This window comes from Motacilla alba, chromosome 3, assembly GCF_015832195.1.
Source record: "Motacilla alba alba isolate MOTALB_02 chromosome 3, Motacilla_alba_V1.0_pri, whole genome shotgun sequence".
NCBI lineage: Eukaryota > Metazoa > Chordata > Aves > Passeriformes > Motacillidae > Motacilla > Motacilla alba.
Genome location: NC_052018.1, coordinates 72871670 through 73015848, shown reverse-complemented (window position 1 = coordinate 73015848; position 144179 = coordinate 72871670). Strand labels below are relative to the sequence as shown.

General features: G+C 37.6%; 1 protein-coding gene across 4 annotated transcripts; it reads right to left on the bottom strand.

Moving 5' to 3' along the window:
* Positions 1–50989: 50989 nt before the first annotated feature.
* WDR27 (WD repeat domain 27) lies at positions 50990–141079 on the bottom strand. Of its 4 annotated transcripts, XM_038133522.1 has the most exons (25): positions 140503–141074; positions 139502–139643; positions 137114–137238; positions 136528–136641; positions 135746–135797; positions 135180–135250; positions 134180–134294; positions 132716–132848; positions 129610–129713; positions 129095–129162; positions 128061–128194; positions 126578–126654; positions 124990–125068; positions 124396–124467; positions 123150–123253; positions 121924–122013; positions 118893–119014; positions 118191–118324; positions 116107–116157; positions 115723–115820; positions 115306–115427; positions 111265–111362; positions 101799–101901; positions 91978–92076; positions 50990–51651 (listed from the first exon to the last, which is right to left on the bottom strand). In XM_038133522.1, the coding sequence occupies exons 1-25, from the start codon at positions 140683–140685 to the stop codon at positions 51604–51606; spliced, it is 2538 nt and encodes an 845-aa protein (XP_037989450.1). In that variant the 5' UTR covers positions 140686–141074; the 3' UTR covers positions 50990–51603. The 4 variants fall into 4 exon arrangements, 3 of the variants coding, with proteins under 3 accessions (XP_037989450.1, XP_037989451.1, XP_037989452.1); XM_038133523.1 differs by lacking the exon at positions 116107–116157 and having other exon boundaries at positions 140503–141068; XR_005256501.1 differs by lacking the exons at positions 50990–51651; positions 91978–92076 and adding an exon at positions 109429–109674 and having other exon boundaries at positions 101818–101901; positions 140503–141079.
* Positions 141080–144179: the final 3100 nt, after the last annotated feature.

The window sequence follows — 144179 nt, the reverse complement described above, 5'->3', positions numbered from 1 at the left end:
ACACAGCAGCTAGCAGCGGGGGGCACTACCCAGATGCGCGCAGGATGTCCGGGCAGCACCTTCGTCAGGAGGCAGTGGTCTGGGCGGCGAAGGGAGAAGAAGTGTAAAGAAAAGAAGGTCCTCTCTCAGTAGTGCAGTCCAGAGCTTTACTTATCTCCAGGGGAGTCTACAGAGGGAAGACCAGGACAACTGAAATGCAAGGGTATATAAAGGGGGTGGCACACACACACACATGGATACATTACATTAACCAATGAGGGAAAACCAAGGAGGGGAATTGTTGTTGACAGACATGACAAACAACCAATGGTAGGCATGATGGGAGGGGCTCTGAGTCCCTGTCCAATCACCCTTCGGGGAAGGGAGAATCTTCTGGAAGAAAGGGAGGGGTTTTGGGTGAAGGACAGGGCCCAGGAGGAGGGGAAAATGTATCAACTGAGAAAATCTCCAGGGCAACGGGGGTGGAGACAAGTAACTGGCAACACTCCCAGTCAGGGAAGAAACCAATTGGGGAGGGGGAAACCAGGACTAAACCATTGAGTACTGATTAACAAAATGAGGCTGAACAGTACAAATGAAAATTGGAAGCACACTACAACAGGCTAGGAACCAAGTGAGCAGTTTTAAAAAGGTGTTTGATGGCAGTACAATCCCAAAAGACCCAAGGGACAGGAATTGAATCAATACTGTAGTCAGAACTGAAAAGAGGCTGTTTAGTTAAAAGTCACAGGAAAAGGTTAAGGGATAAAAGAACTGATTGTGAGAGATGAGAAGCATTTAATAAATTTGTCTTGCAGAAGGAAACTTGACAGATGCCTTGTTTGTAGGAGGTATAGAGTTCTGTATGAAAAGAACATATGAAGCAGAAGAATATAGTGTAGGAGAGAAGGCAATGACAGAAAAACAATGTCTGCTGACTGAGGTCAGCCAAGTGCAATTGAGAAAGAAGCTGCAGCAGCTCTGGTTTTAGCAGCTGGAACAAAGCACCAAGGAATTCTCAACTTTTCTTGCTTTCAGCTTCAAACTTTCCATCTTTATAAAAGCACTTTCACCAAACATTAGACTCAGCTCAAGGTCAGCAGAAAGTGATACAATGAAATTTGATACACCATGATTTTATGCTTAAGACCTAACTGCTCAATTTCCCTTGAATTCTGTGGCTCTCAAACATAATATAAGGAATGAATAGTGTTTAGATTGAGTGTCTGCAAAGGAAACTAGATGCCATAGACAATATTGCTGGTAATGCTTTCTGGTGCTAAAACAACACCTACTGCACACCCTGCTCTCCTGGGATGTGCTTTCCCTAAGAATGGAATTTTATAAAATAGAACTTTGATCTATGTTGTATCTGACTTTATTCCAATTACCTTGCCAAATTCTATGTGTGAGTAAACACAGTGTTGACCTTTACCCTCACAGCTTCTGTTGGAATAGATTTCTTTACTTCTTATCATATGAAGTATTTTATGAGGAAATGCATATGTAAAACAGTAAAAATTATAAGTTTTATATAGCATATGTTTATCCAGAGCAGGAGAGATATAATTCTGACCCTAAAGTATTTTTTAAATGCAAATATGCCCTGTAAATGGATAGTCAGACATTAAATTAAAAACAGTGTAAAGATTTCCACTAACTTTCCTGAGCACAAGATCAAACTTAAATACTGGCCATGTAGCAAATAACATGTTGAACATGCTATGTACTCACTACTTAAGATTTAATTGGATTTTAGTTTTCTATTCAACTATTATCTAGAGATTTCCTCCACAACTGAGTCATACTGATAAAAATCTGTATACTGGATTTAAGGGCAGTCATCCATTGCTGTTTATGCACACTGCTTAAATTTTATGTAGATGTTTTATGGATTACAGAAACACAAATAACACTTGATTAAACAAATTCAAATAATATGGAGGGTCAATGGATAAAGACAGAGTTGAAATCATATGCAACCTTAGCTGAGTGAGAATATGACAGTGAGAATCAGAAACAGTTACTGCAATGTGCGTAATTGAAGGATCAACTTTGAGACTACTTGGATACAGGCTTGTTTTCCACTTCACACCAGTGCAATATTTCCTGGGAGGATGGAGTGGGAGAGGAGTGGAGGGAGAAGCTAATATGTCAGCATTTCAATTCACTCAGTTTCAAACACTACCACTACTGCCACACCATTTGCTACAGTCCAAAATCAGAGTGAATTTTGCTACTCTGTACTGGTAAACTACTGAGAAAAATGGGGACCCTGCAAGTGCTGTGAAATTTGTCACATCTCCCAGGTCTCACACAGTAGTGTGTTAAAAGTGTTCTTCATTGTTGCTAACCCCCTCTACAAACTTTCATCTCCCTCATCCTACCCTACTTCCACTATCAATATGAACATATTAAGGAAGCTGCATGGATGTAGGAAAGCTGGAAGTACAGACAAGTGAGAGTAGTCAGTGCCTTTGGGAAAAGAAGTGGAATTGGTGTAACTTTGGGTCACTTAAAAATTCAAGTACTGTAATGCTAACTGCAGGATAGCTCTGATGTCCCCAACATAAGAAGGGCATGGAACTGTTGGAGCAACTCCAGAGGAGGACATTAAGTTGATAAGAGGGCTGAAGCATGTCCCCTACAAAGACAGGCTGAGTAAATTGGCTCTGTACACCCTGGAGAAGGGAAGGTTGTGTGGAGACCTCACTGCAGCCCTCCAGTATCTGATGGGGGATAGAAGGAAGCTGGGGAGGGACTCTTCATCACAAACTAGAGGGACAAGGAGTAATGGGTATAAGCTAGGTGAGGGGAAATTTAGGCACCAGAACAGGACGCCCAGGGAAGCTGAGGATGCCCCAGCCCTGGCAGTGTTGAAGGCAAGGTTGGGTGAGGCCTTGAGCAACCTGATCTAGTGGGAGGTGTCCCTGCCCATCACAGGAGGGGTTGGGACCAAGTGATCTTTATGGTCCATTCCAGCCCATTAGCATTCTGTGATTCTGTAACAAGATGTGTTGATTCCCTACTCACCTACAGTTGTAATGCATAAGAAACATTTTTCTCCACACTGACACTAAAAACTGTGCTGGCTGTGAGGCTCCAGAGGCAGGAGTAACTCTGATCACTGGTGTAGTTATAGCCAGGTGCCACAGACATGCCCGCAGCAAGATGCTTTCTTGGGTTTGAATTTTTGGGATTCTTTTTTGTTAGTATATATACAGTCTCCTACCCTGAGCCTCATCCCAGAGAGGAAATAATTGACATTCTCTTGCCAATGGTAGCTGATTTTCAAAAGCATGAGTAAGGGAGCGAGAGTGTTTTGAAGCTGTCTTCAATTGTGGTGCTTGATCCAGTTGCTTCTGTTCAAAGAACTATAAAAAGAATAACACAAGATGTTCCAGAATTTTTCCAGGCTAGACGTTGCAATAAAAGGCAATTTCACAGGTAATAGAAATATCAGCCAGGGGATTTCAGAGCTGTAGTATCCATATTTCCCTTCTCTCTCTGTTTAGCTGCATAGAATAAACCTCTTTTCTCTTGAAACTCAGGGATAAAGTATGAAAAATTTTCATAACCACTGATAACAGTGGTTTACAGAGCTGCTTACATTAAAAAATAATAAATAAAGGAGCAAATTATTCATCAAACCCTTTGGGACAGCCTTGAATATTGCCTTTTCAGATTTCAGGGTTGGGTGAACTTAAGGACTGTTCTTTTCTTCAGACAGTGCTAGTGAAACTCTTTGCCTAAGGGTGGGGAAAAAGTTTTCACTTATTTTTTACAATAGGGATTTAGAGGTGTTCCTGATGTGATGAAACTGCCCATTTTAGACAGAAGTGCCCTTAATCTGGCAAGAATTGTGCAAAATTTCTCTGCATGTAGCAGAAACCTAACACCTCTCTCCTGACCTCTTCAACACCCCTCTGACCCTGTTCCCAAGGCGTTCCTGAGGAGACAGCCAGCCGTGATGTATTATGTGCCTTTGCAAAGGACAGATTGATGTGACCACCAAAGGAATGTTTCCTTTGCTGGAAGAACTGTGTTTCACAAGAGATTTTGTGTTCTTTTTAGAGTCATTTTTCAGGCATTATTATCATCATTAGTATTTAATGAATGTTCTACATGTTCAAATATGCACCATATTTATTACTTTCTGGCTGAGGTTATTTTGAATTCTTTGAATTTCCTGTAATATTTCACCTAGTCATTATAAAAAGGCAGATGCGGGTTTCTTACGTCTAGTATGTACAGGAAAATCCTAAAGTTATTTCCCCAGAGCAAAAGATTTTTCATTCATGGGATAAAACACAGGTAGAAAAGTGTAAGTATTTGTTCAGTCTGTCAAAAACTTGTAAAATATGCTCACTAAAAACAATATTATTCTTACATTAAGATATATGCCACTGCCATTACTCTGGAGAAACTGACTCATGGGACTCACTCTGTTCCATTCCTCCAGATAAACATCTAAAAATTTAAGTAACTAAAAATTTTTCAAATAAATTTTTAAGCTAAAGTTTTCAGGGTTTCTTTGTACAAAACAAAGTACCAAAAAAAAGAGCTCAAACGCAATTTTCATCTGTGTGTACATTAAGGATTAGCAAACAGCATACTCCACCCTCATTTGGCTCACACACGAGTGCTTTGATTCTCAGTTTACATTAGATATAGCTAGAATTGAAGGTGGGGCTGCAAATCTGGCCTCAGCAGCACAGATCTTTCTTCTTGTTGTCCTTTTCTAACTTTGAAATTTGAGCAACTGTATATATTTTTCCTTTACTTTTACACACATGCAATTTTGGGCTTAAAGGAGCAAAAGAAGCTTGTGCAATTGAGGTGTGTTTGAAGGGAACTTGATACTTTTCATCAGCACTAAAGATCTGGCTCATAAATATCATGGCAAAGATGGCATCCTTCAGCCAATTAGTAAGTCATTGCAGCTGGTTTGATTTAGAGTCCTCCAGAGGAAGACTCTAAAGGCTTTCAAGGAGATTCTGGCTCCTTGTAAGAGGGCATGTGAACAAAATGAAGTAGCTGGAACACACTGACCTCCACAAATATCCATTCCTATTCAAGAACAACAAAAAAAGGAATTATGACAACCATTCTCTCAAGCTAGCAACTGAGCATTAAGAAGAATTAATTCTTGATTTTATTTTTTGACAAAGAATCTGTAAATGTCAACGAGGAAAGGAAACCCATAAGTATGAAAAAAAGGGTGTCAGCAGAGTAACCTTCCCATAATTGCCCTGTTGCTGGAGAAAAGGAAAAAAAAAAGCAAACTTAGAAGTTAAGCTAGGAAAGAAAAAAATAATAAAATAAATTCTTATATGAATACCGGGCACCTGGGTTTTTATCCACTTATTCATAACATTTTTTAAATTCTCTGTGTCTACAGTGTGGTCTGTCAGGTGGAATATATGCATGTTAGCATTATATTTTTGTGCACTCCGTAAGATTTCTAGGCGCCATATAGAAAAAGAACAGGCACAAAGCCTTTCAATTTCCTCTGTTGCAGCTTTTTCCCCAACTCCACCAGATAAATGACCAGCACCATGAGTAGGAATGGTCATAAATTGGAAGTGATGGCATATGAATATTTCAGGGAAAACTGATTGGAAAAGGACATATTCCTTCTAAAAATGCTCATACCTTTGGGTCATTTGGAACAACACGTTTTTTTGGCCTACCACATTAGACATTTTTGTTTTCATTATATTTTTCACTGAAACTAGAAACAGCTGCTGTCTGATGTCAGCTGGTATATGTGGTAGTAGTGTGGGTGGAGAAAGAGATTTCTTTTTCCTCACAAAAATGACACAAGTATGGAAAGTATGAGGTTATGGAAAAGTGTTTGCAGGTGATATAAAACGTTTACATAGAGAACATTGATCCAAATTGCCTCTGAATGATTGCAGTTGTCACATTTTTAAAGTACAAGAGTTAGATAACCACAACAGTGATTAGCAGAATAAAAGAATCGATTTTCTTTGAAATTATAATCCCCAGGGAAGGATGCTTGGCAAACATTCTTTTTGGGCTGTGACAACCAACACTTGCCCCTCTGATACATTCCTAAACCACTGTGTGGAATAGGAGAATAAAAGCAGCTAGGGCCTAGCTGTCCATTACTCCCTTGTAATTATACCTTTGGCTTTTTCATTTCTCTTCTCAAACCAGGAATATTTTTAGAAGTGCCACTTAGTTATTTTGAAGTATTTTTGATTACAGCACCACAACATAAGATTTCCTGGAGTTAGTTAATCCTATATAATGTTTCTTCAGAGGCTTCCTGAAATTCATAAGTGGAAGTTCACCAATCTAAGCAGAAGCAGGCAACGATGCCTTCCAAACACCTACTCCTCAGTTCCTATGTCCACATGTGCAAGTACACCGCTCACTCTTGCTCCAGCTACAAGAAACTCTAAGTGACAGTGCAGTAAGAGCAAAGAAAAAGTGATGTTTTTTCACACAACATTTAATTATTCTGTGGAACTGTTGCAAAAGTTATGAGTTCAAAATTGACCAAACTAATGAAAGAAAAAACTGTCAAGAATCATCAAATACAAAGGCTCCATCTACAAGGAGAAGAGGTTTGTAAGCCATAAGCTGTTAGGTCCTATAAGAAGGACTTAGGGAATCTAAAGGAAAGGCATGACTACATTTAGTTTTATACTCTTCACTGCACATTCCTCCTTATGGTCTTAAATTACTGAACATAGGCACAAGTTCTGAAATGGTCTGTGCAGACTAGCACAGGAACAGGCAGCTGGGACAGCTGCTCTAACAAGTTCTAAGAACCCAAATTTTTAACCACAGTTTTTAAAGAAGGGTGTATGTTTGAGATGAGAGAGCTGTTGGGTACTCTTTCTTTCTTTGCCTTTGGAAGGATAGGCTGCCTTGTCACATCTCCATGGGCCTTGGCAGGCAGACCTCAGTCCTTTTGTGTAAGGCAACTTTGCAGGACAGACTAGTCTGTGGCTTTTTTTATGCTAATTGGAATCAAATGTTACATGGATAGAGACACAGGAAATTTACAGATCTTCTATGGAAGTGTCAGCATAGTTTTCTTGATGTTGTCTGTTCTTTTGCTGAGTCTGTCCAAGGATTGAAGCAGACTAGCTCTAACTCCCAGTCTCAGAGCACCTGGTTTCAAAGTGCTGAAAGTTGGTTAAAAGAGGTTTCCTTCAGTGACTCCTGGATACTTTACAAGACACAAGAGTGCTGCTCTTGTGGAGCAGCATGAGGTTGGATATATCTCTCTTCTCATGAGAACGTAAAGAAAACAAGTTGCTATTTCGCTGTTTTGAACAGCAGTAGAAGTCCAACTCCTGCTGGGTCTGGAGTCGTGCATTGCAGGCTGTTATACATCCCTATATGATCATTAATTCCTCTAAAGTATTTACCCCTTAGGTACCTGCACTATGGTGCCACAGATATCCACAAAAGCCTTGACATGAAATGGCATTATACCCCATGGGGGTAACTGAGTTCAGCCAGGATCACCCCAGGCATGTGGCCTCTCTCTGAGAGAGAGATTTGTTGTTTCAGTGCCAGGAGACAATGTGAGGAGACCAGGGACACAGTGCTGTGTCCCAGCCTGCAGATGGGCATGCATCACAAGGTGAGCTGTGAAATACAGGTTGTAACCCAGATTGGCCTTGGGGAAACAGCATGAAGGACTGCAGAAACCCAGCCCCTGGGCAACCTTCCCTCCCGAATTTTGCCAAGAGCTGTGGAAATCATAAAGCAGGACATTCACTTTGTATAGAGCTACCCAACATGGCTATGAGGTCTGTGGGAAGCAAGCAAATGGCATATCCATGAGCCCTTCAGAAAATCTAGGTGATTGTACAACCTCAGTTCAACAGCTATATATCTCACAAATATTTGTATATTTATTCTAGTTTGCTTTCCATTAAGGAAAAACAGCCTTCCTTTAATCTGTAGCCTATAATTTCTCTTGCTGAGCTCCCCTGAAGTGAACGTACAACCATATGCCTGTGACTAAGACTAAGTAGAAACTAATTTCAGGGTTTGGCTCATGAGGATTTTAAGAAGTCACACCTGGAGTGGGACTTTGGGTGCCAAAATTTTATCCTGGAGAAAATTTTTACAGCCAAGAATGAAACCCCTGAAAATGAGAAGAGAGGGGAATGTTATAATGGAAATGCTGGCATAACTTCAACTACTGCGGAGCAGCCCAAGAAGCTGATGAGGCCGAGAGTTAAAAGAAAATCTGCCAACTTTCACTCTGCTCAAATAAGGTAAGTCATGCTAAAACGTTCAACTACTTCAAAAAAACAAAAAAAAAGAAGTTCCCTTCACCTCTTCAGAAAAGTACCAGCTATAAAAAAAAATCAAAAATAAGGCAAATACACTTTCAATTAAACTCTGCTTTGTTTTCCCTGCACCACATTATTTTTCTGCTTAGTAAAATGGGATGTGGGAAACTACCTTAAAAATTAATTTGACTAATCCTGGCTTGAAATTTGGGCTCTACCTATCCAGAAAAAGGCAGCACAGTCTGGACCATTCCCCAACAATAGAGTGGCGACAGGCTAAATATAACCACACTTAGAGCCCCAGAACTGGCATCTAACACCAGGGGCTTACAATAACACTGAAGCTGCTGCTGCTCCAGCAACAGCCGAGGCAAGGGCAGGGAAAGCTCTGTTTGTTTTTCAGCCGGGACTTCATTCTTCACTCAGCTGTTTGCTATTAGGACTGGAGCAGTAGCAGTGAGAAATTCATTGCTGCTTGCTCTCTGAATCCCGACACGGTAACAGCACAGATCCAACTAGCCAAATCCACAAAGGATCAAGGGAAGGGGAAAAAGAGAGCAACAAACTGTTGCGTGCTTGTCGTCGCCCTTTTACAGCACCTTTCATCCCCAAGGAGCCCATTTATTGAGGGCCAGACTCTGCCCCATTCCTGCAGAGACGGGTATTAGTGAGTGCTGGAAGCAGGACAAGGAATTTCCTCTCACTCTTCTCCTCCACCCTGCTGGTGGAACCGATTTGACAGAGAGGTATTCTCACCAGCACGAGAGCTTCTTTGTCCCTGCAGCTGTCACCTGTGCTCTGCCTCTTGCCAGATTCTCTCCCCTGCCTGTCTGAAGGTAAATGGTGGGGAAACAAGGGTGTTCCTGGCATGGTCTTGCACCTCTCTGCTCCTTAGAAGTGCACAAAATCAAGCACTAACTTGGTTAAACATATCCTGATGCTCTGGGCTCTATCAGACAAATTTCTGCTTGTACTGAGAGAGGTGTAAATTGAGATGGCTACCACTGTAGACATTTTTGATATCTTGTTTTGGAGGAATAAAAGAATTGGGTTCATCTTACCAGCACATCTCTAATTAGATCAGTGCAGCAATTAACACTGTTCCCCACTGCTATGGTTAGAGACTCTGCTGTGCTGGTATTTAGGGAAAGCACAGACTCCAAAAGGGTTACACAGGCTGGGTAACCATCCTTTCCAACACAACTGCTCCAGAGCATTTGCTACTTGGGAAAGCTGCAATTGCTCTCTGGGACTCTGCTTTGTTGCAGTAGGTGAGAGCTACCAAAGTGAATTGCTGTTTTTCAGAGCTGGCTTCTGGCAGCTGCGGAGAGCAGAGCTCTCAGCTTTCCACAGAGAGTTCTGGAGGAGGAGCTTTGACTTGGGGTCCCTGGGTACAAAGGGTGATTTCTGCTAGTCCTGCTGTAAAGCACTGCAGCTGAGTGACGGCTGCTGGATGCAGACAGTGCGGGTGAGAGTTCATGCCTAGAAGCTGGTCACAGCAGTGGAGCTGATTGCTTTCATTCTTCTGCAGTCTATTTATGTTTGAAAATAAAAATGGTATGTAAGAACACAGGCTCTTTTCTGCCAGTATAGCTGCTTCCCCTTCTGGGAACTCCACGAGGTCTGGCTTGTGAGCTAAGTGATAAGATCCCCAGGACTGGGAATTTTGTTTTGCATTTTATTACCTCCTTGTCCTGTTGATAATGATCTCATGGGCAACAACAAATCTCTCCCTGACCTCAGCAAAACAAACTGAATGCGGGACTTGGGACATGGGTTCTGAGACTGTCTGCCTGCTTTCTCCTGCTGCCCTGAAGTAAAAGGGTGGTTCCAGTGCAGCCTGCAAACTCCAGTATCTATTGCCAATTGTCACCTGTGAGCATGTCCCCATAGACTGACAAACTAGATATGAAGGAATTCTTGAGTACCTTAAAAAAAGAAGCCACAAAAACCCAAACAGGCAGTAAATGATTGCCTCTATAAATAGAAAATCTGTATTGCTTACTAAGAAACAAAGTCATCATTAGATCTGTGTCAGTATGCACAACCAGGGCTTACTGTAAGGAGCACACGTGCAGTTTAAGCAGTATTAACAGAATATTGATATTGATATTCAACTCACATGGAGAGAACTCCATGTGCTCGACCACATTACCTTAAGACTGGTCTTATGCTTGCACTGAAATCTGAACTCCCTACGAAATCAAATGCTACATGTTGGCTTGCATCCTCGCCCAGCTCTGGATGGATCTAGCTGTCTTAGCTGGTGAGGAGAATCAGGTGGGGACCAGTTTCAGCTTGAGCCTTTCCCTAAGAGGCAAGAGAGATTTTTCATTGATATAAAAGAGGCAGGGAAAAAACAAAAGGATTCACAGCTGTGAAAGCATGAGTCACGTACCTCTCAGGAAGTGGGGTGTTCTCTTTTGTTTCTAACCCTTGGAACACCATGTTTACTTCTTCTTCTTCTTCTTCCTCTTCTTCCTTATAAGTATCTGCCAAGCATGTAGCTGTTCAGGGCTGGCTGTTCTCAGAAGCACACCCAGTACATACAGGAAAACTACTAGACCCCACTAGACTAATTGAAACCATTTGCAAGGAGTATCCAAGGAGTATCTGGAAAGTAATTAAGAAATGCATGGCTGTTCACAGGCTGACACTACATTGCACTGGCAGACAGGGACTCTACTTGCTCCAGAAAACTCCAGTAGCACCTGTGCTGAAGAGCCAGGGCTGCACTCCTGACCTGCAGACAAACAAGAGTCTGTGAGCCGTGTCTGACCTCTGAAGGTCCTTGGTGGAAAGGACTTGTGTCAGCCTGGGTTGTGACACCCTTATTCCCTGCAAATAAAAAAACAACCTGATCAGTGAGGAAGTGAAACAGAATACAGCCCACACCCTGTGTCACACTCCATACATTACTACAATAACACAGTGAACAAGAGCCCTAAGTAATTGGTTTTCCCGTCACTATCAGAAGCAGTTCCATTTTAATTTCTGCTGACAAACCCCCTGTGCATCTGCCAGCTTTGTGGAGTTCAGATCATCTGACACTCTTTTAATGCTAACACCTGCCCCAAGACCTGTGTGATTTGTTGGCAAGAAAGCATGAAAACTCACAACAATGGATGATGGCCAGATGACCCAGAACTTTCATCATGTCGAGTTACCTTTATTTTGCCCTGAACACCTGAATTTCTCAGTACTGAATTAGCCTTTCAGTAGACTTTTATTCTCTTTTATTCCAAAAGTATCCATTTCACCCCTGAGAAATAACTGGAGGTTACTGTGCTAAGAAGGCACAGCTGGTATGAACCTCATTAATCTTGAGGCAGTGTGGTGTATGCCTAGCATAATTTTGGCACTGTGAAAGAAGGAAATAAAATCCTTTCTTCAGAAGCTGTGAACACCTGGTGTTCTCCACAGGTTGCTATAGAAGCACAGCCCACCTTAGCTGTGCAGTTACAGGCAGAGCATCATGTAAATAATTTTGACTTTCTGCAGGGAATAAAAAGAAAATATTGATTGATCTGCTGGCTGATATGTCTTCCCTGGTCCTCAGCTGGTTCTGGATGGCACCTAAAAGTGCACTGTCTTCCATGAAGAATCTGCCTAGGTTAAAAATTACTTTCCCCATGAAATAAGCTGCAAACATTGAAGACAGAGCTATGCTTTGGCAATCAGGTAATAGTCTTCTTGTTCAATCCCCCGAGCTAGGGAGGTTTATTTGCTTAATCTTCTGCTGTGCCTCTTCAAGAACAGGAGCACACAATGCAAATAATGGTACCCATAGCAGTCAAAATGCTGCTAGACTGGTTTAGCCCTCAAGGTGAAATCAAGCAGCAACCCCCCCAGAGTGTGCTACTATGTTATACAGACATTACTTCAAACAATGTTAGAAAATTTATGGCCCATGGGGAAATAAAAAGTAAGGCTGATAAATTAGTGTATATTTTAAACTAAGGCAATGAATTTCAGCAAAACAAAAAGGAGCAACTCCAGAGCAGCCTTATCTGCATCACTCTGAGACTCTTTCAATTGTTCCAGGCTCCAAGCACACACTCTCTGGCCACACTACAAGAGTAAGCAATGTTTTGTCTTCCAAAACAAATCAGCTGATGTATCCATAGCATAGAATGATGTCTTAGCATCAGAAAATCTGCACAGCTTTGGGTATGCTTAGTTTGAGCTTGCTGGGCACCAGGATCCTTGCTCCTGAACGTAAACAGCCACATATTATTCTTGCTGTGACAGCTCTACCAGATCATAGCCTTTTTATTCTGAGTTAAGGAATTTTCATGTCACAAATGTTGGTGCTTATTTCAAGCCTTAGAGACAGAGGGTGTGAATTTATTTTTTCCACAAAGTTTCTTGCCCTAATAGTTGCGGAGAAAAGCTGAAGAATTTGATGTAGTTAAAACCTAAATTTCAAAAGACAAAAGGGCAGTAGAGCAAACCCAAGGGAGTTTATTTGAAGTTCAAGGTTTTTAGGCCAGTGATCTCATTTTGGGGCAGCTTCACTTGAACTGGGGAAAGGCAGGACATGTGCATGTCTGGGATTGGAGGTCATGAAGCAACAATCCACAGCAGAGCATCACACTCAAGATGCCCCTCCCTCCTGCTAGGGGCTCCCATGGCAGCACACCAAACACACACAGCCCAGGCAAGGCTTGTCAGGGCCCACAAACAGCCCAGCAGCAGGACTCCCCTCTGCCTCCAGCTGCTAGACCAGAGACAGAGGAACAAGAAGGAACCACTTCCCACTGCCACTTCCTCCTGAAGGAAGCAGCTGCAATGCCTACAGAGATGTGAACAAGGTTTGGGGAATGAGTGCTGACTCCCCAAGCCAGGTACTCTTCCAGGAAAAGCTGCATCTGGAAAAGTCTTTACTAGCACAGCGTGTTTGTTCACAGCATTATTAACACTGAAGGCCAGATGAAGGCTCTAGTTCTGGGGGCATTAGCTTGACTACAGTTAAGGTAAAAATCTGTCCTTTCCATTCTGAAAAGAGGCTGATGCTAGCTTTACTGTAGCACTAGGGGAAGTTAATTTACTGTGTTCTTCCCTGCATGGCACTGACTGCAAGAGAGGGCATCTTAGAGGGTCCCTAAGCAAAGCGGCTACATGAGTAATCCCAGCCAGCAGAAGAAAAACAGGCCACAGATAGTGCTTTATTCCAGGGTAGCACCCACCTAGTTCATACTGCTGGTGAAGCCAACTCCTCCACCTGAAACCAGCCCAACTCACGGGCTGTGCTGAATGCAGGTCACTTCAAGTGTTGTTAGGCCATGATATCAGCTCCCCTCCATTGCCACTAAATATGGGTCTCTTCATGTAGTGCTCTGTGTGTTTGGACTGAGAATGGCAGTGGATTCACAGCCATGGAGCCAAAATATGAGCCTGACTGTGGAAGAAGAATAAATGCAGTTTTTGTAGCAGCTTTGCAGCATGCTGATAGATGAACAAGATGAGCAGATCACCAAGGAGGGAGCTGATGCTCATTCCTGGGTTTCCAATAAAACATCAATAAGGAAAAAAAATTACCTCTCTCACATTGTCTCCTTTGTTCCCCTATCTGGATCCTGTGGAGACTCACAGGTTTTCTCACCTGCTAAGGGCTTAAACAGATGCTGCAAACGCAGCACCTTGAGCTATGTGTTTGGAGTGTTTGGAGGGGGAAATACTTTGTGTTCCCTTTCAGTCCTTGGGGACAGATGTTTCCTATTTGATGGTTCCATTTTAGTCTGCACATATGTAATCTTTCCAGCTCTCTCTCTTCTATGTTGAATTCATTCTCAGTTCCACAAAGAAAATCTGGGAGAAGTCCTTGGCTCACTGACCTTTCAACAGGAGAGTCTGGAATTAGAAGAAATGTAGTAAGTGCTTGTAAGAGCCCATAATGCATTATTTCCTGTAGCCAGAATGCAAAGATAATATCAAGGTTCTCAGCACCTTTCTTGGCCACAGACACCCTCAGATGCTTATATTTGTCCTCTTTTAGGGTTGTCAGATCTTAAAGTTGGAAAACCTTTTGGAAATTTATCTTTCAAATTTCAGTCTGGGATGATAGAAACCTACTCCCTGCTCCCAGACACACCTCCATCCGTGCAGAAAAAACGTTTAAGCAGCTCAGTCTTCAACCAGGCCCTTTAGTGGATTCAGCTGTGTGCTGCCCTACCACAGGCAAAGCCTTCCTGGAGCCTCTCTCTGTCAAAGCCCCCAGGAGCCACTGCCAGGCTATTCTGCAGTGCCATCTAGTGAGGCAGGCACAGTTCCACAAAGCTCCCTGCTGAGCCCAGGCACATCAATCATTCCTACACTTTTTAATTTTTCACTAAGGATTCTCTTTAGGCCGTGATACAAGCTGAGGTTGCAAAGAGGATGGATCTGAGGAGCAAGAGGACAGGAGACATGGCAGAAAAGGACATGGAAACACAGCTAAGAACCATGAGGACCACGTTATGGGTGTGTGCTCTGGGAGGGAGGATGAAGAGAAAGGAATTAAATCAGCAGAAGAGCTGAATGAAGGAAAGCAAAACTGAAAATGGCAGTGATAGATGATACAGTGAGGCAATAGGAAATAAAAACAGTGAAAACACTTATATCCACTGTGACTGTCCTGGGAAGTTCTGATGGGAAAATTAGAATGACCAGGCCTGAACAGCAGCACTGAGAAGCTGGGAGAAGCTAATATTAGACTGGGACAGGTGGAGATTCGTGGAGATTTACTGAGGATGGAGCCCTTGGCAAGTGACAAAGGTTAGTGCCAAATGATGACTATGCACATGTGTCCATGTTCTGGTTTTCGATTTGATTCTTTAAAGATTTAAGAAACCGAATGTGTACGTGCAAAGTGCATGCACGCACAAACCTTACGTTACTTTATTGATATATAATCTGAACCCTATTTTATACTGTAGATCCAGCTCCAAGCTCTCCAGAATTGGTAGCAGTTGAAGAGGGTTACCTATGTCTCCTAATTCCCAACATGCCTTTAAATGAACATATATTCTCCTTTGAGAGAAGTCAAGAGAGTGCAGTGGGGGAATTGTCTGTAGGGGACTGTGCCTGCCTTTTTTATAGTCAGCAGATGTAAGGAGACAGTGAGCTCATGGCTGAGGCAGGTGAATGATGCCAGAGAGCCAGATTCTATCTCTTCCTTTCCCCAGTGTGCCTGGGGGACACATCTAGACTTTTTAGCCAGACTTTTCTCAGGTGGTGCTCTATGTGTGATCTTTGCTTTGGGGTTCCAGACTGGAGGTCTATGGATGTGGTTTGCAGAAAGGCAGAGACATAAAGCTATAAATAACGTCATGAAGAATTCCCACGCTGAATCACTGCTCAAGACTCTACCGTAAAACCATCCTGTCTGGAGGGTACCTATATGCCAAGAAAACCATCAGCTTACACAATGGCAGTTTCTGGCTTTCTTATGTGTTGCCAAACAATTTCCACATACCCAAGCACAGCTCTACTTTTTCAGAATGTAGATGTTCCTGTGGTCTGACTGCCATGGTTTTTCATGTAGTTTTATGGGTCTAGGAGTCAAAGTACTAATAAATGTAGCAGCATGTAAACTGATCTTTTAATAAAACTGCAGTTATTGGGGGAAAAAAAATCTTTTTCAGATTTTGGAATAGTCTATGTTGCATTTTCCATTTTGCTTGGAAAGAAATTTGAGGTGGTGGCTGCCCTGAAGAAGAAGAAAACAGCCCCTTACAGCCCTTAACTATATCTCCAAACACCTGAAAGAATACCACAATCACTCTCTGTTTTCAGTTCAATAAGGAAAGGAACTTCATGTACTTCTAAGTAGCAAAAGGAAAAACAAATATGAAAGGCATTAAAGCCACAATAAACTCATGGGGTATTTTCCATCCTGTGGGGCTGGCTTTTCAGTATTTACATTACATAATATGCAGCTACTAGAATTACTGTGTCCTAATCCAGAGAAGCTTCCGGAAACCAAATTATTTAGTGGCTAGGCATGCATTCTGACCCTATCATTTGAAACACAAGCTAATAATATAGAAGTTTATTCTACCCAAGGGTATGTGCATCCATCTACTTGAAATTTATTCTTCTGTGTGATAGATTCATCTTGATGGGCATGCTTGGAGAGGCTTTCTTCCTAGGATAATTGGACAATTTTGGTTTGGGAGAATAGAGACATTTGAAAAGAATCCTAACATAGTATAAAAAAACTCCAGAGATCTGGCTAAAAAAAGTTGAGGCCTGAGGAAATGAGCAAAACTGAGAAAGAAGAGATTAAATCATCCGTCTGCAGTGAGCAAGAGGCCAGCTTGTGTAGGCTGTGGTTGCCACTGAGAGAGCCATGGTCAACATAGCTGCCCCTTGCTGCCTACAACATACAAGGCTCAAGACCACTGGTCATTCGTAATGCTTGAGCTCCCCACACTTCCCTCCCATTTTCTGAAGGAACTCTTCCCATGGAGCAGTAAAGATCTGCCCATGAGTCCTCTAGGGCTTGCAGTGCCTTTGCAGCTGTCCTGGCATCCAGCAGCCTGAAGCACAGCGTGAAATCCATGGCCAGTAGACTTTGCTATTGCAACTTAACATTCAACTCCTCAGCCTCAGAACATCACTCCCCACCCACGTCTGAGGCCAAGCTGGGACAGCTAGGGCAGCTAGGGCAGCTAGGTTTACACAGCAGTGGAGATTCCCTGCTGCCTGCACATTCCTCTCTCCTGACTGCCTGTAATGACAGTCCAAGGCAATATATTTACCAGTTCCCAAATATCGCACCAATTTGTCCACAATTTATAGCATGAAAAGATGGATTAATTTACCCTATTTGTCCATATGAATATACATTTTTTTCTCAGAAATATCTTGAGGGCTTCTGCTCGCAAACTACTAGTAAACTGTTACGTACTGCTCGCCAAAATCCGAGGCATTATGTGGACAAATTTTACCAGAAATTCAGGGATCAGGTTGGACTGCATCACCAAGCTGCTGCTTTGTAGTAAAAACCAATTTTAAAATGTCCATTTTCAGAAGTCCATTTTCAGAAGAGGAGTCCCAGATTGCAAGAATTTCCTTTTATGCTCAGTCTGATTCAGACTGACTCTTCATGGCAGCACAGGGAATGTCAGAGTGCCTATTTACATACATCTCTTGCTGATCCATAAAGGATCAGGTCCCCACATCACAGTGATCAGAGCCAAGTCACAAGAAAAAAAAGCATCATTACAATGGGGGAAGACAGGGAGGAAGCAGGGAGAGGCAATAGGCAACTCAAGGTGGACTGTATGGAGGGTCAGCTCCTCCTTGGTTTGTAGAAACAATGCAGGAAGGAAGCTGGAGAGGGATATTGGAGCTCTTTCTGTGCCAAAGTGACAAGCTTCCTTACCCTGGTATAAGGTTCTACAATAACACTGATTCCCAGCTATTGATGTGTTATGGCTTTGGGGATCTGAAATTAAAAACCAATTTTTTCTTGGTGTAAAAACTATCAGTGGCTCTCTGCTTTTTCCTGAAAAGTTCAAAGAAAAATCCCTGTTTGCAAGATTTAAAATAGATAGTCTTTACCCAGACATCTGTTTCTACTTAAGACAAAATGACATCAGGGGAAAGGATACTTTCCTTGCACATTCTTTAAATCTTACCCCCATTCCTCCTACCCCAAAGCCCACTTGGGCTGGTTTCAGCCTTGCAAAGAGATTTCCTGACTGTCTCAGGAGCAGACAGCTACTACAGAGCAACTAATAAAGTGTGTAACCAGTCAGGGTCAGGTTTGGGAATTTTGTGTTCATGGTGCCAGCAGCCCAAAACATCACTAGACTAAGTCACCTAGTCTCTATGTATCCAAGTAATGTCCTTCTTGAGGGCTTTGTCTGTTTATCAGGAAGAAACATGACCTGACCACTGATTTATCTTTCAAGAGCATCAAAGTAAGGTGCAGAAGCCAGCAGAATTGCAAGAGGATGGCATTAAACCTTTATGCACAACAAACTACCCACAAACAAAGTTAGAAACCATCAAGTGTCAAAACCTACAGCTGCAAAGTAACTTACATCTCTTAGTTGGGTAACTTAGTTGCATTCAAAGATTCCCAGAACCAGTTTAGCACCAAGAATAAAAATAGCAGTTTTAAATTAAATAAAAAAGCAAAAACTGTGTGATGTTATCAAGCGGATCTCATATCAGTAAAAAGCTTTTTGCAAAGATCACCTGTCACACAAAGAGTCAAATGCCTCAAAGTCTGAGAACATTAGCTGACAAAAGCAGTATCAGTGCTAGAATTTAACCAACTACATTGAAAAGAAAATTCGAGACAGACAGTAGTTTTAAGTAGCTTTATTACATGATGATTTCTATCTTAGCATCACGGTACTGTTTTCTGGATGATTTATACTGTCCTAGGAAAACTCTGGTGTGTAAAGTGATCAATCAAAAGACATGAGTTCAGTCATTTCTCTGAGCTTGGCATAAACAAAGGTGTTATATGCCAAAAGGACATAACCAGGCAAGATCTTTGACATTCCTACTGCAACAAGTAATTATTATTCCAGCTTTAGATATGACAATAGCTGTCTTGTCTCCTTACGCAAGAAAGAGCCATCATTTACTTAGGTATGGAAGGGAGCACTTTGTCCTTCAGAGAAGAACAACTTAGAGCTGGTTTTAGCACACATGCCTCAGAGTTTGGTCAGCACAACAGTATGTTCATGTTTAACCCCATGATAAGAATGCGTCCTCAATGCAATAAATTTGTTTTAAAGCAAAATTTTCTACCTACTGAAGCCTCGCCTTGGGTTCCTACTCTCAGGAAAGCAAGGGGGAATTCACCCTAACATCCTTGGAGCAGGAAAGCTCTGTTTCTGTCCAAGAACCAGTATATGTTTTCTGGTGATAGAAAAATTTACCACAGTTTGTATTTTGCCTGATCTACAATCAAATATTCAGATGAGTTTGGAGAATTAATTCAATTTACTAGGACAGATAAAAGACAGTAACATATAAACATATAACAAATAAAATACAATAACTGCTGGCTAAGACACCTGTCTTTCCCAAAGCTATTTATGCCCTCTCTGGAGAACCTGGTGCTGCCCATGAACTGAAAATTATGGAGGATTATATTACATAGTGTTATATCCCATTATTATATCCCATGGATTTGGGATGCAGTTCAATTAGGCGACTTTCACATTTCATTAGAAATGTCCCTAGTTTATTCAGCAGGTATTTGTTAATCAAAGAAAGGAGAAGAAAAGAAAGAAACTTCAAAATAATTTCCATAAGAAATACTGCAATGTCCATTTTCTTACAGCAGTTTTTAACATTCCCCATTTTAGGAAGCAGAACATCACAATACTGCTGCTATTAAAAGAAGAAACCTCAGGTCACCAAGTTATCTAATAATCAGAGGCGCTGATAACTGTTCTTTGCTGAGACACTCTGCATATCTGACTAACTGGTGCTCTGATCCCAGCTTCAAAAGTCATCCATTGCCAACAGCAGATTCTTAACCCACCCCATCTCTATGCAATGCAGTAATTTGACCCTCAGCACAGTGAAAAAAGCTAGTCTACCAAAAGAAGTCCCTCTTGCAATATGAGAAATAGATAACAATTCTTGGGAATAAAGTGTTTCCTTTCAACAGATGTGGGCAAAGCTATCCAAGCATGTTTTACTGGAAAGATAGAGTTTGCATCAGCCCAATGGCATGGTAGTCTGCAATTTGCCAAACAAAAGATGTTTCATCAGAAACAAACCGTCTTCACCCTCCACATGCCAGGTATTACACATATCTTGCAAACTCACACTTCTCTTTCTTTTCTCCTTTCAGGAAAAAAAGAAAAAGCAAAAACAGGAGCCCAGACCCAACAAGAAAATATGGCTGAAGGCAGCAGCCATGTGTATAATGAAGAAGATAACCCCCTTCAAAGTGAGGCGTGAGCACGTGCTTCTGTGGCTGCTTTGGCAGCTCACCTGCAGGGCTCATCAGTGTTCCTCTTCCCTCCCAGCTGCCAGTGCATGGCCTGGACCCCGGACCTCCCCCAAGAAGAAGAGCTAAGGAGAAGAGCAAAAAGGGAGGAGGCTGTTCCTTTGTTGAGGGCAGGGAGATTTGTCTGACCGCCCTGCAGCCCGGCAGGCTCAATGGGCCTGCAGGAAGCTCTCACAAGTAGCCCATGGTCTTGCATGCCCAGGGAGGTGCAGGATAGCCTGTGTGCTCCTGCCATGCAGAGAAGCAACAATCTCATTTTATGAATGCCACCACTGCTATGAAGACAGGGTCTGCTTCTGAAGTGCAGATTTATTCCTGCCTGTAAAGTTGCATGGCATAATTACAATTTCTAGACTAGTTGTGAATTTAAATATTTACCTATTACCATAGTAAAACTATCACTCTGGAGGATCTTCACTTTTTCTCACATGTATGATCACTTGTCACAAATGTAAATATGAATGTGTCAGAGGGACTTGAGCATGGAGAAGAAATTCAAAGCCAGAATACTTTCCATTCATACTCATCTTTCTCTAGCAAAATACCCAGTGAATCCACAGCTCCAAGTCCCTCATACTTAGTCCTGCACTGTTACACCCCCAAAAAAAAACACACCTCAGTGGGTGCTCTGCAAATATCACCTGTGAAGGGACCACCACAAGTCAGGCTGCAGAATGCAGGCTTTTTGCTACTTTACCTCCTACAACTCACTATTCTGTGCCAGTCTGCCTGAGATTTAGACCCAGGCATCTGCTCTGTGTTTCCCTGGTAAGGACTGAGTTTGATCTCTCCTGTGCAGTGATGTGGTGCACAAAGAAGCCACTGCCTCATGGCTTAGTATTAATTTTTCATGAGATCGGCAATGCAGCGCTCAGTGGGGGTGTGTGTGTGTGTCTGTCTGTCTGTTTCTGTTTGAATCCTTTCAACTGGTGTTTCTTACATCACCCCCTTGGGAGGACAGCAAACATTCTTCTCACATGACTGGTGCGTTCTACTTTCTGCAGCTCTCTGGTGCCATATTTTTTTTAGGACTTTAGCCCTTTCCCATCCTTTTCCATCCCATTACAAAGGAGAGTAAAGGTTCACTGGCTGGATTTCCAAAAGGGCGGACAAATTTATTGCCGCTAATAATATTTTCAGCTACAAAATTAAATCAGCTGAGCAGCCAAAGCTTCTGACTGAGGTAGGAGGATCCCACATTTGGGACTGTGCTTTTTCTCTGTGTAACACATCAGCAGTCCCCAGTCAGAACTCAGTCTCCTCTGGCCAAGAGCTCGAGAGGAGGAGCATGCAGATGGCTCTGCAGGCTGGCTCCTCGCAGGCATTTAGGGCTCCCCTGACACCTGAGAGCCTAGAAGGGACAAGGAGGGCAAGGCAAGAGGGAAAGAACAGTGTGGGAGAAACAAATCTCAGTTCCCTCGACACCATGCGCAACAAGGATGGGGGAAAGTTGGATCGTCTGAAAGAACGACCAGCTGCGTTGGCTCAGTGTGCAAACAGGCTGACACTTGTGGCAGAAATGGTTTCCAGAGTGACACGTGGCTGTGGTGTCGCAGCATGCTGTTGCACTGGTTTGTTCATCACGTCTTTCTTTGCTTCCCCTACAACACTGAGTACTGGCAGCTGCTGACAAATGAGGAATGTTTCCTGCAATGGCAAAAATATCTTATGTTCGTCTTCCACTCTCCCTCATCCATCACACTAACTTTTCCTCAGGGTGCAGCTCACCAACACTCAAGTTTCCCTGATCTCCATCTGCTCCCAAAAAAGTTTCTTTTTTCAGGAGCATGTTAGTGGTCACAACCAGGAGGACATGCCACAGACAGCTCCAGCTGTGAAGTTGTGGCGCAGGAGTGATGGGGTAGTGCCAAGGGATCATCTTATGTTTTCTCTATATCAGAGGAAAAATTTAACACATGACAACACCTGAGGTGCAAATTTCTGGCAAAGCATGCCTTGTCTTGCCACACCACTGACTCTGGCAAGATTTTAACCTTATGGAAAATGTTTTAATAAATGTCATTCATTGGATTTTTAAAAATATATTCATTTTTTAAAAATTCTGCTTATTCTATGGGCACACAAAAGTTTTAAATAAAACATTTGCAATGCTAGTCAGCACCTTACATTACAGAATGTAGGGTGTTGTTGCTATCTGCTAATGAAATGTACCCTGCAATGGTTCATCACTTAGGTGAAAAAGAAGATTTAAGCCAAAGCACATTCACTGTGAGATTCAGGGTTATTTTAATTTCTTTCTTGCCAGATTTTGAAAGTATTTAAAACCAGTTATAGATCAAGTTTTTTAATGGTAACACTATGATTTTTTTAATGCTTCTGGAAGAAGATAGAAGCCATGCTAAATCCAGAGTATCTGTACCAATTTTGGATTCATTCTAACTTCTGCACATCTTGAGAGTCTATCTATTAGAGATGAGTAACATTCATAGTTTAATTGCAGACATTTGCTATTAATATTAGTCTGTTTCTGCTTATGACTCAGGGTACTTTGCTGCCAGAACACAGAGAAAAACCCCAAAAGGCAGTGACAATGAGTGCATTTATTACATTGAGAAGGCAAGGAAGAGGAGGAAAATGGTAAACTCATTTTGTGAAGTTATGGCTATTTATTATGAGTCATTTTATTGTTTGTCTCACTGCATTACCTTGCTGGAATCTCTGCTGAGCTTCATGCTGAGAGATAGCCCATGACCTTGGGAGCCTTCCCATCCCAGTCAGGCACAGAGTGTCTCTGGGGGAGACATGCAAACCCTGGGAAGGACTGCTCCTGTGGGGCTCAGCCAGGAGAGTGGGGTCTAGGCAGGAACCCCAGCTCACTCAAAGAGCGCACAGACACTGCTCACACTGCCTATGTGATGTGCCACATGCTGCTTTGAAGGGGAAAGTGTCCCAGGAAGGAAGAGGAGCTCCTCCCACCCAGGCTGGTACCTCTCAAAAGAAGCAAAAAAAGGGAAAAAGAATGGAGCCTCCTATTCATGCTATAAGCCTAATCACCCTCCCTAAAAGACTATTCCCTCATTTACTTGTTAGGGACAATTCCAGATCTGTGTCTGCAGTTGAGCATGAATGAAAAATGAAAATAAAACTGTTGGACATCAACAAGTAATGTCTCCTTTTCTGGCCACACCTCATTTCGAGGAGTAGGATCTCTCTAGCAAGCTGCAAAACATTACAGACATCAGGAGGAGCAAAGGAAGCTCATTTCTACCTTTTACCTTCACTATGGATTGCCTGACACTCTGTTCCCTATTCTTCTGAGGCAGGATTTGTTTTATTCACCCCAAGGGCAAGGGCACAGCATGGCCACATGGAGCAAGACAGCTATTGGATGTCAAGCTCTAGTAGGATTTCTACACTGTCCACAGTCTGTTTTCCCCATCACAGACAGAGATTTCTTCCTTCATGTCCTGAAATAAAAAATCTGCCCCCAAACCTACACAACAAAAGCTGCCTTCTGTGCCTTCTTTCTCATTTGCTTTCCACACTGGCCTTTATAGACTTGGAACCCTGATTTCTCCTTCAAGCCTCGTGGAATGCCGGGTAGTAACTCAGAGGAATTTCTTCAGCTCAAGTAATTCTAATCTTTATATATATATATGTGTGTGTGTGTGTGTGTGTGTGTGTAAGAAAGAAAAACAAATAGGTCCAAAGAAATGCCAAAATACAGCACAGAATCATTCCAATATTACTGAAATATAAGCAAATAAAGCAAGTAAGTGTGTCCAGTGACGACTTGTGGGTTACACAACCTCCAAAGAACTGGGCTGAGGATTTCAACGTGTTTGTTTCACTGAGTCATGAGTGTATCAGGCTCCCTGGGAAAGGCCAGCCAAAGGAGATCGCTTCTGTCTTCCCTTCTTCTTCATTCCATCGATCATAAACAATTCCCGTACGTGTTCTTAAATGGTACAAAATAACAGGAATTGGATTGGGTTCACAGGGAGAGCACCAACATCCCATAATTCTCACTGCTGTCTTTCCTGTCAAGTTCATTATCTCAGTGTGGCTATTCTGTTGTCTTCTGTTTCTATTTATAAGACTTTTTTTTTTTTTTTTGCCTAAATCACTCCTTACATTGGTCCAGAGATTTGGTAAGTATAAATGAGAGGCTTCAGAGACAGAAAGAAACACAAAATATATTTTTGTATTTTACTTTTTCTGCAGAATATTAAAAAACAACAACAAAAAACCCAAACAAACACAAAACGAAAACAAAACAAAATTTAAAAAATCTCCTATTCTAAAGAACATTACATTTGCAAATACATCCTGTCCACATCTTTTACATGATTGATTAGGGTTCTCAGAGTGTACCAGGAAAGGCTGGGTACTGTAACACTGTCATCCTTGAAGTTAGGCTTTGCACATGTCAGACCCTTATGGTTGCTGGGACAGAGGGCACCTTGCAACTAAACTGCAGCTCATGGATCAATATGCCTTCACCAAAATCTTGCTGAAAATTAATTGATCACAGAGATCATCTGAACATCTCTTTACTTCCAACTTGCAGATCTCACTGAGAGAAACAGCATTATTTATTAAATGCGTGCATTATATTGATTATCTATAAAACCCATTTGCTGAGGTTTTATTTAAAAAAAAAAACCAGCAACAAAACTTTCACATTGCAATCTGCATACAGTTCAAAACTTAGGCCTGCAAGTGTATGCTCGAAATATGTGAGCATGAGAACACAATGTTTGGGTACATTTATAAGTAAAGAACTAAAGGCTGACAGATGAACAGAAATAAGCAGTTGAGAACATCCTCTGCACATGTTTTTAAATAGATATGACAATAGTTCATAGGCTGTAAAATACTTTATACTATAAAATGCACATGCATATGATTTAGTTGCTTTATGATCAGCACTGTTTTTAACTGGGAATTTACAGTATGAAGTTAGAGTGACTAAAAAGATATCCAGCAATTTTTGTGAAGGACTCAGTCTTTCCTGACCAAAAACCTTCCCTACTGAAACTTCATTAACTGGTCTCAGCCTCTGACCCAACTTGGTCTTACCTCTCTGTCTGATGTGTCTTAAATTTTGGAAGAGGCTGAAAAGAAGTCAATATAGCTTCTTTCTCCATTTCTACTATGAAAGAAAATAAAATAGCATGTCGCGTGTTTATACCGTGTGATGCCAACAAAATGCTGCACTTGTTAGCTCCTCTCAGAAGAGCACAGCCAGCCTCGTCTAGTGCCCAGGCTGTCAGCAGCAGCACGGTGTGCCTGGCTGTACCTGTGCCTCCCACGAGGTTCATGGCAAGGCTCACCTGTTGTCTCCACCCTCTCACATGCTGGATCTCACACCTGGACAGTGGTTCTCCTGCAGAAAATGAAATATGTTTTTCCCAAACCTCCTGTTCCAAAGTCAGCCAGGGCAGGATTGAACACTCAGTCCAGCATTGGGAATGCAAATCCTTTTGTTTTCAGTCCCAGTGCCAAGGTAAGGTAGGAGGTGACACGCCTGTCTATATCCCCCATTCTAAAACAGATAACACCTCCCACTTTCAGGATGTGAGGCTGGAATTTTGAGGGCAATTGCATCTGTTGCACACCATCATTGCAGGCAGTGCATGGCTGAGGTGTTTGTGCCTCTTGTGATTCAGTGGGAGAGTTTCTTAAGCCACTGCTCAGAGTGCAGATTGTTCGCTGTGTCTCTGTACAGCAAGCAGTGTGGGTCATCCAAAGTAACAGTACTGTTCAACATCCTAAGGATTTCTCTACACTACTTGTTTCAACTCTCCTTAAGCTGCAGCAGCTGCATTTGCCTCATTACAACATACTTTTCCCCTTCCCGTGGTGAATCCTGAAATCTGCAGGGTCGGGGTACACACCATAAAGACATACACATCTATCTGTCCTGCATAAGTAATTCCCAATTCTGATGCAACTCCTGACTCTAGGAGTTCAGCTCTATTTCCACTTCCATAGAGCATTTCCTGGGGGAAAAAAAAAGCAATCACCCCAGACCCACTGGATTTATTTCTATTACGGCTTATACAGAGCCGCAGATCTGTCAGGTATCACGAAAAGGGATACCTGAGGAGAGAATAGAGATGGCACAAGCCCATAGTTTTTACAGCAACAAACCCTAAGTCCACAAAATCTGGACTAGAAAGAAGTCTTGCTTTCTAGCAAGAGTTCCTGAGGCAGGCTTGCAAGCTGAATGATCAGATTCTACTTTTCTGGTTATCTCCAGAGCAAAAAGAAAAGTAGAAATCTTCATTTCACACATGCATGCAATGCAAGCAGAGGTCAGCTCTGGCACTTAATGTGTTTTCAGAACTGCAGAAGCAGTCCCTCAGGACCTCTCCTACTTGGCAGGCAATATCTTTTTCCTGCATGAAATAAAACCAGATACAATCATGGGACTTGTGGTTATTGCAAAGGAGAAACCATGTACCACATAGTTCATTATTTGGGGTTGATCAAGATCCACTCACCTGGGGTTCTGACTAACTTTCAAATTGATTTTCCCCATCTTGATTGGGAAAATGAAACATCATAAATCACTCTTGAAATGGTTTCTCACAAGATTTCTGACCCATTCCTGCAAACTCCAGAAATTTGGATGGTTCAAATAAAGCTGAGCATTCAACTTCGTACCTATCAATCATGGAATCTTGCCCCTCCACACTGTCACCCAGCACTGACCATTGTATGGTTGCATTTATTTAACTACACTACAGTGGTGGTACTTGCATGTTGAGCAATAAAAATGAGGTTTTCAGTGGGAAACAATAGGAAATTTCCCTCCAAAAATATGCACATAAAACCTGATTATTTTGTACAAATTCTCTTCAAGGTTTTACAAGTGCCTTTCCCTTTTTTATTTTAGAAAATATTTCTTCCACTGATAAAAAAGAAATTATTTTAATTACTTTTTCAGTAAACTCTGTATTCAAATATATTAGAATAGAATTAGGCAGCATGAAAGAAATCTGTACTATGGTCATTTCAGAAATGTAAAATGATAAAGAGTAAAAAATGGCAGTATTTTTAATGTGGAGCATTTGGACAATTAGTAAATAGGAAGAACTACCCTACTGCATTTGACAGAAGGCACTAAACTTCTGTGCAACTTCTAGGTCTTCAAATCCTCTCTTTAGCTGCAGAACAGCCTCCAAATATAGATTTAAAATGTTCATCCCAAATTAACTAAGAAGGAAAATATGAAAAATATATATTCCTCCTGAGACTGCCCTAACCTACTCAGCAATTTGTAGCACAGAAAGAGCCTCATGCCGGTCTCTGAGCAGCCTTTGGCATGTTCCCTGCAGAGAGCCTCTGTACCAGCTACACTCACATTGCCCAAGGCAGAAGAGTTTCAAGGGGCAGAAACTTCCAGCTTTGTTGTTTTCCTGCAAAACACAAACTGCTATTTATGCTTCTACCAAAGATGAACAAACAAAAGGAGTTGCATTCCACGTTGAACTAAAACCAACCCATGGTTTTTTCTTAAATTTCTTCAGCTGAATCTGATTTTTGTCCTGATAATATTATGAAGTCTTTTTTATTTTAGATGTCCAGGATGCCTTTCATCCCATAACCTGTGGTTGTGTGCTGTGAAGGATCAGCCAACAGCAATAGCCATCATGCCTCACTCTTCAAGGAACAGCACAAACATGCCCAACCCCCCTTCCCCCAAATTCTCCTTGCAGAAGATGCAGCTGGGCATTCCTGGTGCCTATGAGTTGTCAGGAAGACTGAGGTATCTAGAGAAATAAGCCAAAGCTTGGATATTTCACAAATATTTCAGAAAAAATATTTTTGACATTATTTTGACAGATTTCAGTATGTTTTGCAAATGGGAGACTTAAGGATGCAGGAAACTTAAAATTTGCCTTTTGTTCTTCCAGCTCTTACAAAACCAAAGCAAACAAATATAGGAAGGGCTCTGTGACCCAGGAAGGGTTAGGATGTAAACATCCATAGGTTCTGTACTGTGAAGTATATTCTAGCTTGTTCATGGCCCAGAAAATAAACACACTTGACCACAGTAGTGTCAGCAGCTGGTTGTTGGATTAGAGCTGCACAGCTGAAAGCCTACCATTTCAAAAGTGTTATCTATAACACAGTGGTAAACAGAAGGATTTTCTATAAACTTCTGAGTAGCTGAAAGGTCAAGGAGGAAATACAGGAACAATGGGAGACAGTAAAAATGTTAACTTGGTTATTTACTTTGTAAGTCAGCTAGGAAAGCTTGAACTAGACATTTTAGTTATTTCTCACTATAAGGCACATCCAAGTGTGTTAAGGAGTTCTCAGCTTTAAAAGCACAATATGTATGAGAAAAATGATTTCTTAGATTTTCTAGAGAGAATTCCTCTTGAGGAACCCTCTAGAACTGGTGACCATGTCCAGTGCATCTGTGTCTGCTTAGGGTTGGGTTCACCTCAAAACCACAGACATCCAAGCAAAGTTGTTTAATTATCGATACAACTCCCACAGGCAATGGAGACTGCTAGACCTCTTCCCAGAATAATTAATTTAACTGGTTTTAGCCATCTATCTCTGTCCAAAAAGCTCACAAGATGATTTTGAGAGCCATCAATATAATCAGGTGCTCAACATCTGCTTCAGGGCAGGGAACTGTTAAATATTCTCTAGACCCAGCCTGGATGCCCTGCACACTCCCTTTGAGTAGGGTGGAGCAAAACAGCAGAAGGCTTGGTGCAGAGTGAACATGAAGTCTAAGAAAACTAATATGACAGACTAATATGAATGTTTGTAGAGGTATTTCTGTAAGCTTAAAATAGCATTTCTTACACAAAGCAATCTTGTGACAATCTACACAAATTGATCATGTTGTTTTTGTTGTCCCCATAAGAGAGCCAAAACCACTAACTGCCTCTCTCTAACAGCAAAAAAAAAAAAAACCAGAAAAAGCATAGGATTATTTTTTATTATTATCTGATTTGCTGATTTTTTTGGCTATTTCAAATTAAAAGATCATGAAAATACACTACAAGAAAACTAACACAAGAACTAACACATCAACATCATGGAAACATATAAAAGTGAATGCATGTTGTATACCTGCAGGCTTTTAAAGACCCTCTGCGTTTGTAAAGCTCACTCAGAGGTATTTCAGTAGGTGAAATGTAGAGGCATCCAGTACACTATATTCAGCTTAGTTCACTTATGGAAAAATCCTTTGGAATGTAATGAGTGAAGCCCAAAAAGTGCAATAGATATATTATCCAACATCCCTCCTATACAATTATACAAATTGACTTTTGAATTCTGTAGGAAGACTATCACTCTATTAAAATCTATCATATTTTTTTCCATTAGGACCATGTGCCAAAATCCTTATAGCTATTCCTGCCTTCTCCTCCAGAAAAAAAAAATCTCTCTCCAGCGAAACCTGTGACCCTCTATATATCCCCTTTGTAATAATTGATTGATAGAAAAAAGAGAGCTTTCCTTTTCTTTGGACTTAGAGGTATTTGGAAAGTGACCCCCTGCAATCCATCCAACAGGGCTCAGTGATGTGAGAAAAGAGACCACTAACACACGAGTGCTCTGTAATATTGGAAGGGAGACCCCCTTTTGCACTGAATTAACGCCTGGAAAATCTGCTCCCCTTATGCTTTTTCCATGTGATTTGCTGGAGCTCATTCTCACTCCATTGCTGTGAAGGCCAGGACATATCCCCTGGCAGTTTTTAAAACTTTTATAAACTGGAAAGTATTTTGCTGGCTTGAACTTAGCTTGCCTAGAATCTGTGAAAGATGCTGCTGTTATTGTTGGGGTTGTAGTTGAGTTTGGTCATGTTATTCATTCCTGTTAAATGAGCTGATTGGGTTTCTCTTGAAGCATTGCTGTTTACCTCAGGATGTCAATTAATTAATTTCCCAATTGCTTTCTTTTACTTCATGCCTTTGCTTCATTCCTGTGTGTGCAGAAACTTTCTGTGGGGAAAAGGGGAAAAAATTTATTGTTCCAGCTTGGTTTCCAATTTGTTATTTTAGTCGAGGTGAGAAGGCAAATCTATAGTGTTTCAAATGCCTGCAAGGTGAGAGGGAGAAGGGTGTTCTTGTGCCAAGAGAGCAAGACTTTTTGCTGAGGAGAGTCTAGTGTGTCTTAACAACAGCTGCATTTTCAGCATCCTTGAAATCTGAGGAAGCCAGTTGGGGATCCTCAATGTTTCAGGTGGAAAAAAACCTGTCGGTTTGTGATTAGAGTTTGCATGTATTAAATATTAGTCCATGGCACACCACAGTGTTTTTTCCTAAGATGAAAAGCTGTGCCTCCCTGAAGTTTCACTGGCTGAAACATTGACTTGAAATCCTGGAAATGAGAGTGAGTGTGTGTGTGTGTGTGTGTGTGTGTGTATGTGTCTGTACAGAGAGCCCATGTGAAGATGAGACATTCTAAACAATCCTTCCATTTTTCATATAAATCATGTAAAGATCTAAAAATGGGGGAAAAGTTGAGATCATTTACCATTCAGTGCAGTCAAAAGTTTGCTAGCAATTCATTCACTTACTTACTTGGCTCCTTGCCTACAAAATTTACTGTGGAATGACTTAAACGAAGAATTTAATGGAATTGGAGACCAAGTCAAGACTATATTCCCGTGCTGCTGAGGAAATATATCTTGAGTAAAGTGAACATAATATTTAGTGTGCCTGGAATGGAGTTTTAAGCTATAGTTTTAAACTGGTGATTTGTGTACTTTGAACTATACACTGGAAATAATACCAGCTGCTGGTTTGGGTAAGATCAAATCCTGGGATGGCTTTTGTCTCAATGGTTTGTTCTCATAATAAAGGGAAAGTTATCAAGTCTGAAGGCAATCACAGTGGAAAACCATTTGGAGATCATAAGTAAGTCTCCTTAAACCAAACCCAAAGTTTACTGAAAGCCATAAAAAATTAGTAAAACCTCTGCTAGGATATTTGTATTTATCTGCCTGCTTATATTGTTATCATAAATGCACCATTTCACTGTAGATACACAGAATCTGTTGTGAAATACTATGGCTAGACCCTATCATCAGCTTTAATAAAGACTTAACTGTATGAAAAAAAGTGAACAAACATGTAACACACAATATGTAAATATTATCAGTGCTGAATTAACTTTAAATCAGCTAAGGCAGGGTCACTGGGACCTCAGGAGGTCATTACACAGCAGAGCAAACAGAGGGTTGCAGCCTTCATCCCAGGGCACCCTTGGTCCCTGTCAGAGTGGAAATACCCATCTGCTCATGAGCAGCCCCAATCTGATTGTCAGCTACCTCGTGGTCTTCTGCTGGCCCTTCAAAGCATCCAGGAAGTGTTCCAAGGCTCCATAGTGATGATCAAGTGCTCTCCCACTGTCCTCCATCACCTGTTGTCCAGCACAAGGGTGCAATATGTGCATGGTATCAGCAGAGGACCTCGGGAATGATGCATGTAGGAAGAAGTTTTGGGAAGGTCATTTTTGTCTGCGTCAAAATAGAGGGTTTGAAAGAGCCACGGCTTGGACAAAAAGAGATTGCAACCATACTCTTCAAATGTGACATTTCAAACAATCCTGGACCCAAGTTCCATGGTTCTGATCTCTGGTCTCATAAAAACATAGAAAAGGTAGTGTGAATCATGGTGAAGTATTTCTAGGCCTGGCCTGAAATAGCCCATACAATTCTAGTGTAGCTGGAATGCATCTCGACAGGGTTTTTTTTCCTCCTCAAATAAGCATATGTGCTCAGCTCTGTATACAGCACACAGATGGCAAACCCACAGGGCATGGTCAGATAGGCAAGAATACTGGGGTGTCTGTGAGAAGAGAAGGGACTCATTGTATCAGCTGAATTTCTGTGTGTGTAAACAGACCTTGCCAAGCAACATAAAGTAACTAATGAGCCATAGTTCAGTGAGAATCTATGGCAAAATGGCATTACCTCTAGCTTCATTTTTTGTTATGAAATTATAAAAAGTAAATGAATTTGTGTGCTTCAATTTCAGTACCTTTGCTCTGGGCAGAAATTAACTCTTCCTCTGCTGTATGGACTTTGCTCCCCCTTGATAGTGCAATTCTCACTCATTTCTCATCCTGTCTATAACTGATATTAACTAACATAGTGCTCCTGGACAACTGTCTCACCACATTGAAAAGAGAGCAGAAATTCAGGTGGAGATGGAGATCAGAGTTCAGTATTGACACCAAAATATGTTGCAGAGTTAGTGCAGTAGTTGTTTACGGTTGTTTTTTTGGCACACAGTGCTGGATAGAGGGTTAGTCTTGACCTGTTCTTTTCATCAGGAATCACCCTTTGAATTGTAGATACAGCATACTGCCTTAAAATGGTCTGTGCATCTTATTGGCAGTGAAATAATCTGTGCTTCACAGTAAGTGTATTTATTTATTGCATGGAAAAGTGCAGCCATGTGCAGCATTCCCTGATGCTGGCGCACGGGCTCTGGCAGACCACTCACGTTCTCTCTGTGCTATGTCATCCACAGGACAGAAGAGAAGCCCTGCTGAGATCTGAGGTTACTGATAGACATCTCAGAGGTCATTTTGTGGAGAGTGACCGGATTGTCAGCCAGCAAAAGGGTGAATCATGTATTCGCTAAAATAATTCTGAGTAACAGAACAAATTCCTCAAGGACAAGCTTCATTTTCCACAGAAACAACTAAAACCAGCAGCATGTACCTGGTATTTAACAGTTTCTTAAAATAACCCTGCCATCAGGAGGTGGCAAATACAGTCTGGTTCTCAGTGTTTATTCCCAGTTCTGACCAAAAATGCCCCTGTAGGCAAGCTGCACAGAGACCAGAACCCATGAAGAGCCTGTAAATTGTTATAACTGGGGAAAAAGTGGCAGCTAACACTAAGATTTTATTTTAAATAACAGCACTTCAAGAAAATATGTTTACAGTGGCTTTAAAAACTCTGATCCTTTTCTGTTGGCAAGAAAGCTGTAAAAGTGAAATTTACTTTTCAGGCACCCTAAATAAAAGAAAAAAGCAGATGGCATGAGTGAGTCGCAGGTGCTAGAAAAGAAAAAGGAGCAGACTCCATGAACAGAGCAACCCAACCCAATTAAATCCCAGTCTGAGGACTATTGAAAAACTTACCATCCTGCTATGATGGGCTCTGCTCAAAAGAAGACCACAAAGCAGATATGCATCTCACCATATAATGTTCCCACGACATCATGGACTGTAACACCAAATTTAAGTTTGCATTTCCTCAACACCAGAGGGATATGTTGCACAGCAACTCCAAAACACGCACTTGAATTTCAAAGGTGCTTTGCACCAAGACAAAACTATCCCAGACCCAGGGCTTCACAGCAGGTCTGCAGCCTCCCAGGCTCTCAGCATGCTCACTTCAAATCTGTGCACAACCTCCTCTAAAGGGCTTGAAACATTGGCCATTCCAAATACACATCTTTTCTAGCTTCCCCTGGGTTCTGAATCCCTTTCTTATGAAATCACCCCTCCATGTGACCACAACCTTAGTGATGAGAATAGATCCCTATTAGCATTCATCTCCCAAATCCAATTACCATTGTTTGTCCAGGTGAAAACTCCTGACCTACAATTTTCCCATAAGTCTAAATTGGTTGTCAGACACAACTTTGACAACTGCCTCTCTGTTTAAAAGAAAATAATACCATTTATTCATCATTTACCCAACACTCAATAAATACTCTGCAGCTTGATTTATTTTTAAGAATAAATTGAAGTGAGTTATGAGGCAATTGACTGCCAACTGCAAAATACCCATCCCAAGGGCACCTCCTGAGTTTGAAACTAGCTAACACTCAATTCAAGCAAAATTTTATTATGTTTCTGAGCTTCTAACTGATTCCCACAACTCTGTCACTTTAAGAAATAATCACCTCTGCACCTAAATCAACATTTTTAGACACACCAGTCAAGATGGCAATGTTGAAAGGGAGGAAGGAAGGACCATCTAGAGCTTCTTCTGATCTCATGCAGAGTTTCAGAAGATGCCATTGGCCATGTAACTCCTTTCAGATGACAAAAAGATTAGAGTAGATGCAGATGGCTCACAGTTCCATTGTCTGTCTCATCCACTCTGCTGGATTATTCTGCAGACATGGAGTTGAGCGTTGGTGATGGATATCACCAGCACCCAGATCCTTGTCTTTTCAAATATGAGTGCATTCTGTTAATGAAAACTGACAGCTGGAGAGTTAAGGATGGGGAAACAGACATAAGGTTTCTTGCTTGAAACTTTGTTATTAATCTACCACTTTTACTATAATTTACAGAAAAATGAAGAACAACTTTGAGATAATTGTTTAAGGTTTTTCCAGCATTCACTAACTGCCTCCTAGTAAGGATCTGAGTGAAGCCATATGGCCAAGCACCTTTCCTGTCAACACTGGGTTAGGCTGGATTTAAAGGCATTCAGGTCCCATGGCTGTGCTGTGGAGAAGCTCCTTTTCCCCCATTCTCATCACTTCATTCATTCTCACTACTGTGAAAGGCACCCCTGTTTGGTGACTGCTTGAGATGAAGAACTCACCACTTCCCTTGGTAGTTGTCCTTGAGCACTGATAAAACATATGACTATAGATTCTTGTTATCTTTTCTTGTATGGATTAAATAAAAATGTAATATTTGCTTTGCCTCAGGCATGAAGTTATTCAAATTATGCAACCAAAACCCATCTTTTTGATAATCTAAAATACTGCTATATATATAATTTCTCTATCTTTTCAATTCTTTCTGGTATTCATTTTTACCTGCACTCTCTAATTTTTTCATCTTTTTTCTGGTTGACAGCAGCATTGAATCTTCAGTGTCTGACAAGTTCAAAGCAAAATCACTGTGCTACACTTCTAGGTCTCCCCAGCTGTGCTCCAGTTTCATGTTGCAAGTTAATCATTAGCTGCAAGCCTGCTTTGTGTTCTCCAACTGCCATGTTCTGATATTTTTACAAGACCACCAGTTTTGATCCACTGGCAGATTTTGCCCATTTTATATTTTCTCCTCCATGTTATGGATACCCTGAAGGTTGCCAGCCAAACAATGGCTCAATGCAGAGTGCCTTCTTAAATAATTAATTTGATAATAATTCTCCAGGGATGATTACTTTTTCAATGAGTTTTATGAGATTCATCTCACACGCAGTTCTGAATCTGTTTAAAACACTTTCCTTCTTGCAGTGCTAATTTCAAGTACCTTGCCAGATTCAGCAAATTACTTTACAAAGTCTAAATACACTCCATCATGCAAATCTTTTGCTTTGGTCATTAGAAGCTTATCAAAGATTTATATAACTTCTGTTTAACAGTAACATTCCATGCCTTCAGTATCCTGCCATCAGAATTTATAGCTTTGTATTTTTAACCATCATTTGATACCTGTATCAATTTCACTATTATTTTATCCAAGACCTAATTTAGATCAAGTATTTTATTTGTCTGAACACAGTGTAGCATTTTTCTTAAATATTGGCAGAACATTAGTTTTCAAACAATTCAGTTTCCTGAAATGTTCTCAGTTTTCAAAGATTTATTTAAAATTATTATCAGAAGGACAAAAATATTCTCAGCTTCAGAATTTCAGGACAGAAGTCAGCTGTGTCTGGTGGTATAAGAATGCAATGAAAATATCTTGAATTCTTTCTATTTTCTCCCCTTACAATTCCCCTTGATCATATTTTTTGTCTTTAATTGATTCTGTAAGTTTGCTACCATGGGTTTAAACCAGAGATATCCTTTCTTTTCTGGCAGGCCAAGTAAGTCATGTAGTCAACACAAATCTCTTCAGGGACTACATCTCATTTCTAATAGTACCCTCCCACTCAGCAACATTGAGTTCATCCCCTAGGGGAGCTGTGTACAGGAGAATGTTCCATGGTTTTCATGATGTTGAGGGTTCAAAGTTAAGGGCTTCAGGATGGAAAAGTTGCATTTTTACTTCTTGCTCAGTTAACACTGAAGCTCTTTGTACATAACTGTTAAGTCTTCATCATGGCCCAGATGACATGCATGTGTAACATGAGTTGCTCACCCACTGCAGGTCTTGTATTTGCCTGGTTGACCTATTTTTGTGGAGGGCTTTGTAGAAAGGAGGATTTATTTCAAGCTCTGAAATTCATAGTCTAATATTGATAGGAAAGATCAGCTCTGAGGATCAGAAACCCATTCTACTTATTTTATCTATGTTTTCCTTCATTCTTTTGGAATGCAACATAAGATTTTAAGCAACATCCGTCTGGCCTTTAAGCCTAATTTTAAGCCTAAACTGTTGGTTTATATGGTATGGCTCATCCAAGAGCATCCATTAAATAGACCTTGATTCATGACACAGACCTCTAAAAATCATGATTTTTATCAGTATTATTTTGTTAATTTAAAAGTTGTTGCTCCAAACAGGACTCAGCTTGTGAGATCTGCATATGCCTTGAGTTACTAAACCAAAACAATAAAACCCAACCTCCTCCTGAAAGCAAACATGCATTTTCAACTGACTGTCTACATAGGGAGAAAGAGCAAAGATGTTTCGGAATGGAAAGAAAATTTCCAAAGAGGAGGGAATCCTCTCAGATGTCTGTTACAGAGAAATCCACTAACAAGCACCAACTGTGTCCCTGTAAGGAAACAGCCAGCTGCTCCAAGGGAATACAACAATATGTGAGCCGAGGGTGCTGGGCAGCCAGCTTGTCTGGAAGCACTTGAAAAAATGTAGGGAGGAAACCAACAGAGACAAAATAATAATCATGATGAAAAAGTGATAAAAGATGGGGGGAAATTATTCACACTGTAAACTGCTGTAATTCAAAACAGCATTTGTCAAGCCAAATGGTGAGGGTGGTGATTATCCCAGTAAAAGACCTGTCTTGTACTAACTGGATCCCTGCTGCCCTTTCCCTTGAGTGTCTCCATTTGGCCCTGGAATGGTCCCACTCAGCTATAAAGAAAACTGATTCCATCTTCGTTTAGCCCCAAAACAAGATGTCCTTAATGAAAATGCATATCCCTACAGGAAACTTGGGTGTGACCAGTGACCTGCAAAATTCAACTTTTGAATTAAGTAGCCAGTCTGTGCAGGTCTGCCTAACTTAATACAGTGGCCAAACAAGCCCAAAGCATGCCTTCACATGTATCACTTAGCTCTCTTGGAAGTCATTTGGCCTCACAAACCCTCTTTCACCTACAGCTTTGAAAAGCATATGCTTTGAAAAAGACCAACATTTCTCTGTCTCCCTTGGCCCTTTTTCCCCTCTTTGGGTCCCCTTGGATTTTTGTTCTCAATTCCCACTCCTTTTCTTGCATGTCCCAAGCAGAATTGGTCTTTCTTCTAAGAAAGCAGCATCTGGAGACTAGTGGGGATGACACCTTCACCCTTCCATCACCTCTGGTACCACTGTTTGCCAGTGGCTCCTTCCCTTCTCGTAGGCTTGCCCTGGCCCTGAGCCTGTGCCTGGAGCGTGGCTCTGGGAAGGATCTGGTAGGCACAGAGAGCAGCTTGACAGGGCAAAGTCAGTCACCTCAAGCTTTTGGCTGTAGATGCTCTGCATGAGCAAAGACAGAGTTTCTTTGTTTCAGGAGCTAAGGACTTGGCAGACAAGATAAAACGTCTCAGATAAAGAACTTATGTCAGTCCCCATTTGGCTGTTTATGATACTTCTGAATGTTCTTGGCAAACATAAGCCCTCTCCTCAGGACCTGGAAAGCAGCTCCTTTACTTTGTAGTACAACCTGCTTTGTTTCCACAGGTTGCCAGTGACCTAATCAGGGTGCAGGCTAGTATAAATCTCTGACCTGGCCAGCACATCACTGCAGCCTGCCAGTTAGATGTCTTCACTTCATATGCAGCTTTCTGTCTTAGCAGTAGAACATTTTACCCTGCAATGAGATTTTACCTGGTGAGCTGGAAAGTTCTGGGCAAATTGATCTGCTGCTTCACATGCAGCCTTGCTTTTACTGTCAGAGCCAAAACTGTGAGCTGGATTTCTGTCTATCTGATAGCTCTTAATTCAGATGATAGCCCATAAGACATATTACAATGCTCTGGTGGGTCAGCATGATTGATTTCAACTGAGAACAAAGCATACCTTTCCATACTTTCTAGACGATCAAATGTTTACATTTACTCAGTTTGATTAACAGCTGCAGCAACGCTCAGCCAAACTCCGCTTAGAAAAATTACACAACGTGTCCTGTTTACAGCTTTAGCTGAACAGAGGCAGGAAAGATAAAAGATTTCATTTATGAACTACTGATATGTTGCCTAAATTTGGCTCAGGAAGCAAAATATCAACAGCTGTGGAGCATGGGATTTTTAATTCCTGGACAAACCATCATGGTTGTTTTCCCAGTGACATGGCCAGCTCACAGCCCTGCAGCTGAGATAGCTCTGAAGTGAGGCAGCTCGTGACTCATGAGTCGGCTGGAGGGAGAATAATGAATCCAAATTCTCCCCCAGTCTCTACTACAGGTGTGTTATGTAAATGAAACAGCTCTGCACCTCCACTTACACCTCTGTGGAGGAAGTCAACTGCTACAGTGAGGGAAAGTAAAGGACTTAATTAATTCTCCAGAGCATTCTGAAGGCAGGTAACTGAAAGCATCGGATTAGACAGATTAACAGGAACATGCTTAGAACATAGGAACAAGATTTCAAAAAAATAAGGCCTTAATCAGAAACTGAGCATGAGAATAATGAAAATAATTGAGCATGAAAATAATGTTTTTGTAAACTCTGGGATTTTTAACACTGATGTTTCTTCCTGTACAGTTAGCAACAGACTAACATGGAAGCAGATCTTCAACCAGGATTTATTTATTCCTGCTAAAATCCACATGTAAATCAGACAGGAAGATCTCTAAGACAGCACAATTATCTGCTAAAAGAGTTAAATTTACTGAAATTCAGTTTTTCAACCAATCTAAGGACTAGGTTGTATGAAACAGCTGCAGGTGGCTCAGTTTGTAAGTCATCTGTACCATTCACATATTCAAACATACTGTTTATTTACACACACAAGTAGTGCAAAAAATAAAAATGCCTATTACAGTTCCTATATTTAGATAGAAACAGAATGAACAATTAACAAAACAGAGACAAGACTTGTGTACAAATTGTTGTGCAAATCTTGCTAATCTAACTTTGATTTGAAAAAATGCAGCAATGTTTTCATGCTGTGCTTCAGGTGTTACATATATGCCTGGAGAGATGGCAATCTGCAGTGGGAAGGAGAAAGGTGACTCTAGGTATTGGGTACAGTGTCCTGCAGCCAGGACTCTGGTATAGCCATCCAGGCAGTGACTTCTGCCTGAAGGAGGAGCTTGGCACACTGCTCCCTCTTGGTATGAGATTTCAGTGCCCCCATGCACTAATAGCATCTTTGTCACACCCTGGCTGCCATCACTCCCATCCAGGAGAGATATTGCTCCTTCTCTGCCCCCAAGGACCTCAGAGGACCTGCCTGGACTCCTGTACCAACCATATCACTCCTCCCTCTGTGCACCTCCACTCTGGTGGAAAACAACAGAGCCCACACATCTGCACCAGGGGCCAGAACCCTAAAGAGCTGCCAAGGGAAAGGAAGCGTGGAAGGAGAACTGTGGGAACCATCAGCAGCCTTCTGTAGCTCACCAAATCAGAGGTTTCCAAGTTGCCAAGCAGGTCTAACAGGAATTATAAAAAAGATGTGCATGACGTACAACAAAGGTAGCAAGAAGAGAGGACAGTCCAAGAAAAGTGAAATAAAAAAGTCCTTGAGAAGAAGCCAGAACAGTAAGACGATGTAGGTTCAAAAATCTGTCCAACACCACCAAATCCAACTGAGGATTTGTACAAATCAAGGCAAGCTATCCTTGCCCCATCTTTTATTTATTATCTTATGAAGGAATTAAATATCAGAAGAAAAGCATCATGCAAAACGGGATGAAAAAAATAGTTCATTTTCAACATTGCTGCAATATGTCATTATTTCATTCTTCTATCTGGCTTCTTGGATCATCAATGCAACCCGGAGTTCAAAGTTACCAATATGTGTAATTTCGCTAATAAAATCCTAAACACAGCTGGCAGTAATGCCTTAAGATGAAGGGGGAAAATTCCATTAGAGTCCTCATATTTATGTATGTGTGTGTCTCTGTTCTTGAAGAGATGTTGCCAGAGAACGCAACCAGGGCATCATGAGTCAATAATCTTTTCTATTCACATGATGTCCTTTGGGACTGTGTACGTTCTAGCACAAAGCCATATGTTATGTGATCCTGGAGAATAAGCACTTAATCGTTAGTATTATATATGGCCATGATTTTGTTTTGATAGATCAACTGAGCATTGTTTGCATAGCAAGCACCATGGAGTCTACATTTCAAGCCAAGTGGCTAAACAGAGCAGTGCTGTTTCCCATATGTTACGTGAACTTCATTATCACTCTCCACATTTGGAACTGGAAGTTACATTCTTTTTTTTTTTTTTTTTTTTTTTTTTTTTTTGCATGCATTGCTTTTTTGGCATTTCATATTTAAATCTTCACAAAGAATGTCATGGCGAAAAAATTTAGGAGGGTGTCTTCTCATCAGCCTTTGAGGACAGAGTCTTGAGAAACAAGATATTCTCCCAAGCAGAGGGAGCAGAGCCCCACTGTTCCTTCAAGGAACATCACAAGAATTTCCAGACAGCAACACCGATCCGTTGTGCTTTGCCTGTACTTTAGGGCAAATCTCACATGACTTATCAGGACCTGGGACATGCAACAGACATCCCACAAATCTGTCATAGCCTTATCCCAACTACCATTGCAGGCAGAGACCCTGCAGGCCACCGGGGCAATGTGTCAGTGCTGTGGCTGGCTGTTCCCAAAGACTTTGGCTCTCTGTTGCATGGAGCATGGCAATGGGCTGAGCAAGCCCTGTGAATCTCCTGTGGTCTGTGATCTCTGGGGAGAAAACAGGGAGAGGATTCCAGAAAAACGTAAGAGACAGGTTTTGAATTGCAAACAATTGACTTTAAAACTGCAGTTGGGTCCAGGGAAAGCCTCTCCTGCTTCCTGCTTTGTTCAGTGAAACCAAGTCAATACAATTTGAAGCTGTGGTTCTGCTATTGAATTTAAGCCACTGGAATACAAAGTGATCTGCCAGGTCTAGCAGCTGTGCAGGGGGTTTCACTGAGAAATTATATTTCTCACAGCCTGGAGATCCCATGCAGTTGCTGTGCACTAGGATGCATCCTGAATTTACTACTTTCACTGGGATTTTGCCAGTTAGTCTAGTCGTAACCTCATCTTCTAATTGAAACCTTCATCAAAATGATAAATGGTTTAACAGAAAATGATTTATGGGACAAAAATATAAAATGCAAAATCTCTTGTTCTTCTGCAAATACACATTGGAAGTGAGAATGAGCTGATGAGTGTATTCTATTCCCAGCCTAGAAATTCAGGATTTCAGACCATCAAAGAGAAAACTAATAGATAGAAAAGCAATTAACTTTTTTTTTTAACTTCATAAGAGCCAGCAGATTTTTTTTATTCTTTGAAAGAGTGGAGTAGCAAGACATTTTTCTAGGCTGTATTTGTAAACACCTTCTGTCAGAGCAAATGAGCACTCTAGTTCTTAGCACCTTCAAATCCTGTATATTTTTGGAGCCTGTACAGGATGGTTAACTAGCTCCTGTGGAAATTTTTCATGGAGAAAATTTCCCATGAGAAAAGGAAGAGGACTGGCTGCTGTTTTGTCATTTCAGCCCAGCTATACTTTGGGCTCCTGGTTTCCCTGTACACATCCTGGCAAAGGATGTATTTGAGGTCTTCACCTCTCTCTTTTTGCTCAGGCTCTCCAAGTAGGTGCCAGGAATCTGGAGGCCTTTGGATTTTGCAGGTGCCAGAGGCTACTCCAGGGTGAGTAAGCAGCCTCACCAGGTCTCCAAGCTTTTCTCCCTGACCATAAGGGCCAGCCCCAAGGCCAAGCAGTGGACTCCATGGTGAGCTCCTTCTCCATCCAGTAGTTTTGATTTTCAGACTTCCAGGCTCTGCTGTTCCTTGCACTGGTTGGGAATAAGAGTAGCTATTCACTATCTCCTGGGCCTTCACCTGGGACTGTGGGGAACCCATTCCCAGGTACCTGTCTTGTCATCTAACCATCTTCCTGTGATTCCTCCTATTATGAACAGCAAGGATATGGAGGCAGGCAGCCTGTCTGCCTACAAACCAGACAGGAGGAGCAAGGAGAGCAGAACTTCATTTTTTCTTGCATGAAGCAGAATTTCCTGGAAATCCCCCCATGTTTGGAAATAAATCCCAAAGTCTGCCCTTTGACATTTTGTCCCCATTTAGAATAAAGTCCTTTTAACAATACAATTATTCCTGGGAAGAGATTCTCATTTTGTCAGCACCACGGATGGGGCTATTTGTTAATTCAGTTTCAGATGTGAGTCAGAGACATATTCACTCTCTCTCTGAAATGTGCACACAAAGGAAGGGCAAGGGAAACAGGAGCTAAATGTGACTGGAGCTTTGATTTCTGCAGAGCTCTTTTCCTTAAGGAAAAAATTCCGAGGATAAGTTTTGAAGCCTCAGGCATTTCATTTGAGCCTTTTTTTATTCAAAGTAAAGGACTCTAGAAGAGTCCTTTTTGCAGAGAATGGCAAATTGCAAAAGCAGAGGCAGACAAGCATCTAGCTTATTAAGGGTCAAGAGAACCAGGAAAGCTCAGAATGTCTTTTTCTGACATTGCATTTGAATCCAAAATGTTGTATTAGGAAGTTTTTCCAACTGAAAATCAGTGAAGGAGTTAGGATAGGGAGGAAGTGGCTGTAACAACTAATTTCATTTTGTTTATCATTTTTATAGAAATACTTGTTTTCTATTACACTGAAGGTTAGTATTATGGGAAGAACTCTTCAGTGTGTTACCTAATGCCAGTGTCCATGAGCCAGGATTCAGTATTATCAGCAAAAAATCCTTTCTGTTTTGGCTATAGCTTTTGCTATCACATTTGGCCTCGATAACATTTGGCCTTGATATAATTAGTCACTTAACCAGGCTTATTTTCTGAATATCATTTCTTCTGCTCCATTTTGAGAAAATACAGGCAGTTTATGTACGTAAGGAATCTTTTAGAAGGTTGGGAATTGAAGCTCTTGTATCTTTCACATTGCAACCTACTGGAAAAACTGAATTTGGAAAAAGCACTACAGTAGGAAACCTCACCCTTCTTACAGGTTTCCCTTTGGGAGAAAGATATTTCCCTTCCTAATTATATTTTATATGTGTCTTCTTAAGTAATGTATTACCTACACAATAAATATGAAATTCATAGGGATATTGCTAGGTGTTAGCTACTGTTGTCATTTATTAACTTTAAAATGTTTTTCCAGTCTGTCTGCCAAAAGACTGTGAAGGATGATGATGGTGTGTGTATATTAGGACATATATAATGGGTGTGCAACTTCATTATCCTTAGTGGATGTCCACACTTGGAAGAAAAATGTCTTAAATCTTCAGTCTCCTCCACCCAAACTATGTTTCTTTCACATCATCCCAACAGTTTTTATTTAAATAACTGGATGTTAGATTATTCTGCCTTTTCTTAGCATACAAACCATTTTAATAGGTGGTTAAAAGCAAGATGATAAAATTATTTGTATTAAGGTATTAACTGGCCATCTGGAAAGTACAAATACATAAATATTTCTAAAGCAGGATAATAAATGCACTTGTCTCTTGAAGGAAACATGAATTCATTTTTTTTACCACTGTCTTATTACACAATTTTGTGTTCCTTTCGGTGCAGCTTACTATCCTGAGATTAAAAACCGGACAATCAAACAAAAAATGCAGTGAATGAAAAGCCTTTGGATTAATGAACTAAAAAGGTAATTTTCATTTACTGAATACCATAGCTACGCATCATGCTTCAATTGAATATATTCACTGTTATGACTTCATGGATGGGAGCAAAAAGGAATAATGGGTAAAATGAAATGTTCCACTATGTCAAACCACTGATCACAATGGTTTCAACTAGAGAAGAGGAAAAAAGCTCCTTGCAACTGTGTTTTTCACAGCCCAGGATCACACAGGGTGGAAGGCATTGCATTCATTTTTTTCAGCTATTATTTCCTTTCCTCAAGATGTCCTTTTCTCTATGATTGTGAAGAGTGTGTTTTATTTTCATTAGGTCAAGTTCACCCCTGGTGCAACCCTAGCCAAGTGCATGGCATTGGGCCAGGAACAATTTCAGCCTCTGGTCTCCTTTTTTGGGGGATTTTTACCACCTGAAACCAGCATCCTCCCCCGAGGCTTGGATTTGGGATTGGTTAGTCAGCATGCACAGACCTGAGGCGATGCTTCCTACCAGGGATTGGCAGCTGCCTGTGAGCCCCATCTACAAGCGGGTAAAACGAGACACTTCTGGGAGTTGTGGGAGAGTAAACTACACATAGACATCTCTCTGCCTAACTGAAAGCTTAAATGGTAAATTTAGGGGCAGGTGTTGCCCTAGGAAAGTAAAAAGCAGTTCATCCAGGCGCTTTGGCAGATCTCTGAGCAACAGCATGGAAGTAGAACCACAACTACACTACTCTGTGGTTACTTTTCGCAGCTCACATTACAAGACGGCTCCAGGATGTTTGCCCTTACAGACCCCACAGACAAATGGGAAGTACTCAAACAATCTTCAAGTGAACCCTTAATTTGAGCCTGTATTTAAGATATAGCTGTCTTTTCTTATTTACTGTTTCCCTGAGGCTCAAAACAATGGAATGTATCAGGAAGATCGGGCTGTGCCTAAGCTTACTTCCTGTAATTGCCCCAAGCAGAAAGACACTGGGTGATGCTGGTAGGTGACTAGAAGTCTTCTGTCATGTAGAGACTTAAAAAATGTTGGATTAGGACTTTAAGCCTAATGAGACTCAGACCTTTGAACTCCTGTCCTGTTTTTAAATTAAAACAAGGCACAGAAAAATCAGGTTAACTTTTATCTTTTGCTTTTTATTCCTATTAATTGTCACAGGAAGACCCCAAAATAATGGAGAAATTGCTTACCTCACATAGCTTCCATTTCTCCTCTGGCTTCAAGAAAATTGCATAATTCTTTTCTTTTCCTAATTCAATTGCTCAGAGACATATTATGCAATAATATCCAAGCTCCCTATCCTTGACACAGCTAATGAGAGAAACAGCAGCCAGGAATCTCCAGTAGGTCCAGTAGACTCCTGCAGTGGCACAATGTAGCCTTTACATGGAAGCTGCATAAAACTTCATAAAATGTTATCTTGAAGATGAGAATAGTAATAGTTTGGGGGTTTTTTGCTGGTCCTTCTAAAAGATGATAATTTGCTGAGGCTGAATCAACACAGCCAAGCGGAAGCATTTATTGCTACCTCACTACAATGACTTTGGAGGGAAGTAAAGTCAGAGATTTAATTCACCTTAATTCTATCAATGCTAATGAGGAGCCACTCTTGGAAAATGACTGGAGAGATTCAGTGTAAAACAATCATGAAGTCATTTTGGCCAACGTAGCTGGTCCTTTTCCAGCTATGTTGCCTTTCTCACAGTAGGAATGCTGTAACTGTTTGTCCAGAGATGTGATAAATGCCCCAACCCTGGAAACACCCAAGATGAGGCTGTGTGGTGCTCTGAGAAACCTGATATAGTTGAAGATGTTCTTGCTCATGGTTGGAAGGCTGGTCAAAGTACCCTTTAAAGGTTCCCTTCAACACAAACTATTCTATGATTTGTATGAACCTCCTTGAACCTAAAAGGCAAGTGAGACCAACAGTGTTTCAAAGCCCATGCCTTCAGATAAAACTAAAGTGTCTGCACATAAATGTGTGCAGGATTGTTTTTTACTGCAGAGGGCTAATGCCTCTACACAAAGTCCAGATGAGTGAAGGAAGAGGAAATTTGCACCATGAAATAATAAAGTAACAATGGCACAGGTTGTTGTCCTCAGCAATATCAGTAAAAGCTGAAGTGCCCTGCCTTCAGTGGGGCAGTAATTTCAGGTAATTATTCACTAAATATCTTCTCTCATGAGCATGAGCCATGTAGAGCAAGTGGAATAAAAAGAACACTTTCAATGGCAATGAATATATACCCTAGGAGCCAAATCAGCAGGCAATCCACTTTCTCTACCCTCTGGAATCATTACTGATCTGATTAACAGAAAATAATAAAAACTGAAGGGCTGGAGGCAGTTTGGAGAGCAGGATCAGAATGCAATGTGATGGTGGCCAGTTGGAAAAATTAGCTGAAATGAAGGATCCAGCAAACCTAGGGGATGGACATGAGTCAGTAATGTCACATATATGTGGACAAACTCAATAGCACAGTGGAATGCCAAATTATGAGTGCCATATTTAAGAGGCACCAAGCCATGCCTTCACTCTACACTGCACTAGCACAGCACATACTGGTATAAGCTTTTGAGAGCACTGCACTGCCAGAAAGAGGAACATGGGACTATAGGGTGTTTGGAAAACAGCACAAATGAACAGAGATCTAGAAAACACGACCTTTGAAGACAGACTGAATGACCTGGCTTTGTCTAAGGTAGAAAAGAGAAGTCTGAGGGGAGACATGATAACAACTGTCAAGTATGTAGAGAGTTGCTGAAACAAGAAGGTAATGAATTATCCTCTCTACTTAATGTGTTAAGACAGAGAATAATGGGTTTAAATGGCACCAAGGGGATTTCCCCCCTGGGGAGGCTCCAGAATCTCTGTCACCAGAAGTTTTGAGGAGTAGTTTAGACAAACATCTTTTGTGAATGATTTAGAAGTAAATGCTTTGGGCCTTGGGCTGGACTTTGGAGATGACTTCCCAGGGTGTCTTCTGTGACTGGATGACAGAGGCAAGCCAATTGTCACATTATTTTACAATACCTTTGTACTTTGGAACAAAGTAAAACTAAACCAAAGTCCAAAACTCTCTCTTGTTTGGACAGAAGGGAAGGCATGAGTTCATTTGTATACATTACCTAAGACAGTGGAAATGTTTCATTGTGGTTCATTTCATTTCAGACACAACACAAAACTAATCTGGAAGGTCTTAATCTGGGAATGGAATGTATATTGCTTTGCTAAATCAAATTCATCATAGCTATAAATCTTATTTATGCTACATCATTTACTCTGTTTGGTCCAGTATCTTCCTTTAACAGTATCTTTCCTTTCACTAAATGAAAATGAAACTATTTTCATTTAGTTTTCATGAAAATACAGATATGAAAGACATTCAGTTTTACACTAATTTTGAATGAAGGTGAGTTTTTAGTAAAGACACCATATTCACATCAAGCATAAAGATTCAACATAAACCAGTTAACCTCGGACATCAGTGACTTCTGTAGGCTTTCACAGGCATATTCAGCTTTTAGACTCAATACCATTTTGTCACAAAACTTGTTATTAACACAAGTATACTGTTTCCCCTTCAAAGTTATTAAAATGCCTGAGACGTAGTCCACTCCTAGCCACGCCTTTTTCACAAAAATAAGGAGAATTTTTCTGGTTTAAACAAACTGCAGAATTCTGAAGAGCAGAATTTGGCTTAAGTGATCATGGGAATGCTGGTGGGTAGAAGTTCAATGTAGACAATAAGATGAAAAGCAGTATGTCCCAGAACAACATCTTACATTGTCCTTAAAAGAAATTTCGCTTTCATACCTGCAAGGATTTAAGGGAAGGTCTTATTTTAGTCTTTTGTTTCTGTTGCTCTACGTTTTTGGACTGCTGCTCATGCATTGAAGCAAGGCATCCTAAATTAGATTTTAACAGAAATTACCTACCACTTCATTTTTATTTATTAGGCATGTGCCAATTTTTTTTAAAACAGTTTTATGGATTTTTATTGATATTTTCTCTTTCTGTAATAAAATACCATGAGACAAATAGATCTATTCATTTTTTAAAAGCGAAAATAAAATCTGCAACACAGTTCTGAAAAGATAATTTGGTATGATCAAATGAAAAAATAATAGAAGAAAGAATAGAATAAGTGCTGCTGACTACATCCAGATATTCCAGGGTTATAAAACTTTGTATCTAAATGCAATCATCATGTATAATGGAAAGCAATATAGTCTTGGAGAATACATCCACAAAAGCACTTCTTTCATGGTGAATTAATGAAATAGAAAAGGCCAAGAGAAAGCAGAGTTCATGGGCTTGCTCTTCCCCTCCTCCTGACAGTGCAACCCAAGCTTGCTTGCTTTACACAGAATACTGGGTAGCACCTGATATTTTGCAAATTTCTTAATCCCAAACAGTTTTTTACAGCATCTGCTTTGGTACAGTGCTGGCCACCCTGCTGTGCTTTCTGGCCTTTACAGAATCAGAAAAAAATCTGCTGTGCATTTTAAGAATTCTGTGGGACTTGGTAGATGTTCAGCTGGGAAAGTCCCCCACATAACAGCCCACAGAAAGTCACAAAAACACCACTCCTTTCTCCAGCATATAGGACATTCAAGGACAGATGACACAGCAGACATTTAATGAAACTAGACTATTCTTCTGCCAGCTGTTTTCCTCACATATTGCTACATATTCCTTCAAAGCAGGACTTTTCAATTTTCTTAAGCTCTTTGTGAGTTATATTATAATCACTTTTTTCCCCTAAAAGCAGTCTGAAAGCATACTCAAAATTCCTTAAAATTACATATTAATTATTTACACTTACAACCGTTTGTGTCAATGTTTTTAGCTGGAACATGTTATCCACCTTAGCTAACCAGGAATCTTTCCTATCTGCTTTTGGGACTTTCTAATTTCAGACGGCTTTGTCTTTAGAACAGAAACTGAACATGTAAACTGTCAGGTTTGCCTGTTAAATACACAAAGATATAGATGGTGCTTCTCTGGATACACCCTCATGACTTTAACTCTTTAGTCATTAAATAAGCTCTCCTGTGTCCTTCTATCAAAGACATCTCAGAAGGATTATGATTATGAAAATGCTAGTGATTAAGAAAATTCTAAATATAATATTATAAGATGGTAACACCATCAACAACAGTTTTTCCTCCTATTGGCCATTAGAAAATCTTCTTTCAAGCACTTAACTTTGCCAAACTTGAAGCGTGTCAGCTAAAGTTTTCCATTCTCAAAACCACAAGCATTCAAGCATTTATGAGGAGTCCAGGGGGGATTTTTTTCTTTCTTAAGATGGAAAAAAATTGTAGTGAATTTCCATTTGAAAAATTCTAGTGCCTGTGTGGTAGGACAGATTCTCTGTCTGCCTGAGGGAAAAGGGGTTAACAAATTCCTGGGCTGTGGAAGAGCTGCACATCTGCAAGGGCTGAACAGATGAATGTCTCTATTCAGCATGGATTGATGATGCTGTGGTCACAGCCAAAATGCCCCAAAGAGTTTTCTGTCCAGAAAAAGTCCTTGATAAAAAAAAGAAACCAGCATACAGCTGAGTCTCACTTTAAGGAAAGAGAGATAATACCGTGTGTTTGGAAGAAGGGTTCCTCCTTCAGAGATCAAACTAGCTCAAGATTAGGAGGGGTTTTGAGGATACACACTGTCTGACTGGGTAATAAGAGCAGTTAGTTCTGGGAGGTAAGAGATGTAGAAAATGGAAGTATTTCCCTTTTATTTCAGTCCAGTGGGGATTGGGACTATATCCATGCTTTCAGCAAGAATTCAGTTTTTCTGTGTGTCCTCTACCTTAAGCCTGAAAATCATTCTTCTGTCAAAAAAAAAATGTGGTGCTTTTTAAAAAAAATAGTCATAATTACAGTTCACACCTCTTTAGCAGATATTTCAGCCTTGCTGAAGAGTCAGTCACTAGTAAGTAGTGACCCATGGCTCAGAAACACTTTACTTGCTAATACAACTATGGGCTATCTTCTGTATTTGATAGTGACTCTAGATGTAGAATCCACAGCATGCAGTAAGAAAATTAGCTAAATAAGGTTTGAAAAAGACCATCCTGAGGATCCCTTTGGTGGAAATTAAAATTGAAATCTTGCTGATAATTTGTGAGCACAGCATACCGGCATTTAGCTGCAACATAGAGGATGATTTCTTGGTTAATCTGATTTTGAAGTGAAAAAGTATTTAAAAGTATTGAAGTGGGTTATTTCACATTTTCTTTGGTCATACAAAACCTGATTCTGATATTCAGAGTTTTTCTGAGTATGATCTGGCTGCATCACACTCTTATAGTCATTGATGAGACCACTGTGTTCTAGAGAATAGGAGAATACCTGGATAAGACACAGTGTATCCTATCAGTCTATGATTTTGCTCAGCAAAAAAACTACTAAATATTTTACAAAAGAATGGAAACTAAATGGAAACTAAACAGTTTATAGAAATAACTTGATCTACTTATACTTAATATTTATGCATAAATTAAGGACAGCTATTAAATAAAACATTCTTTACAGTACTGAAAATTATCTGGCTTTACTGATTGGTGTTGAAGTGGAGGTAGCGTAATAACTACAATTTCTTTTTCTTTTCTTTTTTTAAGTAAGCTGATTAATAAATTCTGTTCTGGGAAACTGAACTTTGAAAAGGCAGCACAATTTTGCAAGGAAAATGAAAACTCCATCTCCTTTTACCAGACACATACATGCTCTCTACTCTTAGCTAAATTCAATGAAGAGTGAGACTGGCCAATCCAAAAAAAAAAATTGTCTAAAAACTGTTTGCTAAGAGCAAGACAAGTAACCCAGGAAGAATACAAGAAATGAACTTTTTTTTTCTAATAATTTTATTTTCATATTATTTAAACATTTTTGAAAATATTTAACAGTTATTTAAAAGACAGAAATAGTTTCTTTTAAAGAGAAGACATTTGTCACCTATTCCCTAAAGAATGTGGTATAAATAGTAAACTGGCCAAATTCTAATGTCAAACAACACCCATGCTGATTCCTGTAACCCTAAAGAAGTATAACAGAAGGACCCTCATGGCATTTCAGAAATACATACAATCTTTCTTTCTGTCAGATTAATTTAAAAATTTGTCACAAACAGATCTAGGTTTAAAAATTGAACCCTTGTTATTTTACTTGAATTTTCAGTCTAGACTAAAGTGGTCCCTGTCTAGCAAAGCACTACAGAATGCACCTAACTATAAGAACCCAAGAAGACCTTTGAAAGCAACACCTGTGGTGATTTGCTAGAATAAAGTCAGAATGAGTAGTCTCCTCCTTTTTCTGATCTTTCACCCTTATTTTTGCAATAAAGGTAACAGACTGTACAGCAGAAAATCTTTGAGAACAGCTTGAGAAACTTCCTGAAAATAACATCAGAAGAAAACTGTAGTTTAAAAGGGAATAATATGCCACTTGCTTCTGGCCAGTTACCAGTCTCCTTTCTCTCAGCAAGTCATTATTCTCAGAGTACCACAGCCAAAGCTCCACAGGCTGGCGAGTATCAGGGTAGAAACAATCGGAGTTTGCCATCCAAGGTGGCTGTGGTGAGCTGCAGTTCAAAAGAAAAGAACACATGACTTTAATGAAGATCTTTCCAGTAAGCAGTTTGCTTTAGAGCAACAAACCAAATGAAGATCATTAAGATGATATTTAAATTACTTCTACGTTAAGAGGTCCAGGATTCATTAAAAAAAGAAAAACACCATCGACTCTTCTCAACCAAGCTAATCTGAAAATTCCATTTCACTTAGATTTTTCTTTTCCAACTATTTTCAAATTTGTGTCAACATCCGCTAACACATCAACAGTCTGTAAAACTGAAGCATATGTTAAAACCACATAGAAAGTCAAACAGACTTCACTGTGTATGACTCAAGAAGAGAATATGGAAGAAATAAGAAAATGAGCTGGAATAAATGAAGATGGAAAATACTGTGAATTAAATCAGGCATACCAACAAATACAGTTTTCTGATTTTTATTGGTGTAAAGTGTAGAGTAAGAATTTCCTTTGTAAGAAAGTATGTTGAAAAATTTTATGAAGAGGCAAGTCTTGAAGACATGCATAAAGAGCCTCCAGCTGCACTAGCTTTCTTTCACCAGGCTGAGAAAAACTTAATTATAAAAAAAGAGGCAATACTTTCTGCACTTACGCCTACAAACAAGCACTTGAAAACCTGCTGTATCTCAGAAAGAAAGGGAAAACCTACAAATGACACCACTTAGTAGTCATTAAAAATTCAAGGTGTTTAGGCCTTGCATATTAGGATTTACAGTTATTTCTCACCAGTGATAAAAAATCTGAAGGGCTGGAACCAAACAGGTCGCTCATGGTCTGACCAGTTAATTTGGTTAACTTCTTGGATCCTCATTTTTCTTGATCTGTTCTTTCTTTGATACATTGACTCATTTGTTTTACTCCTCTGGATAAAGGAACTCTGTGGTCAATAAATTATCTTTTATTATCTATTTGGTTTGTATTCCCTCCTTCAATATCTCCAATGATCAATTCTTCTAATCTCTCATAAGTGTTATCTCCCAAGGCAGTGACTTATATTCCCTTATTTTTCTTTTCCTAAATCTCACTTATAACCTGAAAGTATAAAATATCCAGAACCATCCAATCTAATTTCTCCAACTCTACTTTTTACAGTTATCTAAGATAATAACATACTTCCAAGGACTTCTAATATGTCTGTATCTACCTCTGCAACTTACTATTGTGTTTTTATTTAACCCCAGACAGCAACTAAGCACCACATAGCCACTTGCTTACTCACTCGCTCCACCCCAAGGGGGCTGGGGCAGAGAATCAGAAGAATAAAAGTGAGAAAGTTTATGGGTTGAGATGAAGACAGTTGAGAAAGTTTATGGGTTGAGATGAAGACATTAACAATTATGTTAATGAAAACAATAATGATGAAAGAATTATAATATAAAAAAACAAGTGATCACAATGCTCACCACTCGCTGACTAATGGCTAGATACTTTGCAAGCAATGCACTAAGCCAGCCTTCCCCTCAGTTTATATACACTGAGCATGACATCATACGGTCTAGAATATCCCTTTGGCCAGTTTGAGTCATCTGTCCTGGCTGTGTCCCTCACAACTTTTTCTGTCCTTCCAGCCTTCTTGCTGGCAGAGCAGGAGAAGCTGAAAAATCCTTGACTTGGTATAAACTACTTGGCAACAACTAAAATATCAGTGTGTTATCAACATTATTCTCATACTAAATCCAAAACACATCACCTATTAGGAAGAAAATTAATCCCTGCCAAAACCAGGACATACTGGAAAGATGATGTAAATGTAAAATACTTAAATAATGTGTCCTTTCTAAAACTTTGTAGCCATTTATTGTGTGTGTGAAAAAAAAAAAGAAAATGGTTTTATTATTATTTAATGTTATCAAAAGTAAACTAACATAACCTGAAAAATTAGAGATTAATTCTATTCTGTAACAGGAGATAATATAGAAGCCCTGTTTATCTTTTAATTTAAAATAAAATAATTTTAAATTAAATTAAGTTTTACAAGACCTAAGGAGGTAATCTTGTCCATCTTCCTGCTCTAGGTGCAATTACAGAAAACATTAGATGAGCTTAGCTATGGTTTTGTCTGGCTAAATCTTGAAAAATTTCAATGAAATTTCACAACTCATTCCAGTGTTTCAGTGCCTTCTTAGTTGTTTTTCAATTTTTTTCCCTAATGTCCAACCTGAACCTCAAAAAACCACAATGTGTGGTCAATCTTCCTGTGATATCCTCTGACAGTTCTGAAACACAGTGAGGCTTCCACCTGCTAAATGTATTCTCTACACTGCTATTACATTCTGCTTCCAGGAACCTTCTGTTTTCATTAACCATAAAAAAAAATTATCTTTCTACTCCAATTTACTCCACCTCCACATGTTTGGTAGCACCAAACCCATCACTGAGTTGTTGGTTGAAATAAAAATGCCCACCTCCTGGCTTTAAGATCCCTCCTTGTTGGTCATATGCTCTAAACTGCTGTCTCTCAAGTCCTTCCTTTCCCCTTTTTCTTACTTTTTCCTCCTGTTTTCCTTGGCTGTTGATAAAATGAGTTTGGTCTTTGACTGCACCATTCTCCTGAGAAGTGTTACACTCAATTCCTTGCCTTGAACAAAAGGAATATACCTATATACAAAGCCAGTAGTCTTTATTTAGCTCAACCAATGTTTCAAAATCCTAACAAAAATAAACCAAATATTAGACAGTTAACTCTCATAATACAAAAAAAAAAAAAGAAAAAAAACCCAAAAAAAACCCCCAACAAAAACCTGATCATTAAAGAAAGATTTTATAAAAAATAGAGGGTTTGATGGGGTCAATTAGTCATTAGCATCCTGAATTCTTTCAGTGTTATTGATGATTTTTGTCCTTAGAATGAGTTTTTTCTTGGGTTATACATTTAGACATTATATGAGTTAATGCAAACTATCTCTGCTCTGGTTCAGTAGATTGAAAATCTGTTAGCACACGGAGTTCATTTTCTAATTTGATGTTGTCATAGACAAGCCCGAAATGCACCCTCACTAAGGATACAGCAATTAGAAGTGAAGTGGGATAAGTAGGGACATCTGGGAGATTCAAAAGCACATCTCTGATCCAAACTAAATTGCTAATACACACTCACAGGGTGTCCAGTTTAGCCTTCAGATATTAGAACAAATCCCTATGCCTGACTGCTGAAAAGCATATTCACTTACGTAAGTGGCATACTTCACAGAATCACAGAATATACTGAGTTGGAAGGGTCTGACAAGGATAATTGAGTTCAACTCCTGGTCCTGCACTATCCCCAAGAGTCACACTATGTGTCCAAGAGCATTGTCCAAATGCTTCTCTAACTCTGCCAGATTTTTGTTCAAGCAATATAGAAATTTTAGTTAATAGTGTAATAGCAATATAATAACAGGAGAAAGCTAATTGCAATTTGTATTAACACAGATAATAAGAGTTACAAAAAATCTAGCCTGAAGGACACTTGAAATTCCTGATTTATCACACTTAAGAGCTATTAAAATTGATTAATAGTGTTCTCAACTGTATTTAGAATCCATAAAAATCTCTTTTAAAAGTTTAACTTATGCCAATATTACATTTCCAAATAATGCAAGCATGTTACTTCATTCAAGCCCCTCAGCTCCCAAACATCCTGCTCCAAAACTGTGTTTTACATTACACTTGAAATCTCTATAGTAGTTAAGTCAATATACTGCCCATCATAAAAAAAGAAAAAAAAAAACAAAAAACAAAACCAAACTCCCAAACTAATTATGTCTTACTATTATGTATTTGAATCTTGGCATTGCTCCTGTGAATAATTTGACACCTATGTAAAGGCTTCCTATGGGACAAACACTAGAACATTATGGAATATTATGAAAGTGTAGACTATTTTCTATGTTGATAGATACATAAGGGAAGAAAAGACCTTCAAGAAGGACAGAGGACAAGATTGAAGTTCTGTGCATTTTGAGCTTTTAACACAAAAATTCAAGCTTTTAAAAGTACCTATGACATTTGGCACCAGAATGGGGTGAAGAGCAAGTTCTTGAACACAGCTCTCTTCTACTTCATGGTCTGCACAACATATAAAAGTTTATTGGATATTTAAGCTCAACCAGTGACATGCAGTGTTGGAAGGCTGTGAGTTAAGAGTATGATTTTCAAGACATTGTCTACTGCATTACCTTTTATATTAACACAATGTATATATTTTTCTAGAATTACCTTTGGTTGGTTGAAGGGAAATTTTTTTCTATAGTGCTACCACACCAAAAAAACCCCAAAGACCATGCTGCAAATTAGATACCTGGATTTTAAGCCACAAACATTTGAATTTGTACAGAAATGCATCAAACTAATATTCTGTTTTAATATTTCACACAACATACATATGTGTATTTGTATACTGGGAAGGCTTCAAGACATCTTGTACTTCAGGAAATAAGAATCAAAGCAATTTCAGCTGGTTTCACATCACAGGTACATAACATTTTCAATTTTTCTTCAGTTGGTATAAATATGAATAATATGTAAGTAGAGATACAAATTTTTAAGAAGTCCACTAGCTGCACAGCAAAAAGTATCATCTGGCCAAATGTCCACCACCTATGCAGAAGAGATGGGAATGTAATTTTTAGGGGGTTAGTATTTTCAGCTTTCATTATTCAAATTATTCTATGAAAATAAGTGGCCACAAGTAGAACCAATACTCTTGAATTTTGCATTTGTTTCACAACTAGCAGCAAACAAGAGCAACAGGAAAAGGAGGCACCATGGAATTGGATTTTACTATATTTTTTCTGTTCAGAAAGTGGAGTCTAAAGCAATGAAGAATTCATCACCTTTACTCCTGAAGGTCTACAGTGCATGAAGGCTTTACCAACTCTAATTTTGTAATTTAAGCCAAGAACAGAAGACATGTAAGTAGCACTTTGGAAATATTTCTTTTCTTGAAAGTTGAGTGTTTAATTTGGCAGCTGCACTCTTAAACATTCAATCAGTTAGAGCAAAGCCACATGGGTTTTTTGCAGATAGAAGATGGAAGCTTTTATTCTTAAGATAGCTCTCCTATTGCAGAAATGAGAATTGAGGAGAAAATACAAAAAAACAGGTTAAGAGCTTTTAACCATAATTCCTTGAGGTGTATCATACACACATAACCATACTGGGGTAAGTACAGGTAGTGTCACTCAAGCTGAGCGCTTCAGTTTTTATAGTACCTGTAGATGACATGCTCACATTTTTCCTCCCATTATGCTCAGTGCATGGATAGGGTTGATCAATTTCAGTGTCTCTAATTTCTGTATTTGATATGCTTTATCAGAGCAGAGTATATCAGAAGTGGCTTGCCAATCCAGAGGGACTCAGTGTCAGAGGCCACCATGAATAAGACATTAAACAGTTGTTAAAGAACCCACTGATGATGTTTATATAGAAATGCTCTAGGTAGGCTTTTTGTCTTAAAGAGGAGGAAGTGTTTTCTAGAATTGATAGGAAGGATAATTTTCTGGAAAGCAAAATTATTCAACAGATTAAAGTTGTAAGAGGAAAACAATGTCTCAAAGTTAGTAAGCTGGGACTGTAGAGAGGACAAGAATTAAAAACATTTTTCCAGACAACCTATATGTGCAGAACCCCATCAAAAGAATTATGAAAATGTAACTGATCCACCATATCCAGTATTGTCACTAGTCACATAAACAAATGAACAGATGTATTTAAAGATAACTAGGTATAAAAATATTCTATTCTTCCTGTATAGGACTGGAATTTCAGCCTCTTCAGGACTCATTATTGTTTAAATTTATTAATTTAATTTGCCTCTCTTCTACACTGTCTTTAATGTAAAGTGTAACTCCACTGCCAGCAAGGTGCAGTCTGTGTTCCCTGTACACTTTGTAGGCATGTACTGCAGTGCCTCCCCTGATTACCCTTCTTCCACCCAGTTTGTGATAAGTCTAACAGGTCACCCAGGGCCACCTTCACTCACTGCTGTCCACTCTGTTTTCCCATCTTATTACTTTAGTTTTAAAATCTTTTGTCTTCCCTTAAGACTCAGATTAAGTTCATCCTTTCTGGACAGATGTTCCTAGAACCTCCTGGGAAGTTTCTCTAATGCATAATACTTTTAAATGCATTACCTACTTCAGCACTTGCATTTCTTTGCTGTCAGCCTTTAATAATTATTATTTATGTGCTCATTAAAAGCAGACTTCTCAGCTATTTCATTTAACATGACATTTTTATAGGCAAGTAAAACTAGTAACTCCCAATAATTCTTTTCATGTGTTAAAATTACTTGATCAACTTGTTCTTGGACTCTTCATTACAGTTATGTGAGATCCATTTCAATTACATTCACAAATCTGGAAATACTGAGTTTGGTTGTGGAGGATGTTTTTTGGATTTTCTGGGTTTTGTTTTGTTTTGGTTTTGGGGTATTTTGTTTTGGTTTGGTTTTTGTTGCTGTTGTTTGTTTGCTTGCTTTTTTCTTCTCTCAATCCTAAACACTCTAGATTTCCTCCATGTTATCATATTATGTTTTTTCTCAACCTAAATAACTAGGAAAAAATTACCAGTAAATTATTTTTTCTTTCTAGTAGATAAACTGATTTACCTGCTGAACATTTGTTTAAAAGGCAGTAAATGTCTTACTGAATATCTCAGGTCTAAAATTTAGAAACTACTGACATAAAAGTTCATAAGGAAGACCTGAAACTGGAAAGATCAAAACTCAGTAAGATGGAACAACTTAATTCATCTTTTCCTAGGCTAAGGAACAGAGAAGAGGAATAAAACACAACAATACTGACAAAAGAATTCAAGTAAAAAAAAGGAGAAGAAACTTCAAAACAAGACTGAGCCATTTATGTCTAATTCCTGCTGTCATCTGAGGTTCAGGCAACCTCTGTCTTTTCGTTCATAAAAACATTCAGCTTTATTTAAATTATTAAACAGACCCCTATATCTAAGGTAGGGATTTTTTCCCTTGGCAAAACTCAACTGACTTCTTGTGGGCCAGGACTGTAATTAAGATCTTTAATTTGCAGTATGCATATGTAAACCTCTTCATCAGTTGTTCTGACTTCCCTTACTAGATTACAGATGCACAGAAAGCTGACCTACTTCAGATTACTTTATTATACTTACACTAAATTAATTAGCAAATTTACTATCAAATTAGAAATTTTGAGGTATTTTGACTTGTTTGAAAAACAGAGCGGATGTGGGTCCAGAACACAAAGGAAACATATCTCAGACACCAAAATCTTACAGCAAGGACATTCCTAGTTTCTGCAGACTTCAATATTTTATTCCAGAATTCTACACAGTCCCCACACCCTGAGGACGCACACCATCCTCAGTGAGAGGGTGGGAGACCCCATCTTATGTCCACTCCCAAATTACACAATAATCCTCACTGGTTCTTACATCAGATGCCAAATGTCAATGTGTCTGACTGTAGCACAGCAATACTTCCTGCTCTGGGAATCCACACACAGCACAGCTAATTCATGGACAAGGGAAAAACTTAGTCTAGAGCAAGGGCTTCTGAAGGCCACAGAGAGAGTAGCACATTACTACCAATGCTTGAGACACAGTTGCTGCAGACAACATAAGAATCAAAGTTGTTTCACTCCTTGTGTGAGAACTGATGAGCGATTTTAAGGTTTTGCTCATCCATGATGCAATTTGTGACATACTAATGTCACAAATACTTCCTCAAATCTCCAATTGTCAAATATGGTACTTGGCTGCCTTGTACATATAAGTTTGGCCTTCCTTGGCAAAGGCTAAATAGTGCTTGCATCAAGTCTATTGGAGTCAATAATAGATACCATTTCTTGAGGCTAGTAGAACATTTCTTGAAATGTAATGTCCAAAACTTGCTACAGTGTCCCACGCAGTGATTCAGCACCACTGATGTAGATTGAATAAACTACAAAAATTGATTGATGTCTGACATTCATATGTTGCCGTCCCTCATTCAATGCACTTAGTGCAAATCTTGGCAACAAATAGTATGACTTCATGTGCCAATTATGCCCGTATTCCAAGGAATGAGTTTCTAATTTACCTTAATTAGAGGTACCGTGCCAATCACCTGAAGCTATTTCAATCTCATTTCTGTCACATATAAAATAATTTCTATTCCTATGTCTGATTACCACTGCTAACTCTTCTTTGGCTTCCATTTTCTTTCCTTTACATCAACATCAATAAAAAATTAAAAACATACCATGAACATTTCCTCTGTTTGTAGGTAAAATCATGCCATAAATTACCAATGCATGTTTATATGGGCATTTACACATGAGTTCATATCCATACACATACATAGAGTTTATTGTTACTTTCTTCAAGCTGCAAGAGGTGGTTATGCATTGGTTGTGTTTCAGATAAAGAACTGGTTGTGCTTCAGATAAAAAGTACCTCAGAGCCTTTCTTACTGAACCAAAAAGGTTCAGAAATATGCATTTAAACAAGAGTGCTATGTTAATATTGCTATGACTTTATAAATACACATCAATTTACATATAAAAACACACAACACCATTTAAAATACAGCTGGCTTGCCTCAGGATATTACACTGAGGAAGCTTAAAATATCTTACTTCACTGATTCATATACATAAAAACTGTAGAAGAAATAAACCTACTCATTGTTAGACTCACCCAACCTAAAATTTTACAATTTGTTATAAATTTACAGTATCTAAACAGCCTGTAAGCATTCATATCTGGAATTTATTTCCTTTGAGAGTTCATACTCAGAGTCAGCACTTGTTTGTTTTCTGATAAAAAAGCTGAACAGTTTCAATGTTCCTGGATGAAGCCATGTTCCCATTGGAATTGAAAGGAAAGTCACCAGCAACTACAAAGAGCTGGAAATGTTTCCTAGGGTTTTGTGGTTTATACCACCAACAAAGATTATGACTTCTGATTTAGGTATTCATCTTGACTGCTTCATCTGTTCTGTAGTCATAAGAAGAGACTCAAAGAGCTTTAAAATCCTGAGCAGATTGAGATGTGAAATAGGAATGCCACAAAAATATTTTCAATTGTAAGAATAAAGAAAGACTAAGGAGCAGATTCGCATTCCTAACCAGATTTAAACTGAATAATTCTACTGGTTTCCATGTTGTAACTCTACATTTTCATTGCTTTGACTTGTATCATAGTCAGTTACATCTCATCTGCAAATGGTCCTTCTACCAAAAAATTCCACCATGGAATTCATTCTTCAGATGGTCACCTCAGCTGTCCATAAAACAGCATAAGAAAAGTAAGCATCTCAAAAAGGAATCCAGACCAGCACACAGAGTAGGAAGATGTTTGCCAACAGAGACAACAGGGGAACAATGAAATCAAAGAAATGTCTTAACTTCCATCCTTACCCAGGGTTTGGCTCTTTACCCAGGATGAGGCAGTGGGAATCTCATTTCACTCCAGATTCATGGTCTAGAACATGTTCCTGAAAATGGTTTTTATGGCCTGTGTTGCTGTATCTATTGGCTGATCACTGCAATTCATACAGGATTTTTTTTCCTTTTAGCTTCTGAATGTTTTATTTAATAATCACTTCATATATATACATATTTTTGTCTGTGTCTGTGTATGTTTATATACTTCAAAAAGCTAACACTTTTAGACCAGGATGTGCATGGTTTTGGGTACTGCCAAAGAACTGATGCTGCAAAAGAGGAGCTGACACTAGGAAGGGAACCTCCAGTATGGGTTGTGGCACGTGGTTGCAGTCATGTGCAGGAATTGGCAGCATCATTCATTTCCAGATTAACTGGAAAATAACCTGCACTGACATTTCACCATGAAGTAAGCATAGGACATGGAATGAAAAGAGTATTCTAGATCAAGAAATGTTTATCTGTTTCATATATAATTAAGATCCATTCTTCAATTAAAAGTCTTTCTATCCATAAACTTCCAACTAGAAGTCTATTCCAAGTCCTCACTCATTGATTACTAGGCAGGAAATTAGGAAGGAGATTTTAAGTTTTTCCATCGTTGTTGTTTCTCTAGGAATACTTTTTGAAAATTTCATGCATGGACTAGAGAATTCAACTGAGAATTAATTCAGGATTTCAGGCAATTCTCCCTTCTCCCTAGTTCTCCATCTCAAGTTCTGTGCAACAGACACAAATTTGCACAATCAAAAAGTTGCTAATCTGGCTGCTGATTTTTTCAGTCACACATCCACTTTTAATGTGGGTCATTGTAATAAAAGGGTTGTGATAATTACAGCTTATTTGAAGGCCATCTTGCAATCAGATTGCTGTCCATTTGCCCAGAGAGATTGTGGAGCCTCCATTCTGCAAGATATCCAAAAGCTGACTGGACATGGGTCTGAACAACCTGCTGCAGGTGACCCAGCTTGAGCAGAGGGATTGGACTGGATAACCTCCAGCAGCCTCTTCCAATCTCAGCCTTTCTGTGATTTTGTGATATTAGATTGGTGAAGCAGGGATCTGCAGATACTGCATGACGAAAAACAACAAAGAGCACAGTGCAGTTATTTGGTTCAATCATTACTATGTGAGAAAGAAAGTGCCAAGAATAGCCAAACTTGCATAGATTAAGGCAAAATCCAATTAAATTAAAAATATGTATAATTAGCGGGAGTTTTAATACATTTTTAATGTAGAAAACACTTGTACTCTATCCTTACAATAGCAATTCTGAAAGTCTGCAAAATACACTTGGAACTCACATGGCTGGACAAATGATCAGGAATGTTTTCCAGATCATTTGCTTTAATGATGGGTTTGAAACAACTTAAATGTAATCTCAGACATTCTTCAAAAGCCTGCCATAATCTCTGAGGCTACTAATGTTTGCATGACATCATTGACATTACAATCCTGTCTCTTCACTCAGTAACTAAATAAACTGAGGCAAACATGAAAAAGAGTTTTTACTAGCATCCCACTCAGGTGTATAATTTCAAATTCCACTTCAAAATCTGGACATTAGCTCACAGGAAAATACACTAAAATCCAAAATTCTTTCATGCAAACCTAGCCACACTTGTAATCAGGCATTCCTCTTCAAAGAAGTAGTTTTACACCCCTAATTATCCTTGAAACACCAGAGGAATGGATTTTTCTTTCGAAAACTGAAGCTTGTATCAGAATTTAACAGCCTCACATTTCTTCTTTTATTATTCCACATTCATGTTTACTCAGAGTATACTGTGGAGTTTTTTTACCAAAACTCAGATATTCTCATGGAATTTCCATATTTAAAATAGTCACTTCATTATGAAATGATGTATCACAAAAGACAGACAATTATAAAAAGAGTAAGCCTTTGTATGAAAGCATTTCTATTACTTCTTTCATTCAACATTTTCAAAACAAAATGCAAGAGTAAAAGGAAATTCTCAATATGATTCATGCTGAATAGTGTTGTTTCTATTCCCATATGATATTGACAAAATTTCTCCAAGTGGCATAAAGTCTGTGTTACAAAAGCTTCGAGAAAGAACAACTTTTATTTTTTCTTTTTTTCTTTTTCTTTTTTTTTTTAATTAGGTGTTAAGTACTGATCACAGAGGCCCAAAGCAGCATAATGAAGTCATTCGTGCCTGGCAGATATAGATCCAGTTTAAAGTAACTGCAGGTAGATGTATTTCTTCAGTGTACCTACATATACAGTTTGAATTGTCACCATAGTTTAAAATAATTTGAAATAAAATGTATCAGATTGGTTGCTAAAAGAAAGGGGTAGAAAATCAGACATATCATTAAAACATTTAGCAATTACCACAGTGGCTAGAGGCCTCCTAAATTTTGCTCAGTTTCAGTTTACTTCTGTGTTAACAATTTAAATAAAGAAAATAAACAATTATTAGTTAAAAATCTTCTTATATGCTTATGCTGAAAAATTTACTACTGAGATGTAGTGAGTTTATCTAAATACATTTTTTAAATACCACCAATGTAATTTTTTAAGAACATTAAATTAATGGAAATGCTAAAAACCTTCAGTTCTGCCCTATCCTAAAAAATATAGTATGATCTTTTTATGCAAGTTAAATTCTCTAAAGCCTCATAATATTTACTAATGACATTTAGGACATGTATTCTGAAACTTATTAAAGCAAAAATGCAATGATTAAATAAAAATAATTCCAGATGTCTATTGATATTGCCTAAAATGGTAGAAAACAATTAAATTTGTATTTGCATCTTCCATAAAAATATGTATGAAACAAATTTTAACTTGAGATTAAAATTCAACCTTATACATGAACTGCAGAATTGTACCTTCGTAATCACAGTAATAGAAATGTAATTTCACAAAAGATCATTGCACTAGTATTATATCACTTTCCCAAAGAATGAAACAGATTCCACTTTGTCAAAAGTACTTCTGGAAACAACTACTGAAAGTAATTCTTAAGATGAACTTTGAAGAAGAGGAGAAGCCAAATGTGTTTTCCATATATAATGAAGTACAATTGCTGGCAGCCAAAAACCATAAAACATAATAAGATGTCACCACCAAAAAAAGTACCTTCCCACTGCTTAGTGACACATTACAACTGTCTGTATGTGAATGAGACCAGGTGACTCATTAGCAGCTGTGGGAGTGTGCCTTTATAGCCCCCACAGGCTCTATTCTGAGTCACAGGCTATTGTCACATGGAATCTAACACACGAAAAAGCACAGATAAGTCCTAAATCTGAGTGCTTTCCTGCCTTAAAATGGGAAAGCTCTCTTGTCAAAAAGTGGAAGATGATTTGTTACAGTGCAGGCAGCTAAAAGGCATCTACAAGTCTCTACAGAAGGATCAGCTGCATGACATGAATTTTCCATTCATGATCACCACATTACATAAAATCATCTTGAGGAGAAGCCATAGTTTATTTCACTCTTGCCATTCAGCAGATGGTTATTTTAAAATTTTTCAGTCTTAATATTTTGAGATTATAACTGTTGACATTTGTAATTACAAGAAGTGGGCCAAGATGCAAAGTTTTAATGGCAAAATAGGGCTCAACTGTGGACATAGAAATGTAGATGACTCTTTTAAATGGAACTTCTCAAAGTGAATGAAAGACCTGGCAAACCACTCAGGATATCATAAGAGAGAAAGAGGGAGAATTTACATGTGTTATGCAGGTAAGATATTTCTAGAAGTACTTTTTTCTTGAACTCATAAATATATTCCAAGTTTCATAATATAATACAGAATATGAAAAAAACCTCTAGTCCTGTTGTGATCATATTTAATATATAAAGAAATTTTTGAGATTATTGAAACCTTATTCAGATTCACCTTTAAATCTTTTAAATCTGTATTCTAAGTCTTAATGACTAAGACTTAAATATGTCTCTTCAACAGTTTCCTATTCCTGTGAAAAATATTTATGAGGGTGTACATATTTCTTTACATTGCACTTTTACAAAGAGTATGTCATCACATCTGGCATACTCTTCACTTCTCCACCAACAGATGCAAGAAACAAGAGAGGGAAAATGTGAACTAATTTCACTTTTCACTTTCCATATTAACTTTATTCAATTAGGAAGTTTAATCTTTCTGGTAGCTGAAATAAACTTGTCAAAGGTGCAATTTTAAGATTCCTCACCATTGCAATTTCGCCATGCAACAGTAGGCTCGGCATGTCGAACTGTTTCTTACATAATGTGAAGATTATTTTTAAACAATTATTTAGTGTTGCTTGATGCCATTTGGGAAATGAGGATTGTATCTGAAGTTACCAAAAATGATAAAATTTGCTTTTTATCAGTTCCTCATTAACCTGGTATCTTTTGGACAGCATATATATCACAATGAAAAGTTGAAATGAAAAAATTTTTGTAAAAATGCAAAACATTTTTTTTAGAATCATGTTTTAATTTATTTTTTAGCATGTCATTGGCAAGTGTGCAGATTCCTATTTATGTTTTTGACTACAATCCTATCTAATATGAAAGGCACTAAATATGCACCATTATAAATATTCCTTCTAGCTAACAAGTCACACAGAGAACATACATTTTCAATAATCTAATTCCCAGAGCATTGAATATTTACCAATTTCTGTTAACTTTTCAAAATTGCAAATATGGAGAAATGTTCTACAGGAAAAAATGCAACACCACATTGCAAGTTGGAACAAAACCAATTACTAAAATAATATGCACTCACAAAACACTCAGAACACTAACAGAAGTCTAACCAGAATTAGTTTCCTGGAACTTCTTAGGTCATAAAAGGAAAAACAGTAGAGAAACTAGTAATACTTTTCTTAAAATGTGCTTTTCCTAAGTGCATGATTTGTACAGCCAAATGAGAACTTTAAATGTATCCAGTCAAGTAACAAGCTCATTTAGCTTTCTCTACCTCAAATATATATATAAAAACATTTGCATTAAGTAACCTAGAGAATGATTAGAGTGCATACATTAAATTTAACCAAATTTTTAAAACTCCAAGTCTTCTAAGGAAAAGTCTGTTATTTATATCAATATAGAAACAAAAATGAAGAACTTGAAGGCATGAAATTTAGGGTTATTCATTAGTCAACAGAGAAACAAGGCCGGTTCATAGAGTTTAGCAACACAGTCTTACTTATGTAAGCTCACAAGCAATGTAGCCATGTTAGTTTGGTGTGACCTTCCAGGGAGTTAGTAAGGTTGACAAGAGCTCATTTACAGGGCTGGAATAAAAGTTAAGTGCCCCAGACCATAAGCTGGCTTGTTAGAACTCCACTGATGAGTTTAAGACTAGTGTGACTAAAGCAAGACTGGATCCTTTGTGCACACTTACATAAATATCACAGAGCTACACAATCATAGAAGAGGTCAGGCTGGAAGGGACCACAGTGTGACATCTGGTCCAACCTCACTGCTCAAGCAGGGTCATCCTAGAGCACATAGCACAGGATTGTGTCCAGATGGTTCTTAAACATCTCCAGTGAGGGAGATTCCACAACCTCTCAGGACAATCTGTTCTAGTCCTTGGTCATCTGCACAGTAAAGAAGTTCTTCATCATATTCAGGCGGAATTTCCTGTGTATCAGTTTCTGACCACTGTCTCTTTATCTGTTGGTTGGCACCAGCAAGCAGAGCCCGGTTCAATCCTCTTGGCACCCTCCCTTCAGATACTTATAGACACTGATGACGTCCCCTCTGAGTCGTCTCTTCTTGAGGCCCAGGTCCCTCAGCCTTTCCTCATAAGTGGATATTCTAATCCCTTAATCATCTCTGTAGTCCTCTGCTGCATCTGCTCCAGGAGCTCCATGACTCTCCTGTCCTAGGAGCCCAGAACAGGACACTCCAGATGTGCCTCACCAGGGCTGAGTAGAGGGGCAGGATCGACCGGCTGGCAGTGCTCTTCCTAATGCATCCCAGGATAGCACCGGCCTTCTTGGCCTCAAGGGCACTGCTGGCTCATGGACAGCCTGTTTGCACCAGGAGCTCTTCTCCACAGAGCTGCTTCCCAGCAGGCTGGCCCCCAGCCTGTGCTGGTGCATGTGGTTATGCCTCTCCAGGTGCAGGACCCTGCGTTTGCCCTTGGTACTTTCTGAAGGTTCCTCCCTGCCCATCTCTCCAAACTGTTGAGGTCCTTCTGAAGGTCTGCACAGCTCTCTGGGGTATTGGTCACTCCTCCCAACTTTGTGTCTTCAGTGAACTTGCTGAGGAGGCATCTGCCCCTCCATCCAAGTCATTAATCCAAGACTGGAGCCAGTCTTGAATCTTGGGGGACACCAATAGTGACAGGCCTTCAGCTACAGCCTGTGCTGGTGATTATGACACTCTAGGATCTGCCATTCAGCCTGTTCTCAATCCATCTCACTGTCCACTCATCCAGGCCGCAATTTCTGAGTTTGCTTTCAAGGATGTTGTTAGACACAGCGTCAAAAGCTTTGCTGAAGTCAAGGTAAGATAATATCTACAACTGCTCTCCACTCATACATCCAGGTAGGTGTTTAATCACAGAATCACATGTATGGTCAAGCAGGATCTACCTTTAACAAATCCATGCTGACTGCTCCTTATCACCTTCTCATCATCCATGTGGGCAGAGATGGCCTCCAGAATGAGACATTTCATCACCTTTTCAGGGATCAAGCTGAGGTTGACTGTCTGGTACTTCACTGGGTTCTCCTTCCTCCCGTTTTTCAATACTTGGGTGATGCTTTCTTCTACTCCTCAGGCACCTCTCCTGATGTCCATGACCTCTCAAAAATGCTTGTGAGTAGCCTTGCTATGGTGTTCACCAGGTCTCTCAGCACTTGTGGATGCATCCTGCCAGGACCCATGGACTTGAGAATGTTAAGTTTGTCTAGGTGTTCTCTAATCCAATCCTCCTTGATCAAGGAAAGGTCTTCCAACATTCCTTTACCCCAAACTCCTGAGTCAGGAGGGATGGGGTTGGGGCATCTCTCACTACTCTAGTATTGAGGATAAAGGGAAGTCATATATCAGTAATTTTAAAGTGGAGTAGTCTGCACAGACATTCAGCCTGTGTACACATGTCCCATCAAGCATCAAAGAGTAGAGATATCCATGAGGTTTCCCTGTCCCACTATTGGAGCCTAAAAGAAAATATGAAGAGAGGGTCCTACTTTCTTGATTATAAACCCAACTTTTCTCTTTGAACAAGGGCCAAAGAGAAGGAATGCAGTTGTGAATACAGATAACAATTTCCTAAGAATTTTCTTCCCACCATCCCTTTGTTTTTTAAGGAAATAATCTTTTCAACCAGGAGATTATCACTGCATACTCATCTTCTGGATGGCCTCAGGCCTTATCGCTCCTAGCCTATTCAATTAGACAAATTCAGAGATTTGAACATATTCACTTTAGCAGTCGCATAATTTTCTATAAAAGCACCTGTCTATCTTCAGACTGTACATACACACATCACTAGCTTAGACACACTTCCAGAATTTACTTGGGAGTCCCTTTGGATTGAGGTGATGTCTTGGCTGCTGAAAATTCTCTCCAGCACCACCACAGCAGATATGCACAAAGCTGGCACTACTTTGGAGAGAAATATAGGGAAAGCCTCAAGAGTAATCATATCAAGAAGAGCAAATACTATGCAGCAGTTCTTTTTAAAAAACCTGAATCTGTGTATTTTTCCAGGAAAGACAGTGATTACCAAAAGGTCATTTTTATTAAAAGAAGAAGATACTATAGACATAAAAGGCTCACAGCAAGTTGATACCCCTTTCTGTGATACAGTCTCTAGAGGGAGAAAGCAACAATTGCTCAAAGTTACAGATGTCACTATATGAAAAAAATTTATAATCTTCCACAAGAGCACTGAGAGCCCAGTGCATCTTCACACAATTTACAGAATTCCTTATGCCAAATGGGGAACAAATGAGTCTTCTGGGATTGAAATGCATCTGATTACATTCAGCATTGGAATGCCAATCCTCCTCACTATGTATTTTCAGTTTCCTTTACATTATTAATTATATGCCAAGTAAACTTGCTTTAACCCTCAGAGTCATACAATATTCCTTGTATGGAGCAGATTTACGAAGTTTGTGTCAAAGATTCATTCCAAAACATTTAAAAGCTCTGCACTGGTAAGTAGCCCTGAAATCATGACATCTCTACCATGCTGGTGAGGTAATCTTCTTGAAAAAATGATGCCTTGCTTTCCTCTGTGTTAACTGAAGGAAAACATCTTGACAAAGCAGAAACAAAAGGACTATACTAGAGCAGAAACAAAAGGACTATACTAGAGCTTCAGATAAAGACAAAAGATAGAACCAACAAGGAATCCTAAACTGGTCCTGGAGAAGAAAAATGGCATCTTCCTATAAGTGGTCCTGTTAAGCAGGAGAGATAACAATAGAGGAAAAATGGGAAAAGGTCGATTATTCTGCTGCCATGGCTAGCAGCAGAAGCTCCTGGCATCAGATGTTTCAGGGGAAGCAGAGCTCTGTACTTTTTCTTTCCTTTATACTCCCCTGAATGGTTGACACATAATATACAGAAGCACTGGGGTTTGATCCAAGTTGTTAAGAACTTCCTGAGCAGCCATGCAGAAGGTGAGAATGCCTGGACCAACTAATCCTTGATATATAAAACCAAATTCTCTACTAAAACCACACACATTTTTCTCAGTAACTAAATAAGGATCCAAAAAAATGAACATACATGAGCTCCTGAAGAGACAAACAGTAGAGAGAATGTCAGTTTTTCCTGATACTTCTGCCTAATTCAGAGTATGAATACCCAAATTCTTAGCTGTATGTGTTCCTTCTTTAAAGAGTGGAAGTGGGCTCCCAAACCAGAAGCACAGGTGAAGCTCAGTCCATTCATTTAGGAGACAATAGGAGGTCAACTTTGAAATGTCAAGACAGGCAACATAATAAAGACCCAGCAACTAATGTGGAAGATGAATATGCAGAATATTAATAAAACCCTACATCAAAAGAAATTTACCTCTGCTGGATAGTTAAGAAGAGAGGTGGTATATTCTCTAAGAGTTTCAAAAAGTAAACAATGGAAAATTAGGAACATGTCCTGTGGTATTGTAGAGATTATAAAAGCCCAGGGTCTGGTTTGCTGCCAAAGTTTGCAGGTCAGTTTTTAATTTTATTCTTACACATCTAAGCCTGTCAAGTTATTGGCAGATACAGAAATGTGCATGAAAATTACAAAAATCAGTTCCACACACCTATGTGAAATATTTATACAGAAAATAACTACAAAAATCGTTCTTTAGACTTTCAAGATGTTAACATTTTCTTGAATAGGTTCTGAGAAAAACCCGATTGTATATGCACCTTTCCACAAGAAGCTGTTAGTGTATTTGTGTTACCCATTTATTATGTTATATAACATCCTGACTGTGGCTTTAGGTATTTCTCCAGTAGGCTTTGCTACTAATTGTTATCATTTCATAACAGCCTCCAGACACGACACTGCTCCAAATAAAACAGATGGCTGTTTCCACTAATGTCAGTCAGAGCAAGGTCCATTGTTTCGATCCTGCAGTTTGAGCACACAAAACACAAAACCACACTTGCTTGTATTTTAGAATCACTGTCAAATTAAGTACAACTGCAATGACTAACCTTTAAACAAAGTTCTGTATTTAGAAGTAGAGCCTATCTCCAAATATCAAGATTTTTCACCATACTATATAATATCCCAGTTAGGCCAATCAAACCCCAAGTTCTTGGCCTAAAAAGCAGACTCCATAGCCAAATCAAATAGCACTCAGAATCTGTTACAAACATTTCATGAAAAATTGTCAAACCCAGCATTTTCAGTCCTGGGATTATATTTTTTATCATAAAGGACTAAAATTCTTTTTATAATTAATTAAGCTATTTTCAAATTTTTCTCTAAATTTTAACAAGTATTTGAAAATGGCTCTGGTATAAATTAATAATATATCTTTTAAAAATAAAATACTTACTGAAACAATTTCCTTCCCAGAACACTGGGATTTAAAAATATATTTTTATAAGTATAAGCCTGGAAAACTGCATCCACTCACAAAAGTATGTGTGACACTATAATCACTATTAGTCCATCCTTATAAGCAGTGATCAAAAAATCCTTTGTATCGCACATGCAAACAACAACAGTAGAATCCACTGATGCATAACAGAAATTTTCTCTCACATAGCCATCAGAGCAAATTTTTTTCTGTTTAATTAATTTTGATATTTTATATCATTATTGTTATCAAGTTAATATTCAATTTTAATAAATTCTTATTTCTTATTCTTGTTGAAATGTATTACATTTCTAATGTCATTATCTTGCAAATACAAGGCATATCTCTTTTTATTCACCTCGTATTTACTGCTGTTTTTAATATTTTTTTCATTACCCTTTCTTGTGTTAATAATTTTTCATCTTATAAATATTCATTTTATCCTTTCCTGCAACTTTAAAGCTTTGCACTAGAATTGTGTGTGAAGACACAATTTTTTCTTGTTTTTTCTTTCCTTCTGGATTCTGTTCCACTTCAAGTTCTTTTGTTATGTTTTTGAGTTTAATTGTATATAAACATTTTACATAATGGTTTAGTAGTCCGGTGGGATAAATTTCTGTTACTTCTTTTGAAGATTAATTTTTACTCAAGTCCCTGTCCAATATAAAAGCTTGTGATCTTGGTATTTTTTTCTCTGTAGTTTTTGCCTGAGTAAGATTTCTCCTTTAGGTCATAGACAGATCAAAACCAGAGAGAACTCTTATTATATTTTTACCTAGTAGATGTATTTCCTTCAGGAAAAAAAGAATTTTCAAACAGAAAAAGAAAATTCCTCTTTTTTTTTCCATGTGCCAGTATAAAGTCAAGACCATGAAACTGTCAAGGTTTTACAGGCATGCCCAATGCTAATGTGTCACCTTCCAAAGGTACCTTTTGAATAAACATAAGCAACCAGATTAATAGTATGTTTCATATATAAACATAGGGTAGGATGGTGTAACTACCCTTCTCAAAATCTACTATTCCATGTAGGAGAACATAAAGTATAACTGTTTTGGCATGCAAAAATCTAAACACTAATGGCATAAGCTCAAACTAGTAAGAACTGTATACATAAAGCAAATCCTTTGCCATGGTTCTTATTTCATTAGAAAAAGTCAAAACTTTAGGTAGTTGTAAGATTGATGGGTCACTTTGACACAGCATATCCTTGGGCTGCCATCATTCCTATAAAATTTAGTCCATAAGGAATATTATATTGCCCTACACAGCTAATAAAGAAAATTTTTGAGATACTCAGACTGATGTATGTTAAAATTGAGAGAAAAGCATTCTAAAGACTTTTAAAGAAGACAACTCTCCTCCATCCGCATCCCCAAAAGCATGAGTTTCACAGCACTTTGCAAGAAGATATGTAATACCCAAAAAGATTAAATTAAAAAATGTATTTGTAAAGATCTATCTGCATTTTTCACGAAAGGTTCTCTTTTACACATTTATGAGTACAGATCTCAGAGACAAGTTCTACAGAAGATAAAATATAGGCTAACAGGAATTGCAATTGAAGTACCCTTGCCCTAATGACAAATTAGGTTTGTTTATTACATATGTAGATGAAGGAGTGACCTGGCTAAGTGTGCTCCTTCAGCTGAGCAGATGAATTGAAAATACCTATAGGAATGGTCAGCAAGCACTTCAATAAAGAATCTGAAAATCTTCTTTCTTTGCTTTTGGTGAGGTTACCACCTTGGTTAAATAATGCTTTTCTTCTAGCATGAAATTTCATGGTTTTAATCCCTACATAATCATCCCTATTTCTCCACAGTATTTTCTACTTTTCTCTTAGTTTTCTTTTCCCCTACTGCAGTGCTTCTTTGTCAGTAGAGATATTCCTCTTCTGTGCTCCTTCCCTCGCCTCAGAGGCCAAGTCTCACACATTAACTTACTTCCTTTATTCTCTCCATTACTTATTAACATATCAATGTCATCTGACTCATCCTTCTTCCAATGTAAGCACTCCTTAGTTTCTGTGTCCCTGAAAGTCCTCCTGTTGTCCACATTTGTTTCTCCAGTTACAGATCATCTCTCATTTACTTAATAACAAAACATTAACTGTTTAGAGTCAGGTTTGGTGAGGGGTTTTTTTTCAGTCCTCTTGTCTAACATACCTTTTGCCCTTGAATTTCACTGAAACAATTCCTGATATTCTTTCCAATGATCTGTTCCTAGACGTAATTGACAATAAATAGGTCATCTGTACTTGCTTCCATCTATCAAGCTGCCTTCCATACAGCTGATAATGCTTTTCCTAGACTTTAGATCTCTCTTGGATTCCATGTTTCTTCTCTGTCCTGATTATCTTTTATCAGTCCCTCAGAAGAGCATTCTTATCTCCCAGTAAGTTCCCTGACAACATTTCACAGGACTCTTCCTATGTTTCTCTTTCCCCCACTAACATATTAACTTTAAATAATGTCAAGCCACTATTTCTCTAAGCACAACTCAGAGTTAAGCCTCTCTTCCAGACCAATCTCCATGCCAGTCTAATGATTCACCAATATTTCAACTCCAACAAGATTAGAACAAGGATCCTTATTTCTCTTTCACTGCAATTTTTACTCAAACCTTCTCCATCACTGTAGACAGTAACTTGTCACTGGGACAAGTAACTTTGAGATCATCTGTGACTTAAATGTCCTTCTACATTGTCACCTCTAGGTTATGTGCTAGTCCTACAATTTTTTTCTGCTTAGGATTCTCAAGGATTCCACATTATTTTAAACAGTTAAAACATTTATCTAGGTCTAGGACTCATTGCAACCATGTCCTTTTACCTCATCTGGTTAATTGTTTGTATCCTTTCTTTTTTTCACCATTGTCACCCCCGGATTCAAAATGAAACTGACTATGCACCACCTTCCCTTCCTTTTTTTTCACTGGAAGCTAAGAATTTTCACTACCAAATTTTCAAAGTTTGTTTCTGCATTAAGCTTTGAGCATCTTTCTTACAGGAGCACAATTCATCTGTATCAGACATAAATGCAACAAATAATTCCTTAGTCTGGCGTTACATTCAAAACAATCAAACAGCTGTGAAATGCTGCAAAATGTTGATTAGTACTACATAATTTATTTTTACTTGCATGGATAGATATCTGAAATTCAAAACTAAATTAATAGGTATCATGGGAAAACCAAAAAGATGATGGCTTGGGCGCCAAAGAAAATTTCTTCCAAAGAGTTTAAAATGTAATAGTCTTTGGGGTTACCTGTCAGAGTAGTATAAAGTAGGAGAATGTAAGGTATACTGTTAGTCTTTGAAAGTATTAAATCTTGAAGGTTATTAAGAGAAAATGTCCATGCTGGATAAAGTTTTTTCACAGAATGTCCAAAGCCTCCATACACACTTACAGAGAGAGAATTACATGTTTACTCTGAGAAACATAGAGAAGAGTCAATTGGAGGCGAGTGGAGGAAAAGAACTGTGATTTAAAAATTTAAAGAGACAAATATTATTCTTTCATAATAATACAAATCTTAAAATTGAAAATATTTACTATTTTCAAAACATTTCATATATAGTTATATATAGCCCATAATCTTTTTATAACCTCTCAGTTAAAAAAAAAGGACCATATTACATCAGCAATAATAATATTACTTGCATACCTTCAAAAAACAGCCCAAAATGGGCATTCAATAACAATTGCTAATGCCAAACACAGATTAAGGTTCTTTGGAATATGAAGATTCAGCTTTGGGCATGCTGAGTGTGGGACAGATGTGAAATTCCAATACTCTCAATTGCCCACACATGGACGATAGAATTACTCGATAGCAGGAGACCATCTATATAACAAGTGAGGGTAAGAAATCTCTGAGTGCTGTGACAAGCAGACACACAATGAATGGTCATGAAGCCTTTTTTAAAAAAATGTATATATTCTTACCTTATTGCAAACTCTCTGGCTCATCTGCTGGAAGTTTAGAAAACTTTCTAGTGCTTGTCCAAAAGAAATACATCCTTAAAAATGTCTAGAATTCTGTGAAAATAGAAATTTCTGTCTGCTTTATTTTCCCTGTGGGTTCATGTGGGGTTTTTCTTTTCCCTTGCTACATCTTACTTACCTACATTTAATTCACTGCCATCCTTCCTTCCCACTTCCATTCTGTTCCACTTCTGACTCTGCACCATGCAGTTTCCAAAGCAGTTTCCTTACAGATCCAAAGCTATGCAGAAGCCTAGATGGTGGCTGTATTTCTGACAGGGCAACATCAGCGCCCTGTCAATAATTTTGACAAGCATGCAACACTTGACAAATAACAATTTCTTAAGAAAGCTGGCAACTTGAAAGTTTTCCATTATCATAATTTCTGGATAGAAAATCATTAAAAAACAAACCAGTGATAATGGAAGTAGCAGTTCGGTTTTGTTGCAAATACTTTTATGATTGATCTTTTTCTGTTACTTGATATAAGGCAAGGAACAAAATTAGAGAGTGCTGATAACATCGGATGAATAACTCATTATTCATCCTCAGCATCCACAGACCATTAATACGAGACAGAGACACATGAGCTACTCTGCAAATATTTCACTTTCTGAAATTTTAGTTTGCAGGAGATCTTTTGAAAACCTACTACTGGGATGGCAGATGTCATCAACAGTCCCTGAAAGAGAGACAATATTGCACCTTTATATCACTGGCAAGTGATTTTCAATATGGACAGCTGTAATCAGGAGCTGTATTGTTAACTAAGTCAATACATACTTTCTTTTCAAGCTGTATTTGGAAGCATTTGTATTGACTTACAAAGGTAAGCCAAAAATGACATTTCATCATTGCTGAAATTCCAAATCAAAGTAGTATTACATACTGTCCAGCTGAGCCACTTACTAATAAGAAACTCCTTGAAATTACAATGGGGCAGCTTGGATAAGGACACATGGAAATCAAAAAGGGTTGTCAACAGTTCCACAAGATTTAATTATCCACACATGGTATCAGATCTAGCTGTGCAAAAAATATTTTTTCAGCTGTACTGAGAGGAAAAGATTGCTGCTTAATTTGACTCTCATTTAGAAATATTCAAACATGTGAAAGCACAAAAAGATCATTAATTTGCTTTCATTTACTTCAATTCCACAAAAGGATTCTTTGGCATTATCCATCAGAAAAAAAAGGTTTTATTTTGCTGGAAAATTTAATGAACTAATTTAAAATATCTGCATTTCTTTAATACTATGAGGAAATAAATGTCTTCAATGACAAGTGACAATGTTTATATCATCACAATTATAAGCAGACTATAATGGCACACAGAAATGGTTCAAGGTTAGACCTGAAGCTTTCTTCAGAATAAGATGGCAAATTATAGATTTTCTGATGATCTCTACAAGTGTGTGTACATATAGAAAGTCTTACTTACTCATGTACCACACAACAGTTATGTGGATTCAAAACAAAAAGAGGTAATTTACTCTTTCATCAACACTAATATACCATCCAAGAAATCAACTGTGAAATCAACCTGCTGTGAGGTAATAGTTGGTTCCAGACTCACATTATGAATTTTGGAAATAAATGAAACCAAGAGCTGATTTTTCTGAATTCTTTATCAAGCAAACTTGCAATAAATCAAATATGCTTTCAAATTTTAGCTTGCAAATTCAATTATCAATGTTGACCTAGAAACAACCTTTCAGATTTTAGTCTCATCAGCTACAGTTTTCTGAACAGCAAATGACAGAAAAAAAAAAAAAAAGAAAAAAAGAACCCTAACTGGAGCTAAAATAAAAACTTCACTAGTCTGTCTATTCTCATATTGCTAGGGAAGTAGGAGTATAAAAAAAATGGAAGCATGTTACAGATTTCAATAACTAAATAGGCTGGTTTATATTCTTCCATAAGTAACTATAAAAATTACTAATGCCTCACTCCTAACTGCCCTTAAGGCCATTTTTTGCGTCAGAATTAATCAGTACTAATACAGTGAACTTTCTTGTTTCTTTCTTTGTGATCCTTTTTTCCCCCCCACAAAAAAATTGAGCAGTGTAGACTCTTGTGAGGTTTACTGAAAATATACAGCATAATGCCGTAGAGAACTGCAACAGTGTCTTCTCATAAACTAATAAAAGATACTTCATGAAAACACTAGATCCTTGCTATGGTTGATTCGAGACAGACAAGAGCAAGAACACAAAAAGTGCAAAGAATGTCTTTTTGCTCACTTATTACTTTAAAAACACGAAAACACTTTTTCTTGAGAGCTGAGAAAACATGTGTTAATAATTTGCCCAAAAAGAAAAAAAGTCAGAAATTAGTAAACAAATGACACTCTAAAATGAAAACATCCACAAAACTCTAGTATGATTCAGCCCTAATAGCTGTTTATAGCAACATGTTTTTCTGGTTGTTTTTTTCATTTGTTTCCACTTAAAACATTTTTTTTTGCTGTTTCTGGATTTGCATTTTATGAAAAGAAAGATATAGACTGTATTTAATGAAGAATAAACATATAGTACCCAGACTAATGAAAAGAAAAAAAATGGCTACTTTGCTGGTTTATCATGGCTAGATTTCAATTTGCCATCTCTGACATAAATATATCAATATAAACCACTAAGAACTGATCAGTGCATTGGCATATGGGGAATACATGGAAGGAATTGAAATCATGAGCAACAGAAGAGATTTTTAAACAAAGGAGCTGTACTACTAGAAGTGTCCTTCTTAAGAAAGAGTCAACAAAAAGAAACTCTCCTCTAATAAGAAGGTAACCAAGGTGATTCACTACCATACCAGAAAAACATAATTCAAATCAGCATTTCCCCACAGCCTTTTGGCACACAAATTTCTTTCAACTTCAAAGTTTGGAAAAATTCTGTGGTTTGGCAATAGAGAAGCAGAAGGGTGCAACTGTATACAGTACTGTGAAGTAAAACTGTGTTCTTTCAGGAGAATGCAACTATACCAATTAATGTAAAGAGTTTATTTATTTCTAAAGATATTGCAAGATATGTAATCAAATAGTCTGATCTTTCACTACTTTATCACAATACAGGAGCCATACCTGCCTCCATAATTATAAACAGAGTTGTAAACTCTGATTTTTTCACTGAAATATAAAAACCCAGTTTAACAAAGTATGCCTAAAAGTGAGACTGCAACCCGTGAGACTGTTTCATGTGGAGTTATTATGTATGCAGTATCTTCTTTTCCTATAATGTCTTCTTCCCTGTGAGGGAATGTCACTTCCTTGTGAGTGGCTGTCACAAGGTTAGCCATGCTTAGCAGAGTTAAACAAAGAACACACCTATAAACAGAGAGCATTACACTCATTCAAGCCATGGTGTCTTCCAGAAACTGTCCCTTGCAGGAAACTCTTGGACCACCCATGATACATCCTATTTAGGAGCTATTTATTATTGATGGACTCTCCCAGACTGCCAATGTATTATGACCACCCATTGTTGGTTTGCTTGAAGAATGCGACTCAAGCCATTCAACAACAGCAGTGAGAGTCTCCATAAGTTGACTTAAAGGACTAAAAGCTCAAATACTGAATAAAAGATCTAACAAATGAATAAATGGTAACTAAATAACTGACTTAAAAGCGCTTCCAATTCCATCTTCAGAAAGAATCTGTAAGCTAGAATCCTACATCACTTGAGTGTTTTTATATTCTGCTATTTAGTCCATAAGCCAACATCCATCACAGATACCTTACACTCTTAATGTATGAAAGTCTGGAAAAGTACAAAAACTTCTGATTCATTAATATGGGCTGCATGTTTTTGCAATCTACTTACATTTCCAGACTCCAATATCACTATTAATAAAGAGGCACCATTGTCTTTGGAGCATCTGTCATGAGCATCACTGTATGGTCCAGCTACACTCCAACAGAATATTGTTCCCACCAAGTACTGTATAACTCTCAGTCACTTTCCTGTTCTCTTAGTTTTAACTGTAGCAGAATTTATTTTTACTTTCAGATCTTTCCAATTCTTAAATCTAGAAGTTTGTAACTTAGAAGCATGGTGGAAAAGAAAATGGAAGGATGCACATTGGACATGGTTTGAATATCATCCATTAATGACCTGTAACTTAAATTTAGCTCTCAGGAAGCCCTTCATTCTACATCTTGACTATAACTGATGGAGCCTCTCATTTGTTCTCCTTCTGAACTGTAAGGCCATACTTTGTGTCCATCAGGCACAAAATAGAAAACATTTAACAAATCAAATTATGTCAGAAATAAAGGCATACATGGCTAAGTTGAAAGACACTTTACCATCTAATATATAATTCCCTACAAAATTTAATTTATTTTCAATACTATTTTTTATACTCTACTTCTTGGCACAACTTCTTTGAAACCATTGCATTTTAAAACTCCCAAAATAACTCAATGGAACAGGAAGTGTTTACAGCAGTGGGACCTTTAAAACTATGACAGTTTTTCACTTTAACTGTAAGCACTATGGTAGGCTGGCCAGCTGTACTGATGTCAATCAAATGGACTTCAGATCTGATATAATATAGTTTGCTAACAAAACTTTTCATTGAAATAAATAAAAATCTCTGTCTTCTTTAAAGTTTCCCGCATAGCATTATTAGTTAACAAAAAACCTCTTCCTCTTCTAGCATAAGTCTCAACTATGCAATTTAACAAATATATTAACATTTGTTTTCTTTAACTTGCTCCTAGAGAACAGTCTTTTCTCCTTCAGACTTCATCACATTCTTTTTTGTTTGCATTTCCTTCTTAAAGACAGGTCAGAAGTGCTAGCTCTAGCTAATTGTATTTCTTCCCCTGACATGCAAATATGACTCATTTCACTGTACAAAACTCTATCACATCGGTCAATTTTAATATATTGGTTACATATTAAGGATATTTTCCTTGAAGTTTAATATTTTTTTTCCTTTTAAAATAACATATGTGTAAGATTTTAGCCATTCTAATGCACACCACAGTTCCATAATATGCAACCTGATTTAGGCAACAAGAGGTTTTATTAATCCAGCATTGCTTCCTTTTCATAAAAGTTTTATTTTCCTCTGGATGGTACTCATCCTCTGTGGCTGAGAGATTTAAAATGTCTGTATGTGCCTGGATAATACAGCCTGGGACTCAAAATGTATTTTGTTCATTAATTATTCCACCCTATGTCCACCTATATGTCTACAGAAAGCAAGTTCATTTTATTGCTGGGTAATCCATATTTTTCTGGAAAATATTTGTCAGGTAGCAAATTCAAAATATAAACCATGGTCTTACATGACATATTGCATATTTAAATATTTTCAAGAGAAAATTATATGCTGTTTAAAAATAATAAAGACATATAACTCACACTTGAAGAAAAAGTGGAATCATATTTATTTCATACAGAGCTTTGTATCTTGAAATATTGCACTTTACTTCCATGAAAGATCTTATTATTTATAAGATGCTTTAAAACTGTGTCCATATTTAAAGTAAAAGTAACAGGAGCTGTTCAAGTCATGGGATAGCAATGCTTGCATAACACTTGGTAAGTCAGCGGGAAAACTAGCTAAACATGCCAGGCTAGCAGCTTCCCAATGGAGAGTGTATCATATTCTGCAGTGCAAACAAAACATTTTGAAGTTGAGTCATTCATGGACAGAATTTGTTCCAACCTTCAAACATAGAGTAACTCTGAAGTTTGGAAAGAGAAGGCACTTGAAGTGAAAAACACTTCTTTCAGTAAGTTTCATAGCTGATTACATAAATTATTGATGGAAAAACCTACATTTCAGAGGAGATGCCTCCAGCTGGAACCTATTCAAAACTTTCAGATCACACCTAAATTGCAAGCAAAATAAAAGATAGTCCAGGTTCATATTTCACACTAAAAAACAGTATTCGGCATGGAAAAGAAGGGATTTCAGAAATCCTTATGAATTCTGTAATGAACTACATCTTGGGTGTCCCTCATTAGGTACTTTTTTAACTTTAGGATGAGTACTAAAGATATTTCTCTAAAACAGCCCTATGAAAAAATTATTTTTCAACACTTTTGTTGTAACTATTATTTTTTGGCATGACAGGCATTTATAAGAATCTATTGTTATAACTGATGTATTCCTATAGACTTTTGGACTGCTTCTCAAACAAAACAAAAGAAAATTTTCAATTTTGTATCAAACTTCATATTAAAACAATAGAATAAAATAGAATGATTTTTATAAAAATAGAATGCAAGGAATTCAACTTCTGGTTATAATCACAGGAGAAAATGTAATGTGCTCCAGATACAATAAAATGCTGCCATGTATAGTGTGAATTTTAGTTTACAGTACATCTTCTTGGAAGTTCTCAAGATTTTTCTGATGGTTCTGTGTATTACTCCTAAGGAATTCTAACTAACTCATTAGGAATTTCTAATTCTAAGAAATATTTACCCTTGAAAGGGTAGCATTTATGTCATACTCTTTGTGTAAATTGTAATCTTGCTCTATGCCTTTTCTAAGAATAATAGCTCTACAATTTCTGTTTCATTTTTTTGTCACACTATTTATTATATTTGGCATCACACACTTATTTGAAAAATTCTTTAATATAGGAAGGTTAGCTAAAATCTGATAACTGGAATCAGATGTTGCTTTTAACTACTACAGACTTCTCACCCTCAGTGTTCTGTCCAAAGTCAAAGTGGGTAATTACATTTCAATTACTCTGCTCTACAAAAGCTCCTGTCCTACACTCATCATGCTATCTCAAACCTAGAATTTTAATTGTAAAAAGCAACATCTCATCTTGCAATGGCATGTGTTACATTTCAGTGTGATCTATTTTAAACCAGTGAAGACCAGCTGGTGCCTTTGCAGGCCCACTGCTGAGACAAAGCTAATGAAGGCTCATGGACTCAAACTGCCTACACAGGATCAGCACCTGTACAAGGAATCCCTTTCCTAAAACAAAAGGTTTAATATTATATATAATTTTTCACTACCTTCAGTAGGCCAGACTGTATAGGACTAGGGGAAAAAATGGAATGGAAAGGCTGGCCTTCAAAACTTTTGAACTGCCATAGATATTCAGGAATAATTCTCCCCATGGAGTCCATGGCTCATCCTGGGAAATATGCTATCATCATATCAATAATTGTTCTTTTAACAATCTTACTGGTGAGGAACATTTTCATATTGATAGTAGAGCTACTAATTTTCACCTTATCTATGACGTTCCTGAACACTAAAATATCTCCAGCAAATTTCAAAATTCTGAAAATTCCCTCTTTTTTTTAATGCTTAAAATGAGAAAAAACCCAAAACACAAACAGACAAAACACTTACAGATGAGTGAAAAAAGAACTAAATAATGGAAGATAAAGAAGAAAGAAGTTCCTTAAATCTTTAGATGATCCATAGAGTTTATGTCTGAGAAATCCATACTTGACAGACTTGTGTTACAACTCAGGAAACTTCCTAATTACAATGCAAGGTCTAGTCCTAACAAATACTGTTGAATTTATGGCCATGAGTTTTGCATATATACTGTGAGACCATAGATGATTCTGTCTTTACTGTAAACAAGGAAAAAAAATTCTATTTCTGCTGAAATAGAATTTATTATAGAAATAGAAATATACAAATTTATAATTTGAGATTTAAAACTACGAGTGCTCCATCAGCTTTTGGATACACTAATAAAAAGCCTTTGCCAGAAATTTATCTTGGCATAAAAGTGAGAAACAATATTCATATTTCATTAGTCAGTTTTTAGGACCTGTGTTAGTAAAAATTGCACAACAAAGTAATTTCATTTTCCACTTGTTTCAAAATTTCATATTTAATTAAATTGCTAAATTTGAAAGTAAAGAAAACAGCATGTTATAAATGTATTAATAAAACTGTTTTCTCTAATCAGGGTCAAATGTCTGTTGAAATAAAACAGACAGCTTTTTTAAAAACAATTTTCCTGGCACTATTAATTCAATGTAGAATTTCACAGATTTCACACTTTATCAGAAAAGTGCTTCTTTTATTGATTTTAAGTGCATTTTCAATGTGTCTAGGTATAATGGATATGGTACACATAGATGATAAATATATACACCTATTCAGACAAATCTGGGTAGAGCACAATTCCAGATATTTCTTGAGGATTTAGCTATCCTTATAATTTCTCAAAGTCTCTGCATCAGAGCAATTGTACTTCCCTTGCGCAAGTTAAGTAATTTTCTAAATGGATGCTTGAGCTTCAACTTCTTAATAAGCAAAAGGCTTCACTTTGTCCCAAAAATTCTAGACAAAAAGATAGTCCTATTTTTAAGCATTTTTGATACAAAAATAATTCCTTTACTTTAGAAAGACACAAGATAGAGACCTCATGAGAGCAAAGTCTATAGAGTCATGCCAAGAGGAAAATTGGCTTGTAAAATAATTTTTATCTTACATAAAGTTTTACTCAGTAATCCATAATAATGAATAAATAGATTTTAAGACATTATTGGGATTCAGAAAAGACCATTAAATGATAGGATTTGACATGTCTGCATTAGCTGTAAGAAAACTTGGATAATCTGAATATTATGAGACAGTTTTAATTCTTGTGAGCATTGTCTCTGAAACAGATTCAGAAAGACAAAAGAAAATAAATAAAAAAATCTTGTTTTCACTTGTAATCTTTGTGATGTGTCCTTGAAAGTGGTTTTGGAGCTGAAAACCCCAGGCACTTCAGACAAATGATCGTCTCATCTTTATTCAGCTCATGGTGAGTACAGGAAATAAAATAAAATTGAATAATTATGTTATGTTATGCCTGGAGTTATGCCTAAGAAGCTCTGACCCAGTTTGAGGCATCCATAGAGCAGCTATTTGCAGTGTGAGTCCAGGGCCCACCAAGGATACAGGGTCACAAGTGGACACACCCACAGCATCACTCAGACAGGACTGCAGGGCACAGGATGAGCTGAGACACATCCCCTGGGTCCTTGGCAGGACACTGTGTGGTTCGAGGCTCCAGAGAATGCCAGTCCCAGCCATAGGAGGCCTACACTCTGGATCCCGGCAGGAGCAGCCCTGCACCACTCATAAACTTTCCTTTAGACAGTGATGGCTGACCACTTTGAAGAAGAGCATTGGGCCAATGGACCTCTGCTCTGATGAGCACTGCTGTTCTCAAGCTCTCTTGTTTTAGCTTTTTTTCCCCACAGAAAACAGGTCAGGCATTTCTAAAACTGATTACAAGGAAAAAAACCCACAGGGAAATGAACAGGTGTTGGTATTGCTCACCTCAAGAACATTTGCAACCATTTAGCTCAAGACTACATCCTGCTTCAGATGAGGGACTTTGTCTCTGAGCCTTTGAAGTGTCAGAGATGCAGGGGTTTGACATCCCGTGGAAACCCAGCTGAACTTGATGAACACAAACTTTAAAAAAACCACACTTCCCACATGCTTTTTGCAAATTTGTTCAGTCCTTCAAATCATCATACGACGATCCACAGCTCTCACACCCATCAGAAGGCTCATGCTTTCTTCCCACAAAGGGACACAGCCAGCACCTAGGCTGGAACACGATTAGCTATTCAGTCCCTTCTGCTAATGCGGGGCTGGAAAGAAATACAAGATATTTCCTCAGCATGTACTGCTAGGGAAAGGAGGAGATAGAAACAATAAAATTCAAATTTAAATTTGAATTAGAAATTGAATTAGAATTAGAATTAATTAGAATTAAATAGAACAGAACAGAATTAAAATGGAAGAGACCTACAAGGATCATCTAATCCAATTCCCTGATCTCTTCAGGGCTGACCAAAATTAAAGCATGATATTCAAGCATGGTGCATTGACTTGTTCCTGTGTTTCACCACTCTCTCTGTAAAGAAATGTTTCATCATGCCAACTCTAAACCACCTCTAATGGATATATTGTTGACCCATTCCCACACGTCCCGTCACTGGACTCTAGGGAAAAAAGATCAGCACCTTCATGTTCCCTCCTCAAGAGAGCAATGAGGAGGAGAGAGCAATGAGGTCACTGCTCAGCCTCTTTTCTCCAAACTAAACAATCTCAAAGTCCTTAGCTGCTCCTCACAGGGTCAAAAGACCTGCTATGATGGAATGATTGCAATGGTCCACAAGGGAAAACTGACTGTTGTCATCTACCTGGGCTTGTGTCAAGGCCTTTGACAAGAGGCCACACAACATCCTTGTCACTCAACTAGAGAGACATGGATTTGAAGGGTGGAGTTGAAGGTTGGATAAGGAATTGGCTGGATGCCAGAAGGTCAAGGAATGTGATTCTCCACCTTCACTCTGCTCTCAAGGAAACCTAACCTGGGATAATGCATCTAGCTCTTGGGTCCTCAGCACAAGAAAGATGTGGACCTGTTGGAGTATGGCCACAAAATGATCAGAGGAGTGGAGCACCTCTCCTAAGACAAGCTGAGAGAGCTGGGGTTGTTCATCCTGGGGGAATGGTGGCTCCAGGAAGATCTTATTGTGGTCTTTCAGCACTTGAAGTGTTTTATAGAAAAGGAAAGTGACCCTTTATACATTTAGATAGTGATGGCACATGGAGGGGATGGTTTTAAATTAAAAGAGAGATTTAGGTTAGATGTTTGGAAGAAATATTTTACTCAGAGAGTAGTGAAGCAGTGGCACAGGTTGGCCAGGAAAGTTATGGATGACCCATCTCTGGAAGGGTTAAAGACCAAGTTGGATGGCCCTAAGCAATGTGGTCTTATGGGTGGCAACCCTGTCCATGGTAGAGTGATTGGGAATAGGTTGTATTTAATGCACCTTCTACCCCAAGACATTCTATGATTCAGGTTAAAGAATCACACACATATTACATTGACATTTTAAAAGAATTTTCATAATTGTCACTTTTCTTTCTCCAGATCTAGCTTATCTCTGCAATAAACAGTGTTGGTCATTCATTACCAGATCACAGAAGAAAAAAGCAGAGTCATTGTGATTTGCCCCAGATGTTAGCAGAGGAGCAGAAATGAAGGCATTAACTGTTGGAATAAGTCCCATATTTGTGCTTGTTTCTGATGTGGTATGGCATGGCATGGCATGGCATGGCATGGCATGGCACGATATATCAGCAGGGAAGTTATCTGTTTCTTTCAAGAAATCTTCGTACATGAGCAAATAACTAGCTGGAGAGAAAAGAACAATTCTGCAAAAAAACCCATATGACAGTGTCTCAGCATCTACAATATTCCAGACAGAAACTTTGTGAATGATTTATGAAAAAGCATCAATTAACCAGTCCCTTGAGGGGACAAAATTAGCATTTTAATACATGTATTACAATAATTTTTAAATATTTCAAACACCACTCTTCAGAAGCATAGCATCTAGTGGTGACTGCAGATGTTGAATATTTCTATGAGATAAGAGAAAGGGGCACAGGATCCCCTTATCAACATGTACTTTTCCCTGCCTACCCCACCACACAGCACAGCCCTAAAAGCAAGAAGGCAAAACAAAAGTCCGCCCAGTTGCCAGATCAGCTCACAGGGAAAACTTGTTAGGGAGTGCAGAACCAAGCACTTCTGAGACTGCTGTACTTTATGAAGTGGACTGGAAGAAGAGAGGCACAAAAGGCAGCTTTAAAGAATTTCTGCTTTGCGCCTTTCTCCCTTTATGCTGAACACAGTTCAGATACAGCCAGGAGCTGGGCCAAGATAGTTGGTGTGGCTATATCATACTCCATCAGTCAGCTGGAATCATTTTATGTTGCTATTTTAATTTAAGACAGAAGTTGAGTCTGTTTTTCTTTTCATATTTAATCTGTTAGCTAAGACTTAGCTTTCCCTTTTCCAAAAGCTCATTTAGAATGCAGCATATTCCACACTTCATTTTGCTTGCAGCTAAATATATTTTTAATGGCTGAACTCTGATTTGCTATAGATCCACTATACATTTGTATCATGACTGCCAATTAATTTGACTTTAAATTTCTCAAAGACTATGTAAGAAGGGAGAATCTTCTTGGACTGCAAATGCCGGAATTTTAATTGAAATGGAAGAAGAAGCTTTGTACCTGTTCTACACAAAAAGCCCAGAAACTTTAGAACTGGAACTTCCCACAGAATGGTTTCTAGTAGCAGCAAATGTTCAACTGCATTCTATGAATACTATCTGTTGAGTGAGTTAAATACACCACTTTTCAAGAAAGAGAAATAAGATACCTTGACAGCTACCTAAAGTGCTACATAAGATAATTAAATTATAAATTCTATTTCTCTATGAAAAATGTAGCTGAACAAACTCCTAACCATTAGTCCTTTAGTTTTTCCTGTTTGGCAAATCTTCCTCACTTCAGCTCCTCTGGACAGAGGAGGAGACTGTATTCAAAGTATACTTCACAGAATACTTTTTTACATGACCCGTCATGGAGTGTAAAAAGCAGATGCTCACTTGCTCATCCCCTTTCAATACTGTATTATTGGCTCTTACAAGACAGTTGTTTAGTGTGTCAAGGGAGCAAGTGAGGTTTATCTCATCTGGAAGCTTCCCTTTATTTCCTTTGAAAAGATGGGTTTATTTCTGAGACACTGAACATGCCAATTTTCATAACTATTAAGAGCAAACTCGGGTTCTCAGCAGCTCTGAAAACCAGGTCATAGGCATCTCACTTTTCCTATCTCTTTCTGAAATAAGGCTTAACTAGAAGTTCAGAAACAATAATTCTTAACCTTGCAGCTTTCATCTCTTACTTAGGGCTTTTGTTCCCTCCCTCTAGGCACTCTCTTCATCTCTCCAACATCATCACACCATACATATGTTCTTCTCCTCCAGTTCTTAGTCTCCACCATTCTCTCTTCACTCTCTGACAGTTTTCAATAAGCTGTCTCTTCTCCAAATTATCCTTATGACTAAAGTTAGTGCCTTTCTTTCCTGCTCCCAGCCATTCCTCTCTCTTTCCAGTCCACAGGGAAGCCTGTCTAGATACTTGGTAAACAAAACTCACACTGAACAGCAGAGTTACCAATTGTTCCCTACCAGCCCTTTCAGCCTAGCAGTGCCATTCAATAAAGTACCTACCCTTGTAAGAAGTACCATAAAGATTTTATGACAAATATGCTATGAATTGAGATGCTTGCCTCTGCAAGCATATTTATCTAAATTCATGTGGTGCACAGCTGTTTCTTGCTGGCAACACACTTAAAATGGATGGAGTATTCAATGATTGAACTGAATTATATTGTCCTTTCTAGCTTATAGAAGGCTCTTTATTTTTCTTAAAAATCTGCCATGCTTCTTCATATGTTTTTCATATTTACTTGCAAGAATTTTTTGATATAAACAATTTTTTGCACTAAACAACATCAACTCATTTTAATATATTGATACACAACATTATTGAAGTTTGTTAGAAACTGCAAAAGAAATTATCTTTCTGCTATAAACAGGGACATACACGTTCAGTGATTAACTCAATTTTGAATTCTCAGGGATTGGAATAAATTCAGTAGGACTATCAACTGTGTCACACTAGTAGCCTACTTATCGACAGGCTCAACAGCCCTTGTAGCAGGAGAGTGGAACAGCCAAAAGCTCTGCGTTCTTTTCTGTCAAAGCAGTTTTTAAGATGGCAAGGGCCAAGATCTGCAAACATAACCACTGGCTTAAAGGCAGCAGCCAAACAAGACACTGTAAGAAATCAAGCCCACTTTGAGAATCTTCCAAAGGTGGGTAGAGTTGAAGAGCCTTTTTTCCCCCAAGATATTTAGACTGGCACTTCTCTGCTTTGAATCAATTTCTAAATCCATTTAACTGTTGAAAGTTTGAAAGTTTAACAGTTGAATGCATTTCTCCAAACCTGAAGACTATCTCAAAATTTTTTACATGTGGTAGGCTTGTATACTGCACAGTTGTATCGGTCAATGACTGCTAATAATTTTTTTTAAAGCACCATTTTACATAAAAAATCCCCAAAGTTTAATTCATGTCACAATTATTTGTTTGCTCAACAAGACTCCAGGTGCTGTTACCTTTTGAAGAGATCTTTTAACCCCAATTTCTACCTCTCAAAAGCCTTAGAGTCTTACAGAATAAGAAAGGGCACATGCAGCTGCCTTGAACTGCTCTACATTAGCATCTTGGTACCATTTACAAGTTGATCTGTAACAACCCATGAAAGATTAAGACAAATTGCATTAACTGCTGTTCCTTCTTTTTTTAAATAATACCATCACAATAAATCTGTCCATTTGAGGATGAAAAAGAGAAGGATATTGAACACGATGGTGAATAAAAATAAAATATTGATAAAATTTAATCAGACTGATACTTCAGTAATTTGAATAGAAAATTAAACCAGTTTATGTTCGTTACATTTAGGAAATTTCCACTCCCTATCTTCATTCACTTCACTGAGATTAACCAAATGTGAGTACACAGATTTGGCTAACAGTTCAAGATGACAAGGATAGAAACACATTCATCCTCAGAAAAGGTCAGCAGGAGACTCTATTTTTTTCTTTTTTTTTTAATGCAACTGTCTCCTTTGGCTGAATGTTGGTAAAGGAAATATATTCTCACCAGACGTAAACTGCAGTACAGTCTTTGGCAAAGACAGTCTTCCTACAATGCCTGCATTACTCCTAAACTGTATAAGGAATATTTAACAAAAGAGAACAGGTTTGTGAAATGAGCAGAGAGTTTAAGAATTGATATCAAGACACATGAGAACATTCTGGCTTCTCTTTAAATAGGAAGAACATTAAATAGTCTCTCTCTTTCTTGGTCATCTCTGATTTGTCACTCAGTTTTAATTATACTCTGCTTCAGAAGGCTCTCAGCCAGGCCAGTTGACCAACTGAGCAGGCTCAGCTCACCAAAGCATGAAACTACCTCCCAGTGTATCAATAGGGTGCTAGCAATGCACACTGATTTCAAAGTCCTGATTCTGTCACGAAAAAATAACTTCCATTACAGCATATACCATTATTCAACTTCACAAAACTAGCAGATGAGAACAGTGTCCCCATTTGCTTTTATTCTGCTTCATAATCACAGAGATTACTTATTGTTTCCATATTTGGAAGATAAGACCCTTTTTTAATTTAGACTGACTAAAATGTGTTATAGTTAATACCTACAGTTACTATAGTTAAACACTACAATAACCCTTAATGTATACTCTCTAAAATAGATTGAAATGCTACTAATGGTTTTGGTAAGATAAATATTCATCCCTACTTAACTTTTGAATAATCAATGAAAACCAGGAAGTGACAATAAGGAGCCAAAAATGAGAAATCAAGTTGAAAATTAAGATCAATGCAATTTTTTTAACTTATTCCCCTTCTCCAGCTTTTATAGCAATTATTTTATAAATTATTGCAGAGTACCATATGATGAAAGCAACACTGCCCCCTATAATAATATCATATCCATCCAAGGCTTTTCCCTCTTTTCTGGAAGAGCACTTATGCAAGTGAGAGTTATAAGAATGGTTGGAATAAGCTACCTCATAGACAGGTGCTGGGCAAGCAACAACTGAAGTGGAGCACTGACAGAACACCACACTTTTGGCTGGATGTTTCCACAGCAAAAGACTTAGTTATAATGTCTGAATTTCACTCATCAGCCACTTTCTTTTTTTCACCCATTTTGCTTTCTCCTACCAGTGTTTCCCTTTGGATGCAATGGGGCTTTATGCAGTGGCAGTTCAGAATCCAATGTAAATCTTAATTGCATCAATTCAAACATTGGATGAAACAACATTAGAGTCAATTTTAAATCCCTAACCAGTAGTAGAAATGCGTACAAAAATCTTCCAGTCTTGGAAACTCTGACTGCCTAAAACAAAGTCTTTCTCTCAAGGTATGGGATTATTCTTTTCTGATTAATTTATGGTTTTCTTATTTTCTACTCTATCATTGCATTGCTTAGCAGCTTCTCCTAGTGCCTTGGAATGTAATTTCATGCTAAATTCTATGTTGGAAAGCTCAGGTAGATTTTCAGGTTTTTTGGTTTGTTTTTTGTTTCTGTAACTCCCCCAAAAATAATTACTTAGAAAGCATCTTGGAGTGCATATCATGCAGAATTATTTGGTTAACCAAATTTACATTTCATCTGTAAATTTGGAGCAGTTTTACACATTCCTTGCTATTTAGTAAAATGCTTCTGATAAAACCATCTTTGAAATCTTTCCCCACAAGAACATCTACAGGGAAAGCTATCAGCTGGTTCAAGACCACAGGCCTGGTTTCTCAGGAAAGAGCTCTTCAAGAAAAGGGTTTGGGGCTCTTGAACTTCAGATTTGTCTCTAACTATAATACTTAATTGACTGTGTAATGTTTGACAAAATTCAGTATTAAAGGGTTTGTGCCCTAAGGCACACTCTTATACCAGTCTGGCTTGGAGCCACAGCCAAAGCTTATTTTACACCATTTGTAGATTCTGCCCTCTTGATTAACAACTGATTTTCCTGTACTTAATTATTTCCAAGTCTTGATTCACACTAGTACTGCAATTAAGCCTCTAGACTTTCAAAAATTGAACTCTAATCAGACATTTTCCACCACAATTCATTCCAGCAGCTGGACCATAGATCAAAATTCTGCAAGACTATAGTCAGCTCTATTCTTATAGTATACCTGTTTTGCAGAAATATGTTCCATGCTAAACCTTGCACTACTCTTAATTTGGGTGTAAAGCTTAATAAACCATACCATTTGGTTGAGTATAACATTGCTGAATCCAAAGACAAGAAATACATAATATTCACCCTAAGACAGCAATCAACAATTTCTCAGTTCAAACAATATATACATAAGGAATAAAACTTCCAGAAATTCTAAAATCACAGAAGTACTAGTATCTATATTTACAAATGGAAGGGGATATATAAATGTTACAATACTCCTACAAGTAAAGGAATGGCTTACCTGTGGAGATGAGGGATTAAAACTGACGTTGATTACAGATTCTGTGTGTCTCCCCAGTTTTTGTAAAAAAGTGCTTGAACGCATTTCATATATGTAAGCCTAAAAAACAATAAGTTGGCATTTTCAGTATTAAAAAATAACCACATTCTTGAAGCATTAATTTATAGTATAGGAACACTAAATATATAGCCTATAAAGAAATTAGAAATTTTTAATCATTTGAGTTATCTAATTTAGAAAGGTATTAGATTCCACTGGAAACAAAGAATTTAAATTCCACAGAACATAATTTAAAATGTATTTTTAAAGGATAATTTTTTTTACCTGCTTCTTGAAGTACACCTAATGTTTAGTTATTTATTGGGGAAAGAGTGCACTATGCTTTCTAAATACTTTTTTTTTGAGTTAATTTAAGCATTTGCTAAATTATCCCAAATTATAGAAATCTATTCTAAGATATTGATGACTTTCATATCTGTTTAGGTCTTGTACTGCCCATGGTGTATCCTTGGAAGGCCTTTTAATAAATATCTACTTTATTCCTTTAACTCTGTCTACCCTCTGTTCCAGGTCAGCCTCTTTAGGTTTAGTTCCCTTTTATGGAAGGAGGAACAAAGAGGCAAAGTCAATGACAGCAAGACCCAAGAGCACAAAATGCTCTGATTCACAAAGAAACATGCTCCATCTTTTAACCAAGAGAACATATCACAGAGAGGCCTGGTTAGTGAAGTTGAATTTTTTCCATCATAATCTAGTGGTTTACAGAACTTTGCCAGAATTATCCAGTAAAAATTAGTTTTCCATTTCAGGTCCTCAGTTTAATTTGGGAAGGACCATGTTCATTTTTGGCTTAATCTTTATGTCCCTGTTCCACTCTGTAAAATAGATGTGATAATATTTCATTATTTTTTGAACAAAACTCCAAAGTTTGTTAAATCCGGGTATTCTGGTAATTTATTCTCTTCCACACAGTTTCTAAATCAACCATTGGCTCATACCTTTCTTTCAAAAGTGCTGTGAAGCAGTCGTGCAGCTTAATTATAATCTAGTGAGAGTGTATTTGGTGCTGTAGTCACACTTCTCAGCCTAAAAAGCATTCAAACCCTTACCTCCCACCTTTCAAGAGATGATTCGCAGCCCTGAGCTAAAGATTAGGCTGGGATGCAGCAATTTTCCAAATTGCTGCATTGTATAACCAGATTCATTGGATCAGAGGAAAGTCATGACAAGCAGCTACTGGTAGAAACCCACCTGAAGCTAGCCATCAAAGCATTGGGAAAGACCAGATATGGGAAAGTCCTTTCCTCTGACCTTCACAATAAGGACTCCATGCTCATATTGAACAGCTGCTAGGCAAAACACACAGAACACGGCAGGGAACACAACTTGCCCATTGCACGTCACTCTCACAAACCCATCCTCGTGGAGCTACTGCTAAATGTCTTTCCAATACTATATTCCTAGCCCCATAAATCTTAAATATTTAGGTGTTATAGTTCAACAGAAAAAGGGGCAGAGTCTCTAGCTACATGCAAGAATAGTTTTTTACATTGTGGCAGCTGCCATCTCTTCTAATAACTGAAAGGAAAACTAATAGTAATTTTCTGAGATATTTTGACATGCAAGACAATAAAATCTGATTAAAAGAAAAACATCATCATATAAAAGTGGATAAAACCAGCTTCTGTTTAAGTAGCTCTAGCCATAGACATTTAAACTAACCACTGAGAGTCTAAATTCTAAGAGTAAAAGTTAACTTGGTTAAAGATTGAAAGTACATTGATTTTTAACTTCAAAAGTTTAAAAACAAAACATAAACCTCAAAGAGAATTGTATTTTAACAGAACTAACACTCATAATAAGAGGAATAACTCCAGTATAAACATTCTTCTGCTATAGTCTGACATCATTTTAGTTTGCTGTATTTTCTGATGTCATCCAAATGGTTTTTCTATTCTATACTTACTAGATTATTTTAGCATAGTCTTCTCTACAGAAAAAAAGAAAATAACAGTAACTGAATAAGAAATGATACCATTAACAATAGCCACAGAAGAATAAAAAAGCTTGAAAATATGAAATCAATGACAGAGGAAGAACAGATTTTCAGCAAACCAAATGGAATGAAAAAGAAAACAAAACAGTCTAGGAAGCACTCAGCAATACCCAAAATGCATATGTGCATATAATGTTTTAGACTTTAGCCAAAGTCAATCCCCTTTTTTATATTAAGACGAATTTTGTCTAATAAAAATACTGATTCAGTAGATATTGGTATTTCCTTTCCAATTCTTGCTGAGGGTCAGCCAAAAGTAAAAATAATTTACCTGTACCAATAGCTTCCAAAGAAGTTTCCTGGACCCATAACCACATACTTACTTGTATTTCCTTTCACTAGACATTTGAAGAACATTTGGAGTCGTCAGCTTTCAGTAAACCAGAGTGTGACAGTGTATTTAGCACCTTACAAGTGTACACAAGCTTCTGCTTTCTTCCCTAGACTTGTACCAAGAGACAGGGAAGAAGGGCAAAGGCCTTTTCTCAAGTGGAGGAATTTGTATCCAAATGGAAAATTACTTAATTCTACTGCATTGGTAGACACAGTGTGCTAGATAAATTGATGCTTTATCTGCAGAGTTTAACTGTAAATTCTTTTCTCTGTTTTCTCACACTCTAACTTCAAAGGAAACTTGTTCCCATCTGTTCCTATTGCCCCCTAGTCCAACCCATGGCCATAAACATTTGTGTCAAACTACTTACACTTCTACAGCCTCCTGGGATAGGAAAGAGGGTGAAGCAAATCATAAGCACTTGACTAATAACAGAAGAATTCTCCTTGTTATCAGCTTTTGCACAGGGATCAGAAAAGCAACACCAGTTTCAAGGAAAATCCTTCGTTGCTGCTCTGGCTTTAAGCTGAAGCTTGCATTTTACAAACAGATCACAGGAAAAGAACACAAGCAACAAACAAACAAAAAGACATGATATCTAAGATACCTAATTTGGCATTACACAAATAGAGATGTTTTCCTCACATGTTTTGTATGGATTGGCCAATGTCATCACTTTTCTGTGACTATTTTTCCGGGTATTTCAAATGAGTTGCAGAAGATAGAAATCTTAAAGTCCTTTGATAGAGGGATGGAGTCCTTTGATAATCTAACACGTTTTTATAAAAGATACCTGCAGTTATTAATAAGGAACTATTGGCCATTTGCTTCCATTAGTGCCATCAAACTTGATGCATAATCTCACAGTACATGATATAAGTGTTAGACTTGCACTCCATCACCCCCTATTTATATTGGGGGTGAACCATGTATCCCACTGAACCATGTATTTTTCCTCAATTTCAAGGTAAAAAAACTCCTGAACTACTTACACTAAAGAAAAATAACAATTAACCTGAAGCAGACACCAAGCATGGAAAGTTTCAGCCCAAAATTCTTACTTATAAGCAACTGAAAACAGAATTATAGTGGAAAGTGTTAGACTACCTTAACTATAGTTATTGGTGCCAAATCCACACATAATAAAACAGATTTCACAAGTATCCTAAGCATTGATTCATGCTCTTCAGTCCCAAGATATCTTATATACTTACCACATGGTAGCACGGAAAGTCTAATCAAGCCTGGCACCAAAATGTTGAGTACAGTACACCCTCTCAGAGTCCCCTTCCCTTTTAATGACTCTTATGGAGGCTGTCTTTCTGGTAGTCAAAGGAAACTTCCCACTACTGTAAGATCCCAGTTTCCATATGATTTCCTTTGACATAACTAAAAAAATGAGTCACAGTGAACATTATTAATGCTCTTTATTATTAAAATGGTTAATATTATAGATATCAGTCATCTTTCAAGATGCAGGGGATGTTTTTCAAATGTATCAATCTTCTGGCAGTTATAGCTAACACATTTGAATTTTCCTCACTAAAAAATTACATAATCCATATCTGACTTCCCTCTCTAGCCACCCTTCTGTGAAGCTTCCAAATTAAAATTTTTGCCAATTCAGTTTCTATTTAATTTGTTAATTTTAAGGCCTAATATATGTGATTTTTTTTTATTTGTTTTAATACAAAATTTATGCAGCACCATGCACCACTGAATTTAGGTTGCCTTTAATTTTAGAACACACATAGTGTTGTCAGAGTACAGAATTATAAGTTGAAGACTTTATTCTAAGAATTCATATCTCACTAAGCATGGCTGTATCACACCCACTTTAGCTCTTTTCTGACTGCTGCTAGTATTCTCTTCTGTATCAACAACACCAATAACTGCATTTCCTGCTTGTGCACTGGTGTTGACTGACAGCAGTACTGAAAGATTCAGATGCTGCAAAGGATCTTCGACTAGATTTTTCTACCAGATGTACCAATCATACCCAAAATTCGACTACTCTCAAGAATTGAGAACAAGAGGTACACATATAGAAAACACAAGCCCTGTGGATATAAAACTATATATATCCACTTTTAACACCTCATTGCTGTATGCATACCAAAATGAACATTGGGTATTCATATCTACTTCAGCTTCCTGTTTGGTCTATAGTTGAACATGGGGTACATTTTATTAAATTAATTTTCTTTACCAAAAAGGCTAATTTCTCACACTTCTTCCTATCTCTCTAAAACACCAGCAAAATTCAATGTTAATACAGTAACAAATTACAGACTCATAAAATTCAGTTTGAAAAAAATTAAAAAAAAAAAAAAAAAAGTTGTTCAGTAGTAGTTAAATAACAATACATCTATAGCCATCAGAAAATCCTCCACCCCTCTCAGCTGCTAATCTGGTTTTGTGGTGGTCAGGTCTGAGGCATAGTAGCCTAGGTAAGCAATAGCTTGAACGGACCAAAAAGCACACAAAAACAATTAATATGCTCATACTCACATAACTCTATGGTTCATAAAGTAACCTACAAAGGCCAAGATCTTCAGTCATCTTCAAAGATACACCCAAAGAGACAGTGAAGTAACAGCATACCCAAACGACTGTATGATCAAGAAAGCAATATTTATCTGTTCACTTCTAGGATAATGGGCCTAACAGCCAACCACGTTACCAAGGAATCCAAAAAACCTCAGGTTCAAGACTAAAACAAAACTGTGTTCCTCTTTGGAAAGGGGTAGATTTTCTCCATCAGCAGCTGGCAGAGAGGCTGTCGCAGTCTGTCATTCATTCTGTGCTATGGATTTTGTTCTGCCAAGCAATGTCAGTCCTTCCTTCTCCACAGTAAACATTACTAATGCTGTTTTCTCCAGATGTTTCCTGTTAAAGCCTATCTTAGTTAAACAGTATGGACACAGAGGATAAAACTTGAATAATATATAATTGGAATACCAATCACACTGAAAACCAAAATACTTCAGATAGTTGCTACCACTGCTTCATATAATACATTCTGTTCTGCAAGCCCTCTGGTATGATGTGTAGACTAAGACAACAAATACAATACAATACCAACAGCATACATTTCTAAAAGTAATTTTCCGGTAAAGAAAATATCCTCTTTTCTCCAAATAAAGTATCAAAGCATACTTTATCACATATCAAATATATCTAATTTAAGCCTTAGTGGTGCCTCCAAGATATACTCCCAAGACATATGGAACAAAGCATTCCAGACTATTTAGTCCTATCTCATCCATTTACATACAACTATATCAGAATATCTTTGCCAACTCCCTCATTTGTAGTCTTTTACCTAACATTATTAGTACCTAAAAAGTTCTAATGAAGTGAGCTGTTAAAGGGAGAAAATCAACCACACAATTTTATCATTCACATTTGAGGTTTCCTGAGATGTTTCTTCTTTGGTATCTAGATAATTTTATGCCATTTTTAACCTAATCAGATGCAATTTTAAATCTTGTCACATGACAGACACACAAGGATGGAAGTATTTAATATAAATATGATCAGCTGATCACAACAGTAACAAACTGAGACAGGCCTCATCTAAACCCTTAAAGACAAGAGGAGAGAAGAAAGATACCATTGCTAATCTCGATTTTGTAAGTCAGAACTGAGCCACAGAAAGGCTAAGGTGGCTAATAATATATTTATGGGGGTTGAGAAATACAGTCTTCTCAGCAATGATTACATTAGGAAGTAGTGCGGTGCAAGAGGAGTAGATCTACAGAACAAAGGAGTGCTGGCATCCCAACCTCCAAAGGTATTTTTCTGGTAGTAAAACATAACAGTATATTGCTCAGCAGCACTGATATCTTATTTGGAATATCAATCTCTGTAGCTACTTAAACTAAAGTGTCAACTTTAAACAAATCCTACAGTTTGTGTTATGCCTGATGTAGAATCTTGTATCTGAAAATAACTCAGTCTGCAAAAAATATCAGGTCTGAGTTTGCATCCAGCCACCCCTCACAGGTTTGCAAAACTCTTTGGATTTGCCCACGGCCCAGCATCACTTTCCAGCATCACTTGCACAATGAGAACTTACTCTAAAACCAATTTTGCAAGAAGGTTAATATTCAGGGACTCACAAGTGGTTATTAGACTGATGTTATGTACAAGAACCAAATTGCTTTATCCTGTCTCCTGCTACTCCTTTCAATGATGATGCCCTATGGGCTACTGCTTCAAGCTTTGGTGCCTTCACAGTTGGAAGGGAAATTTAATCTTGGATTTAGAATGTGTTTCAAAGACAGTGTTGTAAGCAAAATCCCAGACTTCATTGAAAAGTGTAAAAAAAAAAAAAAAAGGGGGGGGGGAAGAGAATGTCATACATTACCCATGTATTTTGTATTTTTTGTTATTCATGTAGCAATCTGCTATGCTGAAAAACTTCTGGGTTTGTGATATGGGTCAATCTGTGTGAGCAATGAACACAGGCTTTGAAATTTGGCATGGACAGAGAGTTTTATATCAGAAAATCCAGTTTCAGCACTAGGGTCAAAATGTGCCTCTTAGAGTCTACAGTTCAAAGACAGCTAGCAAGAATGAGTCTGAAAGCAATTAAAGAGACAAATATTTATTTCTTCATTCCCTGCTTCATTTCTGGAAACTTGGAATTTATTCAGAGAGCCCTAAGGTCTTCAAAGACAAAAATTAAGTGGCTAATTAGACATAAAGTAAAACAGCTAACTAGGACTACATGGCACAGAAGAAAATTAGTTCTTTTTATTACAAAAAGTAGCATTTCACACTGTCCAGATATTTCTTGTCTTTTTACACTACAATTGCTTTAGTCAACAGTTTTGTAGAGAGCCCAGCAAAATGGAAATCTAAACCTAATTAAGGTATATTATGGTCCCACATCCTTGATAATATTGATAGTCAGAAACCTGAGACTGTCCACTTGTAAAATGATAGAAATTACAATATTATGTGTATTCAGTTAAGCAAAAGCTAAATTCACTTGTAACCTTGGGCTATTTAGGCTGCAGAGAATATTTGACATTAGAAGTGTTAGCCTTTTATATTTTCTAGTCACAACTAATTACAGAAAGGACAATCACAGTCCAAAACCAGGATTATGGTTACCTGCTTGTCAGACTGTCAGGTCCTACACAGGTCTTGGTAAGGTTCTCTCAAGGAAGTTGGAGTTATCAGTTAGAGAAACACTTTCAACCCCAATTTACAGTATCTACAGATCTTACACTAACATGCACCAGAGCAGTTCAAATAAAACCATGTGGCTACTTCAGCCACACAGAAGCTACATCAAGCTCTTTTATAAAACAGGTCATACACCCTCAAAGTAGGAAAAAAGGCAGACATAATTTTCATCTTTTTTTACAATAACATATTTTGGGTTGCTGTTTCTATGTCCTGTAGGAATGTGATTTTGCTATTAATCATTGTAGACAAAATAATCCTCTTTGTCAAATACTTCAGATATTGTGAAATACAAAAGGCAGTTTAAGGTCAATGTCTCTCAATTGTATTCCAATCATGCCTCTTTTGGCTTTAAAATCAATCACATTTGTTAACCACAGGGTGCAAGAATTGCACTTGATAAACTCCAAGATGATTGAAGATGCATTTGCTTCTCAATGGAAAGGTACATAACCTGTTTCCAGAATGCTCTTTTTGAAGATAATGCTTTGTATCCACACTATTGATTTTTTATGCAGCTTATTCCAGTAGATATACATTCATATAATCTTCAGAAATATGTGACTCCTTGATACTATTAAAACTGTTCCAGTTGCACATTAAGCCATCTGTCAGGATGCTATTAGTTGAAAAATATGAATGGACTATTCAGTGCAGCATTCAATTCTCTGTTTCAAAAGAAAGCACAGAAGTATATCCAGCCTTAACACTTCAAAGGGAAGCTTCCTAAAAAATGCCCCAAAACTGCATTTTGTCCTAACAGTATAGTATAAGCAAGAGTCCAAAACTTGACTCAGTTTTCCTGAGGGGACAAGAAGAACAATGAAAGTTCTCTACAGACATAGGATGCAAATTATGCAAAATTCCAACCCAGGAGACACACTACAAAGTATTCAGTGGCATTGTGCCCACCAGGGACCACATGCCAACTGGAGCAGGATGCATGCCAGCTATTCAGCTTCCCTTGATGACCCACCACGTGCCAAGAATTTGGAGTTAGGACAAAATCATGCTGTCTTTCTTTTCTTGAATCAGCACTTATTCCAAACAAATAACTCAGTGCAAAAGAGAAGACAAAAAGGTCTTGTGACTGTGCCTATTTTTATACAATTCAAAAGTAACTTTAATTAGTAGCCTCAAATAAATATATTAGTATATCAAATATATCATGATGTGAAATGAATATAAGATGCACTTCTTCACAGACAAAGCAAAAAGCCTTCTTTTGTATTGCAAGCTACATTTTGAAATGCTATTTACCAGAAACTTGAAAAATGTTTTATCATGAAAATGTCAAGAACACATCCAGTAATCTGCCAATAAAATCTCTAACCTTCACATATTATTTGAACCAGTATTTCAAAACTAGCCAGAAGAGTAAATTCCTCTTGCTCTGAATTTGAAGTTGACCAGAAACTGTGTCATGGTCTGATGATTAACCTAGAAATACCTAAAATAAATTTCAACAGCATTCCTACCCAGCTGTTTTGAAAGTCACTGCAATGAACCCAACCTCAGTCCAGTTTCAAAGGCCTATAGTACAAGTTAGCAATCTTCCAGCTCTTCACAAACAGCAAGACAAACATTCTGATAACATTGCAGGCATTACTGAGTTAAAATTAGGTGCAAACTCAAAAAGGTATCAATACATGTTTACTCATGATTAATCTCTAAATAATTAAATTTTATTGGCATTCATTCAGAAGACAACTTGTCTGGGGAGAAAACACACACACAAAGGGTCGGAAAGTACTAATTTCAGTTGAATGACTTCTTATTTTTTATTCAGCTGATTGGTTCATTGGTTCATGGCTTTCTAGCCATACTAAAAGATTCATCACCCTGTATTTGGGAGCTTAAGTAAATTAATTTGTATTTACTTACTGAGTTCCTACTGGTCAGATATATACACAACACATAAAGCTGTGCTACAGGGAACACCATTCTCCTCATCTTTGATGGCACATGACAATTCAGAGTCAAATATTACGGAAACCTATAGAAACAATCTTTTAACAATTACTTTGAATGCTAAGATTTAGCTGCTCTGGGATTTTTCAGACAAAATAATCATGAATCGTATGTTACTGCTACATGTGAATGAACTATACAGAAGTATCATAGATTGCAGTAACGCACATTAAGATCCTAGAATCCTCTGAAAAGACTCTTTTAGGTACAATATGAGTAGTTCCTGTGGTTTAGGAGGAAAAAAAAGCAAAAACTACTTACGTATTTGTCATCTGATCCACTGGCTATAAAGCGTCCACAGGGAGACACTGCAATTCCACATGGATAGCAGTGGCTACTGTGCCCTTCAAAACGACGTTCACACCTACAGAGAAGTTTCAATGTTATTAACACCAACTAAAAATTACCTCTTTTACTGCCATTTTCATGAAATCCTCCTGGTATCATGTTTTTCTTAGTCTACAAATTAACTACGGCAAATCCACAAATAAAGTTTTAAATATATCGGCAGTAGGATTTTGTCAAAACTGGAAGACACTGAAGAAAGAACATTAATGACTAAAAATCAAATGAACAGACAAAACTGTCCCAGGACAGTGACCAAACCCATGCTTTGGCCTTTTTAGTTTACAGGGCTAGAAACATCATTATTAATTAGAAAGGAGGAGCTGTGATGCCTATAAGATAGATAAGGGGAAGGTGCTGTGAAAGTCTGCTCCATGAAGACTTATAAATCTCCCTCAAGTTATTTATATATATGAAGACGCATTATGTGGAATCATGACATAAATAATTATTTCTTGCTTTTCTCACACCCAAATCTGAATATTTCACCTTTGCTGCCTATTTACATTTCTACTCCATACATTAATTTATTGTATGTGGTAAGTCAAGAAAGACAATATCCAAACATTCCAAGGTGAAAAATCTCTCTCTCTCTAGCTCTCTCTCACTCTGTTCTATAACGGTATCTAACTTCTTACCTATCTGTAGGAATGGATTTAAAATTAATGTAAGGAATTAATTTCTTATTTTCATGTTAATAATGCAAGAAGCATTGTAGAGTAAGTTTTAAATAGCTGAGCACACTTGGGCCACTTAAAAATAACAATGTTTTTAATGAGATGAAGATTAATATCCACCTAAAAAGCACCACATGGTTTTAAAGAACCATGATAGTTTTGCAGTTAAAAAAATACTATTTAATGTTTTCCTCAATATTAAAAGACATTTTAATACAAGTTTCAACACCATTCTGAGCTGTCATTTACATATGCATACTTCATTTCAGAAGTTTATTTTATACCTTTGGGGTATTATTTTAAAACAGACTTATAATAATCTATATTCTTTTGTCTTTATTATGAATGCTGCCAACCTACCCACCTTACAAAACAAATTCACATACTTCACCATAATGCAGATGTCATATATATATATATATATTTTTTTTAATGTAGGCTGGGTCCAGGAACAAATTTGAAATAGTAAAATCTCCTGCCAGCTCCTGTGATATACATGTTTTCCTGGCCAGTGAAATCACAGAAGCTAAGTAAATTCAATTGACTGAACCTATGTGCTGAAATCTCTAAATTTTTATACCATATTGTTCTGTTGTAGAGACACATGTACGTGTAAGAATGCACTGAATGCCAAGCTGGTTTCATTCACCCAGGTGAAAGAGACATACTTAAACAAAAACTCTACTTTGTGACTATCTAATTGCTATCACTTCTTAAAGCAGAGAAGAGACACGTTTGAATGCATGAAAATACATCATTTTATAGAGCCTAACTCTGAACTTTACTGTATTCTGTATAACAAAGCTACTGCTAGTAGCAGGCCTTTTGAGCATACAGTAACCAGACACTTCACCTCAGACAAGTTCTATCCTGAAATCGCTAAAATAACCCAACTTAAGAGAACACTACAGTTCAAGAGAAGCAACTTATGAAGATAGCAAATTACTGTGACTAAGATGTAAAAGCATTTTTCAGCTTCATTTTTTTCACATGAATATTCAGAGACTTTCAGTAACCAATGGACACATTGGTTTTTTTAACCAATAGACCACAGTGGTCTATTGAATAACCTGCCTCTGTTGAAGCTTCCTATTTACAGCAAAGGAGAATACTAGCGACCTCAATCTCCTCGGAATTTTCCTCCTCAGTTAGGCATCCACACAACATTATTCATTGTGTAAACTTCTGCAACTTAGCTTCAAGTCCCAGTTGCCCTGTTTGCAAATTTCAGGGAGATTTTTTTTTCTGAGTGCCTTTTCATAGAGAATTTGACGGAAAAATTCTCTTTAACCTTATACTTGTGAGATACAACAGCATTGTGTGAAAGAAATTTCTTCATGAGAAAAATAAACAAAATTCATATCCATTGTCCCTTCCAAAGGTGTCTTCAGGTTCACCATTCTTCCTTAAGTACAGCACTGGCCATCAGGACTAGTTCTAAATGTTTAAGACCTCATTGTCAGGGCCTGTAAAAGATAATTTCCTCAATAGGGTCTTGTTCACAGAAGAGACTCCTAATAAAACACTGTATAAAACATCCTTTCAAAAGAAACATCTTAGTATTTGTGACCAATAACTTGAATATTTCACCTATAAATACATTTGTAAGAACTAACAGGATTCCAAGGTTTTCACTGATCTCTTCTCTGCTATAACACAGCAGTATAAAGCAATGTCTCAGTCATAGGATAGTGCCCTTTTCCTTGTGCTAGTGCAGCCACAGTAATAACCAATACCCTGGAGTCTATTTCCTTAATTGTTTTCTTGTTCAACTATTCCATTACATCAGGATCTATGTTCCATTACAAGTTCAGCTAGTTCCTCAACCTCTCAAAATCCTACACACATTAAAAAAACAAAACAAAACAAAACAAAACAAAACAAAACAAAAAAAAAAAACCAAAACTGATTCAAATTAAACTTTCCATAGAATTAAGTAGAAATTTTGTTACTCAATCTATTAACTTCAGATATCTACAGGTATCACAGCAACGGGAAAAAATGGACAAAATTCATAGCTTTATAAGATAGATACTATGTGTATGATTTTAGCATATTTTAGGGATTGTCTTCTTTCAGGCATTTTTTTAAATTCTATTTTTTTAAAGTAGCAACAGGTGGTGATCCTAATTATTTTGGATATTGCAGGCATTGCGTGGCCAGCTGGCATGCTCTCCAGTCTCCTAAGAATGCTTTTCTGGTCAGAGCTTTTCAGGGGTTACCATGACAAACATCTGGTAATTGCATGGGACAGCAAACAGCCAAGTTTTCTCTATGTTCTTCATTGTACATCTTTTAGTCTACATTCCAAAATACGTATCTTTTTATGTTGCAAAAAAACTTGAATAATATTAGAAAAAAAATACAATTTTTTTTCTGTCTTTGGAAGAGAAAGACACTGGAATGTTTGTCTCTTTGTAAATAAGAGAATGGTCTCACAAAGAAGTCTATTTCATTCTACTTGATGCATTAAAAAAAAAAAAAGAAAACAACAAAACTGCAAACAAAAGTTTGTGTTTTGCTTTTTTTAAACCACTTTCATTTGTATTGTTACTTTGTGTCAGTGCTCTGGTATTTGTTCACCGACTCTTCAGTACCAGCAGATCCACTGAGGCCCTGCAAAATGTGAATATAACTTGACAGTAGGAGTAGCAGCTACCTTAGATGTACTGAACATGTGGGTTTCATTCCATTGAAACTCCAAAAACTTCACATAGGAGCTCCCAATGTTTTCACCATAGCATCCAGCAGGGACCACATCCCTGTGTGGATGCTATGGTGAAAACATCCTCTATACTTTCATGCACCTCCAGTCCCACACTTGGAGGAATTCCAGACACTCTTTTATCCCTCATAAGCTGGATAACTAGACTCAAAACCTCCAAGGAAAAAAAAAAAAAAAGATTTCAAACCATGGGACACATTTTCAGAAGAAACCAAGAAGTAACCGAATTCTGAGTATGTATATATTTGTATCTTATTTAGGATGATGTCAAGCAGCTAGTTCATAGTGAAGACACAAACTGAAAAGTATCTCAAAAGTCAAACTGCCTGACTGACTCTGAGGTCTCAAAGTGCAAATGTGAGAAAAAGTATGAGATTAGTTCTCTGTGGCTGTGGGAATTCTGCTAAAATATGTTGCCAGCAGAGCTTATGATCATTAGCTCCTCTGGTACCGCATTATAACACTATTTGGAGATCATAACATAGTGGCACAGCATCATAACGCTATTTGGAGATTTTGCCTTAATGTCTAATACTATCCTCGTACAATTGGTAGATTCTTTCAGAGGCCAAAGGAAGGTGAAACTGATTTTCTCTGGGATCATACATCAAAGCATTATCATGCAGCTGAGTATTCGGCTGAAGCAATTCAGTATGTGCAAGTAGTTCAATATTCCTCAAATCTTCACTGTGGTCCAATAAACACCCACTGCTTTTTTGGGGTTTTTTTCAGGAGATGAAAAATGGCTGTTTCAGCAGCAAACAGCATAGCTCAACAGCTGAACTTCCGTTTCTCAGCTGATCAGAGTGTGAGTCGGAGGCAGGAAGCTCCTGTCACCATAGGTGTTAGTGGATTGGGTCTTGGGAACTCTTTCTAACACCTTTTCACTGCTATTCTTAGTACCTGCAACAGCACCTACCACATCTACCTCCTCACAATACCATAGTAGCATCCCAGACTTCCAAATTGGGCTGTACTAACTCTTCCCTGCTCTCTCCATTTTGGGTAGGTAATAAGCACAGAACATCTGACAGCATAGCACAATTGTCCCTGTCCTGCCTTCTAAATTAATTTTCAATTTCAGGTGTTATTATTACACCTTGCTCTGATTATGTACATCTTGCTCTTTTAGTCAATATCACATGAGCTCCCCCAGCAAATTTCCCATACCCTAACTTTTCTGTGGAAAGTAAAGAAAAAATGTATTTTACAGAATCACAAAGTGACATCATGGTTGAGGTTGTTAGGCAACTTTGGAGGTCATCTTATCCAACCTCACTGCTCACATAGAACCACTGTGGCTTCACTAATGCTAAACAGAGGGGAGGTATCACCTCCCACAACCTGCTGGCAACACTCTTCCTGATACAGCCCAGGATAAGCCTTCTTTGCCTCAAGGGCTCATTTCTGGCTCATGTTCATCTTGGTCTCCTTTTTTGCAAAGCTGTTTTCCACCTAGTTGCCCCCATCAGCATATATTGGTGCCTGGGGATTGCATTTGGTGCCAGGAGGACTTTGCACTTCCCCTTGCTGAACTTCATAAGGCTTCTGCCAGCTCATTTCTACAGACTTCTACAGCCTGAAGCAAGGAGCAGAGTTCATGGGTGGGATTCCAAGGCTGGTCAGGGCAATTAAGGCCCAGTGGTGCAGTGACGGTCCTCACAGTGCAGCTGGTAACTTGATTAAAAATGCATCTGAAAATCTGATGTCAAGCCAGGTCACACAATTACTGACATAAAGAAGGATGAAGCTTTATTGCATGATGGCTTTAGCTGTAATTTACTGATGAGCAGGGAAGGTCCACATCAGTGCCTAAAAGCTTTATAGGGGATCTGAAATCTGCCTTGAGGAAGAAAATTTTGCACTACTTCACATTCTAAAACCTCTCTTGAGGAAGAGGACTCCTTGGAACGACCCATGCAAGACAAGCTGCAGAAAACTGGACACACAATTTTTTTCATTATCATCCAGTCATGAAGATATCTGTATTCACATAACTTTGCTAGTGAATGTGAGCTGATGCTACTAAGTGTTTAGTCAATATTCTATATGCATTTAACGATGTGAAGGGTGCAACCCTATGAATTTATAGTTTCTTCCTAACAGAATGAATGAAAGAAATTTCCTTTCTTTTGAGCATTTCAAGCACAAAATTATCTAATCTACAAGTGGGAGGAAGTGAGAAATTGAAAGGATTCAGACTGGTAAAGCAGAATTAAAAACTGTCATACAAAATTTAAGTGATATAGAAACATATTAAAGCAGCTGGTACTTAGTCTAGTCTGATCCTTCCTGTTATGAGTTTACTGTGTAAAGGAATTGAAGGTTCAGTAATTCCTAAGTTTCTACATTCTTTCTATGCATTGGTTTTACAGCACTAGGATGCCAAAGTACATCTCACTGCCCTATATGTTCATGAGCATTGCCACTAAACACAGGCAGGACTGGCAGAAAAGGAGGCTTAGTGTGTCGGAATTTTCTGATATATTTGGTCTCTGTGACTTAAAGGACTTAGCAACTTGTGTCATTCCAATCCAGACTTTTCTGGGATATTAAATTTAAATTGTGGAGACAACAGGTATGGCTGAGTACAAATCAATGCTAGATTCCTGACTTCAGTAAGAGTAGCAATGTCTCCAAAATACATTCAATACACACAGCAGTATAAGAAAGGATGGTAAAGTTTCTTGTGTCTTACGGATGAGTATACAAGGTTTCATCACAAAGAACTCTTCAACTCCTTCAAAAATGTAAGAATGTATTAACTTTTTGACCTCCTGATCATTAAATGCGTTTCTCAGTCTTTTTTAGGAATATTGAACCTTGTGACTATTATGTCCATCTCATTCAGATTTTTACAGCATCTCAGCCTAACACTTGTGTTTACTGCTTTCACTTTGGACACAAGAGAAAGTAATTTTACTTGTTTTTCAAGTAGTCATTCTTTTAGACAATATAGACTTAAATTGCTCTTCAAAATATCTTGGAAGTTTTTCAAAGGTCATTATCTTACTCTAAAGCATGTATTCATAAGGTCTCATAATTTATCATCCTAACCTGGAAGAAGAGTAGCCATAGTTTTCTTCTTCCAAGAAAAACTATTTTCCTTGCTTCTTTATTCCTAAATCTGTTTTGTAGATCATCTGGAGCTTTTCTTAGCTTTAGTTATAAATTAGGAGAATGTAGGAGAATTATAAAAAATATTCAAAATCTTCAGATGAAACTTTATAAATCCATGCATTTCAAAGCAAATGGAGCAGGAGTCTGAGTAAATCCAAAAGCCACTAGCAGTGTCCAAGATTCCCTCATTTATTGGCAAGATGACCTGGCTGTGTGAGGTTGGCTGACAACATCAGAAAGTTAAAATGTCTTTTCTTGTACCACCTTCAGAGGAACCCATGAGATGTTCTGGCACTCTCTGAAGGAATCTTGGAATGCCTCCAGATCATCAATAATGAAAGAGACAGACAAATTCACAGCTTTATCCAGAAAAAAAGATGAAAATTGAAGTTGCTAAATAATTTCACCAAATTCAAGAACAAAAGAAAAGTTAAATGAATTTTCACTGGGGGAAAAAATCATAATTTGATAACACAGGTTGAATAGCAAAATTTTTGTAGGATTCAAAGCAAAAATATTAATATATCCAAAACTTAAAAAGCTGTAGGCCAGGTTAACCTGTTTGAAGATTTAATCTGTGCAGATCAAAAAATACTGGAGCATCCTGCTATGATTCTTCTGTCAATTGTGAGAAAAGGAATGCATGTTGTATGAAAAGGAAAAAAAGGAAAAAAAGGAAAAAGAAACTGAATAAAAAAAAACCCAAAGAGTCCAAGGGAATTGTGCAGTTATTCTGCAAATTATTTCCCATGCTTTCAACAGCTAGTTTGAAGAGCACTGTGCTGAAGGGATTTTTTCCCCCTTATTTAATCAAAATTTTGTACTTTACGGAATTTTTAAATAAAGTAACAATGGATAGATTCTCAAGGGCAACAAACGGATTAAAGAAAAGCAAAATAATTTTCACTGTGGACATCTAGGGAAAATATTTAGAACAAAATCAACAAACAATAATGTGGAGTTCTTGGAGTTAGTGTAACTATCCACAACACTGCAAACAGTATAAATGAGAAGGTGGACTTACCTTTGCTATATTGCAAGAACACTGGACAAAGATTTCACTAAACAAACCCTATTCTGGCAAACCCAAAGCAGAAACAAAGACAGGCCATTCCAGAGGGACTGGAAACAGTTGTTGACGCACCAACTTTACAAATCAACAACTTCAGGAGATTAAAGGTACTGGCCCACCATAAGGTTGTTTAGGAACTAATCTCTCCTGTAAGTACTCAACAGTGCAAGGGATGGACTGGATTTGATTGGACAAAACCTATGAACAAAAAAAATAAGCAAAAGTGTTCAGTCTGTGTAACTATAGTAGACCTAACACTTCAGCAGAGACTTATTCCAAGTTCAAACAGACCTTTCCAAATGTAGACATTTAAAATTTATTTATGTGAAAAACACCTGGTGAACACATAGGAAAATTTGAACAGTTTTACTCCTTTTGAGAACACAGGAACAGATTTTAAAATATAGAAGACTCAATCTCTGGTCTGAGCAATGGCAGAATATTTCACTTTAAAAAATGTGGTTTGTTTTTCTTTTTTTCCTTGCAAATTGCTAGCAAGAGAAAAACAATTATTTATTTTTTCTATTTCTTGTCCACAAAAGTTAATACTACTGATCACTGTGTAATGTGTAACAAACACACACATATATGCATAGTACCTCACAAGCACCCTTAAAATATCTGTCATTAAGGACTTGAGCTACTTTTTTGAAGCTTGGCTAATAGAACACAGTGGACACTAGAATACACTGACCTAGCCAAATTAAATATACAGCAAGAACATACATAAATTTGCTCCTTCTTCTCAAGACATATTCATTTAATTGATTGCCCAGATTTTACACTTTAACTATTTTACCATTCACTGACTTTACTTATATTAGTATTTAGAAACAAAGAGACAGATAAGTGATCTGTGAAAAGCTTTCTACTTCTCCATTTCTCTTCAGCAACACAGTTTGAGCAGCTTATTAGAAAAACATAAGAAGGTAACATATTCCAACCCCAGCAGTCTCTAGTTTCATTACTTTCTGGCATTGAATGAAGGTAATACAGCAATGATTTTGAAAAGAACACATATGCCCCCTATAGATTTAATGTATTCTTACCACAGAAAGATGGAAATAAATGAAAGGTGCATTAAACATTGCCCAAATAGAAAATTCAGTACTAGAAAAATTATATGACATCTTTCCATAGATATGTTTACATACACAGAAGACAAATAGGAAATTATTATTTGAAGCTTAAACATCCTCCTGCCCAATCCCCTTTTCTGTTAAACATAATTCTTTTGGCCTCCACAACAGAGTTTGCCCCAGGTATTACTTTTCCTGAGCAATGTTCCCTCCTTGATGTTCTATTCATTCGTCCCAAGGCTTTCCCAAAATTGAAAGGTGTTTAGAAACAGTGTAGCATTTAATTCTGAGTTTATGGTAATGTATCATGCAAACTTATAGTACTACATACATGGTTTTTAAAAATGTTGTTGCAATTGGCATATATTTTAAAAGACAGATCATAGATTTTACTTCTTTTAGCAGTAATGGCATGCTGTTTTGAAAATACCATTAGCATTCAGTTCAGGGCACCATTATACATATATACTATTAGATCTACAAATGTGGGTAAACATAGGTGATAAATCCTAAATATTTAATGGCTTCCACATAACTAACTATAATTGAGGAATGAGCACTTTGTTTAGTCTTTAAAAACTAGTAAACTTCAATGAACCTGTAGTTCAGATTCCACATTGAAATTTCCACTGGTATATGAGAGCAACTATGAATTCTGAATAAAGATAAACCATAGCTTTTTATTCCAAGGTACCTAACTCATTCTTACCTTAATGTTCTTAAATCCCACAGTTTGATGCCATCACCTGCAGCTGTGGTCAAGAAAAGGTTGTAAGCTTCAGGTTGCTGAGTGCTGAAGGATGATCCCTGTAAAACAAGAAATCAGTTTCAGGTAACTATTCTTGTGGCATTAATTATTTATAGAATCATAGAATATCTTGAGATGGAAGAGATCCCTAGGAATTATCAAGTCCAACTCCCTGCTCCTTGCAGAATTATGTCATATGATTAAGAATATTGTCCAGATGCTCCTTGAACTCTGACAAGTTTGGTGCTGGCACCACTTTCCTGGGGAATCCAGTCCAGTCACCAACCACCCTCTCAGTAGATAATTTAGTCCATCTAAGAAATAAACAGTAAATATTTTTTAGATTATGTGAAAAAAAAGCTTGTCTGCACACATGCAAAGGAGCAAAGAGGAAGAGCATGCAAAGAACATGTAGAGGAAGTCCCATAACCCAGTCACAGAAATGGAGCATGGCCTCGGCTCCTCTCAATGCTGTCCCAGGACAGCCATGAGCCCTTTGGTCCAGGGATGACACCCACCAGGACAGTGAGTGAGACAGGTTATCTAGGGCATGTCACAGACTGATGGGGATTACTAAAATCAGGGTATGGGATTCATCATGTGAAGCAGGGGAAGAGCTTTTTGTGATTGCACAAGACATTACGGGATGTTTAGGGAAGAAAACAAGGGCAGTGAAAGGGAGGGAGCAAAGGTTACTTCAACAATTAATTATAAGACATTGTTAGCCCTGGGCTAAGTGTCCAATTTCCATTGACTTCAGTAGCAACTACATTCATTCATCACAAGACTAATTTTGGCTTCATACTTTTAAATAATTAAATCCAGTTTTAAACCACTGATATTTTAACATCCACATTGGCAAATCCCAGCCTTTTTGCTGGCTAAAAATTTCTTTCTCCAGGGAACCAAATTGAAACAGTTAAAACACTTTCTTTCCTTTCCATACCATTCACGTTCTTGATTTGGCTGAATACATCACAGAAACCTCAAGGTAATTTCCTGCAATCAGTATTTGATTGCCAGGAATATCCTATTCATTATGAAAGCTGATGCATAGCTTGCTCTAAGAGATGAATTAAAATGTACTGTGCAACACATTTCCCACCAAAGTCTACACATTCTCACATTAGCTCTGTGTAACTATAAAAAAAGAGTAATGCAGAAGACAAAGACAGTAGCAGTCCAAAGGACAGTATTCATTAAAAGTTACTGAGCACCCTTTGTTGTGCTTTTGAAATATTTTCTCACCATCCCTTTATTCAGCCAGCACTGGTCACAAGAGTCCAAAACAAAAAGTTCTACAGACATACACATTTACTTTGGGCATTACTCCTTTACTACAGAATACATAGAATACAGGAAAAAACTAAAGGTAAGAAGTGCAATCCATTTGTTCCTTCTCTGCCCTGAAATTTTGTCAGCAATATACTTTATTAATACATATACTTGTATCTTCAGACTACATTTGCTACTGAATATTGATATAGAAAAAAAGAAAATATATACTAGTTGGGATAATATGCAAGCTGAATTTTATTTATCACTTTGTGTTTTTATAGCCCATCAATTTATGATAATCTATTATTTATGAGAATCTGATGCAAAAACTAGCAGTCTTGAAACTATGCTTTCATTCTGATAGACAAATCCCTTTCTTCTACCCCATCAGCCTCCTCATTCACCAATGTAATCCCTTCTCAGCTTCTCTCTAGATTAACTACACTGCAAGCTTCACATAACATTTGGCCTCAAGGAGGATATGGTTCTATAGAATCTCACTTTCCTTCACTAATTCCTTATGAGCACCATTTATATCATCCAAGGAGTGCAGCTGGCTTATGCTAAAGGCATCGATCAATAAACACATCAGAAAGCACACCCTATCTTCTGGTGATTTTATACTTTTCCAACATTGTAACTATGGTTAGGAAAAAGTTAACTGACTGAAACTTCAGAGTTACCCATTACATTTTTCAGTCTTCACATCAAGTAGACTTCCTAACTAATGGACCAACGAATTTTGAAACAAATGGGTCTAAACAGAAAATTGAAAATTTTGCTGTTTCTGTGAAAATAGTGTACTCATAACTGTGCTAGCAGAACATAATACCATCCAAATGTTTGTGGCTCAAAATGACAGTTTTCTGTTCAAAGAATATGTTTTGCACCATTACAACTGCATTATTAACACTAAAGCTCTGAATCTTTGTGGTCTGATCTCAAATTGCCATCTATTTCGATATCTCAGATGTTCCTAAACTCTAAGACAGGAAGATTATTTTGATATGTCAATCAATTCATTTTCAAATGAAAATTTGAAAAATCAAATCACTATGTCTCTTAAAATTTAGTATAAAAAGCAATGGACTGTTATAACAAGCTTAATCAAAACACTGAAGGCTGAGATGAATTTCACACACTCTGGCAATTGCAAACAATCTCTAGAACAGATCAAAAGAAAAATTTAAAATGAAAGTCATTACACAGCAAATTACATATACTTGCTTCAGCTGTTTTTGTCTAAAATCAAAAATAAGAGAACTTCTTGCTGATCATTTAGGTTTCCAGGATATCCTATATATTTTCTAATTTGCTAACAGGTTTCTCCAACATTTAATTGGAACATACTTTCCCTATCCTCTCCCATGACCCTCAAAATAGATTTGCTTTTTTATTCAGTAAAGTAAATTTTATGATTATGCCTACTTAACAATTATCCAAGTGGAATCACAAAACAGTCTTGGAATGTTAAAATTGATTTGCATGAATCTAAACTAGAAAATGCACTTCAAGAATATATATATTGCAATCACAAGTGAGTATTTAGTCCACACAATGAAACTAGGAATAGTCCAAAGGAAAGTCTTCATAAATCATAAATGTTGGGGTATAGGCACTGGATCTTCAGCATGAACTGTTCCTCTCCACAGGTTTGTTTCCATTGAATCATGTCTCATCATTAGAGAACCTTAGATTCCAGTGTGTTTCATACTTTAAACAGGATGTAGTTTGCACACAGCATTTTGCACATTTTTATAAGTCTAATTTGCTCTAATAATTTTAAACAATCCAATGTAATAAAATAGTTGATGTGTCATTTTCCTATTGACTTATCTAAAGTAGTTTTATATAACTGAAAAAAATTAGAGAACCTTGATGTATAATTGTTCCCCAAAACGGTCAGTTTTCTTTGCTATACCACATACATCTAGTTTTTTTTTTTCCCAAGTGAGTACTTGCCCACAGCTTTAGAGTTTTTCTTGATTAAATAACCTGAAGGCACTAAGCTGACCCAGCAAAAAGAAAAGCCAGAACTTTAAACCTATATGTGTTACAAAAGTACTGAAATAGTTAGCACAATTTTAAGTGTTTTACCAGATCACATCTATAAGGAAAACCCACAAAGAGTTCTAAAACAGTAATAACAAGGACTGTTTTAAACCCACAGAAGCAAGGACTTTCCAACTGGGAATGAAGCACATTCAACCATTCAACCAGACTTAACACAGCAGGCATTCCAGAATATATGCTACCATGAAAACTACAAACACTCAAATCAGTCTTCAAGGAAAAAAAGGAAGAGGAAGGATGATGGGGTTTTAAGTCATCTGTTCTATTGTAGTACTGAGAAACTTTTTTTTTTTTGTTGCTGTTTCCAAAGTTTCAGAATAAATCACACAGTGTCAGATTGAGCTTCAGAAGAGAACACTTACATAAGGAAAAATTCCTCTTGAACTACAGTATTACAGACTAGCACAAGTAAGGCAAAAGATAATAAACACTTCTCTAATAGCAAGATCATTCAATCAGTCTCACTGCTCCCTCCTTTACACTAGGGAACAAATGAAATCTGTATGGACCTATCACACAGACTCATGTTCTTGCCCATCCTCTCCAACATATAAAAACTTATCGATTACTATAAATTCTACTTTTAGCCTCTGATTTCTTTGTTGATGATGTTGTAGCGGTACTACAAATAAAATTCAATAAAGTATATACCTTATTTTGGCAGATCTGATGGACTGATCTAACATGAGCTTCCTGTATCACTGCTGTGCTGCAGCCTGCATTGAGGTCAAAAATTTCCAATGTTCGGTTGCTGCCAGCTGTAAGTACAATATCTGTACAGTTCTATGTGTTAAAGTTAAACTTATATAAAGGGGAAAAAGCATATAGACAGATAAAAATACAGATAAATAAACATATATATAAACTCTGTTGTATTTATTGCTCTATGAGCAACACCAAAAATCTTACAGCACTAAAAATTTATGCCTAAGGATGAAGTTCAACATCACAAAAAATTACAAGTTTTTTACTCTAATAGAAAAGGAATAGCAAATCATCAAATGCTACTTACCTCAGCTGATGCACGCCATTAAGTCCAAAGAACTACAAACAAAGTACAAAGGATACAAGAATAGAACTCATTTACTGCTGAAAGACTGGTAATCTCCATTGCTGAAGTCATAGGGAATTTCTGTACCAATTTGCAAACACTCTTCTGTTTGTATCTGCAAAGAATATCAAATCAATGTTTGTGTTATTGAAATTAGTTATGATTTGTAAACTCCCACTGGAACCACAAATCAAAATGCTTTCTTTCATTAATAAAAATTAAAGTGACAGATCTTTTGCCTTATTGCTGAACTCTGTTAAAAGCTTGGTAACCAAACACATTTGGATGAAAAAAACTCATGATACTCATATACAGAAGATTGATTGTCCATCAACATGAAACACCAAAATAATCCTGTATGAATACAGAAAATGTTGAAGAGATTAAAGTCTGTCAAATACCTATGTCCAGAAAGCAGATAGGCCGCTAGTTTCAGTGTAGCATTTAATGTCCTGATGATAGGGCAATCAGGAATAAAATGAAGAGAAAACAGTGAGAAAAGAATGAAAACAGTGAGGAAAGAATCATTTCCACTTAGATGGGAGGAGAATAAGGGACTGATCACACAGAACCAAAGAAATTTTACTTCCCAACACACACAAAACTCTTTGGGATCCTGTGGGTAACCTGCCAGCTCCATGCAGAGGTGGCAAATATGCCAAAACCTCTAAAATGGCTTCAGACTTTTTTATTAGACAACATAAGTCTGTGTTGTTATTCAATATAATCAGAACTTTTATATATGCACATAGGCAACATGGATCTATTCTCATAGTAAAGAGAAAACAAATCTCCATGGATATGAATATGAATATGTGGGGCAAAAGAGTGTGATTTTCACAGAAGTCCCCTAAGGAATACAGAGTCAATAACAGCTGTACTGGGGTCTGGTTAGGGTGGAGTTAATTTTCTTCCTAGTGGTTTGTATGGTGCTGTGTTTTAGACTTGAGATCAAAACAGCATTGATAACACACGAGGGTTTTAGCCATTGCTGGACACTGTCTGCACAGTGTTAAAGTAATTCCTGTGTAACAGTTAATATTATACTTGCATTTTAGCACATCTGTCCAATGAAAGTGCAAAAGTCCATGCATGACGTGCTGTAGGAATCATTACAGTTTCTTTCCAGCAATGCTAAAAGTTTGCAAAACTGAGATCATTTGACAAAAGCAATATGGTTGTCAGCCAGATCTGTTCAAAAGAAAAATGCTTAGTGACTTGGTTTTTGCCTTTCATTGTTGTTCTCTAACAATGATCTGCTGATCTTTCCAGATGGACATCAGAACTACTTTAATAGTGATGGTGAAGCAGAAGATAATATTTAGTGTTTTGCAATTTAATCCAAGCATCTTTTGTAGTTTCCGCAAGTACTTCATTCAAATAAACTAAAAAATAAACTTCACTAGACTTCAAGAGCAAATGATTTACCTCTATTTTTGGGTAAATCTACCCAAGCTAACTTCAAATCAGCTGACTGATAAAATAGGTACAATCTAATGAAGGCCGTATGAAGTTTCCTCTGGTCCAATTCATCCTGCTGAAAGAGGCTGATTGAAATTTCTTCCCAAATGCAAGAACAATTGTTTGAATTGCCTGAAGTACCTTGCTTCTACACTGCAGACTGCTACACAGATAAATACCTCACAGGGAATTGTACAGGTAGAATTTCACATACAAAGCAAATCAACCAACAGTAAACTGAGATTCATCAAATACAAGTTATGAGAAAACTGAACCAAAGTAACAGAGGGCAGGGGATATAGAAGAGTACCCATTATTTATAAAGAAGAGAAATTTTATCATGTTTAAGAATTTTTTTTTGACACAATGCATTTGCTACATGTCCTATCTATCTTCAAAGTACAACTCATTTAAAATTCAGGCAGGTATTGTGGACACACTGAGCTGGACATTGTACATTCATTCTTGTCTCTTAGAAATTGAAGTTTATGTAGCAATTTGGATTACTTTTTTATTGGTTTATTAATATCCCCATAAACTAAGAATTAACAAGTAAAACAAACTAGGCAAGCAGATTATGCTAATAAACTCTTACATAATTCTGTCTGATCATTTAACATTTCAGTGAAGTTCCACATACCAGGTTCATGCCTCAATCCAGGAAAGCACTCCTATTCCTAAACATATTTAAGCTTGTGCTTAGTACATTATTCTGTGCAGCAGCAAAACTACAAAGGAAATAGAGGAAGAAAATAGACCAGCTGCATCTGGATGCAGTCCAATGCTGTCTTATATCATCAACAGACAGAACATACCATTCACAATATCAACTAAGACTTCAGAGTTGTAACCCTAATTCTTTTTGTTCTTCCATTCAAAACAAAGATATTTTGGAAGTAGCTTTGACCATTTGTTCAGTTTTATTATCTTCTGTAATATTTTTTCCCCCTCAGCTCACCTCACCACACACAAAATCACAGCTCAAACTGTACCAGAACTTTCACTGGTCTGTTAATGAGCTCACCGTTTTAGGTCATCCTTGGTTGTGTCTAGATGGAAACTTAAGAGATGAAATTCAGCTCCACAACACAGCAATATAAATGTATCTATAAAATAAAACTGTGCAAAGCGTGCAGTCTTATGGAACTTCTCTTTATCCTGAAACATTAAGGAATTTGTTAAGAATGGATTCAAACATAAATATTTTTGTCTGAAATTCCTCGTGTTAAGGCAGAACCTCCCTGTCAACCTGATATTAGGCCAGGGGGTTAAACTCTACATAGTGGCCTTTCTTATTTTTGACATATATTACTCTCAATTTCATTCTGCTTAAATTAGCTGGCAGTATATCTTGTAGTCAACTGAATCTAATACAATCTAGCTTCATACTCTGAACTTCTTTTTGAATTAGAGACTGGACTAAAGTCAAGCAAAGCTGAGCCAATGGAAATACTACATACAGACCAGACAATAAAACCAAAACTTCCAGACATGTCCACTAAGTGTCGGGGGTTTTTTTAACAAGGTTGATTTTTTTCTTTTCCTAAATTATAATGAGAAAAACTTAATTTGGAGATCACCCAGATCACCCAGATCATTATATCTGTGCGAGTCACCACTCAGTAGCTCTAGAAATTGGTTCTTTCTACAAAGCTTTTAAAACAGAAGTAGATGAAAGTGCACAACAGAGTTCTCAGCGTCCAAATGAATGGAAGTTTCCAATTACCAGAATTAGGGCAGATTCCTTATTGCAGACTGACCAGACCCTTAAAGTTCTGTCTTCTGATGCAGAAACTAACCACTTCCTGTCATGACTCCAGCCAACAGAGTTAACTGCACCATCATGACCTAATAAAAATAATAATGTCTTGCATTAATAAATTTCTCTAGAGTTACTTGTATTGTTTTAATATAATTATGCACAACATGAAAATACATTCTAAGTACAGGTTTCAAATGGCTGGATTAAAACTGGTAACAGTAAACCAGCTATTGAAATTTTCTTCTACCAAAAAACACAGGAAAATATCTCTCATTAATGAACAGACAAAGATAATCCCAACACTATTGGGAGAGCACTTTCAAGAAATATCCTTGAAATTAAATTTAAGCAAAGATTCAGTATTGGAAAAATATCCGAGTATTACATTATAATGAAATTTTATATTAAACATGGTCTGGAAACCCCTGAAGACAGCAAAAACAGTTGAAATATTTTGGGGTTTTTATTAACCTTTTATTACTGAGCTAGAATTTTTTGGCTTATAAATAAAATGAGCATGCCACTTCAATGGCTTGTTAAAAACAAGATTGTAAACTTAGAAAGAAAGAACTTTAAAATCCAGAAACAATAGTCAAAAGCTAAAATAATTAATTTGGTCCAACACTATGTTGAAGCTGATAAAACAGATCAAAAAAGAACAAGCCAATCAAGTTTTACAGACTTTGATGCCTGTTATTGCAGTTTGTCAGATGAAGGCTGATGAATTTCATCTAGCCTGAAAACATTTAAAGTTCTTATGCTGCCCCCTTGTGCACATTTTATCTTTACTCAATGTAAGTTTTATATTAAAAAATAGTTTGCTTTAAAATACAGGAAGGCTATTAAATATATCCCAGCAATTGAAATATTTCATTTTGTAGACATATGTCTACAAAAAGTCTTATAAATGAGATATTTTAATTCCCAGTTACCAAACATCTGTAGAATTTTCACCAGAAAACTGCACAGGTACTGCACAAATACACGTGTAAGTATTATTCTTATTTTGGTTATTACAGAAAGATTTATTTAAAGGCTTTGGGCTTTGATTTTCTAAAAATATTTGGAAGCCTTGAATAATCTACATTTAAAAAAAAACAACACACAAAACCAATCAAACAAACAAACAAAAAAAGAAAACTATAACAGAATATACAAAACAGTTTTCCAAAATAGTAAGGAACCTGAGAAACTTTAGGAAAATCTGAGGTTTGGAAAATTGGAAGAGCCAAGCAAAAAGCTTAAGAATCTCTGCTCTCCAGGCCCCACAGTCCCAAAGCACAGTGAAGGAGATGCCAGCTGGCTTGAAAGAGCCCAGTAAAATTCAAAACAGGCATTACTCAGGGTTCCCCAACCCTAGAGCACATTGAGAAGACTAGCAGCTGGTTTTGTAAAAAGACTCCTTCGGAAAGGCCATACTGGCTGTAACTCTTTACAGCTGTTCAACATTACCTGCACTTCACTACAGGACACGGACACCTGAAGAGTCACCACTGAAGAAGAATGCAGAACTACTTAAAACTGTAACTGAGCCTTTCAGGGAACAAGACTGAATAAATTAGGCAAACAGCAAAACTGCTGTTTTACTGATGCTGCCTTATAGAGCCATGACTTTTGATATGCAGCAATATTCAGATGTTAATGCTGCCTTGAAACTGAATTTTTTTAGCAGAATAGATACAATTTCCATTCCTTGATAAAAAGAAAATTTTACATTGTCATTGATTGCAGCTCTAAGTAAGAATAATGCATCATGGTTTTTCATGAAAACACATATATTATGACACTTCTAAAACAAGAGCATCAAAAGTAGAAAGTAAACAGGTGACTGCATGGTAATCTGAACAATACAGAAGAACAACGTGAATGAAACAAGCAGGCAACTAATGGTTCGTGGTTCCTAATCCCATGCATTACTTTACGTGGAAGCTCAACATTTATGTTGCTTTTGGAAAGAACTACATACATGTTAGAATGTGGTTTACACTGCTTTTCAGACTTGTGCATTAGTAAAATAAAAAAAGACACAAATTATTGAAGGTATCAATGAAGCAAGTCAGTGAAAAACTTAAGAACTTGTTATTGTAGAAAAAAAAGACCCCATTACTCTGTCCACAAGGCACATTTTCATCCATTTCCTCACAAGAAGGATAATATCAGTAATGTTTTCTCCTTAATGTCACTTCTTGCACTAAATATAATGAAAATAACTCAAAAAAAACCACAAAACAACTGTTTTCACAAATCAGTTTTCAGAGTTATTTACTTAGAAATAACTCTCTAAAATTTCTTTAAGTAGTCTGGTTTTAATACTTGTTAAGGTCAGATAGTAAAAAACATTTCTTTTCTATTATGAGCTTTCACAGAAAATTCATGCAGGAGGACCTATTTAAAGTCATAACATTTACAGTTACTAAAAATTTAACAGATTGTGCCTGTAGAAATTCAGACATAATCTGGTGTTAAAGACTCATTTAAAAGCATACATGTTTACATATGCATACACTTTTGTAGTTTTGGATTTCTTCTTAGGAATAGTCCCTCTTTGTTTCAATGGCTATTCTCTAGAAGTATGGAGTTGCAAAGCAAACACATCTTTTGCCAGGTCATCACAGTCAATTTTTGGCTAATAAACTATCAGAACATACTGCTACCACATACACATGCATTACTATTGCAATATATTGCCTTTACTTTTTTCTCTTAAATTATTGTAATACATATTATACATCATGATGAAGATTTCAGTATATACCATCATACATTGTTTCTTACCCCACAAAAAAAAAAGAGAAATGAGAACACTTGGTAGTCACTTTAATTCTAGGACAAAATTAAGCAATCAGAGAAATAATTTTACATCTTGAATCATCAATACTTCCTCTATCTTGTTATCCTCTATCTTGTTATCAGGGTGACGTAAGTGGAACTCATGACATTTTAGATCAAACTCAACCATCTACTATATCTTTTATAATATAATTCATAAATTTACCTGAAAAAACATTATGCACATCAGTGAGATTGGAATTGAATATCAACACAGTTTTGTCAGCCTGGCCACAAGCCAGCAGCTCTCCATCCCCTATAAAGAAGAGCATTTAATGATTTACTTCTGAAAGCAAAAAGGAGCTAAGATGCTGCTCCATTTAATCATAAATTCATGTATGTCACTACAACAAAGCAAAACCCAGATATTAATTTCATATGTTTAACACTATTTTTTATGAACTTCACAAATTTGTGTTGCAGAATTTGGTAATATTTTGTAGGCAAACTCATTTCTTGTCCTGACATATTCTCTAAATAACAAAATTTTTTAACTCAAAAAAAGAAAATCTGAAATTTTTGCCAAACTGGGGTTATTTAAGCCTTTGTGTGCATGCATGGGTGTGGGAGAGACAAAGAGAAAAAGAGAGAAAAATGTTTCTTCCTCAAACTAAAAGAAGATTTATACTTAAAATGTACTAGCAAAACTCTCTATGGAAAAGAGATGGTTGGAACATATTTTAGCAAAGTTACTGATTGCATCTAATCACTTTTATTTCCTGAGGATGAAAGTTATTCTTGTCCTCAAAACCCTTACAAATATTTAAGTTTCTAAATATTTTAAAAATCTTTTGCCTTGCAGGGTGTACATTGGCATAATTATATATGTGGTAGAATGCTTGATTGCTAATCTAGGAATTGCTTTCTGCTGAATCATATTTACATTGGAACTGACTAAACCTTCTGCAAGAGCCATTTATCCAAAGCAGTTAAGAAAAATGCCTCTCTTTGGATCACACAGGAGAATTCCTTTTTTAATAATTCCTTTTTTCAATTTACAATAATTGAATAGTATTTATATAAGAAATATAAGTATTTTGTAACAGAACTTCAGTATTTAATACACCCCAATAAAACTAAGTAAATGTGTTAGAAAATAAATTCCTTAGTGAAAGAACTCTTAATTTTCAAGTAGTAGTGGGAAAGTCAAAGAATAAATTCAAAAGGAAACAAGACATAAAATCAGAAAGAGAATCCTGTTGCATACCTAGCAACAGCTTGCATGGTTTTGCAAGATAAAAAATTATGATCAAACAGTACGTGGTATTGCCAGAAACTTTTCTGTAAATTTGTCCACACAAAATCCCCTGCCTTTAGAAACTATGCCACACAAATTTTGGATTTCTTTCTGCACACTGACACGACTACACTTTTTATAAAGCCTGTACTTACCAGAATATTGAACACAAAAAATGGGGGTTGGTTTACAAGTAACAGATACCTCTTTCTCATATTTGATTGGAGGATAACTTTCCAATGGATATTCTTTATTTTTACTTCAAAGAAGGAAAAAAGAAATAAACAAGTACATCTTTATTTCAGTTATGAAATAAATGTGCTTTGGGAATTATTCTAAACATCTTTATATAAATATTTGCTGGAAAAAATATGTCAAATCCAATGTAGGAGCCAAAATAATTTTAAATCGTTATATTTAAGCTACTCCTACCAGCAAGAGTTATGAATTCACAAGATCAAGAATTAACATAGTCTGTCTGGCAAAAAATAATTTCTTAAGTCACAAAAGTATTTAAAGAATGTAAACTCTACCTAGTTTACAAAGACCTTGTGGCAAATGCAATATTAACTAAAAAAAAAAAAGCAATTTAAATAAAAAACCTACACAAAACTTAAAATACTAAGTAGCTAAACCTATATAAAACAGTGCTTAAACAAAGTTGAAATTATATGAAGTACTCATGTAAAGGCTTCCTATGTGTGCAAGGTTTACAAAAACTTAGTCTTGAGCTATTAAGTGGGTTTTTTAACACTTTAACAGCTCTTTTTAAATAAGAAAAAGTATGGCATCAATCATTCGTTACTTTCATGCTTGTATTACATAAAGAAAAACTATATAACAGTAAAGAGAAAAAATGTATGCAATATCCACATTGAACATTCTATACAAATTAACATGAAAATGCCAGCTTTAGAAAAACATTTGTTCTTTTTGGCCAGTGATAAAGATTCCACTGGTCAATTTATACTATTACACATACTCTGTTTAAATCCATTGGAGTAAGTTTGCATTAACTTTAGGTAACAAGATTTTTAGGGGTGAATGAGGGACATGATGTGAAATCACTTTTCCCTGTGCCACATTCAGGTTTTTTTCAGAGTGGACCTGCAGCTTAAGAACACATTGGACTTAGCTTCCAACCATATTTAGCACCTGTTCTTCCTACCAACACAAGTCTAAGAAAATAGGTATGCATATTTTCTTTTATATGAAGCACTCAGATTTAATTTACAGTCTGATGAACCAAATCACTTGCTGCAGTGATAAATCTTATATCAAATTTACCAAGCCTTAGTCCTAGTGGCAACCCTTACCAAAAAGTTCCAATGACAGAAGCATTTTTAATTTGCTTGATTTTTAAATTTGCTCGTCCTCTAACAGAGTCATCAGATGACCTACCATTTAGAACTGGTCTTCCACCTGGATGCCTCTTTTTTTTTCAGGTTAGTATTTGGAGCAAACATGGCCATTCTGTGAGAGAGAAAACATACACTCTTATATGAAATATTACACCTTGCATGGGAGAAACAGCTTTTTTCAAACAAAAGCAATCCTATTTCCTTCTTACTATTTACATCTGTGGGTAATGTCAATAGATAAGAGAATGTACACTTTGATGATAATATAAATGTCTAATATTCTAATGCCTGAGTTTGGACCTTGATTTCTTTGAGTTATTTGTTGAACAGCACATTCTGAAGGTCAAAATCCATATAAATAAAGTTCTCATACAATACTTTCTGCAAGCTGAAAAAACAAGAGTCTAGTCAGATGAAAGAATCGGGACGCCAAATATGGATTTCTAAAGGAAGTTGGACAATGACCAGAAGCTGTGAACATTTTGGTTTACAATATGTTTTTTAAATTATTTTCTTTGATAACATCATAAGTATTTTTCACAGGTGATTAATTTCACAGTCATGAGACTACATAGTTACGTGAAAAAATATCACACACCAATAAGACAGGGAAAGTAGTAATATTTCTACTGACCGTGGTGCTGCTGTATATCCCGATGACTTAATTTTATTATGGAAAACCAATGGTTTATCCTTCACTGCATTCTTCACTCCTGTAGGAAAATAATTTAATTACATTAAAATGGTTTTTTAACATTATATTTTAACTGTGAAAGTAGATGGCTTTGCCCAATATAAATACTTGATGTTTCCTTATGTTACAAAACACATAAATGACCAATCACCCTAAAATAATAATTACTGAGAAAAGGAAAGATATATGAAGTGTTATATTGTATAATATCCCTCCTCCAATTACATGAATAAGTAGGAACTTCTTTAAACTTTGAAGTAGCAAGAATTCACCATTCATTTCAGTCAGAAAATGTGTTTTGTAACTGCATCTGCTTAGACTTTTTATGCATTAGCTATAATGTATCCACAGCCTACATTTGGACTAAGGAATGGATCCAAAGATCATCAACAAGCTGAATGGTGGGTACCTATAAGTATTTGTGTTCCTACACAGCTCAGGTCATGGGTAATGTCTGCATGCCCAATGCTGTACTAGAAAGTCCAGTCGGCACCCCTCAGCTCCAAACTATTTCATATCAGCAAAAACAAAGTAAACAAATAAATGTTGTAAAGGGGGAAATTTTGTTGATATTCCAAGGGAAAAAACCCAGATGCATTGGGACACATTTACCTATGCTGAGGGTAGAAGTCCCATCAAATGCCACTAACTATCCTTTCTCTTAATGCAGCAATGAGGCACAAAAAAGGCCCTTCCTGAAAAGCTCCCAGTACCACATGCCTTAAGAGACCAAAGGATTTTATTACAGCATTTATCTATCTGATCATGAGATGTCAAGAAAGGCAGCACAGTTGTCAGTGCTGGGTGTCCAAGGCAGCCTGGAATTCTAGATAAAACTCTGTAGAGTTCTAGAAAATACAATAAATTCTAGAAAATTCTATAAAATACCATAAAACCTTAGAGATATAACCTTTGACATTCAAATGGACACAGTATGTGCAAATGGTAAAGATGAAAACATTTTTAAGTATTTTTTGAGCTTTATTGTTGCTCACCAAAAAAAAAGTACAAGTGCTTCAATGGCAACTGGACAACAGATCTGCTCTTTTGTAAAGCAGTAGAATATTGAGACAAAATTAACTTCCTAAACATTCAATATTGGTGGAAGATTATTCAGAACAACAAAATATACCAACACTTTGGTATATTTTATAACCAAAGTTAAGAAAGAAATGACAAATTTTACAGAAAAATTTACTGCATGCTATGGAAAAAGAATGACTTAGGAAAATGTAAACCTTCTACACTCTAACAAATTCACAATTCACAAAGTTCTCAGACAATGTTTTTCTGAGAAAACAAAAATGCTTGTAACCATAATTTTCAACTACATGTTTTATACATGTGTATGATATGAAATATTAATAGAAGTCTAAAATTCTTCCTACTGAAATAAAAATATAATACAATATATATTTAAAACAAAAATTAACACACTGATTGTATTAGGCACAAGCCAACTGGACGTCAGCTACTGTTATTAAAAACATAACTTTATTAATTAATTTCAGGATTGGTTTATACTTACCAAGTGTTTTCTTAGAAGGTTCTTTCATGTTCTTCTTTAAACTTTTACACAATGGAGAATTTGCCAGTAAAGTACACCTAAGTTATAAAATGAAGCACAAAAAAAATTGATCAATGCAATGAACAAAATGTCAGATTAAAGAAAGGTGCCAAAACTCCTTTTTAGTTATTTGTCTGCATGTGTGTGTGTACTTGTGCAATAGCACTGAGACTTTAACAAAAACAAGTTAGGCATAGTGGACCAGTTATCACCTCAGATACCCAGCAGCACAGACAAGCTTTGGCCCTGACTCAATTCACAGACCATTGCTTTTACATGCTGGATTCCAGTTTTGTGAATATTAACTGATGATTTATTCTAAACACTGAAATCTGCATTTCAGTGTATATTACAGGGGTTTTTTCATCTTTAAAATGTCAGCATTTTCTCATAAATCATTTCTAGGGACATAAAGGACAAGAAGGTAATAACCAGCAGGGGTTCACCAAGGGGAAGTCATGCTTGATCAGTAGGATAAACTTCTGTGATAAAATGAGTGGCTTGGCAGATGAGGGGAGAGCAGTGGATATTGTCTACTTTGACTTCAATAAGACTTTCCACACTGTCTCCCTTAAGAACTTCACAGAGAAACTGATGAACTGTGGTCTGGATGAGCACACACCGAGCTGGATTGAAAACCAGATGAACAACCAAGCTCAGGCTGTGATGATCAAAGTCTAGTTGGAAAGCAGGAACTAGTGGAGTAACACAGAGGTTATAACTCCATTCCATATGATTTCATGGGTATAATAATTCCATTCAACATCTGCATTAATAATCTGGATAAGGGAGCTGAGTGACTCTAACCATGTTTGCTGATGACTCAAAGCTGAGAGGAGTGTCTTAAAGAGGAGAAGGTTGTGTTGCCATCCAGGGAGACATTTATTGTCTGCATAAATGGGCTGACAGCAACCTTGTGGAGCTCAACAATGTGAAAGGCAAAGTCCTGCAGCAGAGGAGGACCAAGCCTATGCAGCAGTATAGGCTGTAAAGCAGACTCTAGAGCCAGGCTCTGTGCCCTAAACCCAGCAGCAGGACAAGGGGCAATACACAAAAAATGAAACATGGGAGGTTCTCTCTGAACACTAGGAAACATTTATTTACTATGACTGAGCACTGGCACAGGCTGCCCAGAGAGGTTGTGGCATCTCCCGCCATTGATATATTCTAATGTTGTTTGGACATTGTGATGGGCAAATGACTCCAAGTGGCTCTGCCTGAGTGGGGTGGTTGGACAAGATAACCTGAAGAGGTGTCTTGAAAACTCAACCATTCTGTGATTCTGTGATTTCTCCCTCTCAATACAACTGAAGCATGATAAGAAAAGAAGTAAAAACAAACCATGTCAACAAGCAGCACTGGAGAAAACCATATGACACACTGTAGTGCCAGATAAACAAATCCATCATCCAACATGGAGAGAAAATATTTAATTATTCTGTACCTGGCAACAACAGATAGACTTTTCTCATTCCCACGTGGGAGAAAATCACTGTGCTGAGTTCTCACCAATGCAGCAAGGTTAACTTCCAACACAGAAATCATATCTTCAAACATCGAGGCAATCAAGCATAAAACCTGCAGCAATCATCATAAATTAACACTCCATCTACTTATTAATGTAAGTTCAAAACATAACGCAATTATAATGAAAAAAAATTCTGAAATTTATAAAAATTAACCAAAAATATCCATGGGTTTAGTAGTGAACAGCATTAAGTGGTAGAGTGTTTAAAGCTATCCTTCAAAAATATGCCTATGTTTCTTAAATGTGTTTTAACAAACTTACGTAACAGTGACAGAAATTCCAACACCACCTACGCTACAGACAATTCTGCAGTAAGAGTTGTGACAAAAGAAGTACACATGGGAGAAAGATTGGCTTCAGCAACATGATGAGAACATGCTAAGAGCTGAACTTAAACAAAATCCTTCTCTAAAGCAAAAGACTTCTATGTTGAATATGTAGCCTAGACTGAGCTTACCTCTGTAGGAAAACTGCAAGATCAAAAATGGGGTATACAGATAAGAATGCCTTCCATTTTCTTAAAATCACTTTCAGTGACTTTCAACAGAAATTTTCTCTCAACCCAAATAGTTTTGACAGATCCTTTAGAAGGATTCAGAAGTAGCACATCCTAACTTTTTTTTTTTTTTTAAACAATGTTTTTATGTATTTACCCCTTAAAAGATTTCCTCTGCTTCTTCAGTGGTCATTCTTGACATTCAAGGTATACCCTGAACACTGTTACAATTCACCTTTTCCTTATAAATCACTTTAGACTGTATATAACCTTTGAGAGCTTCAAACTAGCCGATTCCATAATGAAGAATCAACCCTCTTCAAAGAAATTACTGTGCAAGTCATATTAAATAACACAAATCTGTGCACTAATCTGTTAGCAAAATGTGTAAATATTTATGGAAAATAACTGTAACTGTTAACATTTATTAAAGCAATGTTTACTGTACACTCACCTTTCCATTAGCTGCCGTCCTTGTTAATGCACATGATCTGGCAATCCGAATGCTGAGGTCACTATAATCTTTACCAAGAAGAACAAAGTACTATAAAATAATACCTGCATTTCACAAGAAAAAACCTATCTCTGAGACACACACAAAAAAATCGCTCATACTAATTTGACATGACCCTAATCCACTGTCTTCAGAGTATATACTTCTATCTCACCCTCAAATTACAATGGAGTAGAATAACTTGTATTTAACACTTGTATTTAACACTTATGAACTGCAAAATTGAATAAAAATTCATGGCTAGCCACTACACAGGTCAAGCACCAACATGTCTTCTGAGAAAAGTCACCAGGGCCAGGAAAACATAAAAAACTATTAGGAAAAAAACATTTTTAAAAAACCCATTTGATTTCTATTGTATTCTGCTATTTCACAACCTAATTATTACATTATTTATATCAGCAATCAACAAAAGCAATCACATTATCATGTAATCATATATCTTTTAAACATACCTCTGTAAGATAAAAGAGCTTCTAATTCAAAGTTTGCCAAATTAATTATTAACAAGCCAGTAGAGGTTCCTATCCAAAAATAGCTTGTATTCTGGGAAGAATATCTATTAAAACAAAGAGAAAAATATCTCTGAGTAGGATAAAGAAGCTTTTCTTACTACCATACAACAAATAAAAATCGGGGCTTTTAATTCTCATTGCCCAGTCCCAGTGTAACAATAATAAAGCACATACAGAAAAAATACATTAAATTTAAAGCTTTTTTTTTTCCAAATCTGTAGCTCAAAGTTTCAAGCAAAATTGGTGAAGTTCTGAAAACTAAGAGCAGAACACAATCTTTGATATCATGTAAGTGCTTCATGTCACATCTAAAACTGCACAGAAAATACTTTTCTTCAAAAAATTACTGTGGTTTGTAAGAGTTGGGAGTTGCTGTAAAAGCATTGTATACACAAAAAGAAAATTCAAACTAAGAGGCAAATCCACTCATAGTTTACTTTTACCACTCTTATATGAACACCCAAAACACAGGGAAATTCAATGTATGTTTTTACATAAATAAAGTACAAGAGAAAAGCCAGCACAAAATGAAGGGGAAAAATCCCCAGGCAAGTCTGGAATGTCTGCCTCAGCCTGTGCTTAGTGGCAGCACTACTGCAGCTGGGTAATGAAATCCAGCTTCTGCAAGCACCACAGAGTAAACCAATGGGTTTGTTAATTTCAGTTAACAGCCTCACAGAATAAACATATTATCAAGCATTAGATAATTGTAACAAAATAACAGTTGTCATTCTCAAAAAAAAACTAAAAATTTTTTGATGCCACAATAAATAAAAATTGGCATCAACATTTTAATAAATTTTCCAAATAGGAGTCAGTAGACTTAGTAGTTTGATTTAAAGTCAGACCCTAAGAGTTGAAGTAAGGATATGGAAAAATATGAAGCTGTAATTTTATCCCCCCCCACAAAAAAAAAGGAAAAAAACCCCAAATGTATACAGTCAAATCTGTTAGGAAGCAGACTGGAATAGACAGTTTCATTTCTGGTTTGTGATACTTTTACATGATATGACTAATGTTATTTGCAGTTTGCACTACTTCTATTACGGCAGTAACAGACTGATTTAATTTGCAAATTCTTTGAATTATATATAAAGTGTCATTATCAAGTTATTATGAACACTATAAAGTGATATATCCAGAAAGTTTAACTCACTCCAACATTAAAATAATAAAATCCATTGTGATGAGATTGCTCAATGACAAAAAACTTAGGAAAGTGTGAGAGGTCTAATTTTGGACACCAGTGTTCCAAAAATGTTTCGTTGTTGCTTTTCACTGCAGGCAGGAAAAGCAGTATATTAGGGATTGCTCAATTGTTCAGATAAATCTGAAGCACCTTCTAAAACCAAGACACTGTTTTTAAAAAATAAATAGAAAAGAATTTTTATAAACACAAACCTCTCAACCCAAAATATAATGGAACTTAATTAGTAGTAAGAATTTAATGGCCATGGTTGTTTATAAGCAGAACTAAACCTTCAACTGCGATGCGATAGCTGAAAGAACAAATAGACCTTAGACACTGTGAAGCAGTGTCAGGTGGGAATGGGAAAGTGATGTTATCTCAATTCAGAAAATTATTTCAAATAATCTATTACCGTGGATCCATTTCAGGCAACCATGTCCCAAAAGGGGATTGAAAAATAAACGAGACTGAGTTTCAGAAATCTCCAAAAGCAAATGTTAAAAGTGTTACACAAAATATGCCTTCTACAAGGTACAAACTATTTTATCCAGAAGCACAGAGGTAACTTGTTCATAAGCTGTAATTTGCTGTCCAAAGAGGGAACATGACGGTGGCTGGCACTGGACTATCAGAGTGAAAAACATACTAGAAGCCTGTATATGAAGAGAGAGCAATTCAGACTAGAAGTAAAATTGAACGAGTCAGTTCCTGGAACAATTTCGCTAGGGACATGGCGGATTCTTTATTGCTAGAAAACTTGTCATCTTGAAAGATGTGCTGCTGTTCAAATCAAACTTACAGTTGTGATGAAGGCAAAGCTTTGATGCTTTGTGAGTGATATTATATAAGCAATAAGACAGACTGATCCTATTGCTTATAAGCAATAAGACAGATGATCCATTATCTTCAAGTGCTGTCACTGCATTAAAATATGGCTGAGATGTGCATCTTAAAAATCACCACGTCCCTTCTCTCAATGGTGGTACTTCTAAATATGCAGGCAACATGAAAATAACTGTGAGTAATTACTTAAATTAACATAAAGACAACCAAAATTGTCCAGTACTGCTGGATACTTTTCTTCTTTGTTTATCAAAAGTTGTTTATACATCTAACCAGAGATTATGCAGTTCCATCTGAATAACCCACCACAGAGCAAAGGTCAGGACAAGAGTTTTCTAAAACATGATGTGGCTGAGAAATTTATACAAGTGACAATCATAAATTACAACACAAATGGGTTGTTATTTGAGACAGATCTTGTGGGAGTGTCCTGAACATATCTCCAGATGCCTGATAATATGGATAATAAACTTCTCTTCAGGAAATAAATGCAATGTAAGAATTAATTCTACCTGGCTAACCAATTCCATGGGAATGAGTAAAAGCATCATGTTCTGAAGCATCTGTCCCTCTGACAGAAGTTTGACTGGAGGAGGTTATGTAGTTCAAAAATTATTTAAACTTGGAAGATAAACTGACACAGTCAAACAGTGGCTGCATCAGATATTTCTTTAGGAAAGCAAACTAAAAAAAAAAAATTGATTTATTAATTACTTTTAAACTCATCTTCCCTGATCAGCTGGTATCCATAGATCTTACAATGGATATTCTCAATGGTATTTTTACAGAATTATTTTTTCAGTGTAAAACCCAGTTTTAACTTTGTATCAGCTTGTGTACATTATCTTCCTAAGAGTAGGCCACTAAAACTTGCAGATCCCTAAAAACATAATATGATTTTCCTATCACATTTTTCAAAAAATACAAATTTGCAGTGAAAATAATCCAAGAACCAATAGGAACTCCAAGAAATAAATCTGACTCAAATACTAGGTGATATTTTAAAGGACTTACATGTTTTCTTCATTATGGAAACACACAAAAAAGTCACAATGCTCAACTAAGAGGACAGGCAATGACATTTCCACTGATCCTTCTGGTCTCATGTTGTCTGTTTTGCAAAGCTTGGAATTATTTTGTCCTTCTCCTAAGAAAGTCAACAATACCAGCTATCAAAATACTATGAAATAAGGGAAACAGACAGGATTCAAGAGACAATTTGTAGTAGTCATGAAAAATTAAGACCACACTCAAGAAACTTCTATTTCAAAAGATGGGTATTTCCTAAGAACCAGTTTTCCTCATTATTATGTGAGGTTTTTTCACATACCTAGAGACAAAATCCAGAAAAACTGAACCGAAAATGAGTTTGCAGATTTTAGGTGTTTTCATCTCAAGAAGAGACACTGAAAGTCATATTCCTACAATCCTTAAATATGCTGAGTACCTTTCCACTTAGCCTGAAAGTTGTCTTGAGATAAAAGTTACAACATAATCCAAAAGCAAGATGAAAATCCACCTCAGTTCTCTGTTCCTAAGGAGTCTCCAATCCATTTTACATGTGTAATTCACACTCAGGAACTACTACCATCAATTTAAGCATTAGATACAGATATTACATCACTCTCTTTCAAACATGAAAGTCAGATCAATAGATGTTAAATAATAACAAGAAACACAGCAGTCTTTCTCCTTAGGTCAGGACTTCAGGATTATGGAAGCGGGACCACTAGGCAGGTAAGAATACAACAGCCATTGACCCAGAAAAAGAGCCAGCAAGGAATACCAGATTTCCCTTTCCCTAGGAAAGCCACAGCAGTGCTGAAGGGACAGGGGTCTGCACCTCACCAGGGAGAAGGTGACCTCCCATTGCACCAAGGCTGTCACCTGCTCATGGCCATCCCAAGGCACAAGGGAACGATCAAACCAGTCTGATACCAGAGAATCACCCTGCTGGGGTTACCAGGGCAGCCTATGAAGACTTATATGTACTCTGTGTTACACCACTAGAAATATCACAGCCAGAGAAATGTAATATTATGAAGGCACTGGTATAGATTAAAAAGAAAGAAAAACAAAAAAAAAAAGAAAAAGAAAAAAGAGAATCATAAGAACTTCAGAGGTAACTGAGAAATAGTACTCTGTTTTGACAAGGGATTAATTAATTTTTAGGCACTGGTTCTGTTTTCAGTGAGGCCTTGGACAATGAATTCAATCAAAACAAATACTTAATAGTGCACATGATGCAATGTTTCATGAACAAATGCACTGGCCAAGAATTTATCGCATACATACATGCATAATTCCTTCCATATACACCAATATCCAACCACATATCCACTTCAGTAAGAATTCCATGCCACAGTCTAAGACTCATAAGTCTATCACAATATATTATCATGGTAAAAAAAGCACACACTCAGTAGCCAGTAACAACTAGACTATACCATAAACAGCATTCTAGGAGCAGGGTGCTACCTATCTCTTTGCCAGATCTCCACACTTTATTACAGAATTTCTCTTGCTCTTTCTTTAAGTCGATATGTGCTACACAACGGTAATTATGATCACTAATTAAACTGAAGATCCAAAGCTGCAAGAAAAAGAAAAAGCAATTGCAATAACCTTTGACACTAAAGATAAAGCTTACATGAACACAAACTAAAGATCCAATATTTAAAACCATAGATGTAATTAGTGAACTTTTGTATATAGCATTTCACCTTGGACAAGAACTGCAATTAAATGTATCCCTAAGATTGTTAAAGATAATCAAAGCAGCAATGATCAGTTTGAGCTGTACATCTAATTCCTACATGGTTTTGTGTTCTGAAAAAAGCTCCTTATAGACTATTTCTCACAATTAAAAATCACACGTAACATGGATGCAATTGCTTACTGGGTCATGTGCATGAATTTCATTTATGCCTTTCTTGGTTTAGAGACCACTACAGTTAAAACTCTAATTCTCTTCAGAATTACTGAAGCGTAACACTGAAGAAAAACATCTGGAAATTATCATGTAAATATATTCTTACCATTAAAGAAGCAGTGAAATGTATATTCACATTTACCCCATTTTTATTAGATTTCTCACATGCTGAAATCATAGTCTCTTCCATTTGATTGTCATGCATTTCTTTTTTTGGCCAAAATAAGATAATCCTATTTTTCACCTTTTTTCTTTTAAAACAGATATATTTATAGCCTCTCAGTGTGTTCTTCTTACATCATCACTGACTGTCCTCTTAAGTTTTCCTGGTTTTCAGGAAAAAGTTTCTGTGTTGTAATAGAGGTCTTATTTACCATTTACGGTTTACACTTAAAGCAATGAAAAATGTTATTTTAGTATACATACTAAAATAACTCTCTTAACAATTCAAAAAATGTAGGCATTTTGTAAACCTTTCTTATAGACAGAAGCATCAATAATAGTTGACTCTTGACATAGAGACTGAGTTTAATGAACAATTCTTACCTGTCCCTCAGCACATCCAGTGATAATCTGTTCGTTTTCTTCATCAATTAGCAGACTTAGCAAAGGAAATGCTGCTCAAAACAGAAAGATATAAGCATTTCTAGAGTAGACACAAATCAGATATTTAATTAAAATACATTTTTCAAAATTGAATCTTATTTATAAAGACAGGGAGAAAAAGCCCTTACTGCAGTTCTCATGGTAGCACAGAGCTTTGTGTGCCTCAGCCTTTGTGCTGCTGAGGGCTTTCTGTTGGCATGTCTCTGCACTGCCTGTCACCTAAGCTGTCATGGCAGTGGTTTCCTGCACCCTGTCACCCAAGATGCTGTGGCATGGTCTGGAGACTTGTTTATGAAAGTACACTAAAACTATCCACTGGGAAGCAGACTTTAAAGGAAAAACTATTTACTGTTGACTTTAAAGGATAGTATGTTTACTGCTACCTTGTCTACAATAATTATTTTCACTAAGTTAACCAAACACTTCTAGAATAATAATAATAGATTATTATTTAGAGATAGGAGGTTCTTGCTATGCAAATATACATTTAAAAATAGAAAAATTACCTGTTATTATTCCTGACTGATATATTAACTGGCTGGTAGAATAGTCCCACACCTTCAGATTAAAAAAATTACAAAGATATGACAATAGGTATCTACTTAGATATCTACTGAAAACACAATTTTTTATAGCCATCCCATGGTGAAAACAGAAAAATGCAGGCATTCAAAGTGATGTTATTAGGAAAGAATTTTTTTTCAGCACCCGTTTCCATTTATGAAGGGTTTTGTCCAACTGATAATCACCCCTGGTGAGAAAGGGCAAACACACATGATATGGATACACAAAGTATCAATTTTTCTTAGGTTGATCTCTCAGTGGTTTTAGCTAAATTTATGTAAAGGCATACACGAAAAAGAAAAGAAAAGAGGAGAGGGGTGCATTGCATACAGTAACCCAGTCCAATAATTCCAAAAAGGAAAATTCAAATTTCTATCAGCAGAATCAAAAGGAAATGTTTTCCTTCAGCTCACCATACTGAAACACTTCAGTTACAGCCAAGCTGATCAAAATATTTTATATCTATTTTCCAGATGATAATAATCACTGAAGTTAATACTTCAGCGTGGAAAGTTTTGAATATACAAAATTTGCATTTTTTTTAAAGAGTAATTATTTTTTGTTATAATTTCCCAAGCAAATTGAAGAACAATATCCTTATTTCCATAAAGTCGAAGATACTTTTTATGTAATCTTCAGTGCATATTTAAAGGAGAATAAATAAGAATACTTCACATGTTCACTAAATTATTCTTTTTAAAGTTCATTTCTACAATTTCCTTGCCTTAAAGGTTCTGTCTTCTGACACTGATATGAGCATACTTTTCTCCCATGTGCAAAACTCAGCAGCAGTCACTGGAGCCAGGTGTCCATCCAATTCAGCTAGTATAGCTTCATTCTATGATTAATCAAGTCAAAAATAAAAACAGAATGGACTTTAACATAAAATTGACAATTAAGTGTTTTAATAATTAATAACTCTTACTAAGCATTGTCAGATTTGTTTTCAAAATATAACTCTGTACGATTTCTCTTACTGAAACTGAAGCCCTGTATACCATCCTGCTGGCAAAGCCACCACACATTACTTCTGCTTCTTCAGACTGAATGATACAGGAACAGCTTTTCAGATGACCTAAGAATATTTTCTACTTTCAAGTTATTGAGATACTGTTTCATTTCAACTCTTTAAACATAGTCTTCTATCTGATATACAATTCAGTATCAAGTGCCAGTTCCAACTTATTTTATGACACAAAATTAATGGTTTTGCTTTATTTTAATAACATTTCTGCATCATGATTTTACTTGAAAGTGAGTAAGTAAAAGAAATACCAGTACTATACAAAGTACAAAGAATGCTATCTCACCTTTGCACTTAATATGTAGATCTGATTTCCAGCACATACTGCCACTTGTTGATCATCTGGACTAAATCTTATATGAAGCACCATTCCCAAAAGAGTTCCTATAACAATTCCTCGAGGTGTAAACCCTGCAGCAATTGTATTGTTAATGAGACTCAATGAAATATAAAAATCTGGTGCAGTGAGGTTCTTAGAAACTTTGCATAGCAGTTACTAACCACAGAGCTGTCCCAGTTTCTGTCAGGAATATGTACAGAAAAACACTGTTTAAATACTCCAGGGAATTGGAACAAAAATGCTATGCTTTTTCTGATGGTCCATAGCAAGAACTGTGGACCATCAGAATTCCTCCATCTGCCCTGTTGCCTAGACATGATCTGTCACTCCTTATGATATTAATTATTCCCATCAAATCATGTTTTCTTGCTTCCATTGAAGATTGCAAGGGAAAAGATTTTTGGAGTAGGGTGATGTGCCCATGGAACCCACTAGTGCCACATCCATTTTGGAGGTAAGAAATCCTAACTGAATCCCAGCAAAACACTGCTTTGAAAAATACTTCTGGGAGAATATGCCAGTTGCTCAGCCAAAAAGTAAAGAGGATTTTCCCTCTCTGCTTTTAATTTTTCTGTGGGAAAAGGCTGAAAGTCCATCACTAAAAATCATTACAGAGTCAGATAAGACTGGATCTGAGAACAGGTCATATTTTTTATCCTGTCTTCATTATTTCATTATGGTCATCTCACTGGTTCAAGCAGATTGGTTTCTGCTGATCCCTATTTTATAATGCTGCCTTTAATGATGAGAGGATAGTTTGGATATGTCATTAAATTTTAGGATTTAATAGGGAACAAATTATCTAGAATACAAGCACAACTACACGTGTCCTTTCAGGCTTTCATATTAGATGCTGTGGAGTCTTTTTACAATTGATTAACAGGTCAAGGTCATGCAAAGAATTCCTTCACTACTTCGACACAGTTTATAAGAAATACTATAAGAAAACATGCCAAGATGTGCAGAGGACAGTCTGTGGAGACAAAGTCTCTACAACATCTGCTGAAGAGCCTGTAGATGGAGAGAAAATGAAAAAATTAAGCAGTAGACAATCTGGATGCCAAACGCCTTTGTATCAAAACTACACACACTCTTTATCTCTCTGCTACTTTCTATTCCTATCTTCCAGTTTAATTTCCTCCAAATTCATAGTCCCATTTTATTCCCAGTTCCTGAAGTACCCTTTGATTGTCTATGTTACTCTTACATGGATTAAAATTTAATACAGACCTTTATTTATCAAAAGCACTGATATTGTTAAACTTTTCTTTACAACATTAGTTTTCATATTATATAGATTTGCAAATTCAAAATGGAGCAGAGTACAAGAGAACTCCCTCACATTAAGTCATCAGCAAATCTCTAATTATAGGTAACAAGGAGGAAACTTTTTATAGTGTGGGACAATGCCATGCAACTTTAAATATTGTCACCAAAAGGGGACAGACTGTCATTGGGAATCCAGTGAATCATGACTCTGAGGATCTTGTTCTTTTCTTTTTTTTATTTTTTTTTCTCTGTCATTATTCTTCCATTTTCCAATGAATTTAAGCTTGCAGAGAGGTTAGCACTGCTCCCTGGAATCTAATGCCATTGGCTGAGGCTCCAAACCAAGATGGTGGTCAGGACACTAAAATTCCTATTCTCTGTGTGCTATATCACCACAATGCTCTTTCACTCATGCACTCTTCTCCCAGATCAGATACTTGCATTGGTCTCTCTCAAGCACACACACGAAAACAGTGTTCCAGAGACAGAAGGAGAGGCAAAGCAGGATACAAAACACTAGTTCCACAAGTATTCCAGAAAAGGAAGACCTTTGGCATTGCATGTTTAATTATGCAGTACTGCTATGATTAATTTTTCTTCTGTCCATTTTATTCCACAATGGCAGACCGTCACTGCCTCTGCAGCGCTTCTCTGTTCGCCCCGAGGCTGCCCCGGCAGGCGCTGTCTCCCGCACAGCACCTCGGCCAGCTCCCGCCCCAGCTCAGTATCCCCGCCCGGCCGGTGGCTGTGACAATGACAGGACTGGCTGTGCTGCTAGCCTGGTTCAGCTCGGCATTGCCGAAGAAGAGCAAGAGAGAAACACAGCATTAATATGGCTGTTCCTGCTGCTGAATCTGAGTGATTGAGGCGTGCTTCTCAGAAATAAAACAATCTTGTTACAGAAGGAGCAGTGGGAGAAAAGGAGGTGCTGGGATGGCCTTTCAAGGTGGTTGTTGCTCAGAAACTGGCTGGACACTGGTCTGAGTGATTGGTGGTGAATGGCTGCCTTTGCATCACTTCTTTGTTTATACAGATGACATATATATTATATAAACAATACTCTACCTTCTTGCACTTTCTGCGTACATTCATCAAGATTCCACACTATCACACGTTCATGAGAGGCAGAGCAGAGAAGAAGTGGATTGATTTTACTTCCAAATGACAATGCAGAAATTGAGTAATGATGCCCTGACAAATATAATGGCTGACAAATGTAGATAAAGAAGAGTTAAATTAATAACTTCAAACAAAGATTATGAATCATATAAAATTACAAATGGAACAATAATTATTTTTTATTTACATCTTCAAAATCACCTAAACTACAATGCAGCTATATTGGTTTGGCTGGGATGGAGTTAACTTTTTTCATAGCAGCTTGCATGGCACAATGCTTTGAATTTTGTGACAAAAACAGCGATGATAACACAGCAATGTTTTGGCTGTTGCCTAATGCTGTTTGCACAGCATTGAGGCCTTCTTTTTTTTCCCACTTTTTCTCAGTTTCCCCATCCCAATAATATGCTGAAGAGGCATATAAGAGATTGGGAGGGGACACAGCTGGAACAAATATTTCAGTTTGCTTAACTGGCAAGGGGATATTCCCTACCATGACGTTATGCTCAGCAATAGAACTGGGGTATTGCATGCAAGAAGGTGTTGAGGGCCTGGGACATTGACTCTAAGGTGGCTGTTGCTCAGAGCCTCTACTGCGATTAGTCTGGTTGTAGGACGTGCCTTGGTACAGCTTTTTTATCTCTCTTCCCTTTACTCATTAAACTACCTTTGAATCTACCTGTGACTTCTCACTTTTCCCCATCCTATGCTCTCCCCTACCCTGCTGGGAAGGAGTCAGCAGGAGACTAGGAAATGGTTTAGCTGCCAGCCAGGGCCAACCCACCACAACAGCTTATTTTATTCTCATCACAATAAAAAGTTCATAACAAATGCTACTACCTTTCCAGCATTGAAGTGAAACTTGACACTTCTACATTACCCTCAAATATTTTATTTATAAATCAGTTTAAAGTAGCAGCCAACGAAGGGTTCTATTCTAGCTTTACCTGAGCAGTGGCTGTGTTCCAGACGCACAACCCATTGCGATTCACAGGAAAAGCGCAGTGGTGGTGACTGCACGCCAGCTGAAAGAGCGGCTCGGGCACTTTGCCTTTAAACAAGTGCTTTTCGCAGACAACGTCAGGATCGCTGCTTCCTCCAGAGGCGCAGCCGGCCCCGGCGCCCTCCATCCTGCGCCTGCGAACGGCCCCGCGGCCGAGCCGGGCCACCGGGGCCGCCTTTCCCCTCCGGAGGCGCCCTGTCCGCGGGGGCCGACGATTCACGGCTCCTCTCGGGGCTCCCTCCTCCTGGGAAGCGCAGAGCCCCGGCCCCGGCCCCGGCCGCTGCCCCGGCCCCGGCGCACCCGGCCCGGCCCGTAACCAGGGCAGCGCCGCCGCTGACGGGAGGCCGGGCGGGACAGCCCTCGGTCGCCCATAGAGTGCAGCGGGCCCGCGGTGGCAGCCGCTGTCCACTCACCTGGGCAACGGGCCGGGAGACCGGCGACAGCCCTTGGGGCTGCTTCCTGGCTCTCCACAGCGGTGTCGTGGGCTGCACAGAAAGCAGCATGGCCAGAAGGTCCAGGAGTGCCCCACTTGTGTCCCACTCGTGGGACGCCACTGCACCCAGCACTGGGGATCCCAGGACGACACAGACATTGGAGAAGGACCTTAAGGAAGAGGTGAACATCTCTCTCATGTAAAGACAAGAAGAGAGATTTGGGTTCTTCACAGAATCACAGAGTCAGTCAGAATGGGTCAGATTGAACGAGACCATGGTGCATCATCTGGGTCAACTTCCCTGCTCAAGCAGAGTCATTCTAAAGCACATGGCACAGGATTTCATCCAGACAATTCTTGAATATTTCCACATTGATATCTTGAGAGAGATTCCGCAACCTCTCTGGGCAATCTGTTCCAGTGCATGGTCACCTGCACGGTTCTTCCTCATATTCAGGTGGAACTTTTTCAGCCTGGAAAAGAGAAGGCTCTAGAAGCACCTTATAGTACCCTGTGAATATATAAAGTGAGCAAGACCTGTAGTGTCACGATAAGGGACAAAAACATTAAACTGAGAGAAGGTTGATTTGGATTGGACAGAGAGGGCATATTTTTTATGATGCAGGTGGTGAGACACCAAGAAAAACAAACCTATTTTCCCCAAGTTTGTGGATGATGCCAAATTGGAGGGAACAGTCAGAAACAGGCTGACGAGAATTTCGTGGGGTCCAACAAGAGTAAGTGGAATCCCATGTCTGGCACAGAGTAACTCCATGCAAGATGAAATGCTGAAGGATGGCTCTCTGGGAAGGGGCTCCCCAGAAAAGGATCCAGACATCCTGCTGGACAAGCTGAATATGAGCCACCATGGTATCCTTACAGCAGAGGCAGCCAACTGCATCCTGGGCTGTGTTAGTAATACGAGAGTAACCAGCAAGTTGTGGGAGTGATCTTTCCCCTCTATTTGGTACCTGTAAGGCCACGCCTGCAGTGCTGTGTCCAGTTTGGGGGGTTTTGGTACAAGAAAGATCTTGACATACTGGAGCAATTCTAGTATAGAGCAAGAAAGATGATCAGGGAGCTGGAGAAAATGATGTACACAGAGAGGCTGAGAGAGCTGGGTCTCCAGCCTGGAGAAGAGACAGCTGAGACTTTATTGTTGCCTACAACTACTTAATTGGAGGATACAGGAAAGACAGAATTTTCTCAGAGGCACTCAGTGATAAATTGGATCCTGGGAAAACCCAATTAGGGTCATACCAAATCAGTATTTAATTTTTTTAAAATATCATAACAGTGGTTAAATATCAGAACAAGTTTCTGAAGAGAGGTTGTGGATCTCTATATCTGGTGCTGTCCAGGAGTCAGATGGACATGACCCTGAGCAACCCGATTTAATTAGAACTGTTTTGAACAGGAAGGTGAACAAGAGGAGTCCAGAAGTCCCTTTCAATACAATTTACAATTTCATGACCAAGTTTTTGATCTGCATCAACTTAAAGCATTTTGATGCAGATCAGTCAATATCAACCTCAGCTTCTTTTCAAACAGATACTTTCTATAGGGATGTCTTAATTGTGTCTGTCTGTAATTAACACTACAAGCATTTTTGCCCTATATAAGCAACTGATATATATTATCACTGATAATGCAGTTCTTCCTGTGCTTGTTAGTTCTGCCTGGAGAAAGTACCAGCCCAAATTCCCTTGAATGTGTGCATGTGAATTTGGATAAAGCCACTGTATTGACAACCAGCTGCACAGAGGCAACTCAGTGCACTGCACATGACACTGTTTTTCTGAACTGTGACTCATGGCTGGGAATATTAGAGAAAATTGTATTGTTAATACGCTGGTGACAATTTTCACGAGTGATACCGTCATGAATGTGTTATGACAGTTTAGTCATTGGTAAAGAAAAATAAATGCTGACACAGCAAAAAAGGTGTTGTTCTGACAAGCAAACAACCCCTGGGAATCTTAAAGAACTTGTTCTGAAACATGTTGTGTCTCTGTAACTGCTTCTAGGCAGTTAAGAACTCTTTTTTACAATTTTCACCTGACTTTTTTTTCGCTTTTCAATGTTTGTACTTATGATACTTTCAACAATCTACTATCCGTAACAACTAGCAGCAATCCACAGAAGTATCAGAGATCTTGGACTGATTTCTTGACTGATCATTATTGATATGTAAACGTGCAGGAAGAGTTTTATACCTCACCACACCCCTATGAAACATCTCTGACAATGTCCTGTTTCTATGCAACACAATGCTAAAAGACCTTGGCTCCACATATTCCCACACCTTGGGTACCCACCTATCTCAAATCACACTTCTGAAATTACTGAGTCCAACCTATGACCCAACACCACCATGTCAACTAGACCATAGCAGTAAGTGCCATATCCAGCCTTCATTACACAGAATATACTATATAATATACTATATTTATATCTATATCTATCTATCTATCTATCTATATATATATAAAATTTAAATTAAAAAATATGGTTTTTTTTCAAGGGACAGTGACTCCAGCACCTCCCTGGGCAGCCCATCCCCGTGTCTAATCACCCTTTCTGTGAAGAATTTTTTCTAGTGTCCAACCTATACCTCCCATGGCAAACCCTGAGGTCACTACCTATAGTCTGGCCATTTATTGCCTTGGAGAAAAGACCAACCTCAGCCTGGTTACAGCCTCCTTCCACATGGTTGTAGAGAGTGATAAGGTCTCCCCTGAGACTCCTCTTCTCCAGGATAAACAATGCCAGCTCCCCCAGCTGCTCCCTATAAAGGACAAGTGGTTTAGACCCTTCACCAGCTCCACTGCCCTTCTCTGGACTCACTCCAGCACCTCCAGTGAAACTGACATCTATGTGGAAAATTAAAGACTGCTGGAAATAACAGCTCCTTATCATATCATGCTTTTGTGTCCAACAGTATATTTGTGGTGGTCTCAATACTCAATCATAAGAAGAACTTTAAAAATGAGGTGTAGCAACTATATTATTTTAATGTTTTAAGCAGAGTAAAAGTCTTTATACAAACAAAACTGATTTCAAAAAAGCTAAAATTTATCAGAATCTGAATTAGCAGTCTTATGCAGCCAGTTTGTTTGAGCTAGGAATGAGGAGAACAAGTTACATGGGTTTGTGAAATTAGAGGGCTTTGAAGATAGAACATTAGC

Bases quoted from the DNA above. Each gene is read 5' to 3' on its own strand.
- WDR27 (XM_038133522.1), bottom strand. From the start codon at position 140,685: ATGGAGGGCGCCGGGGCCGGCTGCGCCTCTGGAGGAAGCAGCGATCCT. The intron at 119,015-121,923 runs GTAAATTTATGA...TATTTTTATTAG, and splicing joins TGTGCATAATGTTTTTTCAG to GTCATGATGGTGCAGTTAAC. The intron at 92,077-101,798 runs GTAAGTAGTTTT...ATTGTTTTTTAG, and splicing joins GTGGATCAGATGACAAATAC to GCTTACATATATGAAATGCG.